A 144,179-nucleotide genomic window follows, 5' to 3' on the forward strand; every position below is an offset into this window, starting at 1 on the left:
CGTGTCTTTTGCTGAGTCCTAGAGTACAGTGGTTCTCTGACTTGAGCATGTATTGGAAGCACCTAGAAGGTGGAGGGGGCGTGGGACACCTCTGGATTTTAATAGTCTGGGGGAGGGGCCTGAAAATTTGCATTCCTGAGATGGGGCGGCTGGTCTGGGGAGCACACCTGGAGAACCACAGGAAGGAGGCAGGGCAATGCGGGGAATTCAGGCTTATAATTCAGGCTCTCTACCTTATAATTCAGGCTTCCTTTGCGTGTTGTCTGCAACTGGTCCAGAATTAGTTTTTGCAGGTCAGTCTCTCAGCCAAATCTCAGTTCCTTTCGGGGGCGGGGACTGTGTGTTTTATACTTTCGTCTGCATCATTTGGCGTATTGTCAGACACCTAGCAGATGAAAGGCTAATATATTGGGAACTTTGTGGAGGGTTTGGTTTCTTCAAGCAGACAGGGATCAACTCTGGTGAATTTGAGGATTCCCACATTTTGCAAAAGAGCATCTAATTTTTCCTCATCACTTGCATGCATGGAGAAGATTCTTAATTTGCTTTTCAGTAACATGCCACTCTCATGAAAGAAAAGCTCCAGTCTTGATTTAGGGGGAAAAAAAAAAGTTCATTCCTTCATCCTTCCAAACAAGGTACGGTACAACTGGACAATAATGCACATGACTGAAACAAACAGAACCACATTTTATATTGCTCACTACTCTTTAAATAAGTATAATTCCGATATTAAGGAAAAGAACTGCTAATCACATTAACACATTACAGAAATCAAAATTAACTTATCACACAAAATAAATTAAAACATTAAATATTAACCTTTTCAGTGCAACATATACAGAAGTCAGAGTAACAAGCTCTAAAAAAAAAAGCCTCAGGTTTGTTATCATAAAGATAATGGAAAGTTGAATACTTCAGTAAGTTACTACCCTAGGAAGAGGGGCTGCTTTTCAGTACTGTGTGTTGTTCACCCCTAGATCTTTCCAAGAGCTTGGTAAAATCAGTGGCTGGAGAGGACAGGTCTCATGTTCCCACACTGAAAACAACTGTATGGGTTCGTCTTCCTTCTGTGATGTCCCCTTGGGTGCTGGGCTTTTGAATCCTCCCCCTTCCTTAGCCGAGCAGGTTGGGAGAAACCAAAGCCCAGACCCTAGAGGGCAGGCAGGGTCTCCTGAGTAGTGCTGGAACCTTGTTGATCCATTTCTGCCAATATTGCCTGGAGAAGAGACTCCACGCGCAGTGAGACAACCCAGCCCTGGAAGATGGGCCTGAAGAGGCGCCTTCTTCTCCACCTGCAGAGCACAGATTCCCAGGAAGCTCTAGAACCATACCTCCTCCTACATCCCCGACGCATGGGCAGCTGAGGTGCCAATCCCACCTCCTCGCTTCTTAGGAAAATAGACTCTGGGAGGCTGTGCGGCCTCCTCTGTGGGAAGACAACGGCCGAGCTCGGATCTTGCTTGATTTCAGGTGTGTCGGAACCATCTTCCAGATCAGTGTGGACTGTTGTCTATCTTTCCATCTAGAAGAAAAGGTTTCTGGCCGGTATGCTTAGACCCATCACAGCCTGCAGAGCAGTGGGCGAATCTAGGCTCCATAAAATATTTGCAAGCACCCCCTCTTCTTTTTTTTTAATGGGGGCGTTTCGCTTCTCCTGAGATGGACACCGGAAGCTGCTTTGCTTCCCACTCCCAGGCATGCGGCTGCGGACCAGGAAAGGCCTCAGGAAGGAATCCCTAGTCATATCCTCAGGTTTCTCGAGGCCAAGGAAACACAGGGAACCCATAAAGATGGATTTGAAGATGCATTTTTAACCTCAAAAGGGGACATTTTTACAGCTAGCTCAAAATGTACCAATACCAAGAAATGGCCCAGGAATCCAATGTTTGCTGGTCATCTGATTTTTAAAGAGAAACTACAAAGAAGCAAGGTTCTCCTCTCCTGGGCACGGACAAAGGTCCATCCAGGCCTGCCTTCACCCAGTCTCTGTGGCTAACTCTTTTCAGACCTGCTGGTTTGCCGAGAACTGCCTCGGGAGCCACGCACAGGGAGGCACGCTGCTCGTTCCCCGCACGGTTCACGAAGTGACTGCACGGGCGTGAGGAAAGGGGCGCCGAGGACCAGAGCCTTCCCGGACACTGAGGTGACGTCCCTGCAGGGAACCTGGAAGGCTCTCATCCCTCTCTTACACCTCCGCAAAGCCTCTCGGGCTCTTGGAGACCAAACACAGGTCCTGCCCTCCCTCTGGTGACGAAAGCCCCACAAAACATCTCACGTGGGTTCCTCTTCTCTAAAGGCAATCAGACCTCAGAGAGTCTCTAAAAGACCGAGGAAAGATTGTGCTAGAGTCCGAATGTGACTGAAGCTAAAGACACACTACACCCCTGGTCTCTCTCGCCAGGCTCTCAGACTTTCTGGAGGGTCTGGTGAGAGAAAAGAGTGAAAATTGGGGTGTCTGCAATCCCGTGCCAGTGGGACGGGTCTCTGAGCCAGATGCGACAAGTGGGCCTCCGTGTGCCTACCCGCGGCTGGAGGACGGGCGCGAGAAAGGAAGCTTCAGCCCGGAAGCTGTGTCAAAGGCCTCAGTAGCGGGCCAGCAGGCGAGCAGAACCCGTTTCTGCCCTCACTGCTTCTTCATTCCGTCATCCCATCCGAGTGCCAGAGCTAAGACGCGCGGCACATAATGGTCTCAGTTGTAACAAGTAAATTCATCGAAACGGACAGATTGGGGAAGAAGAATTAAGGGAGGACAAAATAACCTGGTAGAAATTTTAAGCCAACTTGCTATATTTTAAAGGCCTCTTTCGTGATGGGTGGGGCCAGACACACTAATAGGTAGAGATCTTTCATTTTTCAAATATTAGTGAATACAGAGTTCCCTTACGTAAGGACTTCACGTACTATTTCACTGTTATTCTGTGTACCGTTTTTAATGAAAATGTCTGGGGGTGAGCTCTCTGCTGTTTAGCTGGAGGGAACCAGTGTTTCCCACAGGCAAGCCCAGGAGGTCAGAACACACCCAGAGGCCCATGAAAACATTTCTCCTTCTCTAAGGGGAAAGCAAGACCCATCCTGGTAGAGGTGACTTGTTAGAGTTTTTGTTAATAAAACCAGCATCCTGAATGAAAAAGAGAAAAAAAGAAAAAAATCATGGGGACATTTCTCCTAATGCTAGAAAATAAATAGGAAGGTTAAATTTCTCCTTTTAAAAATAAATCCACAAATAAACCGAACAGCAACATGGAAAGTAAATGACCAGTCCCCTTTTCGTGGATGTGGCCTGGAAGGCCTGTGGCTCTCCGCTTGTGCTCTATTTCTAAATACATGGAGGGAACACTAGGAAGTTAATCTGTCTAATCGTGGAGCTGGGCAGTCCTGTGTTCGTCCCGAGGAGAGGCACACACAGGCACTCTCTCCTCTCTCCCCACAAAGCTACAAATCTTTGCTGCTGGACTGGCTAGATTTTCTACTGGAATGTATCTGGGGGCCCTTCCTTGCTTTGTGTCTTAAATGCAAGACCTGTGAGCCCCAGTCTTCGCTCTCATCAGCAACTCCTCCTCTGTTTCCAATTCTGCACCCCCGGGGGGCTCTTCCCAAGCCTTAGCTGTCCCAAAGGGGCCAGACGGTTGTAATCAGTCAGCTAACTTTTCAGCCAGCATTACATACATCATTCGTGTAGAAGTCTGAAAAGGTTTTATGCTTTTTACATTGACTTAAGAGATTAAAAATGAAACCATCATCCATCTCATAAATAAGAAATGATCTCCGAGGCTGCTGACGACTTGGGAAGGTCCTCGGCATCGTGTGTCTGTGGAAGATGTCGGGCTTGGGCGAGGGGCTCGGGGGCAGAGGACATACATGGCTCCTCTGACATTTGGCATCTTCCCGTAACCAATAGTTATCCTTTTCCACCTTCTTCTCCAATAAACGGATGAGAAAAAACTCAACGACAGCAATCTCTGGTGTTGAGGAGGATGGATACTGTTGTGGGGAGACGGGCCCATGGAAAAGAAACACAGCCTGGCCTCGGCGACTGGCAGAAGACCACAACATGTCTCTGGGCTCCGAGGCCGGCAGCCGCACACACCTTAGCTATGTCAACCAGAAGTCCACCCCTTTGCAATTCTTTTTTGACCAGTCTTGAAACCGTGATCCACTGATTTCTTCTCTAGGTCACACCAAATAACCCCAAGCAGACAGAGTTCTTGACAGAGTTGTGAAGGAAGGCCCACAAAAGACAAAAAGGCTGCACAGGTGATTGCTGGCAGAGTAGGAAGCCAGCTGGTCCTGAAGAAGTCCTTTCTCCCTCAGGCTGCCACAGTCTATCTGGCCAAACTCCCTCTGGGCTCTTCAGACCACTGGAAGGAAGGAGAAACAAGTTAAGTGCTGCGGGCCAGCCCCCCAGCTGTGCTAGGAAAACAAGCTCAGGACAGAAACTTGGAGATGCATCAGCCAAGGTCACCAGGTTCTCTTGGGCAGACAGGCCCAGATTCCTCTGGTTCAACCTCAGGGGTAGCAGCTTCTGAAACTGTGCTTCTGGGACCAAAGGCAAGGCTGACTGAATGTGAAGTGAGTCACAGTAGCAGAGAATGGGGATACAGCGTGCTGTGAGGAGAGTCCGCCCAGCTTGGGGACAGCTCCCCTGGAAGGGGTGGCCTGGTGGGCAGCTCGTGAGCTGGTCCAGGACTCTGGGTGGCTTCCCCTCAGGCCATCTAAGATTGGACCCATTTGTTCCTCAATGGGTGGGGCTCTGAGGCATTCTCTATGGCGCACGGGAGGCAGCTCTAGAGTCCAGTTCAGCCTGGACATCCTCCTGCCCTCTTCCCTCCCGTGGCTCCTCGGGAGCTGGAGAGGTACACGTCATCTCCAGGAGCGGCCTTCAGTCTCAGTGGCCATCTCTGGAAGGCCAGACCCTTCTGCGGTGCAAAGATAATGTCCTCCCAAATGCGGGCAGAGAAGGAACATTAATAAGAAACTTCCTCTACCTTAAATAGCTCTCCTGAGGTGAGCACAAATGGCACAAAATCTACTATAAATTTTCTGAAAAGATTTCAACTGTTTTTCTATTGGTGCCAAACAACAATCTAAAAACTTCCTTAGCTCAGTGGATGGTCCTTGGAGGCAGCAGGAGAGAGGGGTGCGGGGGCCTTCAGAGGCCCTGGTTCTCATCCTAGTTCCCTCGTGGACTGATGGTTGGACCCAAGCAGACCTTTGGCAGACTCAGTTTACCCGCACCACTCACAAATCCTCCTCCTCTTAAGGCCGTTAGAAGGATGAATAGATTAGCATCCTTAAGAGCTGTGGGCCTCCTAGCTGACAAGAACTGCTCATGCACAATTACTACGGCTCCTGAAGAACAAATAAAGTGCTCCTGGGCCTTCGGTGCCTGCCAGGGCAGATCGCCAAGAGGTTTAATGGACATGTCGGTGCTCCAGCTTCCCAGCTACCCTTCTTCCTACTCTCTGCAACCGTGAGCTTCTGGAATGGAAGCTGCTGACTAGAGAAGGTCACCCTTGGTGTTAGCTTGCGGTGACAGTCTCCTGTTCCACTACTTCCCGAAAAGGAAGTAGCCTGCGGTGACGGTCTCCTGTTCCACTACTTCCCGAAAAGGAACTTCAGGTTTTTGATGGGCTTGACTGGTCACAAGAGCATTTCAGAAAATCTTGTTGATGGGTGACTCTCCAGGGCTTGTCTGGATAAAGGAGCCATTTGCCTCCATGAGCCCCGAGTTGGTCATACCCAGGTGAGGACTCCTGAGAAGCAGGTTTGGTCCCACTTCCGGATGCCCAGTATTCTTCGTGGATGTCAGTGAAAATACTCACGAAGCAATGGTAAGCTTAAAGATCACAAGAGCCCAGAGCTAAACAGTGGTCTGAGAGCTGTAGGCCAAATCCCTCATTTCACCGATGGGAGAGGGGAAGGGACCTGCTCAAGGGAAAGAGAGCGAACATCCGTTGTGTCCACAGTTTGTGATACACTCTGCTCAGTCCTCTACATCAGCACTCATCCAATTTGCACAACTTTTAAATAAGAAAACGGAGGCTCAGAGAGGCCAACCAACTTGTCAGAGGCCACACAGACTAATGAAGATAAAAGAGCTTTTTTCTGAGTGAAACGTACCTTAGGATAAACTCAACCTGACTTGGGGTGGATCAAAACCCTCTTCCTTTTCTCCCTCTTCCTGCATCACCCTCTAAGAACGTCTGCCCTGCCCTGGAGAAGGTGGTGGTCCCCTCTCCATCCACTCGTGTCTCCCAAGGGAGAGAGGCCCCTCGTCGCGACAGCCCCTTACCTGTTTCAGAGTGGCAGCAAGCAGTCCTTCCCTTCAGCAGGGCGCTGGGCTTCTCGTGCCGGCAGATGAGAGCCTGGCACCACTCACAGTGTTTTCGGACCTGGCAGCAGCTGTGGACAGAGAACATGGGCTGGGCAGGAGCCTAGGGCAGGCGGGCCCAGCTGGTGCAGCGGTCATGGGAAGAGCCCGCTGGGTGGCTCTGGGCTCTGCAGCGACCTTCCCACCGGGGCCTCCAGAGGGCCAGCTGCACATAGCCAGGGGCTGAGCACCCTGCAGGGTGGTGGCTTTTGGGACAGATGCTGGCTGGCAACAAAGGCACCTGTTTGGCCCTCAAGGACCAGCTCTGCGAGCACAGCTCTGCTCCTGGCTCTCGGGGCAATGCAGCAGGTGGGGAAGCCCTCAGAAGGGTGGTCAGTGCTGGGACAAGGCAGCCACTGCGGGCTGGCGGGGCTGTGAGGGTGTGTGTGGGGGAAGCATCCCTCACGTCCTTGCCAGCAGCAAAGCAAGGAACAAGGATGGGCTGAACAGACCCGTGGGAAGAATGAGAGAATGAGTTGCAAATCGCCACAGCTTTGAATCTTTCCGTGGACTACCATTTTCTAGCTGTGGCAAACCCAACCTCTTGGTGAATGCGTGTTACCCGGAGCCCTGGAGCCCCAGGTTTCTGAGTGCTCCTGCCCCACTCTGTGCACGGGAGTGAACAGTGTGCAGAGTTCACATGAAGAGAGAACCAGGGAACCAAAAGAAGGGCAGAAGAAAGCACTGAGGAAGACACTGATGATGCAGAGACACTCAGAGCTCTTTTGCATGGGATATCACAGAGGACTTTGTTTCTCCTCATTCTAACCTTGACCTGTGCCTAATTCGTGCATCTTCACTGGGGATGGGCAGGGTCTCCTCGTGGACATGGGCCCAGAAACAAAAGAGAAAACAAACCTGTTGCTGTGTTGCCCCCTTGGGGCCTGGTGGCATTTCATGATCTCCAGCCCCTCTCTCTGGGCACTATCCTGGGAAGGCCGTCAGGGCCCCCGAACCTTTGAGCAGCAGAGCCAAGAAGGAGCCTGAGACCTTCCTGCCCAACACACTTCTGTCTGGGTGGCCAGAGCAGTCTGCCTCTGCATGGCGCCCTGCTGAGCTGCAGAGTCCCAGATCTGGAGGGATCTAGAGGACCCGATTCCAGATCCATCCATCACTAGAGGTTGTCTTTTGCAGTCGGCTAGCAGTGGGCTTATCCCAGCCACTTCCTAGCAAGGAGCATTCCAGGGCAGTGTGACTAAGGCCTCCAAGTACCTCTGGCACAGAATAGGCTGGTCCCAACCAACTCTCCAACTCAGGAGGGCCCCAGGCGCAGGCACCCAGTGGCCTGGCTGGGGTAAGGGCTTAGTGTCTGGCTCAGGGATTCTGGACTGGTCTCTAGCAAGGATGGGCTGGGAAAAGACAGAGGGGAAGGGAGGGGCGCCTGGGTGGCTCAGGGGTTAAAGCCTCTGCCTTCAGCTCAGGTCATGATCTCAGGGTCCTGGGATTGAGCCCCACGTCGGACTCTCTATTCAGTGGGGTGCCTGCTTCCTCCTCCTCTCTGCCTGCCTCACTGTCTACTTGTGGTGTCTGTCTGTCAAATAAATAAATAAATAAATAAAAATCTTAAAAAAAAAAAAGAAAGAAAAAGAGGGGAGGTGAGACTGGCTTCCTCCCTGGGAATGAGAGAGGCCATCCAGGCATCAAAATTAGCTTTTAAATCCCTCTGGAGAAGCTCACAGGGGCATCCTGAGGCTCTGGGACCCTCCTGGCCACAGAAATAGAGGATAGTGGACCTGACAGGTGAGTACATACAGCCTGACGACCACAAGAACTGCCCTCGTGCACAGGAGAGTCTGGGCTATGTTACAGCATGAGCTAGGGCTGCTCGTCCACCACCTTTTCCAAGACAGGTGGGAGTAGAGCATGTTCGGCTTGAAGAGGAAGGGAAGGCCAGCTCAGTTCAACCTCATCCCTCACCCTTTAATGCTGGCTTGGACCGGCTCCCGTCAACAGCGTGGGGCTCTATGGGACATCAGTTTGTCACCAGAGCCGGAGGTGTGTATGTTGCCTCAACAGTGGCAAACCAATAACCAAACAGGACAGAGACTCCTTATTTTTTGTCCAGACTGCGGACAGCCTCAGAGGGCTCCTGTCTGGCCTCCTTCATTAACACACAGCGGCTTCCTCCAGCCCTCACCAGAATGGCCCATCCCCCACTGTCTCCATCGTGAGTGAATCTACATCAAGCTGACTGGGAGCCTTTAGCCCTTCTGGGAATGCCTTATGCATCACCGACTCTGTATACTTTCTAAGAGGACCTGCTCTGTGAATTAGAGGTCTCTAGACATTTCCAGGGACCACATCTGCCCAGATGCTGTGACTACAGCACTAGGGAACTCTGTCTGTGGAGCAGTCCAGTTGGGAGATATGGGCAAGCAAATAAGCCCAAGAAAAGGGTCTCCCTTGGGCTAGGGCTCAGGAAGGCTTTCTGGAAGATGCAAGATGAGTTTTGGAAGACGAGAAAGGGCAGAGGAGTGGAGAAGGGGGAAGGGCTGCCATCAGCCTGTCCAAAGAGCAACTGAGACCTCCAACATGGCTCTGGGATTTGCAAAGTGCCTTTGGCAGAGAGGAAACTCCTCTGCCGCTTGCCACTGGAAGCTGGGAGTCACTTCTAGTTTGCTCTGGAATGCCCGCACATGCCCATCATCACTCTGGAGGCTCCAAACCCAACAGCAGGCAGAGAGCAGATGAACCTCTGCTTCCCCGCTGGCTTCCAACAGCGTACAGAGCCCCCACTGGGGACCCTCCCAGGATGGGTGCCCTTGACCGCGGGTGGCCATGACCGAAATTCCTCTCGGCTCTGCTGACACCAGTCAGACACCCCAGCAGTAAACCATGCCCAGGTGGCCGTGTCGTCTGGCCATGGGACTGATGGCTCGGGGAGGAAGTCCAGACTTCAGGGGTGACAAACACTTACTGTATCAGCACACATGCGATGATGAGGACAGCCAGGGCCACGATGGAGACCACCACCAAGGCGGTGATGGCCTGCTTCTTCTGGCTGGCGGCCACCACGGCCAGGAGGTCGGCATGCTCACACCGCGCACCCACATACCCAGAATGGCAGCTGCGGAAGAAAGGAACGTCAGCATGTTCTTCTGACAGTGCTCTGGTTCCCCCAACCTTCCTCCCGCTCCCAGGGAAGGCTGGGCCAGAGGGTCCCAAAGCTGTAGGGAGAGTCCCAAGGAGCCCCTCCAGCCTCTGCAACTCAAGGCCAAGGTGTCCGAAAACTCGCTCCTCCTTCCCCGTGTGGGCACCTCTTGGTAGGAGGACAAGGGGCCACTAATCAGCTTGCTGATGTGAGGAAGCACCTCACTGTAATGCACTAGGTCAGATGCTGGGGACAAAGAGGGCAGCACATGTGTTTAGGACACCAAGTTCATTTTGGCAGTTCATAAAAACCCAGGTTATTTTTAAACTAAGTGTATGTATTCAGAATTCGATGATAAGAGAAAGAAAACACACCAAACCAGACACAGGCTGTGGTCTGCTTTTTGATTATCTTCATCAAATTTAATTAGCTCTATGAGCATTTACTGGGGGGAGGGGCGCAGCACACAGTGTTCCTCCTGAGGTAGGGGCCAGTGCCACCTTCTAGTAAATGCAGGACCTGGGAAGCCACCAGTCGGCTTCTCATTTCCAGTGACACTTGGCCTCGTTCCACTGGAGATCGGTAAGGGCACAAAAGAGGTCATGCCCTTGAACGTGCCCTGTGGCCTGTGAAGGTCACTGCCTATACCAAGGTGATATTACTGGTATTACTAATATCCAAAATCTCTTTCACTTAACAGCCTCTTCCCTCAGAAGGCTGATGTTGTTCACAGCCCCCTCCTCCCCCCACCATCCTGGGCCGCCACAAGTGGTTCTTGTAGGATGTTCCCCAGGACTGGTTCCAGCCATAAGGAAGGGACGGTCATTTTCTGATGCAGGCATTCTCCCCCCTCCAAGCATATGAGTTTGCTCAACAGAAGACACTTCGCTTATGCACAGGTCCCACTGCCCGGATGACTTTGTGATTGTAAAGAAAATGTTTGATCACCACTGTCTTCTCGGAGGGGAAGCTCTCTTCCCACAGGGACTTCCCCAAGAGCAGCCTTGCACCAAACATCACACACTGGATTTAAAGTTCTTGTTTTTTCCCCCAAGACACGGCAATGATTAGATAAACTTTTTTTTTTTTTTTTTTTTTTTTAAGGCGTCTACCTTTTGATGAAATAGCCAGTCAGTCACCTTCACATTTAGATTAAAAGGCCTTTGAAGAACAAGGAGAAAGGAAAGGGGATTAAGGGTCCCTGTTGCCTGCTCCTGTGTCAGGGGCATTACCTTTGTGGTTGCCCTAAGCCTGTGCTCCTGGGCTGCCAGACCCCAGATGCCAGAGGGATAACTTGGAGCCACGAGATAAACACAGTGTATTTTTCTGGAGCATAGGTTTCACTCAATGTTAACAAAAATTTAATCATTTTAGGGGCGCCTGAGTGGTTCAGTGGGTTAAAGCTTCTGCCTTCGGCTCAGGTCATGATCCTGGGGTCCTGGGATCGAGCCCTGCACTGGGCTCTCTGCTTAGCAGGGAGCTTGCTTCCTCCTCCCTCTCTCTCTGCCTGCCTCTCTGCTTATGATCTCTGTCTGTCAAATAAATAAATAAATAAAATCTTAAAAAAAATTAATCATTTTAATGTGAAAGGAACAGGTACAGTATAGTTTAAGATTTAGGACACACAAGAGATGCTGCAAAAACTGTTGCTTAAGGTTTCACCTGGGATTCCAGAGCGCACAGGCTTGTCTTCAGCACTGTTTAGTGGGAGGCTTTCACTGGGGCTCTTTATCCCACAGCCCGCTTGTTATATGCTTTACTTAAAGGCATTTTTTAGTTTGAATTCAGGCCTTTGCTTTTCTGTTAAGGGTTACTGTACATTTGACATACGTTCTGCCTTTTAATCCTTGCCCAGAAAAAATCAAGTCATTGACCTGTGCTGCCCTGCTAGGGAAAGGAGAAATTCACACTCAGGTCTGCTCAGCCCAGAGTCTGGGTTCTTGCATAGCCCAGTGTCCGTGCTGCTTCCTCCCTGGGCAGTGCGGTGAGGGTCTGTGTGCTTGTGAAAGGTCTAGGCTATAGAAGGTAAGCACTCCCATTTCTGAAGCATTCCTACCCTGACCTGCAGGCCCTGGGAGAGGAGGGTTCTAACATCTCCCCAGGCACTTGGTTCTGTGAATCTTATGGACTTAATCCATCAACACGGGGGACTCCAAGAAATTCTATTTAAACAAAAGTGTGGCATCCAAGCTCTAATTACAGCACATACCATTTATTGCCAAACTCCTATATGAATTGATCTCTTTTAATTCCAACAATCACAGGCACATGTGAGCTCAGGGTGGCTGTTTACCTTCTTTACAGATGAGGTAATGGGGGCCTGGGGGCTTCTCAGGGTTTAAAAACTAACGATCTCAACCAGGAAGGCTGGTTACTATCTGCATTACTAGGGTAATGCAGATCGGTGTGGAAGACACTCTGGGGTAGTGATTTCATGACAAGCCCACAAACCTCGGTGCCAGAAGAAAGACGGATTGTTCACTGCCCCGTAAAGAGGTATCCTTGCTGTAGGCGTGGCAAGTCGCCACGGTTTCCTCCAAACAGTGCCATCTTAACTCAATGAGAAAGAAAACCCTCTGGGCTGGGTCACCACCTTCTGCTGACTTTCCATATGCTTCCTTTCAGAGGAACATTCCCCGTTTGTGTGCTGGGCACTTTACAACCAGTGTGGCCTCAATACTGGCAGGGGTCCTAGCCCGGTGGGAAAGTCTTCATGTCAACAAGAATGTCTCTGTCGCCCAGTGTCACAGCTGTAAAAACTCACATCTCAGTCTCCCTGAATTAGGGAGCCCAACGTGCTCATGAACAAAAACTTGCCCAGCGAGGCACACGGTTGCTGCCTAACAGGCGAGACTCCAGGTCATGGCCTTGGAGAGCACTGAGAAGAGTGGATCTTTGCCCCAAGCAGCCCAGGTGCAGCTAGGAGGCAGAATCACCCATGATCCAGATCCTTGGGCCTTACCCAAGATCAAAATCTCTTGGCAAACAGGTGTTTTGAAAAAAGCCAAAAGCAATTCTGATGAAGCCAGAGTTGAGAGCCACCATGAAGGTTTCCCTAGGGACATCCACTTTGGCTGTCCACTAGAATTGCCTGGGGAGCTTGAAAAAATCCTGAGGTCCATCCAGACCATACTCTAGACCAACTACGTTACTATCCATGGGAGTAAGGCCTGTTATGAGTGTTTCTAAAGCTCCCAGATGATTCCACTGGGCAGCCAAAGTCGAGAGCCACAATTTAGAGTTTGGGGCCTAGGGGTGGAGGCAGGCCCTTTCTTCTCCCCGATCGTCTGTAACAGTGGGGAGGATTCCCAGTTGCTTTTTTATAAGGTGGGGAAAAGAAAAAATTTGGTGACATAACTTTTCTTGAAACAAACAAATAAGCAAACACTTCCCAAGCTTCTACTGAGATTAGACTTCATTATGCCGATTATATTAGGCACAAGTCACATAAGGAGGGGAAGAGTCACCTCGCCTGGTTGCAAATGAATCAGGCCTGACTCAGCTGCTGTTCTCTCTTTCACCTCAGCTAGGCCCTCGTTCCCACCTGACTGCATAGTGGAATCGCCCAGGAAGATATGGAAAATGCCAGGGCCCACCCCCAGAGATGCTCATCCAGTTGGTCTGGGCCCCCAGGTGATTCTAATGTGCATCCAGGCCTGAGAACCACTGAGGTAGAACCATGGCTTAAGTGCACAGACGTAAGAACCAACAATTTGAAACCTGCATCCTCCTCCTCCTTCCTTTGCTCCCTCCCCCTCCCTCTGGGCATTCCCTCAGGCCGGTGGCTATAAAATGGTTCCCCACCTATCAGGCGGGGGTGGGGGGTGGTGGGGGGTGGTGGGGGTGGGAGGGTAGCGGAGTAGAGGGAGTGGGAGATGCCACACCCCTGTTTCAGAAAGGAATCTGAACAAAATCCGAGTTGTTTTATCACAAGGGGGAATGGAAAATGGGTTAAGACTGAACATGTTCTTATATCGTTTGACCAACTTCATCTGTCTGTCTGTAGTGGGTTTTACCAAACACGAAGGTCCTGGAATGCTGTTTTGTCTTCAGGGTTCTGAAATGAGGCTCTGGAATCCCATTCAGGCCATTTCTCCCAAAGAAGAACCAAAAAGAAAGAAGCGTACGAGGAAGAAAGAGCGTAGCACAGAAGGCAAAAGGAGGCTCCAGCCGTCATGGCTGGAGATGAAGGCCGTGTGCTCCAGCCAGGTGGATCCCCGAGGCTTTTCCATTTTTGTCACTCAGTCAAGATTGCTCTGGGGCTTTTCATAGGAGCAAACTGTGGCTGTAGGCCACTCTGTACAGGAAGAATGAAATGACCCACAATGTGCCTTTCTCTCCCCTCTGCCGAGGGCTTATGGACCCTCCAGTCCCACAGACTTGTTCTGGTTTTTCCCTTAAGTCCCTGTTTCACCTGTTCACAGGGCCCTTTTCCAATTTTCAAGAAATATGATCATGCATATAGGGCTATGCTCTTAAATGTCCTTTCTTAAAAAACTTCTCTAACTGGAAAAAGAATGTTTCTAAGCAAATTGGAAAGTATATAAATTATAATAAAGCAGAAAGGAAAAAAAAAGTGCACACGGTTGCCAACTCTACCTCCCCAAATGGCAAACAGACATGTTTCTCTTTAAACTATTTCTATCTAGTTTTTAACATATATATAACACACACACACACATATATGTTGTGTGTGTATATATATATATGTATATATATATATATATATATACACACTTTTTTTTTTTTTTACAATTTTGCATCAATATTTCATTTCACATCTCCTCCCCATGTTACTACGTCATTAGAAAACTGCCAGGTATGGGGCGCCTGGGTGGCTCAGTCATTGGGTGTCTGCCTTTGGCTCAGGTCATGATCTCAGGGTCCTGGGATCAAGCCCCGTGTCGGGCTCTCTGCTTGGTGGGTAGCCTGCTTCCTCCTCTCTCTCTGCCTGCCTCTCTGCCTACTTGTGATCTCCATCTGTTAAATAAATAAATAAAATCTTAAAAAATAAATGACAGTAAAACTTACTTCACAGAGTTGTTATGAGAATTGAGTTAATATCTTGTGAAGTGTCTGACTCAAGTGCTGTGTAAGTGTTAAAAATGTAAATAAAAGGATGGGAGCAGTTTTAAGGCTCTCGAGAGACGTTGTCTTTATAAACAATGATGTATTCTCTGGCAGGCGGCTAGTCCTCTTTTAGCCAAGTCTTTTGGCACAGGTCCCAAGACACGGTCTTCAGTATGAGGGCCGAGGACTGAATTGATTAAGGACCCAGGACCATAGTTTTAGAAATATATTTACATGAACCTGTCTGCCATGGAGAAATTCCACAGGGCTGTGGTGGGAGTGGGGAAACTGAGTCGAAGGACACCTATACTGGGCTTACCCACTGTTGGCCTCTTAAGAAGTGGATTCACCAAGCCCTATAACCTCTTCACTTCCAGGGCTGGGGAGGAGGGGGCTGGCTGGGGTACAGGCTTCCACTCTGCAGCTCTGATCTTGGAGTCTCATGGACAGCCATGGGTTTGGCGGTCTTCCCGACTTCCACTGCTCCTTTTGGCAGGACCTTACAACATCCTCCAGCCATGGCAATGGTCACAGTGTCTGGTAACTGAGCCCTCCTGCTCTGGGGAACTGGGCTTGAATGTTCTCTGCTGCTGTCTAATAGAACTGTTACGATGATGGAAATAGTCTATATCTGCGCTGTCCCATATTGTAGCCACCAGCCACTTGGAGCGGCCGAGTATTTGAACGGTGGCAGGTGAGGCCTGGAAACTAAATTTTAATGAAGTGAATTAATTAAAATAGCCCTGTGTGTCCAGTGGCTCTCATCTTGGACAGCAACAGCTTTGCAAGCTTATGGTCACTGGGTCCTCATAATGATCCTGTGAAATATTAATATCCCCATTTATGGGACTAAGCCACTTGTATGAGAGACTCAGGTCTGGCCTCCAAATCCATTCACTGCTGTGTTATCCTGCCTGGGGGTAGGACATTCAGTGTCTGCTTCCTATGTGGGGAGAGAGGGAATGAGGTTATGTATGTTCTCCAGACTTATGCATGGAAGAATGTCATAGCTGCTGCTGCTGCTGCTTTTTTTTTTTTTTTTTTTTTTTAAAGTAAGCTCTAGGGACACCTGGGTGGCTCAGTTAAGCATCTGCCTTCAGCTCAGATCATGATCCCAGGGTCCTGGGATCGAGTCCCACATCGGGCTCCTTGCTCAGCGGGGAGCCTGCTTCTCCCTCTGTCTGCCATGTCTCCTACTTGTGCTCTCTGACAAACAAACAAAAAAAATCTTTTATTTTATTTATTATTTTTAAAGTTTTTTTGTGTGTGTTTTTAATTTTTATTTATTTATTTTTTTAGAGAGAGATCACAAATAGGCAGAGAGGCAGGCAGAGAGAGAGGAGGAAGCAGGCTCCCTGCTGAGCAGAGAGCCTGATACGGGGCTCAATTCCAGGACCCTAAGATCATGACCTGGGCTGAAGACAGAGGCTTAACCCACTGAGCCACTCAGGCGCCCCACAAAAAAAAAATCTTTTTAAAAAAATAAAGTGGGGACGCCTGGGTGGCTCAGTTGGTTGGACGACTGCCCTCGGCTCAGGTCATGATCCTGGAGTCCCGGGATCAAGTCCCACATCGGGCTCCCAGCTCCACGGGGAGTCTGCTTCTCTCTCTGACCTTCTCCTCGCTCATGTTCTCTCTCACTGTCTCTCTCTCAAATAAATAAATAAAATCTTAAAAAAAAAAAAAATAAAGTGAGCTCTATGCCCAACGTGGGGTTTGAACTCATGACCCCAAGGTCTAGAGTTACATGCTCTACCAACTGGGTCAGCCTGGTGCCCCAAGGTCAAAATTTAACCCCTACACACCATCATCTGCCAGCTGTTGGGATGACAGAAGATCTACAGAAAATGGTTCGAGCCCCAAACTGCTCCCTGTCTTAAGCTCTTGGGGTACATCCTCAGTCACATCGTGGCCTGCTGGTAGACTGATGACAGTCTCTTCTCTTCAGATGTCTGACTCTGTTCAGATCCCACTAGAATGTACTATGGCCAGGGCCATGTGAAGTGTTTTCCTTGGCTCAGCAATTTGTTTTCACACTTCGCTGTGGGAAAGTCAAGTCAGGGAGTTTAGTCACTGAAGAGCATTTTGAACAGGTGAGAAACTTCAAACTGGTTGCCACTGGCTGGGGACACTGGAACTCTTAAAAACTGTCACCTAGATGTCTTCCTTCAACTGTTTTCCTTTGTTTGAAGGCTTCTACCGGCAGCAGACCAGGAGCACGCTGAATCTGCCTCAGGGGAAAATGGCGTGCAAGTCCTAACCTTGCCTTTCTATGGCTTTAATGTCTCTGGAAATCCTTTTCCTATTTGTTTCCTGAGGTAGTTGGGCGCTAGCGGGGATTTATTAAAGGAAGACATAAAATAACAGCCAGGGTTCAACTGAAACGTAAGTGTTTGATGATTTTATTCACTACCTTTGGCTACTTCTGACTAGTTATTTGTTTTAACTTTTTTTCTCTATCTCATATTTTAGTGTGAGATGTCATTTAGGTTCTCTGGAAACCTAAAGACTATTGTTCTTATAAAAACAAAGCTTACATGAGACAGTGTTTTAGAAAGAGCTCCTTCTTTTTAGACTCTCAGTTTGGGTTGCTGTGGGTTTTCTTTATAAGGCCATGACATATAATGGCCTTCCCTCAAGGTATGTTGGTTTTATTGACCAGAATGTGTGTGTCAGCAAACCCAAACCTGGGGCAGTTCATACGAGTGGGAACAGAATGTTCTGCTTTCTCTGCACAGATCACAGTTTCTGGTCTAGTGGGGAATTAATTAATTATGCCATTCTTCTAGGTACTGGAATTACAAAGGGTATAGGGCGTGGTCCTGTCCTCACCGAGCTTAAGAGCTCACACGGCAGGAGTGAGCAAAGTGGGCTGCCATGATTGAGGCGAGCGGAAGCAACAACAGGACAGTCAGGGGCTGACATCTGCTTTGGCATTGGGGAGCAGTGGGGAGAGGGGGGAATGAGGACCAGAGAGGGCAAGCCCAGTTTGGCGGATGGTGGGGCTGGCACACCTGTATTCCAGCCAAATGGCACACTTGGGAATTCAGGCCTGACCTGATGCTACCATCTTTCTGTTTATTCCATCGGGCTGGACATTCACATGGAGAGTGAAACACGGCTTCTAAAATGCTGACAACAAATTAAAACTACCAAAGAACAACGCAGATCATCATCCACTGTCCCGTAAAACACATCTGTGGGCTGAATATCACCCACTGGGCTGCCAAGATCTGGTGGGGAAACTGAGGTAAAGAGGTGGTAATTGCTTGCATGGCTATGTATCCCCACCAATGGTCAGCTTCTCCAAACCACAAGGATGGCCCAGCTGTTTCTGGGAGATCCCACAGTCGGCCCACAGAAAGGACTTTAAGAGTCTGTGGTTGGGGCAAAGAGCTTGGGAATGACCTCGATGTTTCTCTTTACATGGGGAAGATGCCAACACCTTTCTTGCAAACGAAAGAGCTTAGTGACTTGAGATGTTAAAAAGCAATATTCAACTGAGTAAATTTTAAGATCAAATTGGTTTTATTCAGTGATTTATGAATCAGACTGTATCCCATCTAGTCAGTGGAAAGGAGTTCCAAGGAGCAGTACAAGGTGGGAGACTTATGTAAGCAGAAGGGGGCAGAGACAGGGAAAGAGTAAATGACCTCATCTTTCTTTGGGGTACAGAAGGGGTCTATCAATCACTAGAGCTGACCAGGGAAATTCCAGATGGATGGACTAAGCACGTTTCTGGGGCTGGCTGAAACTGCAATTGGGTCAGGTACTATGTTTTGGTTTGGGCTTAGCACAAGTGACTCCATTTTGGATCTGTTGTTTCTTTTTTAGCAGAGATGAACTTTTTAGACCAAGACAGAATGCCCTCTGGGGCAGTAGCTGAGCACACAAGTCTGGGAGTTTGAGTCAATCAGACTGAATCCTAAACTCTGCCATTTACTAGCTCTGGGACTCGGCAAATTGCTTCTGTGAGCTGACTCAGTTTTCTCATTTATGCAACAAGAACAAGAATTCCCACTGGTGAAGGGAGTTGTGAGGACTCAATTACTATATATGGAGAGAGTGCTGGGAGCCAGGCCTGGCACCTAGCTATAGCTTTTATCGAAAGCTTATTATTAATAGCGATATTTATAATGTGAATTAGGGGAGAGACAGTCAGTCATCCTGATTTTCCAAAAGCAATGGTGTGTAAGTGTGATGGACGATTAGCTCCCCGGGCCAAGAGCGGGGCTTGGGATCCCCAGTGAAGAGAACAAGAAAGCACCAGCACCTCTGCTCCCCCTCTCCCCTACCCCCACCCCTGCCCCATTGGCTTTCAGAAGGCTTCTGCCTTTACAGGATAGGGAGGGCTCAAGTTCTGTAGACTTGACCTGGGGGCCTCATGCAGTCCTCCTACAAGGAGGAAGGGAGACAGCCTACTTCACCAGGTGAGGCTTGCGCCCAGGAGGGAAGAGGAAAGCCCCCCCCCCCCTCGCCCGGCCTTTTCTGCACAGACTCTCCAGAGCCTCAGTAGCTCTCGGGCTAATGCATCTGACACCCTTAGCATCACAGTTAAGCACTCAGCTTCAGGAGCTCGACCGTCGACATCTGACCATAAGCTCTGCCCTGCGATCTGGGCACGAGCTCTCTGTGCCTAACTCGTGGGGTTGTGGGGAGGATTACCTGAGTTAGCACACAGATCATGCCTGGGACAGTGTCCAGCGTGAAGCGAACAAAATTCAGTAAGTGCTGGCTTTTGTTAACATTTTAGTACCACTTACTGGTATTATTAAGTTGGACTGTAAGGCATTGCTACCTTTCCACCAGTCATGACCTATAGAAATGACAACTTCATACAGATGGGAGGTTTCAGTTGGGGGTGGAGGGCGGATTTTGTCCCCCCCCCCCCCGCCCCAGGGGACATTTGGCGATCTGGAGACATTCTGATGGTCACCACTGTGAGATGTTCGTTCTCCTGGCACCTGGTGGGTGGAGGCCAGGGTTGCCGCTAACATCCTCCTGCCCAGCAAAGGACTACCCAGCCCTGAATGTCAATAGCACCAAAGTTGTGTATGGGGCCCTTTAAGAGTATTCAATTATGCACAGATTCCTTTTCTTAAAACTTCCCTTCCCCAAATGAACGTGCCTCTCACTGCCTAGAGAATAAAGGCTCACTTCCAATAAGCTCTGGCCTCCAATTTGTCTCCAATCTTATCTCCTCCTGCTGTAGATATAACAGGTAGCCCATAATAGCAGGCCCCCCAATGCTCCAGGCCCGGAATAACCTCTCTGTTCTCCCCACTAGGCATACCCTAACATCTGCTCTGGGGAGCTTTCCTCAAGTGCCTTTCTTTCCCAGGCTGGCTGACCATGGCACTCCCCAGTGGCTCTTAGGTAATGTGACTCCTGGGTCCCATTCCTGGAGATGATGATTCAGTGGGGTGGGGTGGGGCTCAGCTCTACATTAAGCAGCAGCCCCAGGGGGCTTGTGCTCGGCCTGGCATGGAAACCACCACGCGCTGGCGCACATCTTGATTTCCAAGCTGTTTTTTGTTCTGTTACAGTTTATGTACACTAACTGTTTGCATGCACTTCCAGCTTATTTTATTAGCTGTGCTGTAAAGATGCTGGAGGGCAGAGACCTCTTCCTGGAGACGCTGCCTACTCAGAGGGATCCAACCCAACACCTTGCCCTCTAGGAATTCTAATGAGTGAATTAAACTTGGATCCAGAACTTTACAGACTTTGCAATAACCCAGGAGAGACCCGAGGTACTTGTGAAAAATGTGGACCCTCAAGCTCCAACCCTCAGGGGTTCTGCCTCAGTGGCTTTGGGCTGGGGCCCTGGAACCTGGATTTTTCACCAGCTGGGTATGAAGCAGGTGTCCCTCAGCCTGCTGCTCTGATCCTCCACGTCCAGCTTCCAGGCTATCAGGCATGTCTCGTGGAGGTAAATGTTCTTGTAATTGATTGCTGGGGTGCCCCCAGCCCAGAATCTCAGGACACCAGGGAACACTTACACGCATGCTGGCTTGTCTTCCTGCACCAAAAACCTGCAGGTTCCATGGAAGCAGAACTGACTGTGGGAATCTGGGCAGTCATTAAAGTGGGACACCACAGCGGCAGCCACAGGCGGGTCTGCGGGAGAGAGAGAAGACATTTGGCTCAGACCCATGGCTTAGCAAGACACATATGCAGTTCCTCACCGACTGAGGAGCAGGGGTGCCCTGCTGGTTGGGATTTCTGGTCCCTCCCTGCCTGTCGTCCTCAGCATGCCCTCTCTTTCTATTGGCTGGTCCAGGACCGGAGACACCTGCATCACGGGCTTCCCAGCAGGGCTGTGTTAGGTACTTACCTTGGTCGGAAACAAAACCATCTCTCTCAAAGATTCAGTGTAATTCAGAGATACTGGGGCGATGTTAGCTACCAGAGCATTTAAAGCCTATTCTCCATGTGACCTCATTTTACTTTTGCAAAGTGATAGTGATCATTCTTTTAAGAGAGCCTTCACAAAACTCTGTTTTAAAGCCAAGAAACCAGAAGGTGGTTAGAGAGGAGTACTAATGACCATTAAATTGACACTGAGGAACAACAGCTCATGACACAGAGAGATGCTCATGATGCGATATTGTCAGTGAAACTGGTACATTTCCCATTTGTTCTGTATCATATAATTCTACTGAAATAAACAAAAATTCAGATACAAAGACGTCTGGGAAAGCCATACCTAAAAAACGGTAGCAAGAGGCTCTCTGGGGCAGGGGATGAGGAGTGATCTTAACATGAAGGGGACTTAAAGCCCAGAAGCCCATCCGGGAGCAGCACACGGTGCCGGGAAAGCCGGGAGTGGGCGGGAAGGGCAGCAGGGAAAGAGACGGGTCCTGCTCACAGCCCTGGTTCCCACCACTCACAAGAGCCTGGGGGTGTCACCAAACCTCTCTGGGTTTTTATTCCTTGGCTTTCACACAGGAATAAAAACAGCCATTAGGAGCACCGTATGGAATGACACATGAACAGACCTGACAGGCCACAGGGCATCACTTTGAATTTATTGTAAGGGACTTCAATAGCCTTGTTTCGTCCAAATAACACTTGAGACCCTGTAGGCAGTTATTTCAAGATGGCATGACAGATGTAGTACCCATGCTTTTTCAAAAGGTTCTCTGATGCTTGTGTTTTGGGGAGTGGATCTTTCCCACTTACATATTTTTTTTTTTTGGAAAAAATGTTCTTAGAGCTCTTGCTCTTTGAGAAATCCCTGTCCAGTGGCAGCCTACGGGACATGCGGCCCGACGGCCTCAGCGGGGAACAGTGAGCCTGCGAGTCCCAGGCCTGGGTGGTTGAGGAATGGGCTTGTTTGCTTGCTGACCGTGGACACTGGGGCATTGGGGCAGGACAGGTCTGCTGCAGTTCACCTAACTGGCTTCTCTGGCTTCATTACCTGGTTGAGGAGAAAATACAGAGAGATGATGGGCTGGAGACTAGTGGATCTCATTGGATTTAGACCTGAAAAAGGCTTTTGGTAAACTCCACAAAAGGCCACTTACACGACTTCCTCCAAGTGGCTTGTGAGAGTCCCGGGTCAGGGTTCAGAGTTGGGCTCCTCAAATGTCTGTGGGCCAGCAACTTCACACCCCTGGAGCTCATCAGAAAGCCAAGTGCACAGGCCCTGCCCTTGGACCTACTGCATTAGGATCATTGGGATGGCGCCCAAGAATCTGTGTGGTAAGATTTCCAGGTGATTTTTGTTTTTTTTTTAATTTTAGAAAGAAGTCAGGTTTATTGAGATAGAATTGATGTGGCGTACCTGGGGTGTCCAGGTGATTCTGATGTGCACTGATGTGGAGACCCAGGCTTGCAGTACACACAAGACACATTGTTTAGAGAAAAAAGACCTCTTAGAAAAAAGCCAAACAACAGGGGTCTTCAAAGGACCCTTTTTGGAGCTGGTCCTCTGCCAGGTCTTCAAAACCCAAGTGACCCCAAGGCCTGCAATCTGCTGACATTCTCTGTGGTCTAGTGTCAGGTCACCAGATACACCTTGGAAGAAAACTCACAGGATCTGTTCTTTGGGAACACTACTCTCTAAGGTGGATAGGTAAGGTGTAGACTCCATGCCATGTTCTCAGTTAGTCTGTATTTATGGCTATTTTGCCTCATCTCACAAGTGACTCAAAGAGTCTTTATAAAAATTGGTCTCATCAAAAGGGGATACAAGTGGGAAAGTCAAGTGAGAGAGCCAGAGGCAGAGAAGGAGAATGGAGCGGGGAGACAGGAAGAGAGGGAGACCGAGACAGGCAGTGGGAAAGGGAAGGGGAGAGCAGGGAAAGAAGAATGAGGAGGGGGAAAGAGCAAAGAGGTTGGGTGTCCAGCTCATATATGAAGACACACAAGGGACAGTCAGACTGTGGGCTGAAGCCGAGCGGCGAACGGAACCCTACGCCTCCCAGTGCTGCCTACGCAAGGATGCGCGCGGCTGGTTAGATGGAAGTGCGCTCGTTCCGCACACACGGGGCAGTCTCAGCGTGGCCCAGGTCTATGGCCACAGAGCAACAATCCTTCTGGGGCTGCTTCTGAAGAGCACCTCACGTGTTACAGTGGACAATATCCTCCTCGATTTCCTGGTGACGAAGCCGAGGCATCCGCCAGTGTAAACCCTGTGTCACCCAGCTCGCTAGGAAGCCAGCAAGCCCAGGCCACGAGGAAGGTCCCTGCCATGGTCACGGTGACAGCAGCTCACGCACGTCCGAGACCAGGATGAGCACGGGTACCTGAGGTAGAACTCGGGCTCCATAATCCCCATTGCCTGATGCAACTCGAGGCACCGAGGTGCCAAGGGAGCTCGATGCCAGTCGACTGTCATAAGCACGAAAACCCTGTTTATTTTTAAAACCTTGTTCCTGACCACAAAAGTGATCCTTCCCTGTAGAAACCTTTTGTAAATATCAGTGTAAGATTAAACAAAAGCACCGTGGAGTATAAAAAATAAAAGTACCCCGCAAAGAGACTTCTCTTCATACTGCACATGTGCAGTCATGTGAACGTACTACTTCCTCTGTTACTTGCATTCTCCTCCCCCCACCCCCAATATAATCACAAACATCTTAAAAGCAAGCATTTCACTTAAGAATCAGTGCAGGGTGACACCCTGATCCCTGACCCCAGGAAGCTCCAGGTGTGCAGTGTGCAGGTCAGGTCCTGTTTCCAGCGGCACACTTGGTAGCTTTGGGGGACGTGATCTGCCCTTGAGAAATGGAGAGGAAGGAGGGAACTAGACCGTTGTCCCAGGAGGGAGCCACCCCGTGGCCCTGTGCTCACCCTGTGCCACCTCAGGGCAAGCCGGCCACAGACTGAGGGGAGGCCATGGGCATGCTGGCCCCTGGAGCTGCTGTGCTGGCCTCACAGGCTTGGGTGCCCAGAAGCCCCGTGCCAAGTGGGAAGCAGGCCACAGGTGTGGGGCAGTGACTGTTCTGGTTCTAGGACTTTTAAAGATGTGTGCCTCAGACCCCACCAGAATCAGCACAAAAAGCTCCAGCACTTCAGTCAGCATGGTCAGCCCAGACAGGTAAGAAGCTTTTGCAAGGTTCTGGAAGAAGGGGAGTCTGGGAAAGGTCAGGACGGGGAGAGGAGGGATTCCCACCTCCTGTATGTCTGCTGTGTCCCTGTGCTGTTCGAGTATCATCTCTGAGGCGGGCAGGCCAGGCAGTCACGCCACGTGGAGGATTTGCTCAGTAACTTAAATCAAAATGAGCTTTACAAGACAACCCCCGAATTCCCAGCACCGTTCCAGAGGACAAGTCTCTCCTTTTCCCTTCCTCCTTATCTCTCTCTCTTCCTATTCTTTGTCTACCTTCATCTACTCTCTCGTTCTCTCCCCCTCACAATTTGTCTGTCTTTTCTTGAAAACTCAAGAAAATATCAAGCAGAGGAAGGAAAGGCCTAGCTACTTAGAATGCGAAAAATCCTCTCATGTAGGAAAAGGCGGCAGTGAAGGTCAAGAGGTAACTCCAAGGAGGGCCCCGCAGAAGTCCAGGCAGAGGGGACAGACAGCTGGCTACCCTCCCCAGGGCCCTGGACCCTGAACTCCTCTCCTTCAGGCCCCGACCCAAGTCTGATTAGTCTTCAGGGCTGATTGGAAAACCAAATGCTCCCATTTTCGGAACAGACCTCATACCAAGCCCATCCATAGCTGGAATTTCAAAGCCGCCCAGTTTCTGTTGCTCTGAAATTTACAAGAGGCCTCTCCGACAAGCAAACGGACATCTTGCAGACACCACGGTCTCCAGGGAAGCTGTGAAAGCTTTGCCCAGAGACCACAGACCCACTAACAGGGCCCGGAGCCCAGCTCCACTTGTGGGAAAAGGGTCTGGGATTGTAATCACGGGACATGAAAACCGGGGATTCAATCACAGGAGGGCCAGGGAGGCAGCCATCTGGACAGTTCCCTGAGGAGCAGCATTCACACCACCAAGGGCCATCGCCCCTTTGCAGAGCGGCCCTAATTGGACTTTCTGGGCGGGTCAGGGCAGCCGGCCGCAGCAGTGGCCCCTCGCTCTCTTCTCCAGATGTCAGAAGTTGCGGACACGTTTGCCCGTTGCAAAGCTTACATCATTTACAGCCATTTCATCACTTCCTCAAATATCACGGCTAACTTTGTGACAATTTAATAATGACGCCTGGCTTTTTAGCCGGAACTTTCAGCCAAGGTTTCTGACCTGGGACTAAATAGTTTCTCTTCAGACACTACAATGGCAAAACCAACTAATGCTTCTGGAATGTCTAGGAGAAAAAGCAGTAGATGACTTTAATGAAGACGGGAGCGAGCTAGCGGCCCCTGGTGAAGCCGGGGGAGGGCACGCAGGGAGACCCACACTCTGATGCTCCCTGGGGCCGGGGGCCTCCATCCTGCTCCAGTGTCAGGCTCAGTTCTGGGATGGAGGTGGCTTGGTGCGGGCCACCCTCAGCCCATCTGACAGGGTTGGCAGTCCAAGCACATGTGAGGCAATGCGGTAACTGACGGAGTTAGCCTGCGCGGGAAGGAAAGGCTGGTTCAAAGGCCGGCATGCAGGGGGAAGAAATGGTAAGCCAGGGCTTTGAGAAGTCAGGGGTGTGGGACACAGATGCATCTCCACATACGGAGGGGTGAGCAGAGACTCTGGCCCTAGCGGGTTTGAGGAGTGAGAGTAAGAACTCGTAGAAGATTTGTAAGTGATCCTGAGGACAAAGCACTGTCCGTATTGATGGGGGGGGGTGTACACTGGTGACCTCTACCACAGAGAGGAATGGCCCATGAAGATAGATTATGAGCGTGGGCATTTCCTAAGGTTGTGTGAGTGGGCCAAACAGGGGGGTGGGCAACTTTGAAATGAGCAGAGGAAATCAGCAGAGCATGGAAAAGTAATCCCTGCCACATTTCCAGGAGGAGGAGAACACACCTTACTCCCTGGGGCTCCTGACCAGGGAGGGGATAGTTTGGCTCTTCTGGAGATGGGTGTGTAGAGATCAGTGTTCTCACCCAACTCGTTTACTAGTAAAACCAAGAACAACAAAAACTTGAAAAATAACAAAGCAATGTGGAAACAGTTTGGCTTCCAAGTACCAACACTTGAGAGAGAAGGGACATTTCTTGTAGGTAGGCAATGAAGGGAAAAAGTCACTTTCACTAGTGCTGGGGTTCCTCCCTCCTCCTGAGGAGGGGTGTGTGTGTGGTGGGAGGGGAAGACAGGGCCATTTTTGTGACTATCATCCCATCCCCAAGATTCTCAGCTTCCTGAGAGGAACTCCTATATGTAAAAGATACATATTTTTCCTATAACACAAGCCCCGAACACAGATTGACTAATTCTTCAGCAAGCTTTTCTAACACTGTCTCGTTTTGACCCCATTGGGCCTCCTTAAACTGGCTTTTAGACCCTACCCACCCCTCCAACTCCACTGAAGGACATGGGTACCGCATCATCTCATTAAATGTCCAGCCACTCTGTGGGGTAGGCATTAGTCATCCCTGTTTAGTTCAGGTAACCCTGCCAATGGACATACAGTTAGCAAGTCTTAGAAAATACTAGAATTATAAAATTTTCTCCCTTCTTTCTGATTTTAAGAGACTGCAGAGCTGTAGAAAACGAGGATACTGTTCGAGTCCAGGAAGAACGCTGGGAAGGCGCACGATCTGAGTCGACAAATCACGGGGCAGCAAGGAAGAATGCTTCACTTGTTAGGCTGCTTCCAGTAATCAGGAAGGGGCACTTTTAGGAGAAACAAGAGGAAGCACCACTTTATTTCAGGGAGAACAGGGAAACGCCACATATGGAACTTATTATTTCCACAAGGGAGCAGCGGCTGAGAAGCAGGGATGCAGAAGAGATTTCTATACGTCCACGGATGGCACGGACGGTTAACTAAGGAGCAGCTGGAAGCGGGCTGGGGGCTGACTCACCGGATGGCACTGAGTCCTTCACAAGATACACTCCCACCAGAGCCCCAGCCTCTTGGCTGTGTGGTGCCCAGACCCCCAAAGACCAGGGGCTTCTGGCTCAGAGCCGAGTTAAAATGGACTCTTGAATTGTTTTTGTAGCTTTAAACAAGATGGTGTGTGTGTGTGTGTGTGGTGGGGGGTCGAATTCCTAAAGGAACATTTAAGCTAATTCAATTCCCTCTGATCATGGCTCTCTTCGGGTAAAACCCAAGGGGAACATCAGGTGTGATGGAACTTCCGAATTCACAAAAAGGTGTGAATAAAGAAGCCGGACAATGTATTTTCCACTTTCCCACAAAGATGCTGGGTTTTAAGAACACAATGTGTGTGTGTGTGTGTGTGTGTGTGTGTGCACGCGCGTGTGTGTGATGGGAAAATAGATACACGTTCAGAGCAAAAATCATGGTGGTATGTGACCCCAGTGGGGTTTATCCTGTTTGTGCTTAATCTGAAGGTCTCACCTTTCCCTAGTCCAACAGGGAGAAGAGAATAGATAACATGAACACAAAAGTACTTCGCTAGGTTCATATCCCACCTAAAGGACCTGGGCTTAGAGCTTTTAACCCAGTGTGGATTTTCTGAGGTTAGACTAGGATGATGCTCATGATGGTGATGACTTATTAATACCAGCCACTATTAATGAATTGTCTACTAACGGCAAGTAGTATTGTCCAGCACTGTATCCCAGAGAGTTCCATTTAATCCTCACAAAAATCCTGGGCTGTCAGTGATTGCTACCCCAATCTTATCGATGAGGAAAATGAAGCCGAGGGGTTCAAGGCTTGTTCAGTGCTGCTAGGTTAGGGAATGGCGGAGGGAATGGCAGAACTCAAGGTTGGCTCTCTCTAAAGCTCTTGCTCTTTCTAATGCACACCACATTGTCACTTCAGAGGGTGTGTGTGTGTGTGTGTGTGTGTGTGTAAGAGAGAGAGAAAGAGAGAGACTATGAGTAAGGTGAGGGTTAAGAAATCCTTAAGGGCACCTTCTGCAGTTAAGACAACTCTTCCATTTGAAGAATAAACAAATCAGGAATTACTATGAAACATGCAATCCTCGGGACCATTTTAGAAGTAAAAGAGCTAAGAGTCCCAAGGCAAATTGGTTTTAATTAGCAAAGAGGCTTCAGGAATCTAAAATACAATCTCAGTGTAGTCATGTGAATTACAGGCTAAAACCAGCATCTGCATCCTCCTCTAGCAATGTCCAGCACACGTATTTCAACTTGGCCACTGACTTGCATTCAGCTCCACAAGTAACACTACCTCCTCCCCGAAAGGGCATGAGGAAGGAAGAGGCATGTGTGATGCCCAAGGGGTCCCCACACTGCATTCTAGACCCATTATGGGTTAAAAAAAGATGGGACTAGAAGGGGATACATCGGACCCAGAAGATTCTCTCTCCCACTGAGCTCCTCTTCTGCCTTCTGCCTTACAACCCCGTTTCTCCAGCCCCCAGCTTGGTCCTTCTCTCCCTACCTTGGCCTTAGTAATTAAAAAAAAAAAAAAAACCAATTAAGAAAATTGCAGGTCCTGGTTTTGCTTTGAAGACTAAAAACCAAACCTCCCCTCTCTCTTATTATTTAATAATTTGATTTCAAAGAGACAGATCATTTCTTTCTTTCTTTTTTTTTTTTTTTTTTTTGTATCTTCAAACCAGAAAGCCCCTTATTCTAATTACATCCTCTTGGGTGTCAACCAGCATTTGAAACTTCATTTCAAATTTCCATTTACAAAGTAAACAGGGGTATCTATGTTTGGCTCTCATCAACCCGCTTTGAAACAAAACGTGAACAGCTCTGGTGAGTCCTGCTGGATGGGGAATTCTGTTTTGGCTTTGTTGAAGGAACAGCCCCGTTGGAGCCCAGGGCTACCTGGCTTTACAGTCTGTGTGTGTGTCTCTGTTCTCCTCTTTATTAATATCAAAATTGTTAGGTAAAGTGGTTGGCAAGAAACCCTCAATCCACCCTTAGGAAAAAAATGCTTCCTCTTGTTGAGTCTTTGAACCGTAATCCCTTCAAACCTTCAAACCTTCCACACTGAGTACATGTAAGCACTACTGGGATGACTGTTTTTCTAGAACATTCTATTCCCTCAGAACCTTTGATAGAGGGGCGCCTGGGTGGCTCAGTGGGTTAAGCCGCTGCCTTCGGCTCAGGTCATGATCTCAGGGTCCTGGGATTGAGTCCCACATCGGGCTCTCTGCTCAGCGGGGAGCCTGCTTCCCTCTCTCTCTCTCTCTGCCTGCCTCTCCATCTACTGGTGATTTCTCTCTGTCAAATAAATAAATAAAATCTTTTTAAAAAAAAAAAAGAACCTTTGATAGATGACTTTTTCATTTACAGTCTACAGATGTAGTCTACAGATACATCTGTACATCTACAGATGTAGATGAAGGATACTCTTCATTTCAAGTGAGGAAATTGAGGCATCCAGAGGTAAAAACAAAGCTCAACAGCCTTAAAAACACAGATGTGAATTTGTGGCTGGGAATTTGTCCCATGACAAAAATGTGACTCTTCTTTATTTTCTCTGGGTGTTATAGCAATGACTTGTGATTTCTCTTAGATAAAAGCCCTTCAAGATTATATTCCAGGGTGAAGACACCTAGATTTTAAGAGAGGGGTGGGATTTATGGTAATCATTTTTTTCTTTTATAATTTTCCAAATTTTATGAAATAAACATTTGAGTTTGAAAATAAACATTTAAAATCAAAGCCCTATGGGGCATCTGGGTGGCATAGTCAGTTAAGTGTCTGCCTTCGGCTCAGGTCATGATCCCAGAGCCTGGAAGGGAACCCTGCATTGGGCTCCTTACTCAGTGGGGAGCCTGCTTCTCTCTCTGCCTGCTGCTCCCCCTGCTTGTGCTCTCTCATTCTCTGTCAAATAAATGAAATCTTAAAAAGAAATGAAAACCCTACCCCCAACACTATAAAGGTAATTAAAATATAAACAACTTGTATTTTTTTATTGCTTTGCTCTCAGGTTTTTTTTTTTTTTTTAAAGATTTTGTTTATTTGAGAGTGAGTGAGTGAGAGAGAGGGAGTATGCACAAGCAGGGGAGGAGTAGTGGGAGGAGGGAGAAGCAGATTCACCACTGAGCAGGGAGCCTGAGCTGGGGCTTGATCCCAGGACTTCAGGATCATGACCTGAGCCAAAGGCAGATGCCCAACCGACCGAGCCCCCCAGATGCCCCCAGGAATGTTGTTCTATAGGAGAATGGCCTTAAGGAACCTAGATTTGAATCCGCGTAAGATAAATCATGTTACTGTCTCATGTTTTATCATTAAAAGGGGATAATGTGGAAGGAGACACAAAACAAATATTTAGAAAATATGGAGGATACTTAGATGCAGGATGTCTAGTAAAGGTTGAGTTCAGGCTTGGCTTCTAGGCAAAGAAACCTTAAATGCCCCTACCATAAACAACAAACCCCTGAAAGAACATGGCCTACGTGATTCCACTACATTTCCAACCCATATACTTCTTCTATCTTTGTTGTTGTTGTTGTTCACTTGAAAGGCCAATGGCAGTGAAACCATTCTATGAAGGAGGCAGGGAATGGAAGAAAGAAAAATATACGGAGCAGAGACTCCCATGAGTTTTCCCCAAACCATGTTCCTTTCCCTGCTGGGCAGAGACTGCATTTCCCAGGCTCTCTTGTAGGCAGGTATGACCGTGTGACCAGATGGTGGCCAAACTTTGTGAGCAGAAGGGATGTGTGCTCCTCCCAGGTTTGGTCCATAAAAACCTCTGAGATCTCTCTTTTTCTTTCCCTAGCTCATGGTGAAATGGAGAGAGTTCTTCCTAGGGCATGGAGGAGGGAGGAACCACAAGATGGAAGTAGCCTGGGCCCTTGACTAACCGCATGGAAAGAAGTCTGCAAGGCTGGGAACACCTGCCCAGACTTTGACGTGAGGAGGAAAGAAACAGCACTCAGGGCTCATCTGTTATAGCAGGAGCAGTAGTATTCTCACGTCCAGCCTGAAGCTTGCATAGGCTCTGGGAGGGTTTCTGATGCGGGAGAAATCCTCGTAATAAATCATATCCTTTCTCCTTTCCTCCTATTGCTCCCTTCTGGGAACCTCACTCAAATATCAACATGTCTTAGACTCAGAATCTGAAGTCAGTCTGGCCCTGCTTGGAAGCCTCCACTTGGCATTGCTTGCTCCTCAGCTGAATGTATGTCCTGTCCATTCTCTAGCCTAGAGGGGTTGGGACGATGCTTGCAAACCTCCATAGGTGATAATGGTCTTTTGGGGACTAGGAGTGACCCATTCTGGCTCGGGATGTTTATGAGATCAGCATTTTTAACTGAATAAAGCATGGATGGATCAAAGGTTGCGTCTTAAGTCAAAGTCTGAGACCACCACAAAATAGAAGGCAGGGATGCTTAGTCAACATCAGGGAGGACCCAGCTGTTTGGACTGAAATGACACAGCTGATGTCAATTTCCTGGGATATCAAAGTGCTTTAGATGAAAATCACCACGGCAGGCTAGCACTGTAAGTACGACAACCTCAGTCTTTGTCAGACAGAAGGTGAATGTCCTCCAATGTCTCCAAATTGCCATATCATGCAAAATCTTAAATCAATACAACTGGAAAAAAATACATGACCACCTGATCCAGAATATCTTGATAAAATCTCATCACTGGGGGCTTTTTATCCACCCTTTAGTGTTACTGGTATTGTGTCCTATGTAAAACAACTTAAAAAATTTTTTTTGTTAGAGAGAGAGAGAGCACGAGAGCATAGGCAGACGGAGTGGTAGACAGAGGGAGAAGCCTGCTCGCTGCTGAGCAAAAAGCCTGATGTGGGACTTGATCCCAGGACGCTGGGATCATGACCTGAGCCAAAGACAGCTGCTTAACCAACTGAGCACCCAGGCGTCCCTGAAACAACTTTTATAACAACCCTGCCAAGAGTTTTTATAGGTTATTTAAAAAGTAATACAAGTTCATTGTAGACATTTTAGAAAACATAAAAATCCTCAGAAGATTACTTGCCGTCTTATCATCGAGGAATAACCACTATTTTTATGTAACATTTTACAAGTGATTATTTCTTGTAATTTCCCTTGTTTTGTCCTTTGCATATGGGACTATGTTTCTTTGACCTCTTTTCTCTTGTAGTGATTTAGAATAGATGTATTCTCTTCTCAATCTACTGATAGTGGTCTTTACATTTAAAAAAATTTAACTTATTTACTCTAATTATTAATTTAAGGGTGAAATCTGATGTTTCATTACCTAAGACATTCAGTGTACTTTTCTTACCTCCTTCCTCTTGTCCCCAGTTACCAATTATAACTTGATTTTATATTCCTATATATATTTATTTAAAGATTTATTTATTTATTTGACAGACAGAGAACACAAGTAGGCAGAGAGGCATGGAAAAGAGAGAGGGGGAAGCAGGTTCCCTGCTGAGCAGAGAGCCCGATGCAGGGCTCAATCCCAGGACGCTGGGATCATGACCTGAGCCAAAGGCAGAGGCTTTAACCCACTGAGCCACCCAGGCGCTCCTTTATATCCCTATATTATTTTTATATGTAACTTCTACTTTAATAGTTAATTTTGCGTTTGGTATAACTATCTTGACAAGTTACTTGGATGCACACTATCACTTGTTTTTCTGTCTTCCCCACTTTGGGGCTTTTTATCTTGATATAGATGTTTATCTAGCCAGAGAGGATCTTCAAACACTTTTTTTTTCCCAGAAAGGGTGGCCACTAAGGGTTGTGTCCACATAATGAAATACGATGGGTCTAAGAATCTTTTTCTGTGTTCTCATCAGGCTTGCGGCTTTGCAAATGAATGGCAACTTGAGTCACAAACTGTAGACTTCATAAGTCTCTTACCATTTCATTGTTTTAGTAATGAAAATTGTTAAATTACATTGAATGTTAATAGTTTTGACATTAAGAACAAGTCTTTTTTTGGCTCAAGAAAGTTCTCTTTAATTATTCCTTTGATGCTTATGTCAACCCTAGTTTGCTTTCTTTTCTTCTTTTGGAATTGTTATTCTCTATATTAGATCATCTAGTTCTATTTCATGGATTTCTTTTTTTATGTTATTTTTGTTTTTTGTTCTTCTGAGTTCTGGAAGATATTTACCAGGTCATTAAAAAAAAATGTCATTGATTTTACTGTAATATCCAGCCATTGCTCATTGGTCCACTGTGAATATTCGAAATTGGTGTCATATTTTTTGTCCCTGCAGTTATTCCTTTTTTAATACTTACTTAATAACCTGAATATATTTTAGACTTCTATACCAACCATTCTTAGCTTTTCATACACAGTATAATTTGCCTAAGTAAGGGGAACACTTTTATTGACGTATAATTGATGCTATATTAGTTTCAGGTGTACAACATAATGATTTGACATGTATTTACTGCAAACTGATCACAATAAGTCTAGCTAACATTCACCACAATAGCTATAATTTTGTTTTGGGATGAGAACTTCTAAGATCTATTCTCTTAGCTACTTTCAAATATGAAATACTGTATTAATTATAGCTGCCATGCTGTATATTACATCCCTGTGACTTATTTTATAACTGGAAGTTTATACCTTTTGATCCCCTTCATCCATTTTGCAATGACCATGCACAGAGGTGCATACAGATGTTTCTCACTTACAGCCCTCTGGTCTGGTTTCATAGATGCAATGCCAACTTTAGTCTTAGAGACACAAATTAGAGATTACCCGACATCTTCTCCCATCTGTTAGGAGTACAGAAGTCACTGGAACTCAAGAAGGTTTTTCTCATATAATGAATCTTCTCATGGGGCTGGTAGTTTCTTTCACTGTCATCTCTACAGACACAAATCTACATTGTTGAGTATGATGAGGAGTTAAGGTTGGTTGCATCAAAGACTATGTGGTCCTCATCAATGTTTTAGGTCCAAATAAAGGTGGAAAAAGGGAAGTTGAAATGTATTGACTTCAAAGTTCTGAGGGGTCTGTTGGGGAAAAGCAGGATACTGAGCAAGCCCAACAGGGGCTTTCATCTTTGGGCAAGGAGGATTCTTAGTGTTTTCTTCCCTTGTTTGCCAGGCATCCAAGCCAGACCAGAAACGAGAGCTGACCAAGCTCATCACGCAGTGCACCCCTGACTGGTGTCCTTTCTTCAGGCATCAGGAAGATCCAGGCTGACCTCCCCCAACCCCACGGCCACACAGCCTGCCCTTATTCCCAGGCCCTGGCCTTCCAAGGTGGGGCTGTTGTGTGATTTTGCTCTTGACAGCCCCCGCACCTCCTGGAAGAGTGGGTGTTGCATTTGGGCAGAATGGGGCCCATCTGTACATCCGGTGACAGAAGTTCTTCAGAGCTTCTAGTACTGATAGTTTCATGTTCCAGTGATCACTCACTTCAATATAACAGTACCTCTCTACCCTTATCAAAAAAGTTCGAAAGTTTCTTAAAAAGTTTCTCTTGGAGGCTATTTAAAAAATGAGCACATTGTCTGTTCTCCCTATGGGAATCCCCAGCAAAGTGGTGGTGAGAACCGTCGCATGCTCAAAGAGTCGACTGGTTTCTCCTGCTGGATGCCCGAGCCTTACCTGGCCAGTATCCCTCAGAGCAGCATCCCCATCCTTCTCTTCAAGGTCTGCCAGATTCTCAGTGAGAAAAACTCTGTGCCAATGTTCCTGCCCCTTCTGTAATCGAAAGTCTTGGCCTCATAAAAAGTTGGGAATTCCTGGTTTAAACCCCACAGGCTAAGTATAAACCAACCATGTTTGCACTTTGTTTTTTTTTTTTTTTTTTTAAATTTCTTTTCAGCGTAACAGTATTCATTGTTTTTGCACCACACCCAGTGCTCCATGCAATAGGTGCCCTCCTTAATACCCACCACCAGGCTCCCCCAACCTCTCACCCCCCGCCCCTTCAAAACCCTCAGATTGTTTTTCAGAGTCCATAATCTCTTATGGTTCACCTCCCCTTCCAATTTCCCTCAACTCCTTTGTTCTTAAAAGAAGAAATGCTTGATGATTCCAGAAACACCAAGGTCATTTTCTCAATAGTTTCTTCAAGCCATACTGGTTGGGGAACAAACACCTTATATTTCAACAAAACGTTTCTTTTCCATCGAAAGTAAAAGAATACGAGTAAGCCCTAAAAATATCTCTGACTGTTGGTTTGAATTCTGTCCTTGGGAGCCATAGTGAGTAAGTATCCCTCCTCTGAACAACAGGCCTTTCATTTGTCAGCATTTAGCCATCAAATCTGAGTCTTTGTGGCGCTTAACTCCCTGTGACGGCCAGCCTCCCAGATGGCTGCTGGGATCCCCAACTCCTGGTATCCGTGGCCTTGTGATATCCCCTCCCACACTGTCTCGGGGTGTGTGACTTCAGAGGTTAGGTCACAAAAGGTACTGGAACTTCTTCGTCGCACATGCTCACTCTGGCTCGCCTTCTCTCTCCTGGCTCACTCTGGGGGAAGCTGGTTGCCAGTCATCAAGACGCTCAAAGAAGGTCCCTGTGGCAAGAAAATGAGGCCTCCTGCCAAAAGTTACGCGGATGAGCTATTATCTGGCTTTTAGTCAAGCTTCCAGATGACAGCAAAGCCCCAGTGTTAGGAAAGACCCTGAATCAGAACCTCCAGCTAAGCTGCTTCTGAATTCCTGATTCTCAGAACCTGTATGTGATACAGGTTTATCGATACAGGCTGTTAAATTTTGGAGTAATTTGTTATACAGCAATAAATAAATGTACACTCTATGTTCCTACAGCTTCTCTTCAGGCGAAAAACATCTGTAAACATTTTACCTCAGAATGGATTCTGACTTTTAGTACCCATCTTAAAATAGTCCACTACAGAGTAATCATGACAATAATAACACCAATAACAAAAACATTTACCAGATGCTTTAGGGGTTGGCCTCCGTGCTAAGAGTTTTACATGGACCATTTAGATTCATTCTTAGAAGAACTCTGTGGCTTCATAGCCCTATTATTCTACCCATTTTACAGGTGGGGAATACAGGTATAGAGAAGTGTAAGGCCTTGTCCAAAGGCATGGAGCTCCAAGACGCTGAGAGGAAATCTAAAAACAGGCAGAGTGACCCCAGAGCCCATGCTCTATAGCTCTGGGCTATGGGGAACAGAGTACAGTAGGAATACCATATCCCATGACCTTCCTTCTATACTAACATAACTTAATTCTCCATCAATTTTGCCAGCAGCCCTGGAATGCTATCAGGTTATATAAACTTGTGGTCAACTAAGGCCTCTAGCTTTTTTTCCACAAAATCTGCTGTCAAACTTGACCTCCTACCCCTCCTAATTAACTCTTTTTACCCCTAATTAAATCATTCTTAACCTAATAGTGCTAAATGTGTCACTGTTCAAGTTCACGTGGTTGACTGGCTTTGATCCAACATTCTAGCAAAATACGCTTTCCTCCTTTGTTTTTTATTCTATCATACAACACCAGCTAAACTTGTGGGCTACCCCTCATTTCTAAATGTGATAAATTTGCCTTACAGGTATTTTTTTGATTTGTTCTTTAAATTCTCACCAGGAGTGGGAGATGAATCCTGCTGGCTCACCCAAGACATCCCAGATCATTATGAGTACATCAGGGAACATTTTCTGGGGCTGTTCTGGCTCAAAACTTCTTACCCTTCCTAAAAGCTCCAGGGTGAACCCAGGGATCATATACCTGGGGATCCACTCATTTAAGGAGGTCCCTGTCATTGTTCCACCTTGCCGACAAGCCACCCTCCTGACTCCCACCTCTCCCTTCTGTCCTACTGAATACTTTCATCTTGTCATGTGCCTTGCTGAAATCAGATTTTATTTTCTTGACAGCATGACCTTGGCAGCAGCATTTCTTTTTTCAGTCCTATGATGCTTGAAAAGAAAGTTGATTAGGCTGCTCTGTTTTTTGGTGGGTTCATTCAGGAGCCCAAGTATTCATTCTCTGTCTGCTGGAATAATTTGGTCTAGAGTTTTCTTCCGGGAATCATCAAGTTTTATCATCCATAGTTGCAAGACTATTCAGGTGTTTTCACTTAATGTCAGACACCTACTTGCCTTTTTCTAAGTTCTGAGCAGTTTTCACAGTTGCTACCGTCTCTTAAAAATCACCATCAGGGCTGGTATGATCTTTGCTACAACTTTCCTCAGTATACTGAGGTGTAATTCATCTGTACCTTTGAAAATTAATTCATTTATAGCATTAGTGGTCTTTTACCAAGATCCTTGCTCATTCTTTTTTCCTCTTTACTTTCATCTTCTCTAGTTTAAAGATCCTTCTCCTTGACAGAAAAGATGAAAATAAATTATAGTTAGGAGTAGTCTTTTCCTGGTTTTGTAATAACCTTATGCTACCTGTCCCAAAGAACAGACTTATTCCTCCCTTTTTCGCCTGTCAGTACCCAAAGAGAACTTTAAAATACCCTTATTAGTGTGTGGCCAACAGCCGGGCGTGCAATCCTCAGGTCCTTTTCCCCTTCAGTTCTCCTGACATTCTCATAAACACCTGCCGGCACCCACAGTAACACCTGCCACCCAGGAAGCACCAACATCCTCGTTCACTCAACAAAGTGTCATTCAGTCCCGTTCTTTGTCATACCTCTTGGGACATGTCTTTCTTTTGATCTTCTCTGCACAGCTTATTAAGTGGTGCACCAGAGGACTACATCAGAGAACCCCAGATGCACGTGGTTCTTTAAATGTGGACTCCTTGTTTTTCTCATGCACCCTCTGACTATAAACTTGGAGCCATTACAAACCTTCCAAACTCTCCAGGCCATATTCCTTTTTAGAATCCTAAACATGGGGTTGCATCTGGCTTTTCTCTGAAGTTTTGTAGACTCTGCTATCCTGAAGTTGAACTATGCCCAGGGTTTCCTTCTTTCGTGGTTACAAACTTTAACATGACATGGACATCAACCTGCTATCCTTTCTAGCCAAGATGCCTTCAAATTCAAAGAAGCAGGTGTCCCTATTGTCTTCTCTGTATTTTGAATAACACCACAACCAACAGGCATGTAAAGAATTTTTCAGGTGTTCGATTTGTGGCACACTGAAATTTCCAGAAAATGTACCAATCTGCAGTTTGTTGTCAAACCACATTCTCTCCTTATGACTATTTTGGAATCAGCATCCAGCCAGTATTAATTACTTGGATAAATCATCCACAGAATTGATGCATGATGATATTACTTTTGATGTTCCCTCCTTTTAATCTTGATGGATTAATTTTGACTCAAACATACATGTCTCTGTTGAGTGTGTGCCCAACACTTTGGGGCTGCCTGACAAACATTTTCCTACTTCCTAATGGCACAGATTTTCTTTGGGGGAATTATCTCTTCCATCATGGCTTTACACAGGTTTAAGGCTGCAATCGGATGCCCTATCCTCCCTTATGTGGTCTCTCTCTAGAATTTGAATCTTGAGGAGACAAAGAGATAACGCAAGTGGAGTTCATGCATGTAGCTGTGGTGTGCTGAGCCCCACCTTTGTTTGGAGACAGGTTCTGTAGTTCCCAGATCCTGGCCCTCCGGAACCACCTTAGTTTTGTGCATTTTTAATTATGATTCTCCAGCTTTACTCCTGATTTTTGTGAGTTTCCAACAGCCTTCCAACAAGGTTGTTTTTATTCAAGTTAGAACTGATTGTGGCAACTGAAGAACCCCAGCTGGTATGCTCCAGAACCAGGTACAGTCTTCCAAATGATTGATTCCACTGTTCCTTTCCACCAAGTCTCAACTCACTGGAGTCATCCACTGATTTTCATTTTCAAAAAACATTTCCCCAACAAACTCACAAGACATAGGGGGATTAAAATTTCAAGTTTAATCTATCAGCTGCCTCCAAAGTGAGCTTGAAGTCTACCAGTTTCCAGAAATCTTAAGTATTATTTACAGTAGTGCTGTGTTCTACATCATTACTGTTCTTTTTTAACTCAGGATCTGATAAACATAACTTCATGGCCTCCTTTAATGTCTTGTGAAATTTAAAAGTAGATTCCATATTGTGTCTGAAAATTGACAATCAATTCAAAGGGCTGAGTGTTACTTAATTTTCAAACTACACCAGCTACCCCCTCCATAGCATCTGGTTTTATAGTTTTGGGTCTTTCTCTCTCCTCCAATTTTTCTGTTTAGGGACATACAGATCAGATGGGATGCTCTTTGACCAAACATGTATTTTTTTCCCGTCTTTACGTGCTATAGTTCATCTCCTCATAGTACCTTTATAGGCTATGGTCATAGTTCCATACAATGTTTATATCAGCAGCAGGACCACTTTGGTGGCTGTGTTGGCCTTTCCACATCATGTGTCAGATGGTCAAGAAAAACCAGATACCTGCTAATTAGTTTCATCAGGGCCAACACCACACCCTTTAATAGGAAATCACAATTCCCAACCATATTGTTTCCTCGTGGAATTGAGGACTCTTTGGATCTTCTACTCTCCCATGTCTCGAGGTGATGGTATTTGAAAGGCAGAAGCTCACAGAGCAAGTCTCTTAATTCATGCATTCTAAATATATTTTTCCTAGCCTGCCAAGTCAGTAGGCCATTGCTTTCTACTGCCCACTGAAGTGGATCTTTTCTGCATGTGCCCACCTGTGAGATATTTCATCAAAACGGGCAGACAACATAGCAAAAATGCCCTCTTGTAGACCTGAATGGTAAAACAATGAACATACACATCTACTCCACACCAATCCTTATGGGAAGGACCCAGGGAACAAGGGCAATATATGTCACCTCCTTTGATCTTTGTTTGGGTACCTCCCTCTAGGGTGCATTCCTCCCGTATCAGACCCCAATCACAAGCACCTCAGTGGTCTCTCAAAAACATCTGTAAATCTCACCTAGATCCTTTTTTTTTTTTTTTAAAGATTTTATTTATTTGACAGAGAGAGAGACACAGTGAGAGAGGGAACACAAGCAGGGGGAGTGGGAGAGGGAGAAGCAAGTTGCCCGATGTGGGGCTCGATCCCAGGACCTTGGGATCATGACCTGAGCCAAAGGCAGATAGATGCTTCATGACTGAGCCACCCAGGAACCCCTCACACCTAGATTCTTATTGCAGCTCCTTTCCCCTCCTTGTTTTAGTACTTTTGAAATTGACAAAGCCACATGTGTTCACAGTAGAAAACTCGAGACAGCTCGAGACAAAGCACAAAGAAAGATAAAACCTAAGTCAGCTGTAAGCCCATTTCACATAGATAATCACTATTAGTGCTTTGAAGGATAACCTTTGTCTTTTCTTTATTCTGTGTTCTCACTCTGTCCCCAAGAGGGAATAAAATGGTGCTACCATTAACATTTCCCTAACTCAGGAAAGTATTCTGGTGCCCACCGCCAGGTAACCTTCAATGGCTGAAGTTTTCCACTGATCCATTTTCTTCAGCCAGTCTCTTCTCACTGGATGCTGTGATAGCTTCCCAGTGTCTCAGTTTTGTAGATAATGCAGAACTGAATATCCTTCTACATAGATATTTGTTTATGTACATCTGTGATGGTTTTCTTGGGTACAGAATTGGCGTGACAGAGGAATATTTATTTCTAAGACTTCTCAGAATGTCAAGCTGCATTCCAGGACATTTGTAACAATTTATATTCCCCTTAGGGGGAGATGAATAGTTCTTCACACCCTTCCCAACACTAGATACGATCCTCCATTTCCCTCTTGACCGAGGTCATGCAGGTAGATGGGAGTCTCATATTGAATTTTCTTGATTACCTATGATGCCCATTGTTTTTTCATATGATTATTGGCATTTGTATTTCAACTCTAGTTAATTAGTTGTTTATACCTTTTGCTCATTTTCCCACTAATACGTCTTTTCCTATTTATTTGTAAGAGGTCTTTAAAATAATAAGAACTTGGTGTCCTGTTATAGATACTGCAAATAACTTGGGGTTGTGTCTTCATTTTATTTATGCAGAAGTCACCTTGCATTATGACTAGAGATTGCAAAGATATTTATCTACTCTTCTACTATTTTATTGTTTACATTTATTCTAAACCATCTATAATTTTAGTGTATAGTGTATACTTTATTATTTTCTGAATATCCAACCAATTTTCCCAATACCACTTATACATTTCCTCACTTCCCTACTGATCTGAAATGTTATCGTAATCATACACCAAGTACTCCTTTTGTGGTCTATTTGGTTCCAGTGAGATTCTGGCTATTTCTGCATGGGGACCAAACTGTTTTCTTTATTGTGATGTTGTAACATGGTTGACTAGCTGGTGATACAAATTTGTCATTCTTCTCTGCCTCAGCCCTCATTTTTTAAAAACAGATAATCCCGGGTTTACTTTTTTCCTGATGAAATTTGGATCATTTATTTTATTTTTTTTTTAAGATTTTTTATTTATTTATTTGAGAGAGAGCATGAGCGAGGAGAAGGTCAGAGGGAGAAGCAGACTCCCCATGGAGCTGGGAGCCCGATGCGGGACTTGATCCCGGGACTCCGGAATCATGACCGGAGCCGAAGGCAGTCGTACAACCAACTGAGCCACCCAGGCGTCCCGAAATTTGGATCATTTAAAAGGCCCCTCTCGCATAGCCAAATCTTTTGGAGATGGACATTTTAAATGGGCTTAGAGAGGACTGGTTCATACAAACAGGCAGATTTCTTAATCACAAATGCTAGGCTTGTCCGTCTACTCAAATCTCCTTTGTGCATCCTGCAGGAAGGTTCCATGGAGCTCCAGCACACAATCACCATGGCTGGATTTATTTTTTTTCTATGTAATACCCTCAGCTTAGCGCTAAGTGTCCCTGAAAGGATCTGCAAAGGCCCCCAGCCACCCTGCCTACTGCCATCGTTGTGTGCCCTGGCTGCTGCAAGATGGACAATGCACAACACTCCACGTCGGCAGCCTGAGCCCTGGGGGTGGCTAGGACACCCACTCTGAGGGACTCTGGCCCAATTGTTCCCTTCCCTAAGTCTCAGTTTCCTCCTCTGTGAAATGGATTTCCCTATATAGGCAAGTTAAAGTTATGTGTTAAAGTTATGATTCCACCAAAAGTGAGATGGTGGATGGGAGAACCTTTGGAAGAGGATGGAGTCTCTTAGAAATTAAAACAGGATGGCTGTTATTAGTGGTATGCTTAGAGGCACGCCAAGAATAGAGGGGTATTTGTTTGCAGCTAGTTTAATCTGAGAAAGCTTGCTGGAGGAGGTGAGCTTAGATGGGGGAGCTTGTGAGGTACAGCAGATACAGGAAGCAGGAAGCCGGAGCCCTGATGCAGAGCGTAAGTGCACAGGTCCGGGACGAAGGCAGTAGGATTTGCGGGGGGGTGTGTAGGGGGTAGGGTGAGGCAGATTAGATCAAACACATGGGAGAGAGGGACCACGGCAGACTCCTGACCAGAGAGGAACAATGGAGGGGGACAGAGTTCAAGCCAGTGTTCGTCAGTCTGTTTCTCTGAGCTCAGTCTTGAGAGGCAGCTCCACAGTATCTGCCCACTCCCCACAGAAAGTGCCCAGTGCAGAAAGTGCAGCCCAGTTCTGACATTTCCTTGGTCCAAAGATGGTCACAGAATCCAGGTACATTAACTTAGGGGTCTTGGCATTGAATCTGACCTTTGCAGGAGTTGAGAGAGCCTGGGGGAACAGAGCAAGATGGGCTTTCCTGGCCCAGGAGACAGGATGGGGCATGGAGACCTGTCGTGGATCACCTGGACTGGGAGCCTCGGGCAGGAGCAGCCCCTTTATCCCACCCCCAGACCCATGCGTGCAGAGCTGGCCCTGAGTGGCCGGGCTGTCAGCCCTCGGGGCACAAGCGCCACGGTGCTCTGTACTGCCTGCCTCCCTTGGCAGGTGAGCGCCTTCTCCCACCAGCTGTGGGACAGGTGGGTATTGGAATGCTGCTCCCAGGCACCCTGGCCTCTCTCAACCTGGCGTTTCACACACCCATTCCTTAACCTCATTCTCTGCCATTTCATTCCTCTTCCCACGCAGTGTTTACTAAAATCTCAGCTCCCCACGAGACGAAGCCCAGGACCAGGGTTCCCTGGGCTGCCCAGGGAATGTTCCCACAACTGGGCGAGCCGCCAGAGCAGAGAACATAGGTTGCCACCCTGGAGACTGCAGGACCCGGCCACCCAGTTCAGGGTGAGGGACCCCACTCATCATCTCGAGGATGGCTGATGTCCTCAAGCACAAGAAAAGCATCAGGCCATGTCTGAGGAAGAGGGGCTTCTCCTTTGGGGTTTGTAAATAACCAAAAAGGGCCGGGGGTGGGGGGACTTGCAGAAAAAGGAAGAGAAAGAACTTGGGTGGCTTTGCTGTTTGTTTACAAAGCAGGAGCCAGCAGTCAAGGAACAAGTGAGAACCCTCGCAGCCTTTTATAATCACTGTGTCTAGCTGCAAATTCTACAGTGCAGGACCTTGCTGCTCAGTGTGGCCCACGCACCAGCAGTGTTGGCCCTGCCCGAGGAACTTGTTAGAAATGCAGAATCTCAGGCCCCACCCCAGAACTGCTGAATCAGAATCTGCATTTTAACCAGACCGCCCCCCCACTCCCCCTTTCTCAATCTTGGCTACACATAGGAACCACCTTGGAAAAGTACCCATGTTTAGATCCACCCCCAGAGATTACAATTTAATTATTCTGGGGTACAGCTGAGACAATGGGATTTTTACAAGACTCCCCGGGTGACTCGAATATGCAGCAAAATTTGAGAACCCCTGGTCTAGTACACATATAAACAGATTCAAAGAAAAAAAATTAAGAAATTCCTTCTTGGACTATGAGATGGAAATCCACAGGAAGCTTTGCAAACAACTAAGGAAATTCATTGAGAAAAAACTGAACACGTCACCACTGATTTGAGGTGTCTCTACCACACAGCACGGATAAATGTCTTTAAGAAGAGAAGAAGTAAAACAAGATTGAATCATACTCCAGTGAATTTGAAAGATAGCACTTCCTCTCTCTTATCTTCTTCCCATCTGTGACTAAGAAAAAAAACCAACACAACACCAGCAACTCCTCATATGACACATTCAGACTATGGCAAGGGGGAATATTTCTGTGCTTTACTCTTCCTGGAATGATGTGATTTCTGCATTGCACATTTCGGGTCTGATAATGCGCTTTGCTTTAGGGTTACATAAGTACAGTGGAAGTTCTTGTGTTCCTCGCAGAATACAGACTTTCCTTTTACTCACCTACTCCTTTAATGTAGTTGGACATCAATCTTTCTAGCCTAAAAAGGAGGTTTTATTTCACTGCCAGGGGACAGAACTTCCAAAAAACACAAATGTCTTTCAGCATCATGTTGAGTAAATAATCAAGGGGGTATGAATCGCTCTCTCTCTGACTTCCTGCCTTATTTTGCTTTACACTCATAGGTGAGCTATGAAAAGACATCTGCCCTAAAGTTCCAGCCACGAGGCAGGATGTCGGCCCCAAAGCCAAGCGGAGGCTTCCGGGGCTCCCTGCATGTCGCATGATGATCTGGTGACGGAGCAGGCCCACGGGACCACGTGCAGGCGCGTCCTCGTACCGGTGAGCGCCTTCCTTTCAACTGACTTGTTTGTTAAAGTCCCTCGAGAAAATATCAAGGGACTCTTGGCTCGGGTCTCCTCAGTCATGTCAGGTTTTACGCGTGACCCGACTATATGCAGTGGGGCCTGGATTCGGGAAAAACGGTCAGTATTTAGTACTCCCAGCCCAGGAGCACTGCAGAGTTCATAGGCCCATCCACCCACCCACCCAGCTTTCCCTGAACTCCTACAGGAGGCGCTGTTTGCTCCCACAGCCCCGCCACAAACTCAGGAGGTTCTCTGAGAGCGGGGCTGAGGGCCAGGACCTGGGCTGCAGCACGGCGCTTCTCGTGGGCTGTTGGGCTCCCAGGGGTGTGGTGTCAGGAATGGCGTTGGAACGGAGTCGCCCAGGACAGCCCCACGTTGAGGGAGGCGAGGGTGAGGTGTCAGGAGGTAGGCCAGGCCCAGGGCCTTTCAGTTCCATAGGCTGCAGGGGACAGCAAGCCTGCAGACGCAAACCAAACCTTCCAGCTTGGCATGATCCAGAAGTCACACCACTGGGCATGGGCAGAGGAGCTCCGCTCTGCCCCAGGGCCCTCCCCCAAAGCCCACCTAGGCTCCCACGCATCTCCCTGGATTCTGAACTGGTCTATGTGAACATGTGGCTTTTAAGACATTAATTCTCTTTATCTCCATGAAAATTCAGGAGGAACACAAGTGTATGCTGTGAAAAGTCTCCCTGTCACCCTGTCCCCTGCCAGCCAGGCCTTTCTGGAAATAGCAGCGTAACAGGGTCTTGTGCACAACACTGCGGGCATCACCTGCCTTCTTGCAAGGGCTCTGCTCTGATGAGTGAATCTCTCTCTCTGCTGTCCTCTGACCCCCTATGGGAAGTCTCTCATACAGCTTCCCTGCCATGTGGCGAATACCATGACTCTGTCGGGTTCCCACCCTCATTGCTTGGGAACTCCCAGGACACCAGTCCACATGGCGTGGGTTAAGAGTTCGCAAATCTCGGGAAATGAGTTGCACAAAGGTCCATCTCCAGTGTCTTACAAGTGAGACCTGCCACTCTACACTTTTCTTGTCACTAAATGTTAACTGAGTGGGTTCTATCACCTGTGCAAGAAAACTTACTGTAAAAGAGAAAAACCATGATATCAAGAAGAACAGAGATACGAAGAAGGATTAAAGGAAAGGAGGGAAGACTGTAGATAGAATCTTGGCCTCAACACAGTAAAGGATTGAGAAGGGGAACAAGAGCCATAGAGCATGTCTCATACTGACCGGAGCCTTCCACAGCCTATCATGGCCCTGGCAGGTACTCAGATGTGCCCGTCCTTCTCCACACCTGGCCAAGTGGGGCCCAGCGGAGAGGATTCTGGAGTAGGAGTTAATGAGTTCTGTCTTCGGTCCTGGTCAGTGGAGCATGGCCCTGGCATCTCCTCATCTGGCTTGGGGTCAGGTACGGACGAGATGAGTAGCTGCTGGTGACAGCCATCAACCCCTATCTCTCACCACCACCGACAAGCAGGTATTATCTTTCCTGTCTTACAGATGAGGAGACAGGCTCAAGAGGTTAAGTGACTAGCCCAAGGTCACGCTGCTGGTTGATAACAGAGCCATGGACCCAAGCCTGTCCGGTTAATCAAGTCGGGGATTCCCACCCCCACTTTTTCACTGTGCTAGGTTGACTTGTTCACCTTGATGTTCCTTGATATGCCTTTTGATTACTGAACTGCATCTGTGTGAAGAAGGGGTTTTCCATATTCCCATGTTTCACTTCAAAACCCCAGATCCATTTCACAACCTTGCTACACGTTGGGATAACAAGTTATAACTACGAACCTCCTCCTGTGCATTTCTCAATCACCAACCGTGCTTCAAGTGTGCGCCGCAACACAATGGTGCCTTTCATGTCATTCCCCAATAGAAACAGTTTTACTTTCGGTGTGAATGCTGAATTCTACAGTTTGTTCCCAATGGTGATATGATTAATTCATTCTTATTTTTAAATGTAGTCTTGATCCCTTGTCGGCTCAAACACCAGTTTGAAAAGTGCATGTAGAGATTTACCTTTCATATATTCCAACTCAAACAGTAATGGGTGCTGATTATGGTTCCTGTGCTAATGAGGAAAGAATATATGTAAGAAAACCCCCAAATGCCCACATATCAAATAATTAAACATACATACACTCTGTGGTATCAAGTGATAATTCTCACCATTAACGTTTCCAAGTTTTTTCCGGCAGCGCTAACTAGGTGCCTTCCGTGGGCCAGAAGGCAGACCGTGCATGAGCAGAGAAGACTGAACCAGGCCCACTCCTTCTCCTGGGAGGCTCCTGTGGGTCTGCTGGGTTCCAATGCAGGGCCCTGCTGTGCCACTATTCCCTCAAACTTTTCATTCTCTGTGTGTAAAACTTTGCAACCATTTGGAGGGGTCTGAGTTGGAGGGATCTTCCAGAAGATCCTTCAGGAGGTCTCGGATCATCGTGGGAGAACCTGTGAGGCCTGTGTGCTAAATGTCAGGTTCACTTTGCTATGCTTTTGTCATGGATCTAATGACTTCTAACCTGTGTGTGTGTCCTCCACGGCGCTCATTGCAATATTCCAGGATCTTCCACACAAGAACATGCCACACACCCAGGCGCACACCCCAAAAAGGAAAATGCTAACAACAGTGTAGCCAGCTTCCAAAACAAATAAACTAAAACCTACTCACCAGCCTCAGCCATATTTATCAGTGTCATAACAGCCATGTAGCTAATGGTGGTAAACAAATGCTCAAGGAGGAACGGAACTTTGCAGCAAGAAGCCAACCTCTGGGATGAAGAAAACGAGATCAAACAAGGCTGTGACTCAAATCCAGGTCTTGGAACTTCTCACCAGGGACCAACTTATGTATAACTCTAGCTATACTCAAGTATAAATTTGATCTTTCCATCTTTTCCAAATATAGGAGTTTTCCCTTGCTGCTGTAACAAAGTACCACAAATTAAGCAACTTAAAAAGAACACAAACATATCTTTTTACAGTTTTGGAGGGCAGGAGTCTGAATGGGCCAAAATCAAGGTGTCATCAAGGGCTAATTCCGTCTACAGATTTTTGGGGAGAATGCGTTTCCTTGCCTTTTTCTGCTTCTAGGGTTAGCCAGAGTTCTTCGACTCTGATTTCCGATTTCCATTTCTGTATCTTCCTTCCCACTCTGATCCAGACCTTTCTCCTCCTCTCTTTTAAGGGCCCTTTGATTACAATAGATTTACCAGATAATCTGGGATAATCTCTCCATTTCGAAGTCTTTTACCCTAATCAATCTGTAAAGTAACTTTTGTCATGTAATGATCACAAAATCGGGGGCTCAGGATGTGGACATCTTTGGGGGATTGTTATTCCTTCTACCACACCAAACAAAAAGAATACTTTCTGTTTGCCCAGTCATCTGCTGTCCATAGAAGAATATTTGCAAATTTGCTGGCCCTTCTAAAACGTAAAACTGGGTAGAGCAGCAGGAAGAAGAAACTGGTGTCCTGTTTGTACAGGTACATTCAGAGAGTCAACACAAGCTAGAGATTGAGAAAATGACCACGTCTACTAATGCTCTGCAAACCTAAGCAGATGTTCAATATTTAAAACTGTAAATCTGGCCCCAAATTCACAGCAACTTGAAAGATACAAACTTGAAAAACATCCATAAATATGGAAAGAAAAAAATCTCCAAACAATAAGACTGTCAAATGCATCACTGCCATTTACTTTACATGTATGCCTCATTTGACCCTCAGCCAGTGACCTGAGTACTAAATGTTTGGTGTGGTCCAGTAATATGGTCACAGGCCCTGCCCATCCACTTAAAGCAATTCTAAACCTTCCCCAGCTCCTCTTACCATCTCAATGCTTGGAGTTTTCCTGCTTAATTATCTTGCTGCAATGAACACCATTGGAACTAAGACATGACCCAAATCTACCCATGCTCATTTCCTTAGGATAAATTCTTAGAAGTGGTATTTCTGGGTTAGCAGGTAAGCAGGATATTTTAAAGCTTTATGATGAGCACTACCAAATAGCTCTCATACAAGTTGTAATAATTTATACACCCAACAATACAAGTCTCCAACCTTATCTACTTTGTTCACCAACACTTATTTTTATCTTTGCTAATTTGATTAATGAAAATGGTATCTCACATTAATTTGCATTTCTTTGATGACTAATGAGGCAAGACATGTTTTTTAATGTCTGTTGGTCATATTTGTAACTTAACTATTCAGATAATTTGCTTGTTCTCATATTGGTGTGTTAAAAGTTTTGTTATGGGTTTGTAAGAGCACTTTCTTATGAAAGAAAGGACTCCTCTTTAGGATTCAAATACTGGCAAATATTGCCTATGGGTTTTCTCCATAGTGGTTTTTTGGGGGGGTGATTGTAATTTTAAGTACCTATTTTTTTTATGGTTTCAGTTTTCTTTTCTTCTTCTTTTTTTTTTTTTTTAAGATTTTATTTATTTATTTGTCAGAGAGAGAGTGAGCGAGCACAGGCAGGCAGAGTGGCAGCAGAGGCAGAGGGAGAAGTAGGCTCCCTGCCAAGAAAGGAGCCTGATGTGGGACTTGATCCCAGGACACTGGGATCATGACCTGAGCCGAAGGCAGCCGCTTAACCAACTGAGCCACCCAGGTGTCCCTGGTTTTAGTTTTCAAAGTTTTGATTAGTTCCCTTTTTAAAGAATAAGTTATACAAATATTTACCTATGTTTTCTTTTTTTTTTAGAGAAATTTTACACTTCCACTAAAAGGTATTTCAATAAACTAGAACTTATTTTAGGATATCATTAGGGTTGCCTATTTAACTTAATTTCTTTATGTTTAGCCTCTGACCCCAGAATCATTTGTGAGGTCTTCCCCTTGTTTCCCTGGGGATAGGAAATGCCATTCTGTAGCACATCAAACTGTTTTGTGTAATTGGCTTTCTTCAGGAGCTTTCCATGCCAGCTTGAATTGGTCTATTCTCGTTCTGGTGTCTCAAAGTTTTAATTAGAGCAGTTTTATATTATTTCTTAATATTTGATAGTACAAATCCTCCTACCTTTCAAAGCAACAATTTCTTGTGTCTAATTTATCCAAGTAAACTTTAGAAACCTTTGTCAAATTCCCTCTTATTCTAAAAGACTAGAACTTTAAGTTTCTAAAGTAATAATGGGAAGAATGGATAATTTTATAATATTACACCTTCCTATCGAGCCACTGATCTTCATTTAGTCAAATTATCAAAAAGGGCAAGTTTTATGCCATTCTTCAAATAGATCCTGACCATCTTTTTAAGTCTATTCCTACACAATCCCTATCTCACAACTATCTTTTCAAAAGATTTATTTATTTTAGACCGAGAGAGTGAGAGTGAGCAGGAACTTGAGTGGGGGAGGGCCAGAGGGAGAGGAGAGAGAATCTCAAGCAGACTCCTTGCTAGGCTCAGAGCCTGATGATGTGGGGTTCAATCCCAGGACCCTGAGATCATGACCTGAGCCAAAATAAAGAGTCGGACACTTAACCAACTTAGCCGCCCAGGCACCCCTGTATCTCACCACTATTTTGAAGGCGCTCTTCACCTGTATATTTTTAATTGGTTACTGATAGTTTATAGGAAAACCACTGATTGCTTATTTTCTTATTTGGACCCTAAAAATACTCCAAATATTTCTAATAGGCATTCTGGTAGTTTGCGTTTCCCTTACATAGTTTGCAAAGGCAGCAATGTATTTCCTTTCCAACAAGAGTTTGCTGAGCACCCTCGGTCAGTCCTCTAGTCTAAAAAGTCTGACGGCTCTGCAGATCTTAGCAACACAGCCAAGCTGCCTCAACACCCACGCGTGTAAACCTCCCAAGCTCCTGCCGCTGGGGACATGTTGCTACCAGAGTGTCAACAGTGTTGTCTGGAGCTTGACCTGGCTCTCCATTTGTTGCCATAATTATTTTTATTGTTTTCCAAAAAATTAGACTTGAAAACATGCCATACTTCTAAAATAAGGATCGTCTAAAACCTCCATGCTCAAGCAGAGGTCTACAACTCTCTCCAAAATATGCTTCCACTGGACTATTTCCTAGTTACTAGCAAGTTCTTCTGCACAAAATGGTGGGAAATGACCCATTTTCCTAGGTCATGGATAAAAAGTTTTGAGCCACAAGAATAAGCACAAAATAGTTCTTACTAAAATCTACCAAGGTTCAGGGGTGCCTGTGTGGCTCGGTGGGTTAAAGCCTCTGCCTTTGGCTCAGATCATGATCCCAGGGTCCTGGGATGGAGCCCCACATTGGGCTCTCTGCTCAGCAGGGAGTCTGCTTCCTCCTCTTTCTGCCTGCTTCTCTGCCTACTTGTGATCTCTGTCAAATAAATAAAATCTTAAAAAAAAAAAATCTACTAAGGTCCAAAATAAGGCAAAACTTTACGACTGAACCGTAACCTCAGACCTGACTCCAGCACACACTCTTGCAGGCAGGTAGATGGAGATCAAATCACAGCTCTTTTTACTAATACTGACCTTGGACAAGCCACCAACCGCCTCTAGGCCATAGTTCCCTCATTTATCAATAGTGAATGTTACAAAAACGTGATGGAAAGCACTGGGCCATGCTTGGTACTCATTCCCTCACTCACTCAAATATCAAGTGTCTCCTGCATGCCAAGTACAGTGCCGGGCACTGGGGATACATGAATGAACCAGACAGACAAGGCCACTGCCTTCAAGGAACTTAGGTCTACTGGGGAAGGTAGGCAAATAGTGAGTAAACAAACAAATGGAATCATGAAATCATGACAGACAGCAGTGAGGACTATGAAGGACACGGACAGAGGTGTGGCCGAGAGCTGCTGTGGGAGGTCACCAATCAGCAAGAACTCTCTGAGTAGGGGAAGCAGATCCGAGGTCTGGAGGACACAGAGAAGTCTGGTATAGGGGAAAAGGGGCAAAGAGCATCCCAGGCAGAAAGAACAGCAAGTGCTGAGCCTAGAGACAGAGAAGGAGAGGAGGACAGAGAGTTGGAGCAGAGCAAGGGAGAAGGACAGACCTGTGAGCGGCGGCTGGAGAGGGAGGCAGGAGCAGTGTGCGGCAGGGCCTCTCGGGGCAAGTTGTGCCTGGGCCTTGTTCTGAGAACCCACGGCTTCTGCTGCTGCTGTTCTTATAACTGATGGTGATATGGGAGATACTGCATTGGGTCTGTTCTTATAACTGATGGTGATATGGGAGATACTGTATTGGGTCGCCATTTAGACCAGAAACTCAAATACATGTTCACTATCTCATTTGTAAGAAAATATACCACAGAGGCTCCTTTTAAGATGGCTCAGCTTTCTGTTAAATTCAGTGAGACTCTAATATTGCTCCTAGATCCAATGTCATGCACAAATCAATGAAAAAAAAAAAAAAAACCACCACCATAAACTTCATTTCCTACGTGGGAACTGGACATACAGAAAAGCTACACTGGGGGGGTCCCTGCCAGTGGGGTGCTAAGCTCCTTGGGCAACTTTCCCTTTAGGCCTATTGCATTCCAGTCCTGCCAACTTCTGATGAAGAGCCCGTCATGGGGAGAAGGCTCAGGCCAGCGGGTAGGTAGGAAGCGAGCTCCAGATTTTGGATAGGCTGGGGTGGCGTATAGTCTAATGTTGGACACACAGTCTTCACAGCCAAAGACCTCAGTGGCATTAGTCATACCATGAAGAATCATTTCAAAGGATCTATATCATAGCTGTGTAGGCCAAGGGATTCTTTCAATCCCTTTATAAGCCCACAATTCATATCAAATGCACAAATCTGTATTTTTATAAGCACCATTGCATTTATTTCCTGCAAGGAACTCTTGCATTGTTCTGCCTTGAAAACTGTTGGATCTGAGAGGAAAAATAATTAAAAACAGCTTATTTCAGCATTAAGTCTTAGCTGTGTCAATGGAAGAGAGCCAATGTGGTATTTTTACGACTAAAGAAAAGAGGCTTCTGTGACAATTTCCAGGTTACGGAACAGCAGCGTTTCAAGAAGCTGTAAACCAGTTGGCTAGATCTCAGGATCTAACGTAACACTAAGTATGAAACTATAGGAAACAAGATACTACAAAGAGTAGGTGAGAATGCTATACCTACTCACAAAAGTGGACTGACTTCACTGAGCGCTGTTGAATCTGCCAGCCCCAGTGATCCTCCAGGACAATACCCTGGAGACCCAGTTCCTGAGGATACGGATTTCCTATGCTGCTGAACTCATCAGAGAGCAGAAAAGGGGCTGCCCCAGGGCCAGGGTGCTCACTCTCTGTCCTGGCATGGGATTTGGGTGTCAGTGGGGAATGAGCTATAGGAAGAGGTTGAAAATAGGGCTGTAGCAGATTATAAGTCTCAGATCAAAAAGGAGAGCAAATGGAAGAGGCCTGGGAAAGGCTATGGTGGAACAAAAGCCGTAACCTAAGGGCTAAGGGCTTGTAACAGGCCAGAGAGAGGAAAACAGAGGCAGGGAAGGAAGTTTTTTTCCTTTGCTTTTCTCACCTTTGTCACTAAGATTGGCAGACGGGACCAACTGTTTACTGACTGTAGGAGGAGGCAAATGCAGAAGTGTGGAGGATACTTTCCTTCTTCTCCTGGCTCTGTGTGTGTGTGTGTGTGTGTGTGTAGTAAATGGCATGCGTACAAATCCTGTTTATATAAATGTACACACCCCAGTGTATAATATCCAATATCTGTTCAATACTATAGTTGACAAAGATTTTCACACTTATTTGATCTTCGGTACTATTAACAGATATGCAAACTGGAGGCTCCCTCCGTCAATAACACAGTCAGGATTCAAAGGCCCTTACTCTTTTTCTTACACCTGTGGCTTTCCACCCTGGACGCATATTAGAATCCCTTAGGAAGACTGAAAAAATACTGATGCTTGGACTCCCCACCCCCTGTGAATTAGGATTTCTGGGGAGTAGGGTCAGAGCATCAATGTTTTTAAAATTCTCCAGGTAATTCTTATGAGCAGCTAAGGTTGAGGACTCCTGTCCTTCTCAAAGGTCTTTAAATTATAGTATAAATAGGGATTACCAAGGGAGTTAAAAATGTAGATTCCTGGACCTCACCTTTGAGATGCACATTAAACTTTTGTAGCAATATACAGATACAGATAAAAAGGCACACAGAATTCTTTTTTTTTTTTAAATTTTTTATAAACATATATTTTTATCCCCAGGGGTACAGGTCTGTGAATCGACAGGTTTACACACTTCACAGAAGGCACACAGAATTCTTGGTCTTCCTCCCCCCCTTGGAAGTTTAGAATGGCCATACAAGTGCTTCAGGCAATGAAATGTGAACATTGAAAAGTGACACATATCTGGGTAAGAGCGTCAACAATGGGCACCAGATCTTACATCCCCCTCACTGATACAAACACCTAATCTGAAACATCAGTTTCCCTGGAGAGTGACCCAGGGCCCACAGTGGACTTTGAATGAGAATTAAACTTTTGCTATTAAGGCAATGACATTTGCCACTACAGCACAACCTAACATTTCCTGACTGAATGTGTCAGTCTGGAGTGAAGTGTGGGGATAAAAATTTTCATAAGCACCTAGGTGATTCTTGTGTTGGCAGCCCATGGCCTCCACTTCTAGAAGTATGCCCAATGCTGTGTTAACTTTATGTGTTTCATGTCTTTTGTGTGTCTATGTGTTTCATGTCTTTTTTTTTTTAATGATTTATTTTTAGAGAGAGAAAGGGAGAGAGAGTGTGTATGGGGAGGAGCAGAGGAAGAGAGACTCTCGAACAGACTCCCTGCTGAGCATGAAGCCCAACTTGGAGCCCAACTTGGAGCTCCATCTCATGACCCTGATCATGACCTAAGCTGAAATCAAGAGTCAGATGCTTAACCAACTGAGCCACTCAGGTGCCCCGTGTTTCATGTCTTTATACAGAGATTGGCGAGCTCAGAGAGAGAGGATTCATTCATTCATTCAACTTTTGCTGCGCACCCACCTGTGTTAAGCACTGAGTTTTTACCTTATAAACAGATGAAGAAGACAGAGCTTCCCTGTCCTTAAGGAGCTTACCAGCCCGGGGGTGAGGGGGATACAAAAGATTTTAAAAAACGAAGGGATGGAGACAGAAGAGGAATAAATTAATCCTGCCTACAGATAGGCAGGGCAGCTTTCTGAAAAGGGAGACTGTGGCCTCCATCTTCAAGGACAGGTTGACACTGCCCAGGCAGAGCGTTTTCCCAGATACAGCTCTACCAGAAAGCATCAGACAGTTGGCTGGGCTGCAGCAAAATACTGGGAGGAGACGGCGGGAGGGCCCAAGGGGCTGGCATTCAGGGAAAGCTCCAGGATGGAGGGAAGTGAAGTGAGAGGGAACCAAGGTGCCACACGGCTCTAGAGCTGTGTTGTCCAGCAGAAATAAATCTGAGTCAGATAGGTGATTCTACACTTTCCTGGAAGCCACCTTGGGGGGCGGGGGAGTGAGATTGATTTGAACATTTAACCCAGTAGGGTCAAGATAGTGTCATTTCAATAAACCACCAATATAAACATTAATAAGAGAGTTCTTAAAAAGAAGAATGACGAGGTGGTCTTCCGAGTCTGGTGTGTCTTTGATATTTGTGACACCCCTCAGTGTGGACTAGCTGCATGGCAAGGGCTCCACAGTCACTCGTGGCAGAAGTACTGGAAGGTGCTGCTCTAGGCAGCTGCCAGAGGCTACGAAAGACCTACTTTTCGGGGGCATCTGGCTGGCTCAGTCAATGGAGGATGCCACTCTTGGTCTCAGGGCCATGAGTTCAAGCCCCACACTGGGTGTGGAGCTTTCTTAAAAAAAAAAAAAAAAAAAAAAAGACATTTGTTTCCAGGAGGATACACTGAGCATTGGGCACTCATTCACCTAAAAAGAAAACATGAACTCAGTATCCTCCTTGAGCCTGATTTTTTTTTTTAACAGTATAAGCTTTTGAACACCAACAAAAATACAGTGCTATTTAAAAATATTGTCATTGTCCCAGCCCTCTCCCCCAAACCACACCCTGGTTCAGGGGATTCTATTTACTCGCAAATTGTACTACTTAAGCTGAGGTCAACAAAGTAAGCCAATCTGCGGTAAAAATGCCAAAAAGACACCTCTGAAGACTTTTTACAAGAGGAAGTATTTGGACAGCTCTGAGGCCCCAACACTCTTTACCAGCTTTGATCATTTTAACTAGAGGAGTGACCCGCAGGGAGCAAGACCGGCTCAGAGGAGCTCCCTCCAAGAAGCAAAGTGGAAACAGGTTGTCGGGTGCCACCTCTGCTCTGTCCTAATCACAAGTGCTCTTTCAGGGAGGCCAGCACGGAGGGGTACACGGAGGTTGGGATTCAGAATTCCATTTCAGAATCCCTCGCCAATATTAAATTTGGGGCGCCTGGGTGCTCAGTTTGTTAAACGTCCGCCTTCGGCTCAGGTCATGATCCCGGGGGTGCTGGGTCAAGCCCAGTGTCGGGCTCTCTGCTCAGTGGGGGGTCTGCTTCTCCCTCTCCCTTTACTCCTCCCCACTGCTTATTCTCTCTCTCACTCTGTTTCTTTCAAAATAAAATCTTTAAAAAAAATATTAAGTCTATGGGATGCCTGGGTGGCTCAGTGGGTTAAGGCCTCTGCATTCAGCTCAGGTCATGATCTCAGGGTCCTGGGATCGAGTCCCGCATCGGGCTCTCTGCTCGGCAGGGAGCCTGCTTCCCTCTCTCTCTCTGCCTGCCTCTCTGCCTACTTGTGATTTCTGTCAAATAAATAAATAAGATCTTAAAAAAAAAATTAAGTCTAACTTGTTGAAAAATGAGTGGTCTGGAGGCCATACTCTTCTATGGTTCACAGATAGGAGATCCTGGATTTTGAACCAGTCAGGATCATCTAAACACACATCCTTACGCCCCTGTCATTGCTGAAATGGTTCCGGAATGGGAAGACTTCGCAGGCAGTAGAGCTCTGATGAGAGATGCCCTCCAGGGGGCCTTCTTCAGTCCCTTCAGGCAGAGCACAGCCCATGTTTGGCATTTCAGGACACTGTTCTATTTACAACTTGGGGGGGGTGGCAGTCATTTAATTCAAGTAACCCTTGGCAGGTCTACTGCTCACCCCCACACTTAAGGGCCCTGAGGGCTGGGACTGTCCGTGTCCTGTCCCTGCTGCCCAGCATAGCCCTCTGCAGTCAGTCCTCAAATTCAATCACAAGGATATAAAAATAATACTCACAGAAAGATGGACTCAACGCAAATTGGGCCAAAGATCCCTTCAGCGTGATATCCCCTTTCTCAAGAGTACCAAAGAACTATTTTTTTTTTCTTTTTTGAAAAGATACACTTTTCCTCCATGTTTTCACCTGGATCATTAATCCTAAGAGCCGCTGAATCCCAACAGCTCCGGCTCTTCAATTAGGAACACTCTCAGACTAACTGTCTAATTATTTCCCTCTCTTTATGCATCTCGAACCTGCGCTCCCGCTTAAGATTCTTAAATCATTTCGAGTAAAAGGGGAATTAGGAGTGCACTGTTCTCATATAAATCACTATAAATAGTCCCCACATGTGATCATCAGCTTCTCCCTGAACCCTGCCGGTGAAGCAAGAGCAGATGTTAGTCCTTCAAACAACACCGTCCGAGGGCTGTGAGAATGTAGCAAGTGAGAATGTGAATTCTGCAAGCGAGTGACCACACCGTGTTCACTTCTGGGGTCCTGTGACCTGGGCTGAGCCCTTCACAAAGGAAGCCGTCTTGGCTTCTCGACCTTCCTTTTTTGTCCTTGGGTTGCCTTGGCGAGCCTCCAGCCTTTCTGATGGGTGGCTTTCTCCCATTTCCCGCCCTGCTCCTCCTCCTCCATCTCCCAGCTCAGAGCAGAGCACGCCATCCCGCACTCGCCTGGCACCAGAGGTGCAGACCGCTCCCTCCGCACTGAGTGCTGCAGTTCTGAAAGCGAAGCTGCATTTCTGGGCATCTACTAGGGTGGCAGGTTTCATAACAGCCCTTCCCGGCGGCAGGGTGGGGCTTCCTGACCCGCTCAGTGTCAAGGGCACGCCCCTGAGCACTGAGTTGGGAGGCTGACCCTGCCGTGGCGGAGGTCCTGTCCCTCAAACTTTAATCACGTCCCTGCCATCAGTTGGCTTAGGCTATCTTGGTACTGCAGATACCATTTCTCACATGACTTTACTGCTTTCTTACTCTGTCAGTCTAAACAAAAAGATTTAGGTAACAGATATTTCCTATGCTCCTAGCACAGCGCCAATGCATTATATATGTCACCTCCCTGAATCCTCATCACAACCCTCTGAGGTAGGCTCGGTGGTTGTCTCCACCTTACAGGTGGGGAAACAGAGGCAAAGAGCGGTTAAGGAGCTCGCCCGAACTCATAGTGGCCAAGGGGCACAGTTCAGGCTTGAACCCTGGCTGTCTGGCTCTAGCCCGTACTGCCATTGGCGTGCAATCAGATCCACCTGATCCTCATTTTAAAAGACTGAATTTATTTATTTGAGAGACAGAGAGAGAGAGAGAGAAAGAGAGCACACACACAAGCAGGGGGTACAGCAGGCAGAGCAAGAGGGAGAAGCAGACTCCCCGCTGAGCAGGGAGCCTGATGTGGGGCTCAATCCCAGGACCATGACCTGAGCTGAAGGAGACCCGTAACCGACGGAGCCACCCAAGTTTCCTTTGACCTTCATTTTTAAGCCCCTTTCTGTCAAGCCAAACTGAAGTGGATGAAAAAGGCGTAACTCACCTGCCAGTGAGAGGCTGTCACCAAGGGAAGCACCTGATCAAAGAATACTGTATTTCTAACCTAAAAACCACCCCCCACTGGAGACACGCCCTAGGCAGCTAGCAAGTGGGGAGCACTGCACATAAGATGGGGAGGACTGGGTTTTCAGCCACGTGGACTTTGTGACCTTGGGGTCTACAGGTTTGATTCTCTGCATTTCATAAGCCTAGTAACAGTCATTTCAGAGAAATCTTTGCAAAGATTCCTTTAGGAAACACCTGTCAGATTAAATATTTGTGTACACTGTGAAACACTCACCACGCAAGTCTAGTGGCCTGTCACCACACAGAGTCACATAAAATGAAATACAGTGTTATGGCTCCTATTCCCCATGCTGTACATTGTATCCCTGTGACTTATGTAGGGCTGGAGGTTTGTACCTTTTGAATCCCTTCTCCCATTTTGCCTACACCCTCCCCTCAGGCCACCACCAATCTGGTTCTCTGCACCTATGAGTTTCATTTATTGATTTTTTAGGTTCCAGATATAAGCAAAATCATATAATACTGTCCTTCTCTGACTTCTTTCACTTAGCACAATACCCTCAAGGTCCCTCCATGTGGTTGCATATGGCAAGAGTTCATTCTTTTTTATGGCTATATAGTATTTCATTATGTGTGTACACACACACACACGCACACTCCTTTATCCATTCTTCCATCAATCGATGCTTTGGTTGTTTCCATATCTTGGCTACTGTAACACTGCAATGAACACAAAGGTGCATCTAGCTTTTCGAATTAGTGTTTCCACTTTCCCCGGGTCAATACGCAGAAGCGGAACTGCTAGATCATAGGGTAGTGCTGTGTTTGATTGTTTGAGGACCCTCCCTACTGTTTTCCATAGTGGCTGCACCAGTCTGCATTCCCACCAGCAGTTTCTTTTCTCCACATCCTCACCAGCATGTCTTATTTCTAGTCTTTTGATAGTAGCCATTCTGACAGGTGTGAGATGATAGCTCTCTGTGGTGTATCACAGCCTTTTTTTTTTTTTTTTAAAGATTTTATTTATTTATTTGAAAGAGAGACAGCGAGAGAGAGTATGAGCGAGGAGAAGGTCAGAGAGCAAAGCAGATGCTCCGTGGAGCTGGGAGCCTGATGCGGGACTCGATCCCGGGATTCCGGGATCATGACCTGAGCCGAAGGCAGTCGTCCAACCAACTGAGCCACCCAGGCATCCCAATATCACAGCCTTTTGAAGGTCAAAGTGGGTCTCTATTCTGGAAGAGGTTTGTAAGTACTGAGCTGGAGTTAAATCCCTGGGAAATTGTCTGCAGTGACAAATGCAATATGGTTATTGTTTGGTTAGATGTGCACCTAGAGCCTTTCTACAGCCTTTCACTATGGCGGGCTGTGTTTCTCTAACAGGAGAGCCTCCCATGGAGTGTTGCGTGATTCACGATTGTTTCCACTTGTCATGCTTCAGAACACCAGCAAGATTTCACAGTCAGATCTAACATCTTCCACTTTCAAGACTCCAAGAATGCCTTCTGAGACCTATGGTGTAAGGTGAGCAGAGATGTTCATTATATCCCAAGCCCCTCAAAGTTGTCAGGATGGAAAAAGGCCCAGAAAAGAGATCCCCAGCCAGGCTGCCAAGTGACAGCTGGGAAGAAAAATGTTCTTCTGAACCCTGGGCTACATGGCAAGACCATGTGAGCAGAACCGGGGCCTGTGTTCTGTTTAATCTTACCCGGTTTTCCCCTTGCTTGCACTACTGTGCTTTGGTATTTAGGGAACATTTAAATTCATGCAGCCTAGTGGAAAAAAGGGTCCAGGTGTGAGAAATCACCTCCCACCCCACATTCAGTTAGAGGAGTAGGGCCAAAACTTTCAAGTCGGGAAGCTAAGAAGAGGGATGCAGAGGGACCCGCAAAACAAACGGCCGTGGAGCCTGCTCAGGAGGATGTGTGAGCCGGGCTGGACTGGCAGATCGAGAGGACCCTCCCATAGAAAATAACCGGACTCTCTGGGCGGTTTCCAAACTCTGAAGCTGGAAGTTTGGGCTTGGGCCCTCAGTAAGCAAAGCTGACGCCTTACCCCAAGCTGCCATGGTCATAATTTCACGACAGCAAAGCTAATGAGAACGAGGATCTTTTGAGGTGATGGGCTGAGTTCTGAGGGGTTTTTTGTTGTTGTTGTTTCCCAAGCTCTCCAGGGAATGATGGGCATGAAGTAGAACATGTGATGTGCTGAGCACTGGGTGTTATATACAACTGATGAATTATTGAACTCTACATCAAGAACTAATGACGTACTGTATGTTAACTGAATTTAAATTAAAACACACACACACACACACACACACTGGGGGCACCTGGGTGGCTCAGTGGGTTGGGCCTCTGCCTTCGGCTCAGGTTGTGATCTCGGGGTTCTGGGATTGGACCCTGTGTCAGGCTCTCTGCTCAGTGAGGAACCTGCTTCCCCCTCTCTCTCTGCCTGCCACTCTGCCTACTTGCGATCTGTCTGTCAAATAAATAAATAAAATCTTCAGAAAAAAAAAAAAAACACAACACACCAAAAATCCAGAAAGTCAGTTCTGGAACAGGAATGCAGCCCAGACACTCAGAACCAGCACTGTCTAGCTGAGGGGGGGCAAGAGTTCCAGGGAAGGGGCGCATCCTTGCCCTCAGGAGAAGGTGTCGTAGCCCACAGGGTCCTGCGCAATCGGCTTCTTCCCCCTGGGCCTTGGCACAGGTGGCAGAGGCCTACAAGTACAGATTTCGGGGCCACACCTGTGCGGGGCCCAGGAACCTGAGTCTTGCAGTCCTCAGGATGGCCCTTCTGCACACCGACATGGCCTCAGGACAGAATGGAGGTGACAAAGTGGCATGAAGACAGAGGTCTTGCTTCGCTCTATGAGATCACTGATAACCTAGTAAGCAAGGCAGCAGCATTCGCACTTGGAGCGCCTACTGTATACGCACACAACTCCAAGTGCTCCGCGCAGAAGCTCTTCATCCTCAGAAGAACCCCACGAGCAGGTGCTACTAGATTGTGTTGTAAGTAGGGAAGCTGAGATACAGACAGGTTAAGTAGTTTACTTGAGGTCTCACAGCTAGTTAAGTGGCAGAGGTGGAATTTGAACTTAGCCTGTCTAGTTCCAAATACTCACATTCTAGAGACCGGCCCCACCGCCCAGAAAGGCCCAGCTTCTCTGTGGAAACCCAGAGGTGTTGCAAACTTTGGGTTTCTGCACAGTAGATCCAGATCTAGAGACAAAGGGCTATTAGAGTCTGGAGAAGCATCCCCAGAGCTGGGAGGTCAACTGGGGATTGTTGGATCGGGACCCATCTCTCCAGACAGCAAGGTCCCTGGAGGGCCTGCGTGCAGGGGAGCAAGGTGTGGGCTTCAAGCTGCAGGGACCAGGCAGCCCTCAAGCAGGGCAGGAGGGCAGGTCCCAGTGTTCCAGGAACAGCAGCCACCTGAGCCTCGGGGACCGCTGCAGTCACTGGACAAAACAGGAGTGCCTGTGCCTGTGCTCAATCCACGCTGGCCGACGGACCTGCGGGCAGACGCTAGTGACTGCCTTTTACTTCCTTTGAAAAAGAGAGCCCCCACCCCTTTTTTTCCTGATTATTAAAATATGCTTATTGCTGATATGGCAGAAACAAAGGAAAGTATGAAGGAAATGAAAAATCCCCTATAGTCCCATTCGCCAGAGATAATCCCCCTCCCGGCCTGACCACCGCAGCTGGGTAACCAGTTGGCCTAGGAAGACAGATCGATAGGATTCTCTCTGGAGCTTCGGAGGGACGAGGCACAGAGATGGAATGAGTTGGTACAGAACTGTCTTCGTGGTAGGTACAGGGTACACAAACAGCCGCAGCTGAGACCCCTGCCAGTCCCTCTGGCTCCTGCAGCCTCAGGGCCAGCCTATGCAGCATTTCCAGGGATCTCGTGAGGCCCGATTCCATAAAAAAAATCAACCCCTTCTTACCTACGCTGATGCGCAGTCAGGTTCTATTCTTGCAACGTGGGGGGCTTGGCAGAGTCAGAAGAATGACCAATCGCGTGGAAACCAGCCCAGCACCATGGGCCAAGTGGAGCAAGATGCAATTTTTTCCCCCTCAAATAAATATACGGCTTTTACTGCATCTTTGAAATATCCTAAGTCTGAAGAATCTGTTTCTGTAGCTAGATAACCGAGATCTTATTCATTGGCCTACTGAACGGTTCCTTTTTCAGAAACCCAGACACCATCCAGAAATTTTCTGCTATCTTTGTTTTTAACAGTTATGGCTTGCTGAATCAAAACAGTGAATTTGACACAAGTTCAATATTGTTTCCTTCAAAAATGAACTCATCTTTCCAGGCATGAGACATGCAACGAGCCTCTCTTGGTCCCGTCTAAACCCTGTGGATGCAGGTTTCACCAAACAGATGCTGGATTTCTACAAAAGAACCGTTCTCCTGAATAATGACGCTAGCACGAAAGTCAGCATACACGGGCCTCATCTTGCAATGGCCGTCCAGTGTAATGCCCTTGATCCCGCTCTGTACGTGACTATAGATTGTGTGAACTGTGTATTTAATAAATGTGTGTTAAATAAATGTCCAAAACTAAAAAGCAGGAAAACAGTAAGGCTTCTAATGGCCTTGATTTGTTAAAAATCCACAAGTTGCATCACTGGCCTTGCTTCGTTCAAAGATGGCACGTGGTCTCTTAACTGGGCTCAATCGAAAGAAACCATGCGCCTCAGTTGCTCAGTCCCCTCCTCTCCTACAAACATCAATACCAGTGCCCTCAGCATGCAAAAAGTTAGCTAGTTGGCTAGTCTGGTTTACAAGCCCATTACTGTTTGGACCAGTTAAGCTGTCTATTTACCAGGAGGACATATGTGTTTTGTTCCCAAACCTGTTTGTGTTGGTTGTACTCGCTTACGTATTTACGTGATGTAATTCCATATTACATAAACTAATGAGATATCTGTGCCCAAGTTGTTGTTTCTATTATAAGTTGACTGTTTTGGAAAGACCTGTTAAAGGGGAATAGATTCAAAGAACTACTTTAAATTAGCGGTGAACAAGACAACTATAAGAAATTAGGTATATGTGGAGGGGGCGTGAATAGGTCTAGAAAGATTTACGGCTCTGTAAGCTCTTCCACTGAAGAAATCAGACCTGGAAATTACAGAGGGTGCAATACAGGTACGGATCATACAAGTAAATGATGAAGAATGCCAGTTGGCAGGAGTCCACTGATAACTAAAACAAGAATATCGCTGGAATTCTCGGTCCTAAGTTATCCAATCTCATTTTTACAAAATGTTGGCTTGGACCCCCTAGAGTGATTTTGTGACTCACGGTTTCAAAAGATGCTGCCTAATTCCACTCCTTAATTTTATTGATGGGGCACTGAGGTTCAGGAGGGTTGAAGAGCTCTAGTAAGGTCAGACAGCTAAGTGAGTCAGAATTATAACCATGGATTCCACAGCCTGTGGCCTGTCTGCTACCCTGAGCAACCTTCCCTCTCATCCAGCGTAGCTTTCTTTGCAAAAAGTAGAAGGTGAAGTGAGGAAGTGGATGACAAGGGGAAAGCAAAGAGTCCCTCATTCTCTCCGGAGGCCCCACGTTCCTCCAAACATCCTCGGAAACAAGCCAGTCCCGGCACACACAGGTGTATGCTCTTGCCTCCCGGACCAGGACATTCTCACATCTCCTGTACTACCGACACATATTTGGAACAGTGAACCGTGTACTTGCGTAGAGCACGTGAGCCTTCTAATTTTAGAATGACTTCAGCTCCACGTGGGAAAACTCCAGACAATGGAACGGGGAAGCAGTTTGCAGTTCTGAAAAGCTTTTGTTAGGTGAGATGAGCAATAAACAGATCTCTTGCTTGCTGGCCGACCCACGTTCTACCTGTTTCCCAAACAAGTTACGCCTTCAAAGACTTCTCCCTGGGATCTGATTTCCCTCCCTCAGTGCACCCCCAGCCAGAGCTCACCCTCTCTATATAGTTAAGCCCAATGTCCTCACCCAGATCTGACCACCATCTCCCCAAGCCAGCGAGCACGGTGACCCTCCTCACGAACACCACCACCACGTAACTTCGTCACCACGTTCTTTCATCACCGCCACTGCAAAGTCTCCCAGACACTCACAAACACTCCCTGGTTCTGGCTGGGTGGTAGTGGGCATGGACTAGAGGAAGGAGAAGTTCAGGGGTTCCAAGAGGCATGCAGATGGAGCAAGGCAGATGGCAGGGGGAAGCCCAGAGCCCGCTGCCAGGTGTCTGAGCAAGGGCCTCACCACACCCCTTGGCCATTACAGGGAGCCTCATGAAAACATGAGAACCAGATGGGCGGCCTGGGAAATGTACAACATTTCAGAGGGTTAAGCAAGGAGCCACCCAACAACTTAACCGGCTGCGTTCTGTCCCTTTTAAGGGGCATTAAAAGGCGCCTTTTGAAGATAGGTCATAACTCCTTCCTTGGGAGGGTGTGACAGATGTTCTAATCTGTATGTGCTGCCACCCTCCTTCTGCCTCCAGCTAGGTTTCTCTGCGTGTTTTACAAAATAACAACCAACCAGATAAAAATTTTCTGTCTTAACCCCAGGACTATTGACTTGACTCCCACAGCAATTATTTCCCAAATCATCCAGCAAGCAGTCAGCTGAGGCGGCCTTAGGTCATCATGAGGCTCATATTAGGAGCTCCCGAGCTACCTTTTTATCTGCGTGGTGGGCTTTCTGAGCACCAGGATGGAGAAGGGCTGCTTCTTCATACAGTCCTAGCAGCTAGAACTTTTTTTTATTGTGTCGTGTTAGTCACTGTACAGTACGTCATTAGTTTTTGATGTAGTGTTCCATAGTTCATTGTTTGTGTGTAACACCCAGTGTTCCATGAGATTCATGCCCTCCTTAATACCCATCACCAGGTTCACCCATTCCCCCACGCCCCTCCCCTTTGAAACCCTCAGTTTGTTTCCCAGAGTCCACAGTTTCTCATGGTTCTTCTCCCACTCCAATTTCTTCCCCTTCATTTTTCCCTTCTAATGTCTTCTATCTTATTCCTTATGTTCACAAATAAGCGAAACCATATGATAATTGACTTTCTCTGCTTGACTTATCTCACTTAGCATAATCCCTTCCAGTCCCATCCATGTTGATGCAAAAGTTGGGTATTCATTCCTTCTGATGGCTGAGTAATATTCCATTGTGTATATGGACCACATCTTCTTTATCCATTCGTCTGTTGAAGGGCGCCTCGACTCTTTCCACATCTTGGCTATTGTGGACATTGCTGCTATGAACACTTGGGTGCATATGGCCCTTCTTTTCCCTACATCTTTATCTTTGGGGTAAATACCCAGTAGTACAATTGCTGGGTCATAGGGTAGCTCTATTTTTAATTTTTTGAGGAACCTCCACACCAAAGTGGCTGCACCAACCTGCATTCCCACCAACGGTGTAAGAGTGTTCTCCTTTCTCCACAACTTCTCTAACATTTGTTGTTTCTTGCCTTGTCGATTTTTGCCATTCTACCTGGTATAAGGGTGTATCTCAGTGTGATTTTGATTTGAATTTCCCTGATGGCTAATGATGATGAACACTTTTGCATGTGTCTGTTAGCCATTTGTATATTTTCTTTGGAAAAGTGCCTGCTCATGTCTTCTGCCCATTTTTTGGATTTGATTATCTGGTTTTTTGGGTGTTGAGTTTGAGGAGTTCTTTATAGATCTTGGATGTCAGCCCTTTGTCTACAGTGTCATTTGAAAAGATCTTCTCCCATCTAGTGGGTTGCCTCTTTGTTTTGTTGACTGTTTCCTTTGCTGTGCAGAAGCTTTTTATCTTGATGAAGTCCCAAAAGTTCATTTTTGTTTTTGTTTCTCTTGCCTTTGGAGACGTGTCTTGAAAGAAGTCCAGGAACTAGAATTTTAGAACCTAAGTGTAAAAAAGCATCTGATTCCAAGAAAATGAAACACATGGCCATCACACCAGTGCTTCTCTACTTAGAGTCCATGGCAGGCATCACCCATGGGTCATGGCCATATATCCTAAGAGCCTGCAGGCAGCCTTATAATCTTTCTCAACAAAGCCTACCAAGCAATCTCTACCAATTTATCAGAGTGGTCATGTGAAAAACCTTATAGGCTCTTCCTGATTCAAGTCCAGCAGATGAGGAAACTCAGATCCACACAGGAGACAGATGGACAACTTGCCCAGGGGCTCGGCAAAAACAGACCAGCTGGGCCCAATCCCCAGATTCCTGACCTCCAGCCTAAGGCATGTATCTCTCCAGTGTCCCACTCAAAGTGGATGTCTGAAAAGCCTTTACTGATGACAATATGCTAGTTTCCTATGCCTCTGGCATAACTTACTCTTCACATTTGGAGCTCTGAGAGAGGGAAAGACTGGAAGAAAACAATGAAACCTCAACAAGAAAGGCCAAAGGCAACTTTCAAGTAATAAGATCATGGAATTTTTTTCTCCAAAAGCACAAGAAAACCACATGGGATTAGCCCCATGTTCCCTAAGTTCATGTGCCACCCTTGACTGGTACATGGAGTTTACAATTTTCCCTCTGTGCTACTCCATCAAAACATTAGAGCTGAATCCTGAGTGTGCCTGTGCTCTAGTGCTAGAATTTAAGAATGTATCAAAACCTTCTTATATCCATTACTGTTTTTCATTCTTTCATTTTCAACCTTTAGAGTGAAAAGACTTGCATATTCATGTCATGGATAAAACCTTGTATAGCTTCTGTCCTACAACAACCCATCCTTTTTTTTTTTTCTTTAAATATTTTATTTATTTATTTGATAGAAAGGTGGGGGGAGCATGAGCAGGGGGAAAGGCAGAGGGAGAAGCAGGATTTCTGCTGAGCAGGGAGCCTGATGTGGGACTCAATCCCAGGCCCCTGGGATTATGACCTGAGCTGAAGGCAGAAGCTTTAACCCACTGAGCCACCCAGGGGCCCCTATAACAACCCAACTTTACACCTAAATGAACAGTTCTGGGATTTAGTGAGGGAGCCCCCCCACATCCAGAGAATAAGGAGTGAGGAGGGATTCAGATGTGCACGTCAGTCACTCCATCTACAAAGGAGCTCACTTAACAAAAACAGTGTTCACCCAAAAGGAAATGTAAGTAGAAAGCAAAAGATGAAAGCATTAAAGGAAACGCAAATTAAGTGAAGTACAACAGAACAGTGAATGCAGCAGCATCTACCCTCCAAATTTAAGATCTAACAAGAAAGGATTATTGTTACTTCTGTTGGTGTGACTATGGTTTTGTTTTTTGAAGTCCTTATCTGTGAGCTATAAGTAACATTCAAGTGAAATGGACTTTGCTTTAAAATATCCCAGCAAAGGGAGAAAATCAAAATGGTTTGAGAATAGAGGGAAGAAGAATGGCAGATAATGCTAATGGGTGATGGGTCTATGGGGATTGATTTCGCTAGTATTTCTCTTCTGTGTATGAAGATTCCCATTAGTCCACAGTAGCAAATGGTTTCACTTACTGAACTAGGCAGGAGTTCAATACGCAATCTTTGGGGGTCGTGAGTGTGGCTGGTGGGGTGGACCCCAGTTTGTATTGCACCCACAGCAGGATCTCAGTTATGTCTGGCAGGGACAGAGTGGGGGTCGTCAAGGCCTCCCAGGGCCCAAGGAGTCTTTGAGAAGGAAGGTCACCCTAGAGGAAGAGGAAGTTAGACAAACAAGCCTGATTCAGGTGCAAAGCCCTAGCGCCTGGAGAGGTGGCTCTGACACCATCATTGCCATGTGGGCCTGCCTCCTCGCCCAGCTCTCTCTGGACTCCTGTCTGGGTCCAATAGGGCAGGGTAGAGAGTACGTAAAAATGGGAGAGAGATATTCCATCAACTTCTCTAGGGCCCAAGTCCCATAGCCAAGTGACCTATCAAACAGAGGCCAGTCAGACAGCCCACATCCCTTCTCCACAGACCTCCAATCAGCTCTAGGATCTCAAGGTGCCCTGCACGCTAGATGTCATGGCATTGCCCCTGCCCTCACCTGCCACACTGGGCCACAGAGCAGCCCTCAGCCTGTTACAGGGTAACGTGCAATGCAGGAGGGCATGACGAGTTTTGGGAGGGTCTATCATAAAGAGGAAGAACAAACATCAGGTGCTTGTTGATGTCAGAGACATTCTCATAGAAGCAAGTCCAGAAAGACAGAACACAAGCTGGTCACTAGCACAGCAAGGACAGTCATTCTGGGATGAATACAGCAGGTCTTCCCACGTTTGCTCAGGAGAGACTGGGAAACCCCAAAGGGCCCTGGCAGGAGCCACACCTGACGAAAGAAACTGAGGGAGGACACCCCTCCAGGCCTTTCTTGTCTGTATGAATGGACGAAGATCGGGAAAAGGTTAGCATCAGCATCTGCCCTCACTGGATGGCAATGCCAGCATCTGGCCTCACTGCAACTTACCACCTGCAAGTGACTCAGTAGAGAACCTGGCTCTTCGCCTCCAGTGCGGACTGAGGGGCGGGGGGGAGGGACTAAGGATGCACCTGGGGGCAAATGCATCCTAGGAAGGGAGACGCGACAATTCTGGGACCAGCGTGGTGGGGTCACGATCCAATGCTCCCACTTTACCCCTAGTATATTCACATCTGAGCCCTTTGTGACGGGGGAGGTAATTAACAAGCGGCAGCTCTGGCAGAGCCCGGACCCCAGCATCGGTGCTCTGGGACAGGCACACCCTTAAGCAGAGCAAAACACGGAGGAAGGGAGTTATTTCCATCTGTGGCATCATGAGCCACCAGGTGGCTTGGATACCTTAAGGGTCCAACAGCATCAAGGATAACCGCTCCAAGGGGGAGAGCGTGGGGCCACAGAAGTGCTGGCAGGAGCGGCTGCATCCCCTCCAGTGGGTTTGGAACGAAAGGTGTGGAAGAGGAGAAGAGCAAAGTACCAGGGACACTGTGTGGTTGGTTAGAGGGTTAGAGGGTTTATGAATATGTGAGAACCGCATGCCTCCTTGCTATACACATCTTCCTGCCTGAAAGAACTAGGGAGATACAGCAGGGGTCCGCCGCAGAAACAGATGGGAACACACGCCCAGAATAACAAGGGAAGAGTGAAACTGGCAGACTCATGACCTTCTGGCATGAGAGTTAGCTCACTGCATTTGAAGAGCTATTTGGCAATTTGTTACAAGAGTCATAAATATATTTATTCATGCTTCCAGAGATATACCCTGAGGAGAGAATCTGAAGGAAGGGAAAAGTTTCTAGGCACAAAGAGGGAGCATCATAATCTAAACTGGAGGCAACATAAATATCCAGTGGAGAACGCTTAATTGAATCACACATGTCCATTTTAGTAGAACATCATGACCTTTTTAAAAAGATTTATTTATTTATTTGAGGCCACGAGCGTGAGCAAGTGAGCATACCCAAGCTTGGCGGGGGAGGGAGGAAGAAGGGCAGAGAGAGACGGGGAGAGAATCTGGAGCAGACTCCCCATTGAGTGTGGAGCCCGAAGTGGGACTTGATCTCACAACCCTGAGATCCTGACCTGATCTAAAACCAAGAGTTGGATCCTTGACTGACTGAGCCATCTGGGTGTCCTGGACAAGACATTTTAAAAGGATAAATTTCAAGACCCTTCAGCAACATGGAGAAATGCACAGCTTGAAAACTTGAGTTTAAAAAGCAAGAATCAACACCGTTTCCTCAGGACGACTAACCGTGTAAAAATAGGAGCACACCCGGACAAAGCTAAGAGCAACTCGAGAGTAGATGCATCCGCAGTACTCTGACCAGGAGACGTCTGCCTTCTGCATTTCCCAAACCTCCCAATACGTTGATCTAGGATCTCCCAAATAAGGGAAATATTACTAGAAATGCCATAAAAGACGACATAAAATAACAAAACAAAGATCACCAAGCAGAAGCAGACACAGGCTTTAGGAATCTGGGTTCCTCTACAGATGCACTACTAAGTGAGCTTGAACACTCGGCTGGTCTGGAGCTCTCCAGCACCCCTGCCCACAAGGACTATCTGAACAGAGCTGGGAGATGGCAAGCCTTAGGGGAGGGGAACGGCCTCCTGCGCCCCGACTCCTGCAACGAAGATCCCTGAGGAGCGCAACCGGGCCCCTGGCGTGAAGGGCACCCAGGGGGTAGGGGACAGCCCTGCGGGAGCAGAAAGGGCAGGAGCCCACAGGAAGCTTGGAGGGCAGGCTCCACCTGCCAGCCAGGTCTGTTCCCATCCAGTACTCCCGCACCATCCCCCAGAGGGGGCGGGACTCACCACTCAGGGCAGACGTGCTGTTCTCCAGGGCCTGGCACACAGCCAACAGGAGACCTGCATGGGGAGAAGAGAGGAAAGGTAAGAGGCTTTCAGGACTTGAGGGAAGGTCCCCTGAAAAGAAAAGACCAGGCAGTTCTACAGAGTGGCCAAAAGGCAGGCCTGGCCACATAACTTGGGGGGCTCACTGCAAAAGGAGAATGTTGGACCCCTATTCAAAAAGCAGCAAAAAAAAAGTGTGCCTTTAAAGGTACTCAATATATTATTTTTTTCCTTCCTTCCACGGTCTCTACCTGTTCTGGTGTTTTTTAGTTTTTTTTTTTTTTTTAAACACTGTGTAATTCTTTCTTATTGTAATGAAACACATATAAGATCTACTGTTGTCCACCATTTTTATGTGTACAGTTCCGTAAGATTAAGTAATTCAGGCTGCTGTGCATGTCATGAGGGTGGTTTCGCTGTGTCCGTCATCTCTCTCTGAGGTGTAAGGATCCTGGCAGGCTGAGCCCTGGGTGCCCAGGGTCCCCAGGGACAAGTGTGTACATGCACAGCTAACCCCCCACAGCTGGTTTTCCTTCCCAACAGCAGCTGGATGATGTGTTGTGACCCAGTCAGGGCAAGGCCATCTGGACAGGACTTTCTTCTTCCCAGAGACTCCAACCGAGGCAGACAACTGACCCCCAAGGGTATTACAAGGTCTGTGTCTGGACGCATCGGGTATCTAGATCAGGGGCAGGGGACAGCCTTGTCCCTGTCTAGTCACCCGCCGAACAGGCTATGGAGCTAACACCACCTTTTCTTGTGTCCAGGGCAGAATGTGGCAGGGGTGAGAACCCACTCAGGGAAGGCAGGGAGGTGGCAGTCGGTAGGATTATGGGAGCCGAGGCTCCAAGTCCCAGGACACTCTCTACTGTCCCACTGAACTTCACTTTTGAAACACAAATTCAAGGGTAAAAACTGTTAGGAATTTCAAGACTGCAACTGCACAGCATGTGAGGGTAGGGACTCCGTCAGAAGACACAGGGTGCATGCCCACGAAGCTGCCCCTACAAGCAGAGGACTTTCTGTGCCCTCCCATTACAGTACTGGAGGTTTCTGGAAAGAGCAGTAAAGTTCCAATAAAGAAGGAACCTCTTGGGAGTTACACAATCAGCATGCACTAAATTAAAATGACTTCCTAAAACTGAAATGTAGAAAGATACCCTGGTGGCCACACACAGGCCGTGCCACCTATAGGTTACCCTGGAAGACAGGGGGAATCAAGTCAGCACAGGAAAGAGTCAGAGGTGGGTGCTGGTACTGCTCCACCAGCACCCACTCTTGCATGCAGGTTGTGAGGGCCCCTTCCCCTTTCCACTCAGGTGCAGACACAGAAGGCCTTGATTCTCAGGGGAGAAACTTAACTAGGCACAGGTAGAACAATCATGGTCAGGGCTTTCCTTTTGGCCTTTGAGATAAAAATACATCACAAAACAGCGGCCCACTTTTCCTGGAGGTCTGGCATGGATTTCCTAAACCCTTATACAGCCCAGGAACCAGATACTGGGGCTAGAGTGGGGCAGGGGGCGAGGAGAGAAAGTGGGTAAGTAAATTCAAACGCCTTTCTCCATGCAATTCCTTCTTGCTGATCATTTTGGAAGCATGGCTCTTGGGATTCCTCTGGTCATGTTTATTTTTTTAAAGATTTATTTACTTGAGAAAGAGAGTGAGAGAGAGAGAACATAGAGGGGAGAGGGTCAGAGGGAGAAGCAGACTCCCTGCTGAGTAAGGAGCCTAAGGTGGGACTCAATCCCGGAACTCCAGGCTCATGACCTGAGCCAAAGGCAGTCGCTTAGCCAACTGAGCCACCCAGGTGTCCTCCTCTGGCCATATTTAAACAGCCAAGTCTGGAATCCACACACCAAGCGTCTAAGTGAGGACTCCTGCCAGAGACAGGTCCACATTGTCCACTGGGGACCAGCCATGACCTGACTTTGCTGGGACTGCCACCAAGCACTCTGGGCCCAAGTCAGCCAGTGACCGGTGGTAACATAAAGAACACGGGGATTCTTTGCGTAACTCTGAGGAAGCGCTACTGGCCTGTCACAAACTGTCCCTGAACCAATGACTTATCTTGCTCCCTCCCTCCTGGGCCCCATAGCCTGTCAGTCAGCGAAAGCAGAGCCCATACAATTCCTGGTCACCGTATCAACTGCTGCCTGAGCAAAGCCAGGACAAGAAAGCAAATACCGTCCAACTGCAGCCAGGACAGAGCAGAGACGGACGCTCACTCTCCAGCGTCCATGGAGGGGTCACCTCCCCACCCCTACCCCAAGCTGTGGGGCAGATCACCTTGCCTGCTCTCTTCCTCACCCATAAAGCCGTCAGCTGCCGAGCTCACAAAGGCGTTCTGGGAACTCATTGGAGTTTGCAAAATCACCACGTTCCACAGATGAAAATCACTGGGTTTTTTGAGCAATATGGAGACTAGTTCCTTTCTACACCCGCAAAATCTGACGGTAAACAACCCAGTGCCCTGCAGTCTTGGTTCAGGCACAAATTCTGTTGATGAGAGGAGAGGCCTCTGCTTTCCTGAGGGTTCCAGGTCAAAAGACAGGGGTCAGACCTCTTTCACTGCCCCCTATCCCCACTGTGTGGGGGTGCCCCTTACTGGACAGGTACCTGTTCTAGGCCCGGCACCCAGTTTCGGGCCTTCACCAGACTTGATTACCCATGGTAACCATCTGGTGAATCAAGCCTTGATTCCCTGCCTTCAGGTCCAGCTTCTGGAAACACGTGGTTTCACAGGCAAGGAAACAGGAGGCTTCCAGAGGCTTCCTGAGCTCCTGCAGTCAAGTTCAAGCTCAAGGCTGTGCGAAGTCCATGCCCAGAACAGCGTTTCATCATCACACCGCTCACGGTCCTCTAACCACAGTCTGTCACGAAACACTGGCAGGTGTGTCTCACCAGCTACAACCTCCAAATAAGTCTGAACAACAGACAGATTCAGAAGCCTAGCCTCGAGGCCTCATCTCTCTGGTCTGCAGGTGTGTGCTGCTTGTTGGGGCTTTCTTGCTGCCTCCAACTTCCCCTACTAGGAGCCACATCTTCTGAGGGGCTAGAGTGTGAGCAATCCAGACCCCCAGCCGCCTCATCTGTGTATAGCTAGGAGCCCATACTGCCAGCCCCACGGCTGTGCTTGGAAAAGCCGTGTGAGGGCCTTCTAGAAACCTGTGGCCCTGGTAGGCTTGGAGGCTCATCTAAAACAGGAAATCCTTCCCTGGGGCACCTGTGTGGGGATGGGCCGGCTGCGGCCTGCAGTGGTCTCAGGAAGACCACACACAGTTCAGATGGGGGCCTGGAGGCTGTAGGCACAGGCTCTCTTCGCTGGCCACAACCTCCCCACCCCCAACCCTGTGACCTCCTTCTGGGGCAGGAATCCCTTCTGTGCTGCTTTTGCCAGGACATTTCTGCTTAAATAGCTATGAAGATGGGAATCCCTGGATCATGGACTTCAAAAAGGAGAAAAAGGGTTAGTAGTGGGGGTGGGGGAAAGCTATGAAAGCTGATCCTCCACACAGAGAAGAGTGGAAACCCAGACCTGCCCTTGGCGGGGGTGGGGGTGGGGCAAGTGTTGTAGTGCTTCTAATTCAGCTGTTTGGAACTTAAAGTTTCCAACAGAAAAAACATCAATAAAGAGGCTGACCTATTTATCTGGTGAGTTCACAGACCAAAGCCACCATGAAACCGGTTCACTGGTGGGGCAGTCCTAACTGCTACTGAGAGGTGTTGGGCTCTTATCTCCCCTGGGCCACAGAGCAGCAACACCCCCCCCCCGGTCCCTCAGTGCAGCCCCCTCACTCATGCATGGGATTGGGACACCCTCTCTCCTCTCCCACCCGTCAGCCTGGTGACCTCCTCCTCTGTGGACACTCAGTGCTGGTGCCCAGATCTGGGGGACGCATGCTCAGCTCCCTGGGAATCCTGGTGGCATTGACCTTGCCTTGCTCTGGTATCTATGACAGCTAGTGTTTGCTTCCCGGCTCTGACCCAGTCCACTGTTCGGATCAGCCGTTCCTCCTAGAAATCAAGAGTTGTACATTTCATTCATGTTAAGATCCCATAAGTCAGACTGCCTGAGTGAAAGAGGGAAGCAGAGGTTGTGGTATCAGGGAGATGAGGGGAGGGCAAGAGGGTGCTGTAGACCCTTCTGGATCAAGGATACACTGGATTTAAAGGAGGTGCTGAAAAGAGGTGTAAAGATGAAGAAACAATGCAGGCAGGGGAGAGGGGCAGAGAGGGGCAGAAGAGAGTATGGGTGCTGGAAGGAGGGAAGCCAGGATTCTACCCGCCCGCCCCCCCCCCCACCTCTGCCTTTCCTCTCCTGCTGTACTCAGGGCTGGAGGGTTATCGGGGACACAGCCAGGAGCTCAGGAAGTGGTGGGTGGGCCTGAGGTCTACAGGGGACCCACACGGAGCAATTGTGTGGGCACAAAAACACATGTGAGCAGGTCACATAGGACCCAGGGCCTGCTGGTATGACTTCTAAGGCCTCTTCCCTTTTGAGCAGCATCCCAACATTTAAGGTTTACCTGTAAGCATGGCAGGATTTTTTTTTTTTAAGATTTTATTTATTTATTTGACAGGCAGCGATCACAAGTAGGCAGAGAGGCAGGCAGAGAGAGAGGGGAGGAAGCAGGCTCCCTGCTAAGCAGAGAGCCCAATGTGGGGCTCCATCCCAGGACCCTGAGATCATGACCTGAGCTGAAGGCAGAGGCTTAACCCACTGAGCCACCCAGGCACCCTAGCATGGCAGGATTTTAAGTGCATAGCAAAACCTGTAATATTGTAGGATTTTATCAGTATTTTTAAATGCAAGAGGTTTTGATCCACAGGACAATGCTGTCTGGTTTCAGGTTCGGAACTGGTTAGGAAGAGAGAAGGAGAACACTGCAGGGGACAGACAAGGAGGAAGTGTGGTAGGACCAGGACACGAGCTTGCTCCTGGCGAGTGTACCCATAAATGTTGCGGCTGGAGGCAGACACATGCAACCCCCGTCACTCCCGTGTAGGGAGGGTGGCCTTCAGAGAGTCGATGGTTTTCTCCAAGGAAGAGGTGACAATTCACATTGGCCCCTGCTTACAGAGACATCAGGGACACTTGCTTCAGAGGGTGGCAGGCAAAGCCACAGAGGAATTTGTGGAAGAACTGGCCAGACAGGATTAGGGATACTCTGGGGGTAGCAGGCAGAGTTCAGAAATATGTGACATGGGAATGAATCACCTGAGCAGATGGGCTTATGGGACAGAGGGCTCTTTCTTCCATCAACCCAGCCTCTGGAACACCACTTTTAAAAACACAGGCCGGACCCTGCTACCCAAGGAGAGAGCCTTCCAGAGAGACTCTCTGAAAGTGTTAGTGTCGTGGGGCAGGTGAGAGGTGGCCATGCACAGCGAAGAGACCAGTCGTGCAGGGAGGCGGCAGCTTTTAGTTACAAACCCACACAGGCTAAGGTCCTGACTCCCTGGCCCCAACAGAGCTGTCACACGGGACAAGTTAAGCAGGAAGACATTTCCACGCCAGTGGCAGGTGGTGGCGGGAAAACCACTGGAGTCTGGATGGTCTTGCGAGCTCTCCCCTCTGTGTCCGGAATTCTGTCCTGGGATGACCCCTGCAGCTGACAGTGTTGCTACGAGTAAGAGCTGCAACACTGGCCTGAGAGCTGACTACGGGCCCTGCAGTCTCCCTTGAGAGTCACACCAAGTGCTAGGAAGTAGATACTGTAGTGCTTGAATTCTGGAGGTGAGAAAGTAGAGGGGCAGGAGATAAGTAACCTGCCCAAGGTCCCTTAGCTTGTAAGAGACCTATACTGCAAGTTCCTGTCACCAGGTCCAATTGGCCTCACTTGGCTTCTGCTTCTCCTGTGAGGTACAAAGAACACAGGCATGCTAGAAAAGTCCACTGCCACCTCCTCTCCCTTGTGGAGAAGCCAGGTACGCACTGCGGCACGGGGAACACAGGTTAACAGGGAGCCCAGAGATGACGGTTCCCTATGAACGGGGTCACCCTTAGCAAAGCACTTCCCCTCTCTCAATCTTAGGCTCTTTAAAGGACAGAGTTGGGCCAGAATGTCTGCCAGTATATAAATTCCAGGCATCTATGAAGATACTGGACTGTACATCTTCCTCAACCATCCAGCCAGGGAAGGGGGGCACAATGGCTTCATTCCAACATGCTGTAGGTGGGTCCCTGCCCACAGACCAAGTAAAGCCTTTTGTGTGCGAACAAGCTTGGTTTATGGTAATTTTGTCCTTCAATTTTCCAGGGTGTTTATATCAAATATCAGAAGATGGGTGAGACCCTATTTCTAATCCTAATCAAGCACTTTCTATCTCTACGTTTTCAGCACAATCTTGAAAATATACTCCAAGCTCACAGTCCACGAGGGAATGAGCTTGGGTTAGTGAGCCTGGGACTCTCAGCTGTCCCTCCTGGTGACCCTCGGGGTGGCCGTAAGTGGCAAAGTCCAGCTTGATGGGTCTAAGCAACACCTCAGGACTATGACATCATGGAAAATAAGCCAGTGTTGGCTGAATGCTCATGGGTAGTTTCCATAACCATCTCAATATATCTGTGCATGGGAAAAAGCCAGTGTATTCAGGGAGAACCTTCAGGATCAGGGAGGAGGAGATGAGCAGAAGGGTGTCTCAGCTGCAGGGTTGACCGTTCTCTAATTCTGACTCAGGGTCTGTTATGGCAGAGCAGAAGGGAGCCCTGCCCTGGGTTCCAGTCCCAGCTCTGCCATCCTTCCCTGCAAGGCCTTGGGTGTGTTAAGCTAACTTTGCCGAGCTTTAGCGTCCTCATTCACAAATATGGAGGACGACCCCCCCCACAGGGCTTCCGTAAGAATTAAATACGACCACTCTCCAGTAGCCTGCACCTCAGCCCACGTGTTCAAAAATAAATTCGGCTCATCCCTGACCTGTTCCACCTCCTCCTGGCTTCTAGGCGGGGCTGAGGAACCCACAGCCATCGGCTACCCCTCCCTCCCCTTTACCCCATATCCAAGCCCAGGCCTCCTCCGCAGTCTGCCTCCACATCGTCTATCATCCATCCCCGCATCCCTACTGCCAATGCCCCAGTTCAGGCCTCATCATCTCTCCTGGGCTATCACAATAGCCACCTGACTGGTTTGCCTGCCAACAGGTTTTTTTTTTTTTTTTTTTTTTACCTTTGCTCCTGCTGCCAGAGTGAGTTTCCTGAAACACTTGCTAGACCACAGCACTTCTTTCCTCTAAACTCCCCACAGGCTACCTGCCCACATAACCCAGTCTGAAGTCCTGAGCAGAGAAGCAACATGCAGAACCTGGTCCCAAACCCCGTTTCCACCTGCTATTCCCGCCGGACCCACAGAGTCCAGCTGCCTGTCATGGTTCCCTTTTCCCTGTATACAACCTGCCCTCACTCAGCTCGGGGCCGTAGGTTCATGGTACCAGGGTCCAGGTTCCAGCCCTTCTGGCTCTTTGATGCTTAACTGCCTGAGCCTTAGGTTTCTTTGCTGTAAAAAGAGCTAAAAAGATATCTCTTTCCTGCACAGGGCTGTGATGAAGATTAAATGGGGGGAGGGCACCACGGAAAACGTGGGGTACACACAGTGGCATGTAATAAACACACGCAACACATGGAGGTCCCACCTAGAGCTGCCGGGAATGTTCGGCTGATCACTCAGGCTGGCACGCCCCTTCCTCTTCCTTGCCCTTGGAGGTCAGATTTGCCTCTCAAAGCCCCACCCAAATGCCAGAAATAATCATTTCTTCTTCAGAGCAGACCTTATCTGATTCTTCCTTGCAGTTTGGAAGTTTTCCCATCTTCTCGGTCTCCCTCTCTGCTGTGGCCAGGAACCACGCACCGCTCATCTCTACCCCTCACCGGGCACCATGTCTCACACCTAGTTAGGTCTTTGACCCACATATGCTGAATTGAGTTCCTCTAAGAGGTCACTAGCTTGAAAACAGAGTGGAGGGGTGGGTGTTGAGAGTGCGTGGACAGGGAATGGGAAAACCAGCAGATCCTCAGAATTCCTTCCTCCCTTCCATGGTAGACCCTCCAGAGACACAACTCTAAATCTTGGTTCTCATTCTGGTTTCAGCCAAGATGAACAACTCTTGAAACCTGGTATGCACGCATGCATTCATTCAAGAAGTACTTACTGGGGGCACCTGGGTGGCTCAGGTGTTAAGTGTCTGTCTTTGGCTCAGGCCATGATCCCAGGACACCGGGATCGAGCCCCACATCAGGCTCCCTGCTCAGCAGGAAGCCTGCTTCTCCCCCTCTCTCTTCCCTGGCTTGTGTTCCCTCTCTTGCTGTTTCTCTGTCAAATAAATAAATAAATTCTTTTAAAAAAAAAGTACTTGCTGAGTACCACTATATGGCAGGCACCATTCCAGGGGCTGCAGACCTAGAAAAGGACTAAAAGTTCCTTGTCTTACAGGGCCTGCAACAGATCCTTCCTGTGAGAAGCAATCCTTCCCTTTCTTGGCAACCATTCACACTAAACTCCATGATAGACATCTGAGGCACCATCATTCGGCTGGCTGGGGCGGGGGGGGGGGGTGTAGTTAAAATGTATCTTCTACTTCTTTTTCTTCTTTTCTTAAATCTTATGTATCTATTTGACATACAGAGGGAGCACAAGCAGGGGGAGAGGCAGGCAGAGGAAGAAGAAGTAGGCTCCCCACTGAGCAGGGAGCCCGATGTGGGGCTCAATCCCAGGACCCTTGGATCATGACCTGAGCCAAAGGCAGAGGCTTAACAACCGAGTCACCCAGGCACCCCTGTGTCTTCTATTTCAATAATGACGTGAACTGGCCTCCGTAGAAGAGAGGAATGGGCAGTGCTATCCTTCTCTGGAGCCTGGAGTGAGTCTCCAGAACCTGCAGGCTGAGATGGTCCTGACTTGTTTGGGCACCTGCTGACAGACTCCAGAGAGGGTTATGTTCATATGCTTAAGTCATAGGCTTTTCCCGAAAACTTTACGAGAAAACAGGAAGACCTGCACCTGGTGACCCCAAGGAGGAAGAGACAGAGTCAAGAGGGGCCCAGAGCAGAGTGAATGGCTTGGAGCAGCAGGAGGGCCAGCCCAAGGACTGTTTGCTGAGCGCTACACGCCCAGGGGCTCTTTGGGCCAAGGCAGGACTTACTGAAGGAGTTTACAATCTATAGGAGGAGACACAACGGAAGCAAACACACGTACCCACCTTCTGCAAGCATCTCTCGTGATCTCTATTCAAGCCTTTTGTTCCACCCAAATATGTCTACCTGGTTCAGGTGTCCTAAATTTCCTCATTCTTTCCTGCTGCCCCAGCCTCTTCTACCCAACTTTCTGGGCCCACTAGACCCTTACATCCTCCACAGCACCCTTCAGACCTCTCCAGCAAGCATGCCTCTCCTTTCGGCCCTGGACAGGGTGGGCCCTGTCAGCACCGGGGGGTGGGGGGTACCGGGCTGTGTGGGGTCCACTGAACTCACGCACATGGGCCAGCCCCTTGCTCTCCTTCTCTTGGCCAGGACCTCATTTCCCACTGTCTCTGGTTTAGAAGAATGGATGATTTTGGTCTTTCTTCCCCTACCCTCAAGGGCCAAATGAGAATATTTACAAAATGCTTTAAGCTCTTTGCAGTCGAGATCTCTATTAATGCCCAGGACTGAGGCCTCCTGCACAGGCATGAGAGAAGGAATGCGGCGGCAAAGGGTGATGTGTGCTTGGACTTCAGGAAAGGTGTGCCAAAAATATAAAGGACTAAATAAAAAGCAGAGAGACCCTCTCAGCTGGATGTGGAGGCTGCCCGTTGGGATACCTTCGTTTCTGAGATCTGGTGGGTGACATCACACCTCACACTGCCACACAGACACCTTCCTCTTCTAACACCCCTTCCTCCCTCAGAACCTCCTAGAACAATGCCATCACTGATTTGGTGGTATAGAGGACTCACTCTGCTGAAGCAAAGCACATTCAGGGACAACATATCTTTACCAAAAAATGGGCTAGCCAGGATGCACCAAACATCTCCCCTGGGCAGGAATGGCCCTGTGCCCACTCCCACCCCCCACAGATCGATGCTACGCCCTTTTTTGTGGGGAGGAAGCAGTCATCTCTTGGACAGAGTTTAAGCCTTAGCAAAGGCCTGCGCCAAGGGCTGGGTACTGAGTCAAACTTCCTTTCCCAGCAGGCCTGCTCCCGTGCTGGTTGCCTGAGGGCCCCATGGAGGGACTGCGGGGCAGCGGGGGGAGGATCGCGGAGCCCTCAAGCCTGCTGGAGAGCCCTGGTTGCTGAATCACTAACAGGCTCGACCAGAGCTGAGCTCTGAGGTGGCAAGCCGCTGTGCCAGGCTGAGGCACCCCGAAACCTGATGCCACCCGCTGACACAGATCAGAGGCATTAGGCGTCTGTGGAAAGGGCTACACTGGACATCCTCAGAGTCCCAGAGGAGAGAAGGAGTACGGGAATGGGCTAGAGACCAGGCCAGGATGAAGTGGCAGACTCAGTGGTCCTACCTGCAGGGTTCAGGTCCCTTGGCACCGGGACAGATGAGCTGAGACCTGGCTGCCAGGAAATCCAGAAATCAAATGCCGGCTCTGGAAGAGCCCCCCAGGGACCTTATAATCACACACCCCCCGCCCCCTCCGCTGAGGCCCATGGCCACAGCTCAGTTTCTCCTGGCCTTGCGGCCCCACCAGGGCCACCCGCCAGGCCCAGGGTCAGCAGTGGCTCAGGCTCAGGACCTTCGACTGGCTGAGTTAGTCTCTCAGCAGTCCCAACAAAGTCCAGCAGATCCCTCAGCTACGTCACAGCCATCAGTACACACCACTCACAGCAAGTAGCTTGGAAGCAGGCTGGGTGCCGGGAGGAGATAAAAAATACGCAATCCTTGAACTCTGCCCCATTTCCTCCATGTGAATGGCTTGGTGGTGACAGACTCATCCCTTCCCGCTGCTCTACTCGGACACCCTCAGAACCACCCTGCCAAAGGCATTGCAGCACTTGGGCCAAGATAAACACCAGCGTGACTTGGAAGAATTTCAGATCGATGTAGCATCGACCTGGGAAGGGAGTGGTGGACAGAGCGGGACAGACAGCCCCGCACCAATGCTATTCAGGCTTCCATCGTGTGCTGTGTTCTCAAGGCTGGCCACAGAATGCCCCTTAGGAGAACTCACTTGATCAGATGAGGGCCACTGATCGAGAAGCAGGGGCCAAACAGAGGAAACAGATTCCTGGGACTACAGTTTTAAGAGTTAAGGGGGAAACACACCGAAGTTCTTGTAACCCTACATTTCTCATCCCCCATCCCACTGCTGACTGGGAAAATGTTAACTGCTTTTCCTTGGGTCTTGGAGGTGAGGGCCAGGAGGAGAAGAAAGAAAGGAGAAGAAAGAATGAGGGTAAGAAAGTTTCTTGGGGACAAGGGCAGGTGCCAGATGCTGAGAAGGATCCAGACAAGAAGAGGGCAAGAGGCACTGGACTGCCAGCCTTGTACTGGGAGATCCCTGGGCAGGCCACGCTTACCCTGGGGTTCTCACTGCCAGCAGTGCGCCCTAGGGAGAGTCTGAAAACTGGTGGGGGTGGCTTCTGATGGTCACAATGACTGGGGGGCACTCCTGGTATTTAGGCAGTAAGAGCAGGGACACTAATTTATTGTAATGCACAGGATTTTGTCTTGCGTAAGAGGCTCATAGTACACCCCGTTGAGAAGTCCTGCACCTACCAGGATAGTCCCTTCAAGCACGGGGCATTCAGCCTCCAACTGCACATGTGCAGCAGAAGTACCCCAAACTTGGGGGAAATGGAATAAGCCAGAAGTCTCATGAATGGATGGTGGCACTCATTAGAGCCTTGTGGTCTCTGGGAAGCTCATGGGGGGGGGATGGAGGGGGTTTCTGCTCATTGCCTGCTTTCTTTTAACTGGGATGCTCTCTTCCCCCTTCGCGGTTCCCTTTATTCCTCTGTCCATCTGTCTGTCTCTCTGTATTAACCCGGAGTGCTTGGGTTGCACAATATGAACCCTACCTATAAAGTAATGAGATTGACCAAGCACAAACAGAGCCCACTCCCAGTGTTGTATAGTCATGGGGTTCCAAAGAGACTCCCAGAAGCCCTAGGGGGAGGAACTGATAGGAGGAAGGATATATTCTCGTCTCTTGGCCCGCTGCCTAATTTTAGGGTCCCCAACACATTTCCCTCTACCAATGTGGATTCTTTTGGCCACAGGGAGCACTGCCATTCAATGAATGCCCCCAAAACACTTAGTCGCATGGGCAAAGTCTGCTCTGCTGCGAAGACAAACCAGTAAGGAATAGGGCATGCATGTCCCCACAGTTTTGGGGTGGACAACATCACGTACCTTTTAGTTGTGTCAACTTAATGCAATTTAAAGGAAGACCAAAAACCTGGGAAGACATAGTAGCCCTCTTGGGAAATGGGAATGGGATCTCTCACACCAACCTGCTCCTGACCCTTTCCCTGTTTACTCTTTTGAACCTCTGCAAGGGGAAAAGAGTAGAGAGGAGAAGCAAAAGGGAAGAGGGAACAGGGAAAAGATGACATTTTCTGCTAGGGTGGTTTAGCTCGGCAAGAATAGGAGAACGTCAGAACGACGTGGGTGGCAGCCTGCACATTTCAGACCCAGGCAGGAGCACAGTGAGAAGGGGGTCTTGCTTAATACTCAGTGTATTTCCAAAGCATTGCCTAGAAAAAAAAATCAGACTTATCTAGATGAAGGTGGTCTAGGAAGCAAAACCAGCTGGTGAGAAGGTACAGCTCCTCTGGGAGACAGCTGCAGGGCTTGTGGCAAAATAAAACATCGTGTAACCATATGGTCCAGCAGCAGAGCTTCCTGGTGTTTACCCAAGTGACTGAAAACCCAAGTCCACAGAAAACCCTGCGCACACAGGTTTATAGTGGCTTTCCTCATAATTGCCCAAACTTTAAAATCACCAGGAGGTCCTTCCGTAGATGAATGGATAAACTGGGGTATACCCAGATAGAGGAATATTAAATGCATGGTAAGAGGTTTTAAACTGTAGGAGTCCAACTATAGAACATTTTAGAAAAGGTAAAATTTGGCAGTTGCCAGTGGTTTAAGAGAGGGAGGCAGAGAGAAGTAGGGGAAGACAGGGGGCTTCCGGCAGTACAACTTATTGTGTGTGTGTTGGGGGGGGCCCAGGTCACTACACGTTTGTCAAAACTCTGAGAATGTATAACACAGGAATCAGCTCTAGTGTGAACTAGGGACTTTAAATTTAGTTGAAAAGAGCATCAGCATTGTTTGGGGGAGGAGAATACCACTTTTATTAGCAGTTTGGGGTTTCTCCCTCTGAATATTTTCTTGTAGGCTTAGATCTTGATCCCCCGCACCCCCGCAAGTACTGTCCATACCCTGGAACCCAAGAGTCTGCCCTGCGGTGGTACCATACTTTCTTAAGCATTTTCCCAACTGCTGGCCATCATATTTATGATTTTAAATTAATACTATAGCTGCTGTCTTTGAGCTTACAGCTACCTTTTGGTGCTATTCCCAATTATATTATTATTATTTTTGTGTATTGTTGGTGCACGATGTTACATGAGTTTCAGGTGGACAACCTGTTTCAGCTTCTCCTGAATCAGGACAACCTGATTCAGCTTCTCCAGAGGCTGTGCTCTGCTTACCACAAGTAAGCTCCCATCGGTCACAACGCAGCGCTATTACAACACCATTGACGGCATTTACCCTCCGCTGTGCCTTCCATCCCGTGACTTAGTCATTCCCTGACTGGAAGCCCGCACCTCCCGCTCCCCTTCACCCACTTTGTCCATCCCCCCTCCCCTGCCTCCTCCCCTCTCACAGCCATCGGTTTGTTCTCCATATTTATAGGTCTGATTCTGCTATTTGCTTGTTCATTTGTTTTGTTTAAAAAAAGTAACTTTCGTTAATAATAATGTACTAATATTGGCTCATCAACTGTAGCAAATGTACCACAGAGGCATGATGTTAATAGTAGGGGAAATGATGTGGGGAGGGGTGAGGAAGTCTATGGGAATTCTCTGTACTTTACACTCAATTTTTCTATTAAACCTGAAACTACAAAAAAAAAAAAAAGTCTATTAAAAAAACAGCTGTTGACAATTACCACAGTAGGAAGCTGAATTATTTTACTCTATGTTCCAAACTGTCCCATCACTCTGCTTCCCTAAGTTCAAGTCAAATGTCGCCCTAGGAAGGTCATGGCATAAGCAGCTTGAATTGGACTTTTCTGGAAATGTGGAGTAGACACTGCTCAGCCTTCCATGGAGGCCCCGGATCTGAGCCTCCCTCCTCGTCCGTCAGCTTGGCTAAAGTATGGCTTTGAATTCATCACTGTGAATTCCAGCTGGCTGAAAGCTCAGAGGACAAGAAGTACAATTAGCTCTCTTACATCGTGAAGTGTGTTGTACGGGTGTGCTCGATAAACCTTTCCTGATAGCAGCTCCCAGGGAGAGGCAAGGAGCAGCTCTGGTCACGGACTGGTCTGGGCTGCCACACACCCTGAGTCTCACTCTCAAACTGAGAGTGTGACGGATGAGAGAAAACAGAGGAGAATTATGTTCCTTGTAGAAACAGGCCAGAGACAGAGGAGGGGCGGGAGGGGGAGGGCTCTTCCAGGGAGAGGCTGGTAGGGACAGTCAGGAATCGGAGGCCTTCAAAATAACCGCGGAAATCCAGTATCTTGGTTTCAGGGCAACTGGCCTTGCTTTGGTGATTTTTAGTATAAAATAGATAACACATTGTAGACATGCTATCACTCAGCTGAGGACAAGTTATGAATACAATTTTCAGTCTGTTGTCAACTGGCTGTTGGTTCTGAGACTGAGGGAGCAGTTTCTAGAAGGGTGGTTTGATCCAACCCAATTCCTTGACCCTCTCACTCCATCTAAGAATGGGTTCCCAAGCGGGTGTCAAGCACAGCATTCGTCATACCAAAACGAAGCGCCAGTTACAGAGAAGCCTTCCATCCCCCTCTTCCTGCCCTTTTTTTATGATCCAGGCAGGAAAGGAATGAGAGAGGGCGGGGGCCTTTTAACTGTCCAACATCATCCTTCTGTGAAGACCCACACACAAGGTGATGAAGCAAGCAGCTTATTCCCCAGCCCTTGCATGGTCATAACCTGACACTTTATTGCATGTTTATTTTCGGTCTCCTTGGGACCACGGGGGGTGGGGGGAGATGGGAGTTTTTCAGTTGGCTCTATTCTCAGTGCTGAGGACAGTGCCTGACAGAGATCACTCTCAACAACACTCACTGAATCAATTTAGTTGCTTTTCAAGCCAAACTTGTCAGACAGTTCCAGAGACGGTCAGGGAGCATGAACCACAAAAAACAATACTTGAACTCCTATTTGAGCGGGAGCACTTCATAGGACTTTATAAAATCTAGGTTCTTTCATTCTGGTATAAGGCAACACCATTAGAACTATTCTATGGTGACAGCTCTCCAAAAAATCATTCAGACGCTGGAGTGTATTCTTCATCATGGAGGTATGTGTGCGCAGATAAATAGAGTTGTCATGGTCTGAACTGATGACATCTGACTTGAATAAATGAGGGGACTTGAATAAAATGAGGGAAACAGTCCTGCAAATATCTACTGAGGAAGGAGCATCCAGAGCTGAAACAACAGCAAGTGCAAAGGTACTGAGGTAGGAGTCAACATAGTGTGTTCAAGGAAGATCAAGAAGGCTGTAGTAGGACAGTGAAGGGAAACGAGGCTGGGAAAATGCCAGGGCAAATGTCTCTCATGGGGAGAGCTGGGAGTCTGGATTTCCTTTCAAGCTGGACAGCCACAGGCAGGTTTTGAGCAGAGGAACAGTGGCACCTGATGTAGGTGTTATGACAATCACCAAGGAGACTGAGAAGGGAAGAAGCCTTATGGAGGCAAGACTGGAAATTGGAGGAGCAGGAGGAGACACCTGCAGGAGTCCTGGTAAAAGGTGAGAGAGGTGGCAGGGGAGGCCTCAAGAAGTGCTCTGGTATACAACAGAACAGAAACAAGACTCACTGAACTTGGGAGGTGTGCTTTGGTCTCGTTCCTGCAGGGACCCCCACTCTTCACCCTGTCTCTGCCTCTACTATTCCTCCACTTTCTCTTCACCTTCCTAGGCCATGGTCAACCTTCAAGGCCCAGTTCAAACATCAATGTCTGCAAAAATCTTTCCTGCCCAACTCAGATGGAGGACCTCATCTCCCTCAAAAAATTAAAAGAAGAAATGAATAAACAAACAAATAAGAACACCGGCTTAGAGAAACCCACTAGCAGGCTTAACACAAGCCAATTTTCTCTTGATCCTGATGTTATCAGACTTTTCTAAAGAGCTTTCACTGACAGTTCCCTTGCAGAGTCTGCCCAGAATCCCTGAGATCCCCCAGAATGCTACAAACTGGAATGAAGTTTCTACCCCTGGTTATTCCCAGGCAGGTTCCAGGAATCTCTGTCCAAGGTAACCGCAGGCTCACGTGTGAGACCCACATCCAACATCCAGGAGAAGCTAGCCTCTGGGTGATGACAGCTGGGCTCAAGGCTTTGCAGAAGCTTGCACAGTATCTGACCCTGCCTACCATGTGTCCCTCCCACTCCTGCCTGCAGACTGGACTAACGCATTCCTGGCTGGAGGGAGGAGAAGGGCCCACAAGGAAAAAAAAAAACAAAAAAAAACCAGTGAACTCACCTGGGACCAGAGCACACAAGCTACAAATGTACAGACCAAGAGATTATTCTCTGCTCTGGATTTCTCTGTCCTAAATGTCCTGCCCTGTGCAAGCACAGCCTCGCTCACTACTGTGCTTCACATCTCCCCATCCCCCGGTGCCTGGAAGAGAGACACAGAGACAGGCAGCCCCGCTGATGCAGGTATAATGGTGAGTTGGGTGTGGGGCTGGAGCACTAGGACAGGCCACATAACCTTGGGAAAGGAGTCCTTCCCTCTAAGGAAGGCAGAAGTCAGCGTTCCTATCTGCTATGTCAATGCTATTTGGGGAGCAAGGGGTAAGAAGGAAAAGGAAAAGGAGAGAGAAGAAGAGGGAGACTCTGGGAGTAAATTATTCATCATCAATAAAAATGTATCTGTCAACTGTTAAATGTCAGGTATCATGCAAGGCACTGCAGAAATTGAGAATAAGGGAAAGAGGAAAGGGGAAAGAGAAAGTCAAAAAGTAGGAACAGAAATCCTTAGATGAATCCTCCCCACCCCCCCGCCCACACACATACACAGGCTCACGGTCCACAGAGCAAGAGGTCACCCGGAGACACCCCAGTGTTAGGACCACAAAATGAAAGTAGATTCTTCTTCCCTAGCATAAGGGAGGCAGTACCTGATAATACCAATAGCTGTTCATACCAATTTATCTACATCCTAAAATGGAAGGTTTTTATGTAAACAAAGCCCTAGATTTTCAGAAAGTTTCTGCCCAGGGAGCCTCTGAAAATAGCTCGCCAGGTGATCAACAGCCCAGGTACAAACAACGAAGCCTTTTCTAAAGAGGCTCAACTGGGGGAAAACCAAGAACATGCATGGGTAGGTGGTGGAGAACAATCCAGACGTCTTTAATGCTTTCTAATGACCTCATTGGGCGCCTAAGCATGCTTTTACACAAAAGTTAATGACTTTATCTTTAAGGCCAAACAGTGAGGCCCTTCGCCCACTTCTCCGCTCACAGCGGAGTCAGATGACATCACGGCCCCCAGAGGGCATCTTGGCGGAGCCACGGCCAGCCGTGGGGAGGAAGACCACAGGCCCAGGAAGGTCTTACCATTTTGCACCCCGACCCTCTTCCCCTTTTGTGAGGGCAGCTGGCACCTGCTCATTTAATGAGGCATATTCCAGGGAAGACCCTTATCATCCCGTTTTGTGGGATGATCCCGGCCCTGTGGCTCACTTCTCCAGGCTGGGAGCTCGACTCGGCTATCCGGCCGTGGCTCCCAGACAGAGCGGCTCCGTGCTTGGCCCGGGAACAGTCGCCCCCCTGGAGCGGAGCCCTCTCCCCGTCGCCCACAGGGGAAGAGAAAGCAGCCACACAGGGTTGTTCCCTGATCAGTAAGCGAAGCACACGGACGAATGATTAAGCACATGTATTTCCTTTTCTCTGCTGGGCAACAGTGGGTTATTCTGCCACCGTCTCATCCCAGTTATCAGGAGCTCAGCAGCTCCCTGCTCCTGGGGTTCCTTGGGGTCTCGGGTCAAGCTGAAAGGATGAGGGCATCTGAACCCAGAACGGACTGCTCTGCTGCAAAAGAGTAAACCTTTCTTTCATCTTTTTCTCCTGCCGAATGTCACAATGCAAGAGCATCAGTTGGAGGAAGAAATGCTAGATAATGGGTTGCTGGAGAGGAGGGGCTGCAAGTGAAGTTGAAGGGAGCCTCCAGGGCAGTGAGGAACAGGCCCTCAGAAAATACAAGGGGGCCTTCTACTCGGAGAACAACAGAATTTTTATGAGGAGGTGCTATCTGGGTGTTTGAATCTCAGGCGATAGTTGAGTTTCCTGGCTGCCTAAAACATCAACTTTCCCTCCCCCGATGGGCCAGCAGGATGGGCTTGTGCAGAAATGACCAGCTGGTCAACCCTTTTCTAGAGGGGCCAGGGAAGCTACTGCAGGGGAGGCCATCGTCTGTAAGCCAACTAGAGATGTGAATACTCTGGAGTTACAAATTAGGGAGACAGTGTTCTAGAAAAGGATTATCAAGTAAGGTCCTTTAAATAAGACAGTGATTTTTAAAAATAAATGTTTAAATTTTTTTATAAACATATAATGTATTTTTAGCCCCAGGGGTACAGGTCTGTGAATCGCCAGGTTTACACACTTCACAGCACTCACCATAGCACATACCATCCCCAATGTCCATAATCCCACTCACCTCTCCCAAACCACCTCCCCCCAGCAACCCTCAGTTTATTTTGTGAGATTAAGAGTCTCTTATGGTTTGTCTCCCTCCTGACCCATCTTGTTTCATTTTTCCCTTCCCTACCCTCCAGAACCCCACGTTGCCTCTCAACTTTGATAGGACACCTCTTGCTAACAGATGCACAGAGATCAAGCACAGATGCCCGCAGACACCGTTCAAACACATGGCGGCTGGAGCTGCAGAGGCTGAGTGTAGTTCGGGGGAACGAGCTTGGTGGGGCCACTCTCGCCACCTCGGGTACAGGGTGCCTCTATAAAAGCTCACTGCAAAACGGGTGCTGGAAGCTATTTTCACTCCTATGATTTCTCCTTCTAGATTTCCTTTGCTTAGCAAAAAAAAAAAAAAAAAAAAAAAAAAAAAAAAAAAAAAAAAAAGGCACTGATGTAGGTCTTTTGTAAAATTGAGTGGCCTAACACGAACTTTCATAAAGGGGAAGAGGGCACTTGTGGACTATGGGACAAAGGGTACGACTCCTTTACCTAATGGAAAAAATCCCCACCTTTAATAAACCTCGGTAAAATGTCCCCACTACGGCCCTGCTCACACCTGAGGATCCAGGTACTAAACTATCTATTTGGACGTGCAAAGGCCATTAAAAAAATGCTGCCAGCCAAATGAAGGATGTTCCTACATATGAGTGAAGCAGGAAAGCCCATTTCTGTTCTGATCTGCTGCTCTAGCAAGTCAGTGGAAATGTCTGTGTGTTTTGTGGGTCCACATCATGGCTCAGGTTAAGGGTGAAGCTACCAGCAAACGTGCTAACACAGATTCTATCTTTAGTGGGGCTGTGAAGAACTAAAGGTGTTAAAGCAAAAGTGGTAAAGACTCTGCCTACTTCCACTATTATTTGGGAGACATGTCAACTGGTGGGGCATAGGAGGGAGGTGAGGAGGAGAAGCAGCCAGGAGTTGAGCAGAAGTCTCAAGGGCTAGAGCTCATGTGCATGTGACTTACAGGCATGTCACTCACTGGAGGACAGGCTGCTACATAAATGGAAAAAATCACCCTTTAAAACAAATACCTTTTAAACAATGTATGGTAGGTTGGGGGAGGAGGGGTAACTGGGTGATGGGCATTAAGGAAGGTGCCTGATGGAATGAGCACTGGGGGTCACATGCTATCAACGAATAACTGAATTCTACCCCTGAAACCAATGATATACTCTATGCTAATTGAATTTAAATAAAATAAAATTTTAAAAATGAAAAAAATGGTTGACATAAATGCATACCAGCCTCCATGAGTGAATTTATTACTAGAGGTACACAATGAAATAGGGCAAGTAGCATGCATCAGGTGATTATTTGTCTCTTGAACAGCTAACTCCTGACCTGAAGGAGAGAAAAAAAAGACGTGGGCCACATTTGTTTCTATTTCCCAGCAGTGGGAAGTGGCAACATTTCTTGTTGGCTAACATGACAATTACCTGTATGGCAATTACTCTCACTATGGTGAAAAACCTTAAGGGAGTGGCTGTTTGAAAAGTCCAATTACACTTGGCCTACAGTCTGCTACAAAATGGGACTTTCGCACGTGAAAGAAACTAGGCACCTCAGCACCCACAGGCTTCCGTGAATGACACGGAGTAGCGGGATGACTAGATCAGTAGGCAATGCACCTGGGTTCGAATCCTTGCTCTGCTACTTCCTGGCTGTGGGAGCGTGGACAAGTCAACATTTTTGTGCTTCAGTTTCCCCATCTGTAGAATGGGGATAATCACCCTATCTCATAGAGCTGCTAGATGGGCTAAAGGGATTTGTATGACACATAAAACTCTAAAGAAATTACCCCCTACCATGCGCTGTTTTAAGTGATAGCCATCATCTCCTCAGGTCATGCCCTGCCCAAAACCCTGGTCTTAAGTGCAAGGTACCCACCATGTACCTTGTGTTAGATTGTAAAAAAATATAACAAAATAAAAAAAGTGTCTGCTTCTGCCAAGAATTCAGGGATTGGGGGCAAAAGCTAGGGCATGGCCCTCTTTGCATTATTATCACCAAACCCAGGAGAAGATCTCACGCACATGAAGTGTTTGCTATAATGAACAACCCATGTAGAAAAGAAATCCCCTAAAACGAATGAATAAATAAATAGCATCCCTCATTTCAATCCGATGGATCTTCTTTTGGTAATTCATCCCATTGGCTCTATAGCACAGCCTTAAATGACTGAAGTAGCCAGTTTGGGTGGATTAAGAACCGGATGTTGCACTAGGCTTGATTCACAAAAATTAAAACTACTGTTTGATCACTTGGGTATATTCTACATGGGATGACAGTTGAGATGCTCCAAATGCCTCTGTCATTACTGTTAAAAGAAAAATGGCCGGTCTTTAATCTGAAATCCAAAAAATCCAGTTTAGTTGAAAGGACCGTTTTGTTTATTTTTCCCTCTCTTCCGCAGTAGAGGAAAGAGGCAATTCACAAGAAAAGAAGCTCACATTACAAAGTGAGTTGATGCTGTTTTCCTAAGTGTAAATCTCTAACTTTCAAGTGGTTCACTGGGGCATAACCAATCCTTTTGCCAAAAACTTCTACAACCTACAGAAGATTCAAAATTAGAACGTACTCGAAATGATGGCCTCTGTCAAAGAAGATCCCACTATCTTGATCCTAACAAAGCACTAGTCCAGGACTTTTTTTTAATGACTTTTTAAAAAATTTATTTTTTATTTATTTTCAGCATAACAGTATTCATTATTTTTGCACCACACCCAGTGCTCCATGCAATCCGTGCCCTCTATAATACCCACCACCTGGTACCCCGGCCTCCCCCCACCCCGCCCCTTCAAAACCCTCAGATTGTTTTTCAGAGTCCATAGTCTCTCATGGTTCACCTCCCCTTCCAATTTCCCCCAACTCCCTTCTCCTCTCTAACTCCCCATGTCCTCCATGCTATTTGTTATGCTCCACAAATAAGAGAAACCATATGATAATTGACTCTCTCTGCTTGACTTATTTCACTCAGCATAATCTCTTCCAGTCCCGTCCATGTTGCTACAAAAGTTGGATATTCGCCCTTTCTGATGGAGGCAGAATACTCCATAGTGTATATGGACCACATCTTCCTTATCCATTCATCCGTTGAAGGGCATCTTGGTTCTTTCCACAGTTTGGCAACCATGGCCATTGCTGCTATAAACATTGGGGGTACAGATGGCTTTTATAGATTCTTTTCTCTCCATAAGATAAGTTAAAATAGATCAGAGTTCTGCTATCCCAGTCAGGAAGAAAACCTTATTCGGTGAATACCTCATTCACAGGTAAAATGCGAAGTTTTGCATCAGGTACCATGCAGGGCTAAAGAGTTGACCCTCTGACCTAGCAATGACCTTCAGGCACCTAGAGACCCAGAAATAGCTTCTAAATCATTAAAGAATGGTGAAGGGACTTAACAACGCTAATGAGTACGTGCCTAACAACAGAAGGTCAGGCTATAGGATACAAGAAAAAAAAGATGAATCCACTATAATAGTCAGAGACTTCAATGACCCCCTATCAGAAATGGACAGATTCACCAGCAGAAAATCAGTAAGCACGTAGTTAAACTCAACAGTACCATCAAGCAACCTGAGGTCATTGATGCCTACAGACAGACTACATCCAACAACAGAATACACTATCTTCTCAAGCTCATATGAAATTCACCAAGATACACCATATTCTGGACCATAAAATACACATTTAAAAGACTAGAAATCATACAGCATCTGCTCTCAGACCAGAATGGAGATAAACTTGAAATCGATTAGCAGAAATACAGCTGGAAAATCCCCCAAATACTGGTTTAAACAATATACTTCCAAAGAACACATGGGTCAAAGAAGAGATCTCAAGGGCAGTTACAAAACATTCTGAACTAAATAAAAACGGTGATACAACTCATCAATATTTGTGGGATGCGGAAAAGGCACTGCTTACAGGGAAGCTGACATCGTTGAATGAATATATTAGAAAAGAAGAAAAAGCTAAATTTTCACCTAATAATCCAAGTTGTCATCTTGGGAAAACATAGGAAAGCAAATTAAACCTGAAACAAGCAGAAGACTAATGAATGTATTAGTTTTAGTTACTGTTTTTCCTACTTTAAGTATCTGAAAACCAGTCCTCCCCATGAGACAATGCTCCTCAAACTTTCTCACTAGGACCCCCCGCACAAATGGCAAAGAGAAGGAAACTCATACCTATTCCTCTAGAGTCTGGGGCACGCTCTGAAATATTCCAAATGGAAAAAAGAATCACAACTTATCTTTCTATCCTGAAAATTAATTTTGTTATTTCAATCTTGCATTCTATCAACTAGTAGAGCTGAATTTGTTTTAATATATAAAATAATATGACTTGCCAGTTAAATTCCTTTTTGATTCTTTAATTATTCCTTATTCCAGGGAGATGTACCCATATACGCCAGGCTCTGAGCATATCACTGCGTATCCCACAGTACTCCCATTTGAAAAGGAGACGTGCAAATACACAGTTTTGGTTAACCAGAACATCACATGGAGGACTGCAGGCCTGCCTCATGACCCCCAATTCATGAAAAGCGCAAAGTTCCAGAAACAATAGGAGCACACAGGCAGGTTCGCCATGCCTTTCAGTATACATGCTGCCGAAGCAAGCACACGCCATGCCTTTCAGGACAGTGAGACCCAATGTCTATCGGTCTTCAGCCAAGCTGAGGAATGAGGTCGTCATCCTTTCTCCCCGGGATTCAAACACAGTAAGTATCCTCTCTACCACCACCCACGTTTCTTCCTCCAATATGCTCAGGTGGGACAGAAGTAGAAGTCTTGTCATGAAAGGGAGATGTGAACATGAAGGGACATCCATTGTAATCCAATGTCTCCTTTCCCAGTTTCAATGTTTTCTGCATCCACTTCCTGGGGCAATGATGCTTCCCAGCTCAGAAGAATGGTTCGCTATGGGAGGAGCCTCAAATGAATGGAGCGGAACAAAACCTCCACAGGTAGACTGAAGGACTCCTAAGTTGTATCAAGTGACAAAAGTAGGATTTGCTATCAGTGATTAGAGAATAAACTGTTAAACAAACACACATGGAGCTACTGGACCCATATTTAGCAAAAAGGCAAGTTAGAGTCTTACCTCACATCTTACACCAAAATACATTCCCCAAGAACTGAAATTCAACTTGGAAAAGTAACAACATAAAAGTAGAAAGGGAAGGGTGCCTGGGTGGTTCAGTGGGTTAAGCCTCTGCCTTTGTCTCAGGTCATGATCCCAGGGTCCTGGGATCGGGCTCTGCATTAGGCTCTCTGCTCAATGGCGGAGCCTGCTTCCCTTCCTCTCTCTGCCTGCCTCTATGCCTACTTGTAATCTCTGTCAAATAAATAAATAAAATCTTTAAAAAAATGCCTTTTTATTTGAAGGGGAAAAGTGGGTATAAGAATATCTATATCCTTTGCAAATGACGTATCAGATAAAGGGTTAGTATCCAAAAATCTGTAAAGGGCTTATCAAACTCAACACCCAAAGAACAAATGATCCAATCAAAAATGGGCAGAGGACATGAACAGACATTTCTGCAAAGAAGACATCCAGATGGCCAACAGACACATGAAAAAGTGCTCAACATCACTAGGCATCAGGGGAATACAAATCAAAACCACAATGAGATACCACCTCACACCAGTCAAAATGGCTAAAATTAACAAGTCAGGCTATGACAGATGCTGGTGAGGATGTGGAGAAAGGGGAACCCTCCTACGCTGTTGGTAGGAATGCAAGCTGGTGAAACCACTCTGGAAAACAGCATGGAGTTTCCTCAAAAAGTTGAAAATAGAGCTACCCTATGACCCAGCAATTGCACTACTGGGTATTTACCCTAAAGATACAAATGTAGTGGTCCTCGTCCAAAGGGCCATGTGCACCTGAATGTTTATAGCAGCAATGTCTACAATAGCCAAACTATGGAAAGAACCTAGATGTCCATCAACAGATGAATGGACAAAGAAGAAGTGGTATATATACACAATGGAATACTATGCAGCCCTCAAAAGAAATGAAATCCTGCCATTTGTGATGACGTGGATGGAACTAGAGGGTATTATGCTTAGCGAAATAAGCCAATCGGAGAAAGACAACTATCATATGATCTCCCTTATACGAGGAAGTGGAGATGCAATGTGGGGGGGCTTGGAGGTAGGAAAAGAATAAATGAAACAAGTTGGGGTTGGGAGGGAGACAAACCATAAGAGACTCTTAATCTCACAAAACAAACTAAGGGTTGTGGGGGAAGGGGTGTAGGGAGAGGGTGGTGGGATTATGGACATTGGGGAGGGTATGTGTTATGGTGAGTGCTGTGAAGTGTGTAAACCTGGCGATTCACGGACCTGTACCCCTGGGGCTAATAATACATTATATATTTATAAAAAATAAAAAAATTATTAAAAAAATAATATCTATATTCATATAGAGAAAGAGACCTGGTCAGATACTTGCTAGTTAAACTTTGACTCTGGGAATCAAACTTGGGGGTGCTTTTTTATTCTTCTGTTCATAAATTTTGATTTTGATTTGACTTTGGAAAAGGAGTGAGTGGGGGCGCCTGGGTGGCTCAGTGGGTTAAGCCACTGCCTTCGGCTCAGGTCATGCTCTCAGGGTCCTGGGATCGAGTCCCACATCGGGCTCTCTGCTCAGCAGGGAGCCTGCTTCCTCCTCTCTCTCTCTGCCTGCCTCTGCCTACTTGTGATCTCTCTCTGTCAAGCAAATAAATAAAATCTTAAAAAAAAAAAAAAAAAAAAAAAAAAAAGGAGTGAGTGGGATTTAACCAAGGCTGGCAGAGAAGGTGTGTCTCTAGCATGGCCCACGAGGGGAGGTGGGGACTAGAATGTGCCTGTGTTCTATGAACCCTAAGTGGTCTTCCCCAGAAGTATGATTGTTTTGGGGTTTTCTGTGCATGGCAGGGGAGTGGCTGCTGAAGTTTAGAGGGAGTCCAGATCCAGAAGGATTCCCTATCTGTGTGCCTGAGGAGTTCACCTCACCTCCCTAAACAATGTTTGGGCCCCAAGCTTGCTTTCATTCCAGTTCAGGGGCCTATGATTCATCCCCTGAAACACTAATTATAACACCCAAGGTCTGCTATGTGCAAAAAACATCTGTCATTGTTTAAATGTGCTGGCAGGGAGTGTGTACAGCATACAAACCGGCCCGATGGTACGCTCCTCCAGTGCAAAAATAATAACCCAGACACTGTTCCAAGGCAAGAAGTGTTCAAGCCCGGAGTTGCCAGCTGAGCTCTGACCTAGGGAGGTGAGCAGGTTAGGCCCCTCCAGAGCTTAGAGTCCTTCCTCGCCCCTGCCATGGTAACAGTGACAAGCCTTATGCTGCTTCTTTCCATCGTGAAAAGTTATGTTGCATTTGTTTTTGCCCTGCTGGGTCCCAAGGCCTGGCAGAGGGAGGGGAACAGAGTGTGTAATTGCAAACCTCTCATTTATCAGCTTCGGCTGCTTTTGTGTCACTACATGACGTGTACCATTTAGCCAGTTAATCTGCACGTCTTGGAAGTACAGCAATTACCCGGCGAACGCCTCTGACCCAGCGAGAGAGGACGAAAGAGCAGGAAAGGCACATCTATCCTTTACGTGCCCAGGAGAATTGTTTACTGACCTCATTCAGACTCAGATCAAAGGCCCTAAAGAACTCAAGCTGAAGATACGGTCTCTGTAAGAATCCAATATTTCCACCTCCAAGTTCTGATCTTAAAAACAAAAACAAAAAAAATCACCCCAAAGCAAATGAGCCAACAACAGCAAAAATCTCCCACAGGAGCACTGGTTGTCTTGCTTTGAACACTCTTGTCACATCGAATGGACCCAATAGTGTATTCGGAGGTTTTTAAACTTCTTAAAGCTTAAGGAACCAACAGGAAGCTAGTCAGTAGCCTTTGCTAGAAATTATACTGCCGTGCATCACCCAAACCAGAAATGGTATTACTGTGGCAGCTTCATCACACGCAGTTAGGCAAATAAATGGGTGAAATTTCCCTGGGCTCCTGGGAACAATACTAAAATGAAGCCTTCATTTGAATTTGACTTAAGATTAAAAAGAAGGGGTTGTTGTTGTTGTTTTCCCCCAAAGTATTGTTAACAAAAACAAACCTGAAAATGTATTTTATTTTGGGGGCCCAGGTGCTTACTTACTTCCCTGTTTGGTAAAGTCACATTAACCGGGGCCATAGATGCGTAAAAAAAACCCAAACCAAAACAAACAAACTAACCCCCCAAAACCAAAAAGCTTTTAGGTTGAAAGGAGATTATTTATAAAATCCATGCTAAAAATTTCAAAATCTGAAATGCATAGATTGTGAGGAAAATAATTACAAAAAAATGACACAAGAGGAGGAGAACTTAATTAAACTGACCACTAGCAATTTCTTTCAAGCCTTCACAGAGCCACTTAATTCCATGATATTTTAGCTACTCAAGAGCATGAAACAGATGGAAGCTTTTAAAAGGTATTGTATGAAGGAGACATGATGCTGATATCAAATCCTAAAAAAGAAACCAAGGCCCCAAACACTTCAGAAGGGATCCAGTCTAGCAGTGTGCCCAGAGAATAATACCACAGAGCCATGAGGGATTCATTCTGGGAATTTAAGGATGGCATTAACATCATTGACTTGATCAAAGTCCTCAAAACATTTGGAAAAAAACAAAACCCACAACTTGTATTATCTTCCTTGCGTTAAAAAACAAAACAAAACAAAACAAAAAACAAAGCAAAAATGCCAAATCTTTTAGTAAGTTATGAAGACTAGTACCTTTTATTAACGTGATAGTTCATGTGTGTAGATACACATATATACATCTTTGTAGATATGTAGATAAAGACATTCTCACGTGTATATATGACCAAGTCATCCCCCTACTTAACTGTTAAATGCTACAAACCCTATCAGTAAGTCAAGAAAAATACAAGGATATCTACCACCTTTTAAAAAGTGTTCCTGGGGCGCCTGGGTGGCTCAGTGGGTTAAGCCGCTGCCTTCGGCTCAGGTCATGATCTCAGGGTCCTGGGATCGAGTCCCATATCGGGCTCTCTGCTCAGCGGGGAGCCTGCTTCCTCCTCTCTCTCTCTCTGCCTGCCTCTCTGCCTACTTGTGATCTCTCTCTGTCAAATAAATAAATAAAATCTTAAAAAAAAAAAAAGTGTTCCTGAAGTTCCAGTCATTGGTAAGAAGATGTAATAAAAGATAAAGACATTAAAAGGAAGGAGGCAGAGCTATCATTATTCAAGATTGCATGGTCACGGACCTGTGCACCTAAGAGAATAAACCGTTACAAAATAAAGGTATATTTAAAAAAGCTTTAAATGCTAGCAGCAACCAGTTAGGATAGAGAGCAGTGGGAAATGTAGAATTCGCTAAAACACAAGCTCTGTGTCTTATTCTTGGCTGATTCCCCAGCATCTAGAAGCAGTCTCTGCACAGAGTAAGTGCTCAATAAATATTTGCAGGATACATGAGTGAACAAATGCACAATAAGCACAAAATTACAAAATAATAGAACCAAAATAAAATTCTACAGTCTCAATTACTTATAAGAATTTAGCATGTGATAAAAATGGAATTTCACGCCCCAACAGACAGAACAGTTTATTCCATAAACAGCAATTGAAACTATTAACCATCTTTTTTTTTTAATGAAATGTGAGTTGTACCTCATACCATACACAAGAAAAGTTCTGGATAGAATAGTTCAACATGATACAGGAGACCAGGAGAAAAAAAAATAAGTATTTGCCCTATCTTAGGCTGGGGAAGGCTATCCTAACTGCATAAGTGAAGGTAGAAAGCTTATGGGGAAAGATTTATTTTTCTAGTTTCTGCTACATAAAAACAAAAATGTGCAGGATGTCAAACACACCATAAACAAAACAGTAAAAGACTTACAAAAATATTAATATTAATATTAATATACTTTCTATATAAAGTGTGATAAAGCTCTAAGAAAAGAATAAACAGGAAAAAAAATTACAAAAGTTAAGATGCAAAGAAGAGGACACTGCCAACAAACAAATCGAATCATCCTGAAAATGTTAAATACGAGGATTATGCTGAGCTCTTTTTTCCCCCCAGTCAACTTGGCAAAGTCTTAAAACTAACTTCAAGTGTTAGGGAAGAATCAAGAAAATGGCATTCATATACTGCTTGTGGGAAAAAAGGCCAATTGCTAGGAATTTATCCTAAAGATGTGCCAAACACTTATGCACAAAAGTATCTGTTGTACCATTTATCTTCCTTGACTTTAGGCATTATAAATTTAATACAGGCTTGTTATAAAAAAGTTAACAGATTCAAACCAAAGCACTGTATAATACATACGGTTCTATGCCTTTCCAAATTTAAGATATCATGAAACCTTTATTCTTTTAAATAGATACATAGTAAACCAATGTATTGTTATATATAACTTATTTAAGGAATCTTCTTAAATAATTACAACAGTAGGTACTGGCAACTTGTTACGGTTCCAAACAAAATCAACAATCACCATCCTTTACATTTTTTCTTTGCGCATACAGGCAAGTGTTTAGGTAGGATCTATATCAAAAAGTGGAACTAATGACCCAAGTTATGCCCACACTTAAAAGTGATAGCTACTGCCATACTGACTTCCCAAAAAGGTATGTCAACTTACATTCCCAACAAAGTGTGTGGATTCTTCATAACGATGAAAAATGGGAAAAATTTATATGGTCAAAAGGGTTTCAAAATGGGTTGTAGTAAATATAGTCAAGAGATTACTTGCCAGCCACTAAGAATGATGCAATGACACTAAGGATGAATGTTTAATAACATAAAAATGTTTATTATAAAGGTTGTCAAGTTGCAAAAATGAGTAAGTTAAATGGTGTGAGTCCATCAGAATTCACAGCTGCTTTCAAAGAATATCTACCTATACATTCATCCACAGTCTGTATGACAAAATGTTAATCACGGTTATCGTTGGGTGGTAGAACTATAGGTCATTGCAACACTTTTTCTCTTATGCTTTCTAGAATTTTCCAAATGGTCTAGAGGAAAAAAATATTTTTGTGATCATTAAAAACACTAAATCCTAATCTTTTTTAAAAATAACAATTATTCTGAAGACTAGTTGTATCTGTGTTGTTAGAATTTACCTGCAACCCTTGATTATCACAATGAAGATTTTTCCAGAATGCATGTTAACTATGTGGCCAAATGTTTGCCAACTGAGTCTACAGTTCGGAGAATCCAGGACCAGATACCCCAAGGGGATCATTAAGTGCTTAGTGGTCTCCTCTGAGGCTCTACCCATTCTCTGAATAGGCCAAGGGCAGAGACGAAGACCCAGGATCTCTATCTCTAAGGAACCCTCTACCTAGTAGAGAAGACAAGCACCAACCAATATCAATCCAAGGCAGGACTTGGAGGGACCCGAACTCTACTGCTAAGGTTCCCAGCCAGAAAAGCTAACACATTCAAAGATTGAAGCCAAAGAAGGCAAGGCATCATACAAGCTTGCTACAAAAAAGTAGTTTATATGTACATCCCTTCTTGAGGAAGTCCTTAACCATCTCTCCACAAATACTTGAGAAATACAAAGACTAAGGTGGGGGAAACTGAAAGCTTTTCAAGGTAGGGAAGGAAACCCCGCTCCCAACAACAACAACAAATTAAAAGCAAAAATGCTGAGCACAGAATTCCCTTGACTGGGGAAAGACTCCATGTGAAATTTGTTTCCTTTGACTTAAAGGGAAAACACAAAAGGCTTTTTATGTCATAAAGACATAAAATTCCATTTCAACAAACTTCCATATTCAAGTCATATTCAGTACACCCAATTCATAATGTGTGAAAAGACTACTCAGATATATATCTTTAAAGATTTATTTATGAGAGAGAGTGTGAGCACGTGTGAGTGGGGTGTGGGAAGGGAGGGGCAGAAGGAAAAGATTTAAAGCAGACCCCCCTACTGAGCAAAGAGCCAGGTCTTTATGTGGGGCTCGATCCCAGCACCTTGAGCTCATGACCGGAGCCAAAATCAAAAGTCTGTCGCTTAACCAACTGAGCCAACCAGGCACCCCCAAGACTATCCAGATTTTTAGAGCTCATCTAAAGGGAATGTGCCTTGTACTTGAAGAGCTCCTAAGAGATGGTTCTGGTAGCCTGGATTTTAGGCTTTCCTGATTTTCATGAAAAATTTTTATACTTGACATTTCACAAGGAGAAAAAAAAAAGCATAACAAAACCAGAAGTCACTGTAAAAGTACTCGAATTCTCTATTTAGATGCAATCAAAAAATATTTTATTTATTTAGAGAGCAAGAGAGAGTGAGTGGGAAAAGGGGTAGAGGGAGAGGGAGAATCTCAAGCCAGCTCTGTGCTGAGCACAGAGCTCAATGGAGGCTCCATCTCACTACCCCAAGGATCTCCACCTGAGCCCACCCAAATCAGGAGTCGGACCCTTAACCGACTGAGCCATCCAAGTGCCCGTAGATGCAATCTTAACCAGGTTAGCCTTTAGCACAGAATTCAATTCATACTTTAAATTGAGGTCATCAAAAATTGTTGAAATGGCAGCAAAACAGCGGTCAATTTTTGGCAACCCCCCCAAAAGAAAGTGTGACATGCTTAGTGTTGATCTACTTAAGTCTAATAACAAAGGACCATCACGTTTTCCAGGGCCAAAGGTCAAGAACACTTAATGACAATTAAGAGATCTCAGCAAGAGTTCTTGCTCTGCTCTGGTCAACAAGACAGGCTGCAGGAGCACCTTTAATAATGGCTCATAAACCCACAGCAGCATTCAGAAATGTCAGGACAGACTAGATGAAACGCAGTTGGCTAAGCCAGAAGCTGCCCGAACATCAACTGGCTGAAGAGCGATGGTCCTCCAAGTGTCCCTCTCTTCCCTCCCCACCAGCCGAATAAGTGACACCTAGACACCTGTCAGACACACAAACCCTCCCACCTCCTGCAGGACAACCTGGTGTACCAAGCCCTCCAGGTGGCCGTGGTTCTAGGACACTGCTGTGGAAGGTCCTACAGCGGTTTTTACATGTGAAACCAAGCACAAGATGCCCAGTTGGGTGTGTCAGGCTTGTCCTGTCTTGGCTGACCCACGCCCCACTTCCCACGGCCCATCCCTTTTGGTGGGCAGCCTGAAGAGTAGGACTTTGTTCAGACACACTTTCAAAAGGCCCTTAGAGATAGGTCTAATGGAAAAGTCAGCTAGTTTTCCTATGTTACCATAGAAACAGGAAGCATCATTTACTCTTGTAAGAAAGGTCCCCTTTGCAGGGGACATTGAATATTTACAGAAAGATCTCTTTATCCTAGGAAACCAAGTTTTGGAAAAGCAAATATGGGAAACTTAGCCTCTAAGGCTTCCATATACACCTTAACAGCCTATGTTCTAAGTGAACTTTCCCTAATTATGGCTGCCCAATAAGGAAAACATGTGTCCTGGGCAAACCTACGCGGTCTACTCTGGAAGATTGTCTTAGCTCCTGCCCCCTACTGGTCCCTCGGCCCCAAATCCACAGGGAAAGGGGCTTCATCTCTACCCATCCTTAATGACACTTGAGTGTCCTAGGACCATTTTTTAAGCTACACACAGTCCTATTTCTGGGAGCTGCCATAAACATAATAATGTTTATTTCTGGATTATAAAATCAATTTCATTTTCTGTGTCATTCTTTATTTGTATAGTTTATAAACAGCTTCTGTATTTACTATCTGATCTGATTCTTGTAACAACCTGTGAGGTAGGTGCAGTTTTATTATTCTCACCGAGAAAACTGAAACTTAGTGGTGACCTCAATAAACTGACCACTGAACGTACTGTTGCCATAGGGGGGCACCCTTTCCTTTGGAGGAAAGGCAAATGTTTTGCATCAAAAATTTAGAAATTCATGATGTCCCCCCCCCCAGATTCTAAACTTGCTTGAATTGGTATTTGCCCAATGAGACTCACTAAAATCGTTAAGTAGGTTTCTAGGTTAGGTGGTATTTCCTGGCTTAGGAAGGGTGGAGAGCTGAAAGCTCCCAGCTGCAGAATGGATACAACCTGCTAGGACATCTGGAACTCTAAGGGGTCCAAATTTACAACGACAATGGTGATGGATGATGGCCCTAAGATTTTTTTCAACTCCTACTACAAGACAGGCACCGTTCTATGTTCATTAAATATACTTAACCACCCTATTCACAGCAACATTTTACAGATGAGGAAAACAAGGCACGGAAAAGCTAAGTAACTTGCCCAAGAGCACACATCTTGCTCCCTGCTCACAAAGGAGGATGTGGGACTGGAGGTGACAAGCCCCTGTGAGGTGTGCCTGGCCAGTGACGGAAGTCCGACATGGAGGGCAGCCACCACAGGAACCTGGATGACGTTTCCAGTGTTGCCTTTTAAGCAACAGTCTCCGCCTGCTCTCTGCCAACACATCAATCAACGCTCAGGTTCAAGTAATCAGGAACATCAGCTGAGACTACAAACAACCCACTCCTTTTCAGACTGTCCCTACGAAAGCTGGGGAGGGGAGAGATCTTGGTTTTTTCGATTTGCTGATTTGCCTAGAACTGCCTTCAACTAATTTAAGAAAAATTAGAGAGGGAAGCAGCACTGGAGGAAATGTGCAAATTAAAGATGCATGTGGCACTGATGAGTGCTGTTTAGTAATCTAGCAGAAAATGAGATGGGAGGCAGAAGTTGTAGTCAATGATCAGAACGAACGGCTTTTTTTTTTTTTTTTTTAAGAAATACAAAACAAAAAAATGGGTATCCTGCCTTTTCCTTTTTTTCTTTTTTCAACTGCTTCTATTTTGGAATTGTATGAGCAGCTTTTTTACACACTGATCAACCTTTTTAGGTTTATACATCTTTTTCTCAAGGAAGGAAGCAAAGATAAGGTTCAACTCTTGGGCAAAAAGGAAAAATAACATGATGAATGCTTGCAGTCTTCATGGGCAAGTGCAGTATGGGGGGGCAGGGCAACTTTCAAAGGTGTTCTCAAATTTGCACACCTTCATCATTTCCCATCTCTAATTTTCAGCTAATGACCTAAGGCCTCCTTGAGATCCTCGGAGTCCACCAGAAAACCCAATTTAACAAGTTCTTGGGCATTCCATATAATCTCTCCTTCAAGAAAAGTCCCCAGATCTGGAGAGGAGACTATGGTGACGACAGGTGACATTTCAAACCCTCAATTCTTCCACACTCTAATAATCCTGACCCAACTACTTACTAATAGTGGGCCTGTGTGCTTCCTTTTCCTCCTCTGTAAAATGAAGATGATACCTTCTTCATCAGGTTGGTGAGAAAAGTTAATGAAATCATCTAAAGCATTTAGAACAGTTCCGGGCACAGAGTAAGTACTCAGAGAGCATTAGCTATTATGACCATTACTGCCAGAATTTGCAAAACACATCGCAGAGGCACCCACAAACGGAAGGCTTCTGATGTATTGGTCACGTTTTATTGCTTCAAAAAAAAAAAAAATATATATATATATATATATATATAAAATCAGAACAACCATCAATACAAAAAACCTAAAAGGGTTTTGGGAAGGGGGGAGCCGCCCAGAATCATGCCACCTGTTGGTGAGTTTCAGGTGAGGGAGGGTACAGCCCAGAGCACTGGGTTCCACTACTGCCACCGCACCCCCTACCCCCCACCCCCGTTTTCTCTTTCTCAGCGTTTCAGGCGCAGGATTAAAGGCGGCTCTGCAAGCCCCCTGAAACTGGGTGAGGCTGTGGGGCTGGGCATTAGGGGTGCAGGTGGGTTGGGAGGGTTCCACAGCTCTTCTCAGGCTCCAATAAATTCTCCAGGTAGGAGCTACTTGCTTTACAGGGTTAAACTCAGAGGACACCGACTGAGGAATTCATTTCAGGGAGCTGCACCAATAAACCTGGACACCTGGGCTATTAACCGGCTGTCTCAACACCGCAGAGGCCGGGCGCCGCGAGGGGCGAGAGCCGGCCGGCGGGCCAGCGCAAGGCGCTGCACCCCTCACCACTTACACGCAGACCTGTGAACTTCACCGCGGAAAAACTCAAGGGCTCCACAGACAGGACCCAGGTTCGCCGGGTTAAACTTCCCCTCCCTTCCCCCATCTCTCGTTCCCTTCCAAGAACAAACTCAAAGGAAACTGGCAACGCTCCGTCTAGGGTTTCGCTCCTGCCCTCGGCTGACACTTCAACCACTTCTCCCAGGGAAGTTAATTAAAAGAACAATTAATCCGCACAAAAATCCAAAACATACCCCAAAGCTCGAGAGCTCCTCAAGTTAGAAGATTGAGGGCGCCTCTGCTGATTGTGACCATCTGCCCGTCACTGGGGCTCAGGGCTAGGCAGGGGTTACGACTGGGAAGCGGGCAGGGTCCCGCCTTAGGGGCTGACGCCCGCCGCTCCCATCGCGTCTACGCTCACCGCCGTCCGCGTAGACGGGCTTGGTGGGATACTGCCAGGTATGCAGGTAGGTGTGAGCAAGTGGAAGAACACACAGCCGCGGCGGATTAAAGTTCAAGCCCGTTCACACACCGCTTCCCCTTCCCCGGCCGGCGTTCTCACGCACGGCCCGGGCGGCCACTCCCCAGGGAAAGCCTGGGCGCTCCACGGTCCCCCCCTTCGGAAGGGGCTCCCCAAATATTTAGGAAGCCCTCGTGACTCCCCCTTCCCCCCCCCCCCAGCCCCCAACCCTTGAAAAGCAGGAGCCTCCCTCGACTCTCCTAGGCGGACGCAGAAAACCCCCGGGAAAAGAGCAATGGAGGGGCCAGGGGAAAGCGGGGTGTCGCCGAGGGCAGGTGGCTCGGGGCGCGCAGCAGGCAGCGTACGTACCCAGCGCGAACAAGGCGAGCTGTCCAGCCGAGGGGACCATCTTACGGGCGGCGGGCAGCAGGCGCTCCAGCCTCCTGCCCTACCTGCGGTGCCCGAGTGGCGAAGCGGCGCCGCGCTGCGGGGGAAAAAGGCGCCGGCGAGGCAAGGCCAGCCCCCGGCGCGGGCGGGCGGAGGCAGGACCGAGCGCTCTCTGCCGCACTCACCCCGCTGAGCGGCCCGCCGGGCGGAAATGGGAAGGCGGTTACCGTCACCTCTCCGCCACTCGGCGACCGGGCCACCGCGGACCACCCTCCCGCCCCGGTGGGGGTGCCCCCCTACGGCCACAGTGGGTGGGGGTGTGGGGCTGGGGGCGGGGACGCCGCGCGCACCGTGCAGGGCGCGGGCGGCGGCGGGCGGGGCGGGGCGAGCCGAGCGGGGGAATCTCGGAGCCCCGCCGCGCGAGCCCGGCACCCGGGCGGCCGGGAAGGCAGGAAGCGCCCGACTTAGCCTCAGAGTAGCCGCGCCGTGCGGCCGCCGCGCAGCTCGAGAGTGCGGACGCGGTGGTCGCTTCCAGGCTCTGCGCGGGGGAGCGGAGCCGCGCGGACGTCCGGCACCTGCGCGGACGGCTGCGGGGGGCTCTCCCGGCCGGGGACTGGGGACGCAGCCCGGAACGGGACCGGCGAGCCTCGCCCGCCGCCTGCCAGGACTTGGCCCCAGGAGAGGGCTCTCCAGAATCAAGAGAATTTGTTCAGATAGGCTTCCTACCCGCACCCTTATCCCGATGAAGAATTCTCGATGATAGGAATGCCGGCCTCCAGGGCACATTGTTAAGATCCCCGGGCTTTCATATATCCGGCCTGGGATGAATAATGACGATGGGTCTCTAAGGGTACCTGGTTATCCACCATTAGTACCACCCCAGTCCACCCCCACCCCCCCACCCGCACCCCGCCACAGGCAGCTGGGGCCAAGAACGGGTAGCGTGCTGCAAGGGGGCCAGAGAGAGGGATGTATGGGCTGGAGCCACCTGGGCGGCTCTTTAAGGATTTGTGGCTTGGAACTGGCCCCTGGTGCCGGCATTTGGACAAGTGGAGGGCATGGAGGGAAGATCTTCTGGGTGGAGAATGGAAGACCCATAGGTTTCTTGGGGACTATCCCAAAGTCCCCTGAGGATGGTTCTTAGAGGAATGTATGCCCTCAAGAAGCGGTAACCCGTCTTATTTTCCAGATGTCCCAAGCTGAGGGACTAAATCTTTTCTCTTGACCCCTCCCGCCTGGCTGCTTAGGTTAGACCCACTTTCCTTGGGTGGGTGGCTGGGCAGTTGAGGTGGGGGGAAATCTCTTGCTGTTTTCTTGGCCTAAAACTCAGACTTTCAGGGTTGACTTTTGTTAAGTTTGTTTCATAGGAGCTGAGGGGCCTAGTTTGGAAAAGGAGGCATCAGGCCGCTGGCCTCAACATTTGGCAGGAAACACCAGTGTAGAAAAGGATTTTGAAAACACCCTAAATTTACTTTGGGAAACCATTCCTTTCAATACATTTGTCAGAGGATACTTGCTGTTCTTTCAACCCTTAATCATCTGCAGTGAGGGCTGTGTGGTAAGTTCTGGAGTACATCTTTTCCTGTGTCCACACCATGCCTGCACACAGTAAATACACACATTCTCTTTAGTAAGTGGTCCCTGACTCCCTTCAGTGCCCACCTCCTTCAGGCTGGTATTGACCTGTTCTGGTGGCCCTTTGATCTCCTTCCTAGACTAGCCTGCCTTGGTCACAGTAGGGAAGGAATCAGTTTTCAGTGCCCTTCTCCCGTTATCTAGGACCCCCAGCTAGGACTGGAAAATGGACCCATCCTCTTGTTCCCTGCCGGGAGGCACTCATCAAGTTCACAATGGTGGAGAGCTAGCTGCTCAGGCTGGCAAGAGTCAGTTCAGCAGTCTTCCCTTCTCTGCCTGCTGTGCACACACAGAGTTGTGGGTGGGGGGAAATAGTAGTAGAATCAAACCAATGAGCTTGTCCCCTTCAGGACTGTAAAATCTTTTTAATCAAGAGATAATTCGATATCTTGTAAACTAAAGAGTACTCCAATCAAAGTACATCTAGTGCTTTGAAATTCTTAATTCTCTGCCAACATGTTCAAGATCCATGTCTACGGTTTTATAAACCTTCCAATTCATTCGTGTCAAACAGATAATCAGCATTTTCTTACAAAGCATTTAAACATTTTTCTGTAGACTGAATTGAGATCATTTCTGAACATTTATTTATAGAGCTGGGAGGAAACCTAATATCCTAAAACGTGAATATTCTGCCTTGGGCATCTTCCATGTCTCATCCAGTCCTCACAACAACCTTATGAAATAGAGTCCATCTTCCCTTTATTTGAAAATAATTGAGACTGAGAGAATTTAGTAAATACCCAGAGTCACAAAGCTTGCAAGTGGCAGAGCCCAAATCTGAAAGCAAAATGAGCTGGTTCCCAGGCTCATGTGTTGGCTTCTCTGCCAAGCTGCCTCAGTTTCCACATTTTTAATAAGGATAATACTTAACTCATTGGGTCGACGTGAGGACTAGATACAGGAACATATCTGCAGGCTTAGCACCGTATTTGTTATCAAAACTTACAGCCATTGTTGAGGGAAAGTCTCTCAGTGGACACACCCTGCCCCTCTCTCAATTTCCTAGCATGATCCATATTTTATCATTTCCACACCACTTCTTTTTTTTTAATTATTAATTTTTTATTTTTTATAAACATATATTTTTATCCCCAGGGGCCACACCACTTCTTTTGCTCATGTCTATGGTGCGTGTGCATGTGTGAGCGTGCCTTCCTATGGGGTTAGCTTCACAGGTTCCTCAGGATTTCTGAATTTGGTTTCTCAACCTGTGATGTAAGAGCAATGGGGAGGATGTGATTTAAAGTCAAGAAATCATTTTTTCCTAAAAGACGGTGTGATATTTTTGTATTTTAGCCATATGGAATACATCGCTCTCTGAGCCATGTGACGTTCCAGCATTCTTCACCTGTAGGCATGGCATCTGTCTCACCAGGCCGCCGAAGGTCCTGATTCTGTGTCCATGTGCTGCCTGATGAATATATGGCCGTCCCACTAGGAATATGCCTGGGCTGCCTTTGCACACACTTGCTTCAGCTGGCCTTGAGCTCAAGGACCGTCCCTTCTGTCTTTAGCCAATGACAGTCTCTCCTCCCTATGCAAACAAAAGAACTGTGTTGTGCTTTACTCAGCGGCTGGTAAAATCCCACCGTCAGTTTTCCCTTTCCTTTCTTCTACATACTTATTACAGAGCATATGTTTAAAGAGTCCCCTTCTTCACTGTAATCAGCCTCCCCCTCTTTCCTGATTCATCTGGGAAGAGATTGTGGGCCCACAAGCAAGAGTCTTCCCTGAATGATTCAAGCCAGCTGAGCTTACTGTTGAGCTTGGCAATCGCCCACAATATTAGTGAGTAAATGTCCCGGGCATTCTTAGGGAGGGAGTACAGCTCTGGGCCGCAGCACTGATGGGACGGCAGTCCCTGCAGACAAGCTTCCGGAGCAATGACCAGAGTTGGCTTCAGGTGGCTCTGGGACCTTCCTCAGTGGTAGCAGCAGATGGGGTGCTCAGAGGGAAACCAGAAAAGGGTGCCTGGCCCAATAGGATGGCAAAGGTCAGATGGTGTGTGTGTGTGTGTGTGTGTGTGTGTGTGAAGGAGAGAGAGAGAGAGTGAGTGTGTGTGTTTATAAAGAACTCTGGAGAATTCTTTAGACAGAGTGAGGAGATTTTACTGTGTCAAGGGATTTAGGAACAGAAATCTAAGCCAATGTAAGGTATTGTCTGAGTATCAGGCCTGTCTACAACCTCAGCTATTAGTATATTCCTTACCTTTAGTCAAAAGAAAAATAGGAAACCTTGTGCTGAATCCATTTTCATCAACACAATGGGCGGAGTGTGAATCTATGACGTGCATTGGCTTTGTCCCTCAGCTACCTGGGTGATTTGATGGTCCCCAGGATTCTTAGGAGTGTGGAGGGGAAAGTCCGAAATCATATGCCTAGAAATCCTTAGGCAAGTAAAACTAACAATGTTGGAGGAAATTGGGTGGAGATGATCCAGAGAGGCAACAGGGAGACGGGGAAAAGAAAACACAAGGAACTGAGGAAGGAGGAATCCAAGGGAGAGTTGTACAAAGGAGACTAAGTGATGGATTTTTCAATGATGGCTCAATCTGCCTGATAAACTCAAGAAATTCCCCCTAAGCTCAGAGCCAAAGGACAGAAGAGATCTGAGAGATAAGATTTGAGACTGAGAAAGACAAAGGCAAGATATTAAAAATCTTTTTCATAGGGTGCCCAGCAAGGAAGCTTAGAGCTGATAGAGGAGAACCTGTTCTCGAACCCTGGATGGGAGTGGTTAGTGATGATAGGAGGGGCGTATACCTCCCATAGGTCTGTAAGGTGGAGGGGACTTGGTCTAAAGAGCCTACGATAGGTGCAAGGAAAGACTGCCATTCTGTGACATTTAAACCCTCAAATTGAACTTCTCATCCTGCCTTTCTTCCCAACTCCCATTGAAACAGCCAAAGGAAAATAATGATAGGGGGAAATCTGTCATTGTTCAAAACTGAACAAGGAGTACACCCACATACCAGACACTTCAAGGAATTTCTATGAGACTTAATGCAGATGAAACCAGTTTGAGAGAAGGGTTTGACAACCTTCAATTCCTTCACAGACGAGAACTGTCTCTCTAGGGAGAGACTCCCACCAGAACCCAGTAATGCTCCCAAACTTGGCTGTGACAAAGCGTGTGTGCAAAATTAATCCCAGGAAAGTTGGAAGGGGCCATCTCCTCCCTCTTGAAGCACCCAGAAAGGGCCCAGGTATGGGGGTGCACCCAGGGCAAGGGGCCCACTGAGGGGCTTCAGATTTGATGCCTGGCACGGACAAGAACATCACCATGGGAGCAGTGGTGAGGCCAGCCAAAGTGGCTCCCAGCTAGCTTGATGTGGTTACATGCCAGGGGAAAGAAACTCTTTAATATGACGGCAAAACTGCTCTTTTGAAAGTCTCCAAAGACAACTGGCTCTTAATTGTTTTCTTCCATCCATTCATTCCATGACAAGCCTGTTATGTTCCAGGCACTGAGTTAGGCACTAGGGATTCAACAATGGACAAGTAAAGTGTTCTCTGCTTTGTGAAGCCACTCAGAAGAATTCAGCTTACCTCAGGGGGAAAAAAAAATCTTTTGTTTGCTATATAAATGCCAAAGACAACAAAGCAATATGCATGGGATTTGGGGGAGGAAGTGACTGTGACAAAAATTTCTGTTTCTTACCAAGATATCTTAGACAAGCAGCTTTAAAAAACATAAACCATTCAGTTGCCACCCAACTGAGGGGGGAAAAAAAAAAGATTCCACAGAAAGTGTTCCAGCAAAGCAAATAAACTCGATAATGCAAGAGAAATAGTCTAAAAGACATAGGAGTGAATGATGAAATCAGAACTTAATGAGCCTAATGCCTGATTTTTAATACATTGTGCCACACACTGTTGGATACCAGGAGGATGCCCATTTTCCTTCCCTTCCTACTAACAGAATCCCAATTTTGTGTGATTGACAACATGCCCAGATGCAGAGGATGAAGCAAGACAATTCACCGTCCATTGTTGATGTCTGGCCTAGGGCTGGATATGTGATCGAGTTCTGAACAGTGACATGTCAGAGATGAGGTGCCTGCGTGGCTCAGTCAGTAAGTGTCCGACTCTTGATTTTGGTTCAGGTCATGATCTCGGTCATGAGATCGAGTCCCACATCAGGCTCTGTGGTAGGCATGGAGCCTGCTCAAGATTCTCTCTCCTTCTCGCTCTGCTCCTTTTTTTTGGGGGGGGGGAGGAGAACCCTCCCAAAAAGAAATGTCAGGGAAAGTCTCCTGTCAGTCTTCTTGGGGGAGAATTGCTTCCTGATAAAGAAAGGCAGTGAGGGGACGCCTGGGTGGCTCAGTGGGCTAAAGCCTCTGCCTTCGGCTCAGGTCATGATCTCAGGGTCCTGGGATCAAGCCCCGCATCGGGCTTTCTGCTCAGCAGGGAGCATGCTTGCTCCTCTCTCTCTGTCTGCCTCTCTGCCTGCTTGTGATCTCTGTCTGTCAAATAAATAAAATCTTAAAAAAAAAAAACCTAAAAAAAAAAAAAAAGGCAATGAGGTGACCTCTCTTCCTGCCTTGAAGACGGTTGTTTAGAGATGAAGTATCTGGAGTATGACACCCATCTTGTGACCACAAGGAGAAGGTCAAGAGAATCTGAGAGATGCAGATGTAAGGGCTGCTGGACCAACCTGGACCTGTCTCCCACATCCCTCCTTCTTGTGCTATATAATTAAATGCCCTTAATATCTGAGCCACTGGAATGGAGTCTGATATGTGAAGTTGAAGTTATGGTTGGAAATTTAATAAAACTATTGAAAATAATTCTTTTCAAAAAATATTTATTTATTTATTTATTGGGGGGGCATAGAGAGTCTCAAGCAGACTCTGTACTGAACCAGTTGTGGGACTCGATCTCACGATCCTGAGATCATGACCTAAGCCAAAATCAAGACTCAAGGCTCAACCAACTGTACCATCCACAAAGATAATTCTTGAAAGAAAACATATATGCATTGGTTAGGAGTTGTGATTAAGTCATAATAATCATCTAAATCTAAAGGCCAGGTTATTACAGAAACTGGGAGGCCAGGGTGGCATAGGAGAAGGGGAAATAAAAATGTGCTTATTTTGTCCTCTTTCATTGAAGAGCTACTGTAAAATTCTTCTTTGATAGATACACAGATTCATTAAAAAATTAAAGGTAACTAGTAATAGAATAAAAATGGAATGTGTAGCATCCAAACTTCTAGAGGAAAAACGGGAGAAGAGGTAGAGAGAGAGAGAGAGATTGAGTTAGCAAGAAATGTGAAAACCAGAAAGCTTATATATGATCAGATGTTCTGTAGAAGGAAGCACACATGTGTCTGTGTTCCCATTAAACACTAATAGTTTTAACTCACCTTTTTTTTTTTTAAAGATTTTATTTATTTATTTGACAGGTAGAGATCATAAATAGGCAGAGAGGCAGGCAGAGAGAGGGGGAGAAGCAGGCTCCCTGCTGAGCAGAGAGCCCGATACAGGGCTCAATCCCAGGACCCTGGGATCATGACCTGAGCCGAAGGCAGAGGTTTTAACCTGCCAAACCACCCAAGCATCCCTAACTCACCTTTTAAAAGACAAAATCCAGCTACAGGCTTTTAAGAAACATACTCAACAGTGATGTAAAAAGCAAAAACAATTGCCTGTAAATGCAAACCAAAAGAAATCCAATGAGGTAATACTATAAGAAAACGAAAATTTGCAGCCAAAAAAATAAAAAAAAGAGTCTCTAAACAGGATTATTTTAATCAAAACTACTAGAAATATACAGGAGCTACAAAGACAAATTACAATTCATGTGTGTGGCAGACTGTGATATTAATGGCCCCCACTGAAGCACATTTCCCGTTACTCATGGCCTTGGGTAGTCCCCTTCCATACCAAACCCGGGTTTGGCCACGTGTCTAGCTTGGTTCAGTGGGACTTTAGTAAAGAGGATGGTACAAGCAGAGATTTTAAAATGCTGGTGCATTAGGGTTTGCTTCCCTGGAATTTTTCTGCCATCATGGGTAGAAGACAGGCAAGCTAGTCTACTAGAGGATGGGAAAGCACATGGAGGAGAAACAAGCCACCATTCCTTAACCTAACCCCATCTGGTCCACCATTTGAATTCAGCTGTAAGAGGGAAACCAGCCAACTCACAGAATCAGGAGAAATAATAAAATGTCATTGTTTTCAACCATAAATGTTGGAGTGGTTTTTTATGCAGCCATAGATAACGGATATGCATTATGAAATGTGAACATTTCTTTCTGTCTGTGACACCTCAAAAGGGTAAAAACGAGGTGAGGTCATGATGCATTTGAGTAATTTATCCAAAAAATTAATTTACTGTATCCAGATCAAGATTTCCTATTCTGCAAATATAAATACATTCCTTTCAACTATTCTTCAAAGATATTTAAGAATTGATTGTATCCTGACCCTCAAATGAAACCTTAATAAATTCCAAGAAGAAAAAACTGTTTAGACTACAATCATTAACTGTAATACAATTAAAGTAGAAGTTAATAACAAAAGGACATTTTACATACAATCACTTGGAAATGAAATTTTTTCCTAAACTGCTCTGGGATCCAAGGGAAGATTAAAATTATGTTACAAAGTAAGTGATGAAACAAAATCAAAATGTTTGGGATTCAGGCAAAGCTATGCAAAGAAAAATTTATAGCCATAAATTTTCTTTTACTATTAAGAAATAAACTAAATGAAATAACAATTTGACTAAAATAGAAATTTAAAAAAGTAAAACCTAAGGAAGGCAGAAATACAGAGTCACAATTAAGGTACAAATTAATAAATTAGGAAAAACAAAAATCAAAATGCAAAAGCATTTTTGAGAAAAAATAGTAAAAGCATGGTAAGACTAGTCATAAAGAGTTGGGAATTAAAAATGGGATAGAACATATGCAGAAAAGATTTCTTAATTATAAGAATATAATGAATTTGAAAATGAATTTGAAAAATCTCATTTAAATGATTCACTTTTCTAGGAAGATCTACATGCCAAATTGGCTTAAGAAGAAGTAGAAACTTGAAAAGACTAATAATCAGGGAAGAAAGGGAAACGTTGTTAAATAATTACTCGATGAATGGTGCCTGTTCCATGTTATAAAGTATATTTCTTTTAGCCCTCAAGGAATTTAATGTCCTTGTTGTTTAAAATGGTCCAGAACATAAAAGAGGATGGAAAGTGTCCCAATTTAGTCTTTATTTCTTTCCTCCTTCCTTCCTTCCTTTCTTCCTTCCCTCCCTCCATTCTTTCCTTCCTCTCTCCCTCTCTCTTTCTTTCAAGATTTTATTTATTTATTTATTTATTTAAGAGGGAGAGAGAACACAAGCAGAGGGAGCGGCAGAGAGGGAGAAGCAGGCTCCTCACTGAGCAGGGAGCCAGATGTGGCACTCAAACCCAGGACCCTGGGATCATGACCTGAGCTGAAAGCAGACACTTAAAGACTAATCCACCCAGGTACCCCTTTCTTTCTTTCCTCCCCCTTCCAAAATTTATTTATTTTAGAGAGAAATGGGGACAGGGGCCAAGGGAGAGGGAGAGACAGTCTTAACCTGACGCCATGCTGATTGCAGAGCCCAACATGGGACTCGATTTAAAGACCCTGATATCACTACGTTTGTATCTTTAGGGTAAATACCGGGAGGGTATGTGCTTTGGTGAGTGCTGTGAAGTGTGTAAACCTGGTGATTCACAGACCTGTACCCCTGGGGATAAAAATATATGTTTATAAAAAATTAAAAAAAAAAAAAAAGACCCTGATATCAGGACCTGAACTGAAACCAAGAGCCGGTCACTTAATCGACTGCACGACCCAGGCACCCCCCACAACCAGTCTTCCAAACTAAAGTAACCCTGATACCTCAGACTAACAAAAGTAGTAAAAATAAACAAAAAGAGGGGGTGGGGAAACTAAAGACAGATCTGAGTTGAGAGCAGAGATGAGAAAAGGTAAATAAAATGCGAGCAAGTCAAATCCAAAACATTACTTACCATGAGAGACTATGGACTCTGAAAAACAATCTGAGGGTTTTGGAGGCGCGTGGGGTGGGAGGTTGGGGGAACCAGGTGGTGGGTATTGGAGAGGGCATGGATTGCATGGAGCACTGGGTGTGGTGCAAAAACAATGAATACTGTTATGCTGAAAAGAAATAAAAAATTTAAAATAAATAAATAAATAAAGTCCTATTAAAAACACACACACACACACACACCAAAACATTACTTACAACAATTTGCTATGACCAGAGCACCTGGTTGGCTCAGTCAGTTAAGCATCTGATACTTGATCTCAGGGTTGTGAGCTCAAGCCCTGTGTTGGGCTCCAGGTTGGGCTTGGAGCCTACCTAAAAACAAAAACAATTTATTATGACCAAGTAGCATTTGTTCTGTTAATTCAGGTAATATTTTATCAGTGTAAATAATTACATTTTAAATTGAGATATAATGGACATATATTAATTTTAATATATAATATATATTTATATATAATATATCATATACAATGCTGCAATATTTGCATACAGTCCAAAATGATCACAGTAAGTCTAGTTAATGTATATCCCACATACAATTACACATTTTTCACATTTTAAAATCAAAGATAAAATATATAGTTGTGGGAGAAGTTCTTCGTTAACTAGAAATAGGCTACTTCATGAGCATAAGAAATACCTGTGCCGCGGGACTCCGGGCTGCTCCGGCCCCAGGTTCCGCTTGACCCGCGGGGGCGGGTCCCCCAGCCGAGCGCAGGGCAGGGAGGGGAGGGCCGCACGGGCCTGGCCGGTGCCAAGATGAGCGTCACATCCTGGTTCCTGGTGAGCAGCAGCGGCACCCGCCACCGGCTCCCATGAGAGCTCATCTTCGTGGGGCCGGATGAGTGTGAGCTCATGCTGCAGTCCCGCAGCGTGGACAAGCAGCACGCCGACATCAAATACGACCAGGACAGGGACGAGCACTGGGTGAAGGACCTGGGAAGCCTGAACGGGTGACAACGGCACAGTTGCCATGCCCAAGCTCCTCTGTCTCCTGTCATCTGGCTGGCCCCCAAGGCCCTGAGAGTCATCATCTGGCCAGAGCGCGGTGCCCGTGGCCAGTCCGTGGCGGCTCTGGTTGGGGGAAGAGGGTTTTGGAGGCGCAGGCAGCCTTACTCAGCCTGGCCAGCCTTGCCATGGGGCCGGCGGGTGGGCATCCCTCGGCCACCTCAGGGTCCTGGGCGCTGGGCAAGGCCAGTCCTTCAGCAGGCACCTGTCCCATGCTCCCTGCAGGGGTGAGGCTGGGTGCACGTGAAAAAAAAGAAACAAAAAAGAAGAAGAAGAAAAAAAAAAGAAATACCTGTGCCAAATGGACACAGATAAAATCCTTCATTTGAAAACTTTAGAAGCATTCCTATTAGCAGGCAGGAAGCAAAAAAGGATATTAATTAACATTCTCCATACAGTCTGATTTGGTGGTGAAGAACCTTAAGGTTTTGGGTTCTCATTAACTTTCCCCATTCTTTCTGTACTGGTTTGCACTAATTCCTTCACCATTGCACAGAAATGTTCTATTCCTGGCCCTACCCACCCCAGGCTTTATATTCTGTATTACTAATTTGTCTATCTCTGTCCACCAATTTACACTGTTTTGCATTATTTTAGGTTCATAATATGCTGTGTGTATTTTAAAACACACACACACACACACACACTCACACACTCACACTCAGGTACCCAGACTGCCCTACAGAAAAGTTTAACACATTAACACTCTCACCCTTTGTGTGGTAGGCAGTCTCCTATATTAGCAATTTCCCCCCAAACCAGGTTAATATAAATCCTTGGTTTGGGGGTCACATAGACGTCAGAGATTCTGATGGAAACTACAAAGCATCTTCCCCACACTTCCCATACAGCCCTGTTTATAACTATATTCACACCCACGTCTACCTACATTCATATGCCAAACTGTGCATATTATTATATGCCTTTACGGACACTCTGAAGCTTACGCATGGATCCCGGGTTAACAACAGCTGAAATAAATACGCCTCTACATTTGTTCCACCACCTTCTACATTTAATTCTTTAATCCAATTGCCATGTTTTAGGGGACTCTTTACAATACATCCCTAACTAACGTCCAGTATGCTCCGAATGCCGCCCCTTCTTGTAAGCATGTTAATACATGTGCATAGAGAAACAGAGGCTCTTGAGACACTGCATGCCTAAGCCTTAGGGCTGGTGGTTAAAGGGAGTGACTCTTTGTCTGTTCTTCTCCATACCGATTTAAACATCCCACAATGAACAAACTGATTTCCTTCAGTGAGAAAGGCAGTGAGGGCAGTTTGGTGGGATTCAGGGTGGTGGAGAAAGAGCCATGAGAGGGTTTCTCTTTTCTTGTCAGGGTAAAGATGATCACTGGGTTGGGAGAGAGAAGTCTGAACACCAACTGTTTGCGCTGCTGCACCAGCAGCCGCAGGCACGGGGCCCCATCTCTCCCTCGGGGACACAGGCCTCAGTGTGCGCTGGGTCTGTGATGGGCCCGTACCGCGCTTGCTCCCCGAACAAGGGCTCTGTGTCTGCCACCGTCCGACACAAAGGACAGAGGTCCCCTGTTTACTTTGGATTAGAAACGTTCAAGTGAAGGACAGCAAAAACATTTGAGTTTTCCTTCTTTTCAGTTTCTTACAAAAAAACAAATTGTAGTGGATTGGGGATTTTTGGCATCTTCCCTGAATAAAAATCAATCAGACTAGATTGCTGAGGGAGTCTTAAAGAGCTTCCCTTGTTTGTTTGTTTGTTTTAGATTTATGGCTTAAAAGCTAAGAAGTAGTAGTGACTGACTAGGCCCCTGAATTGTCCATTCATTTCCCAGGAAATGGGGCATTCCCAGTACCTCGGTTGGCTGGCACAAGTGACCTTTGACCTTTTGCAAGAAGCCCATTCTAGGCTGGAAGCACCCACATATTCATGGCCACGCCTTGTCTTCCCTCCCTTCCGCCTAACCTCCCACACACTGGAACACTCTTTTCCTATCAGATACTCATTCAAATCCCCATCTCTTAGAAAATTAGACCTACCGAAGATGGAAGTTTTACCAGGAAAAGGAGTATTTCCGTCATAAAACCCGAGGTGGTTCTACATCAAAAGACTGTCTGAGACTACAGGGAATGGGCTTTTGAAGGCCACGGCGACGGAGTCCAAATTTCATGGACGTTCGCAGGTTCTAGGTTGAGATCCCAGCTCCGGTACTAATGGGACAACTTTCTGGACTTCTCTACTTGTCAATTTTCTGGCCTGTCAGATGAAGATAATCATAACACTCAGCACAGAGAGTCCTCGGAACCCCAGCAGAGCCCAGCCCGAAGGGACAGTGGCGTTCTGCCTGATGCTGGCTTGGTTTTGAGTAACTCCCATCATATCTGTAATAGTCAAGGGGGGTGGATGAGAACCCAAGCTGAGGGGCTTCTGCACACCCCACATGTGACCCTGCCCTCAGAGATCTCTTCCAGAGGCGTGAGATGGAGAGGGGCAACGAGAGGTGATACCACCAGTTGTGTGTGGTGTGCAAATGAACAGTATGGGAAAAGGAAAGGTGAGACACTAACTGATATCCATGTGACCCTCCTTTGCCTAGTTACCAACATCAGAGGCAAATATCTGAAGGGACAGCTGCTTGTCACATTCCAGATCCAGAGACTTCCTCAATCAGCTCTCCTGGGGGAAGCTCGTCAGAGATCAGCCCCTGAGGCCCTGACTGGAAGCAGGGGAAGAGCTAGCGATCCGGCGAGATGCACAATCTACTCCTCGTTAGCCACTGAGTTGTGACTGGCCCCCAGCAGGGACATGGAAGAAAGGTAAGCCAACTTTAAGATATAATTAAGATTTGTCAGGTATAGCATAAGGAATTTAAGATGTAACTAAGATATAATGGACTTTAAGACCTACCTAAGATCACACAAAGAAAACTCCTAATACTTAAGGCCATTCCGTCACATATCACACGCTTTTCAGAATTCCAATAGAAACAAGCATTTCTTCCTAAAACAGGTAGCTGAGCTATTTCTAGAACAGAAGTGACTGTTCTGAGAAATAACCAGAAAGCCAAAGTCAGTAATAAGTTATCTTGAGGTCCACCTGGAAAGTGACAAGTACAGTTTCTCTGTCCCCTGTCTAACTCTAGAACTTTCTCTTTTCTCTCCCCTCTCCCCTATTTCCGCTTGCTTTCCTGCTGCCTTGGCCTGCGTCTTACCTGCCCAGCTCTCCACCCTCCTGCCGGCCTCTCCTTTCCCTCCTTCCCCTCACTCCGCCACCCCTCGCCGTCTCTCTCTGTTCACCAGCAATGTGAGAAACTAAGCATTCTAATGATGGTTTATTTAATCCTAACAAGTAAGGTTTGAGATTTCATCCTGAGTTTTAGGACAGTGTGTTAACATTTTACTTATTCATTTTAATCGACATTGAGTTGGCCTTTGTCCAGATGGGATCCACTTCCTTTTTCCCCCCTTTCAGTGTGTACGTCATTCTTCATTAACCACAACGACAACCACCACCTTTGGACCTCAATCTTGGTCTAAAAGATTCTCTAGGCTGTCATTTTATTTCTTACTCTCATATCATTGGACTTCTGGTTTTTGATATCTTTTTTCTGGTGGGCGTTCATATAAACTTGATGGCACATGTTTGCAGATAGAATAGTAAACAGCTCAGCGGAAGTGGGTGCCTACCGGTGACCCTACTTCTCTCTGTGTCTTGAAACTGCATCCTGATCTAAGCGAGCATGGCTGCCTACAGTGCTCTTGCCTGATCCTTGACTTAAGTATCACTAAGATCTGGCCTGCTGGCTATCAAAGGCTTCCCATGCCAGACAGGGATCTGCCAAGTGACCTGCTTCTCCAGTTGGATGAGACCTTGGAATTCCCCTGGACAGGACCTCCTAGGAGAGACAGGTTCTATGATATTGCTGTTGGATCACACCGAGGTAGATAACCAACACTTCTCTCTCATGGCGCTGCTTACAAAGAACTTCTGAATCATTATCTCATTTGATCGTTACCTCAAAATCAAATGGTGAAACTACTGATATAGCCTTGTGAGAGACCCAGAGAGACCTGAGTGATTCGTCTAGGGTCACACAACCAGGGAGGGACATGGCAAGCTTCTGAGCTCTGGCCCCTGAACTCCAAATCCAGGACATGGCACAGAGTAGGCTCAGGAAACATTTGCCCCCATGACACTTCCCATCAGCTAAACGGAAGTCACTGCTTCTCTCTGAGAAGGCCATCTCTCCAGGAGATGGCGTGACCAGCCCCAGGACCCTCAGCAAAGAGGAATTAAAGACAATGTCCTCTTGTGACATCAATTTTTCAGATCTCAGAACTTTCTTGGCCTCTTTGGATTTTCCCTGCCAGTTCAGCTGATGAGACTGCCCTTTTATGTAACACCTGCGTGAAAAAGAAAGGAATTCCCCCATTTTCCACAGATAAAACAGTTGGGCATCACTGTCACAAAATAATAGAAATGTTAGCAACCAGATTCACGTGAGGACCCTGTGACCCTCACGAATTGTGTTCGACTCTCATAGCTCACTTCATCCACTCTACGGTTTTCTGGTAACAGAGGAAGCTTTTTTTTTTTTTTTTAAAAAAAAAAAAAAAGCTTTTTCTTTTTTTCTTTTTAGATAACAACGGGATTGGCAAAACTGGGAAGGAAGAGAAAACTTGGAACCCCATTAGAGAAGACAGAGTGTAAACTAGAAAAAAAGAAAAAAGAAGAAAGAAAATGTGAGACTTGGCTGCATTATTTGTGGGGGCTCGAGCTGGGAAAGGTTAAATGCCACAATTTTTCCATTTGTTTTGCATTTTGATTCTGAAAAATAAAGCTGGTTTTGCCCATTTTTTATTTTTAAAAACTTGTAAAAAGAAAAAAAAAAGAGAGAGAGAGGAACAATTAAAAAAAATCACAAAAAACCTTTTAAAACATGAGAGCCAAAGAAGCTACTCGAGAAACAAGTGACTAAGGGCATGAGGAATGAGGAGCATGCCTCCCTCTGGGAGGGGTTCTACCTGCGCGGAGCTTCACACACAGGAATCTTACCACCGAACACGTTCTCACATGTATGGTGGTGGTGAATGATTTGAAAGAAATCAAAGCCAGAACAAAGAAAAGTCTGGAACATGTCTAATGATTTACCTCTGTAGAGCATTCTGAACAACCTAAAATCTGGGAGACATCTCTGAATTCCTTGCCTCTTGCACAATTCAGCTGGGAAGTAAGAACCACCACCAGTTTCCACGGGAATGTCTCCAAAAGTCCCAGGAAGGAAACATATCTAAACATGAGGTTTAGTTGAACTAGTCCTACTCACCAAGCTATGATCACAATCAAAAAGTCATCCTTCAAATTCAATAATTAACTTCTTACCCTTAACTATATTCTCAGAACACACACACACACTCTCTCTCTCTCTCTCTCACACCCACCCACACACCCACCCACACACCCTTCCCAACTACTGAGTCTAAAACTTTCCTAGTTCACTCCTCCTCCCTTTCCTGGCTCAGCCTAAATGCCATTTCCTCCAGGCAACCTCCTCTGATTCCTCAGACACGGTCAGGGCCACCCATGAACTCTGATAATACCCTGCAGGCTTCTCAAGGGTGTTTTATCTGACCCCAGAATGCAGAAATGGATGCCCTTCTGTGCTAACCCCTCCCCCCCAACTATGTTCTCTTGGGCTTGCAAGTATCCTAGGTTGTTAAGTAGAAGCATCTCCAGAAGGCTGTGGAGGCCATGGCCATCCCGGATGTGAGTGGGAGCCAAAGTGGGCATTGGAACCATGAGGAGTTGGGGCTGGAGGCACTAAGTCTGTCAACAAGGGTCCTTCAGTGGGCTTTCGTGGTCACGCTTAGGTAGAGTGGAACCTGCAGAAGAATGAGCTGCCACTGCAGGGATACATGAATCAGGATAAGGGGCAGCCAAAGGGAAAGCCATCCAGCCCGAGCAATGGGGCCCCACCCCATTTTCCTGGATGGCATCCGCTCTAGGGTAGCGGGACTCACCAGAGTGAACCTCATCAACCTGGGCAAGTGGAATCCCAAGCAATATTTAATCTGACTTCGAAAAAGTAAAGGGATCTTTTATCTAAATTCAAAACCATTATACTCATACTCAATTATAATTACAGAAGAACTTCCCAAACTGTCAGTTTTATGTCTCCCTTCCCCTGTTGGAAACTTATATACCTAGCACAGTCTGCAATGTGGTTGACTCTCAACAAATATTCACTCCACGGAAAAATGAATTAATCTTTGAAAAATTCCTTGCTCTTCTGATAATAACAAATGCTCTTATCGGAAAGTTCTACCAAGGCAAAATCATAAAGCTCCCACCACCCAACATTCAGCCCTGCAAGTCTAAAATGACAAATATTGAAAAAAGGTTTTTTGGTGTTTGGATATATTTTTTTTAAGGTAAGAAGAATAAAGAAAATTTTACTAAGAGTGGGCCTCAGCCCCTTTACATTCGGTATGATTATCAAGGGTGCATTCGGTATGTTTATCAAGGGCTCACCTTCTACCTCTGATGGGTCCTGCCAGACCACCCCTTTCCCTTATGTTCTTCCAACTTTCTACCACATGATCAAATGTCTGTAAAAGGATAAACTCAAGAAGGAGACTTGAGAAGCAAGCGGAAGACAGTGGAGTTTTCACTTTGCAGAAAACATACTGCATGGAGGTCTCCATTCTATGAGGTTTCAACTGATGAGAAAGGCCATGGTCCAGTGGTTAGAAAAGTATCTCCCGGGGAAGGAGAGGTAGGAAAGAGGGGGTCTCTTCATGCTGTAATCAGTGCAGCGACATCTGATGTGTATAGACAAAATCCGTTCCTGTAAAAACAGCTCATGAAACGTGACATGATAACAACATTCTCTGAGGTCTGGACTCTATTTCTTCACGCCATTCATGCCCAACCAAAACCAAACAGTCTTATTTCACAGATTTCGGGAAACTTGCCTCTCTCCCTGATGACACACATATAAAAATAGGTAGCCACAAAGAAATGACTTCTAGCTTTAAATGTCATTTAGCTAGCAGTGTATGAGTCTTTCTCAACTTTTTTATTTTTTTTAGTGACGTTTATGAAAACAAAGAGGAAGGCAAGAACTCAAAAAAATACTAGAAACTTGGACCCAATCAATGGCTTTACTAGATTTAGGAAGAATTTCTATTAATTCTAAAGTGGAAGACATTGGATCAGTATAAACCTATCCAAGTAAAATCTCATGCAATAGAGGTCGATAGGAAACCAATCACCCTACTTTTTGTTAAAGACGCAGAGATCCAAGGTCTATACCAAGTAGTACATGAGGTGGATACTCACGTGCCATGGAAGGGCTGCTTTCCGAGATGCTGATACCACATCTATTTGGAAGTAGCTCCTCCCAGGAAGTAACTGGTCAGGAAGTGTGTGGGGGAGGGGTGGGAGGAAGGAGAAACAGCAATTTTGTATTATATCCTGGGAGGTGCAATATTTACAAGTGAAGCACTAAGGGCAGGGGTGGGGACAGGAAGATCACTAATAGCAGTATACACGATCCACTGTGAGTTTGCAGATGACTCCTTGGGCCAGAGGAATAGAGAGTTAGGTGGAGGAAGGTGCTACCTCAGGAGAATGGAACCATGTTAGCTGCTTGCCTGCTAGAAGCTGAAATTGGGTCTGGACACTGTGCACAGAAGCTTGTACTCCAAGTCTGAAAAGGAGATGCTCATTGCACAGTGTACTGAGTGTGTGGCCAAGGGCAACACACTTGGGCTCACTGATGACCAACATGGAGTCCAGAAAGCCCGTCTTGGTTCAAGATGAGAGAGAGAAAAAAAAAATCTGACTGTTTATACCTGAAAATGGGGCATACGTAAAGAATCCTACAGATTAAGGAAAAGTAGATAGAATTCTAAAGATCCTGGAAACAATCTCTGGTAGAACCAGAAGAAAATTTCAGGAAGATTACAACTTCAATAAAATCTAAGAAGATGTCGAATTTATTAGGGTGATCACTTTATCCTATTTAGAGTGGAAGTGGGGGACTATTCATAATTACATCAGTTACAGGGCAGCAACTCTCATAAAAAGAGATAAAAACTTCTAAATAAAATTTTAGCATACAGAACCCAGAAAATGCATTTTTAAAAGACGTTACATCATGACAAATTGGGATGTATTCCAGGAATGTAAGTTTGATTTAGCATTGCAAAAAACAATGTAATTACATGTATTAACAGAAAAGAGAAAAAAGCGATTGTTTTGACAGATGAAGAGAAATAAGTTGGTAAAACTGAACATGGATTAATGATAAAATTCTCAGAAAACTGAGAATAGAAGAGAATGTCTTTAATCTGGTTAAAGTGTATCCCAGAAAACTTATAGCTTCTATTATAACTAATGGTGAAATAACAAATGTTTTCCCTGTGAAACTGAAAACATGGCAGGGATGTCCACTGTCACCATTTCTATTCAACATAGTCTCTGAAGTCTAGAGGGCAGGGGTGGAGTGTAAAGCTTGGAAAAAAGCAAAATTTATTTGTAAAGGGCATGATTGCATATGTATAACATTCAATATAATGTACAATTAGAATTAATAAGCGACTTTCAACAAGAATGCCGAATATAAGATCAATATAAAAATCAGTTTATTTCTAGGTACTAGCAATACATAATTTAAAATGAATCTTGGAATACTGAAAAAATAAAGTAAAATTTAAAAAAATAAAACGAAGTAAAATTGGGTGCCTGGGTGGTTCAGTTGGTTAAGCGTGAGACTCTTGATTTTGGCTCAGGTCATGATCTCATTGTTGTGAGGTCAAGTCCCGTGTTGGGCTTCAGCCCAAGTGTGGAGCCTGCTTAAGATTCTCTCTCTCCCTCTCCATCTTCCCTTTCCCACATCATCTCCCACTTGCAAAAGTGAAGTAAAATTAATATGCACAATAGTATAATTATCAAACACTTAGATAGAAATAAGTGTAACAGAAGATCTCCAAGATCTCTCCACTGAAAACTATAAAATACTGAAAAGAAAAAAAAAATTAAAGACCAAAATTAATGGAGAAATATACCACGTTCACAGATCAAAACACACAATAGTGTTTAAGTATCAGTTCTCTCCAAATAGGACTGCAATCCCCAAGCAAATCTTACACAATCTCCTACTGTGACTTTTGCTACTGCCCCATCAGTACATGGAGACTAATTTCTCTTTCTTTGACTCTAGATGGGTTTGTGGGCTGCACGACTCTCTAAGCAGATCAGAAGTGGCAGTGCAACTTCGACCTGGATTATTGGGATACTTACTCTTTTAGATTTCAGTTGCCATGTAAGCATTCCAGCGGCAAGGAGGTGCCCTGCTGTGAGGCCCAAACTAGCCTATGTCAAGATATCACACAGAGAGGCCCTTTGATTATGTGAAGCAAAGACTGGGTGACTACCTGCTCAGCTCCTCCATGGCTCCGGGTCCCAGGTGTCTGAGCTCCAGCCATCATACCCAACTGCAACTGCAATGGAATCCCAGAAGCATAGAGCTAAGTCCTTCCTGTGTTCCTGGCTCCCAGGAGCAAAAGGAAATAATAAAATCATTGTTTTATGTCCTACATTAAAAAAAATTTTATTGAGGTATGATTGACACATAAAAAGCTGTGCATCTTTAAAGTATACAGCTTGAGTTTGGCATAAGTACAAACCAAGAGACCATCGTCATCATCAGGGCCACAGACATGTCCACCATCTCCCAAGGTTTTCTCCCATGTCTTTTTTGGTGATGGTGATGGTGATTGATGATGATGATGTGTGTATGTGGTAAGAACAATTAACAGAAGACTTACTTTCTTAGCAAATTTCAAGTATAAAATATATTATCGTTATTGTAGGTACAATGCTGTGTAGTAAATCTCTTATTTGTCTTGCATAAGGGAAGCTTTGGGCTCTCAGACTATGACCTCCCCCGAGCCCCTGCTGCTATGAGTTTTCCTATTGTCCATGTAAGTGAAGTCATACTGTGTTCGTCTTTCTGTGTCTGGCTCATTTCACTCAGTGTCTTCCAGGTCTATCCACGCTGTCAAAAAAGGCAGACTTTGCTTCTTTTTTATGGGGGAGTAATATTCCACCGTGTGTGTGTGTGTGTGTGTGTGTGTGTGTGTGTGCGCGCGCGCGCGCTTGCTTAGGCAGGTGTAACAAAATAGCATAGACAGGGAGTTTATAAACGACAGAAATTTGTTTTCCACGTTGTAGAGGCTGGGAAGTCAGAGATCAAGGTACTGACAGAGCCAGTGTCCGGTTAGGATCCATTTCCTGATGCATAGTTGGTCTATTTTCACTGTGTCCTCACATGGCAGAAGGGAAAAGGGAGCTCATGTCCGGAAGGCTGCACGTCCTGATGCCATCATCCTGGGGGTTAGGATTTCAATCTATGAATTTGTGGAGGGCTAGGTACACTCCGTCCACAGCAGTATGAATCTCCCACATTTTCTTTCCTATCTATCTGTCACTAGACTTCAGGCTGTTTCCATACCTTAGCAATTCTGAATGCTGCTGCAGGGAGCACGGGAGGGCAGAGATCCCCTCAAGGTCATGATTTCTATTCCTGTGGATAAACACCCAGAAGTGAGATTGCCACATCATACGGCAGCTCTATTTTTTAATTCTTTGAGGGACCTCTATGCTGTATTCCAGAACGTCTGTGTACCACTTTGCAATTCCCCACAACCTCACAAACACTTAGCTTTTTTTTTTTTTTTTTAATTAATAAGAGGCATCCTGGCAGGAGCGAGGTGTTAGGTCATTATGGTTTTGATGTCCATTTCTCCGATGATCAGGGAGGCCGAGCCCCTTTTTATGTGCCTGTGGACCATTTGTATGTCTTCTTTGGAGAAATGCCCATTCAGATCCATTGCCCATTTTAAAAATCTGATTATTTGTCTTCTTTGTTATTGAGTTGAAGGGTTCATTGTGTATTTTGGATATTAACCCCTTATCAGAGATGCAGTTGCTAATATTTTCTCCCATTCTTTAGGTTGTCTTTTCATTTTACTGATGATTTCCTTTGCAGTGCAGAGTTGTTTTTTTTTTTTTTCCATATTGTCCCACTTCTTTATTTGCTTTTGTTTCTAGTGTCATATCCAAAAAATCAGTGCTAAGCCACATGTCAAGAAGCTTTTTCGTGGAAGTTCCAGTCCAAGAGGGCAACCTAGGAGGCTCCTGAACTCACCTCCTTCCGTGGACATGACAAATCTCTAGCACTCATTTATTTGTTCATCAGTGTCAAGTACTTAAACACCAGACACTCTTCTGCTGCTCACTACACAGCACCAGAAAAAACCTACATAAAATTCTGGCCTCATGTAGCTCACATTCTATTGGGCAAATAGATGATAAACGAATAGAATAGAAAATATGCGATGGTGACAAGTACTATGGGGCTAAAATGAAACAGGGAAGAAGGAGAGAGAACGGGGGCGGGGTGAGTAGCCCTTTTAAAAAGTATAGTCAGGGAAGATTTCACTAAGAGGTGAGCAAAGGTCCAGAGGAGGTGAGGGAGTAAGCTTTGCAGACATTTGGGATAGAGTGGTCTGGGGTAAGGGAAAGTAAGTGCAAAGGCCCTGATGCAAGAGGATATTACCCTTTATGGGGAGCAACAGGAAGGCAAAGGGAAGCAGTGGGAGGAGTAGAGAAGTAACTGATTGTGGGGCGGGGTGTATAGGTCCCTGTGGGCCATTTTAAGGACTTTGCTCATTGTTTACATGAATTGATGGGAGCCGCTGGGGGTGTTAGGCAGAGGGGTGACATGACCTGATTGATATTTGAAAAGGATTTTAAATTATTATTATGTTTAGTTAGGCAGCATATAGTACATCCTAAGTTTTGGTTGTAGTGTTCAACGAATCGTCATTTGCGTGTAACACCCAGTGCTCATCCCAACATGTGTCCTTCTTCATGCCCATCACCTGGTTACTTTGGCTGTGAGGTTGAGAACAAGCTGGGTGCACAGAAGTACACACAGGAAAATCAGGCAGAAGGCTCTTGCAATAGTGCAGGTGTAAGAAGTTTCCTTGGAACAGGGTGATACCCGTCAAATTGGTGAGAAGGGCTTGAATTTTGGAAAAATATTGATGATAGAGAGGAATGACAAGATTAGCTGGGGGAACGTGTGAGAGAAAGAGCTTTTTGGCCTGGGCAACTGGGAGTTTGGAAAAGCCATTTGCTGACATGCAGAAGACAATGACAATTATGTACCAGGCATTGTTCTAGTTGCTCAGGAACTAGAACATGATTCTTGGGGGAATGTCAGTTTTGGACAAGCTAAGCTTAAGAGCTGATATCTAAGATGTTAAATAAGTGGCTGAATATACCAGTCTGGCCGAAAGTATGAATTTTAAACCTTCATGAAACAAGAGGTCTGCTTATTAGCTGAGATTTTGTCCTACTTATACTGAAAACAAGCAGGAAAAGGCAAATTACCATTTCCGTAATTAAAGCTTTTAGGATTTGGTGGTTTCGTTTCAATCACACAGCTGTAAATAACAGATTGTATCCATCTGGGTCTCCACCCATGCTTCAGACCACAATTGTGTTAACCTCAACATTCACAGGAATTGCTCTACTGCTCTGTAGCACATTGAAATGTGATCTAGAAAAATAACAGTATCCAGTTTTTAACTAATGTGATGTTGGTGAATTAGGTCAGAGCAATAGATCTGAGCTTAAAAAATATCCTCTGGGAAGTCACCCATAGAGGCTACAGACCCTTGTTATAAGACCTGGGCTCATCAAATAAACAAGTTAGGAAAAATAGTATTATTAGTCTATTTTAAAACGTTTCTTTCCCTTTCTCAGACTTCTTCCCTTTTAAGAAAAAACCATCATGGTCAAGGTCAAGGTCAGAGGACCTCCAGCAGCCTGTGGTGGTCAGAATGGGTATGTCTGTGGGTGTTATCCAGTTTCAGCCTTGCTGTCTCTGACTTTGGAAGCCTGGTTTGGGTACCAAGGGCAATGCTAGGATTTCCTGAGTATGACTGTGGCTTGTAATTAAGGATGACCTAAATGATGATTTGGCCACCATGGAGGTTGTGTTTCCACCTGAAACATGAATAATCCCTTTCCATATTGTCATCAGCACTCTGCAAACAACTTTTTCACTATTTTTTTCACCTTTGACAACTCTTAATTTGCATTTCTTCATCTATTAGTGAGGCTGATCATTTCTTAATATATTCATTGAGAGTTCCTTCTTTTTTGAGAGAGAGAAAGGGAGAGAGAGCACAAGTGGGGCAGAGAGAGAAGGAGAGAATCCCAAGCCAACTCCCCTCTGAGTGCAGAACCTGATGAACCTGATCTGGGCAGATCTCACAACCCTGAGATTGTGACCCAAGCTGAAATCAAAAGTTGAAAGCCTAACTGATGGAGCCACCCAGGTGCCCTCATTGACAGTTCTTTTTTTTTTTTTTTTTAAGGTTTTATTTATTTCTTTGTATTTATTTGACAGACAGAGATCACTAGTAGGCAGAGAGGCAGGCAGAGAGAGAGAGAGGAGGAAGCAGGCTCCCGCTGAGCAGAGAGCCCAATGCAGGGCTCGATCCCAGGACCTCAAGATGATGACCTGAGCTGAAGGCAGAGGCTTAACTCACTGAGCTACCCAGGCTCCCCTTCATTGACAATTCTTATTTCTCCTTTATATCCTGTCACTTTCAATCACAATTCTTTTTCTTTTCTTGTATTAGCATATAATGTATTCTTTTTTTCAGGGGTATGGGTCTGTGATTCATCAGTCTTACACCATTCACAGTGCTCACCATAACACATGCCCTCCCCAATGTCCATCACCCAGCCACCCCATCCCTCGCACCCCCTCCCCTTCAGCAACCTCAGTTTGTTTCCTGAGATTAAGAGTCTCATGGTTTGTCTGGTTTGTCTCCCTCTCTGGTCATCTTTCAACCACAATTCTCAATATGTATAGCCCACTGGTTTTGTTGCTAGTAGACCATGGATTGAATTAGTCTACTCTATAAGAGCTTCAGTGTGTTCTTTCCTGTTATAAATGGTCTCTGAATACACCTTTAGTACTTTCCTTTGAATATTTTATTCATTTATTCATTGGCGGGGATCAGGGAATGTCCATCCAGTGAGTCCCATGATGGGGTCCCTCTCAAGGACACCCCATACTCCTGCTTAATGGGTCTACTTCAACTCCATAAGGTTGATTTTATCCTCATGTCACACTTGAACACAACTTTCTCACTATCCATCTCCGTTTCTATGCCAACAAAAGAAAGTATATGCATAGTATATATATATATATATTTGTAAATATATATATATGCTTACTGTATATATGCTTGTAAATATATATATATATATATATTTCCCCTTCTTTTTTTTTTTTTTAAGATTTTATTTATTTATTTGACAGACAGAGATCACAAGTAGGCAGAGAGGCAGGCAGAGAGAGAGGAGGAGGCAGGCTCCCTGCTGAGCAGAGAGCCCGATGCGGGGCTTGATTCCAGGACCCAAGCTGATATCAGACCCAAGCTGAAGGCAGAGGCTTAATCCACTGAGCCACCCAGGTGCCCCTATATTTTCCCTTCTTAATCAGCCTACAGAATAATACATTTTCTGCCAAACTTTAAGCCAATATTTAAAGCCTGCAGCATAGTTTTATCTCTAAAATGAAGCCTAGCCATCCAAGGGGAAGACTAAGCCTCACAATGTCCCTTCCTGTAATCAAAGCCAATTCAGCAATGCTGGATGCAGATTTCTTGGTGAAGAGGAGAATCTGCAGCCTCCAAATCAGAAGACAGAGCTGCAGCTTCTTAAAAACTTCCCCAGTTTATGTGCGTCTTTAGATTTGTCTTTGGAAAGCAGAGCCACAAGCCAGGTATTGGAAACCCTGGGGAGTCATAAATAGTTAGATTTAAAAAAAGATTTTATTATTTATTTGAGAGAGAGCACAAATGGGAGGACCCAAGCAGGCTCCGTGCTGAGCCTGACGTGGGGCTCGATCTCATGATGCTGAGATCAGGACTCTGAGATCACGACCTGAGCAGAAACCAATAGTTGGACGCCCAACCAACTGCAACACCCAGGCTCTTCAGTGGTTTGATATTCTAAAGGTGGGCTATACTGTCCTGTAGACAATGTGGCAAGACTCTAAATGATAATAAGCGGTTACATGGGGGCACCTAAGGGGATTTTCTAACTCTTTTCATTAAGCAGGGATTCATCCTCCTCCCTCTAGCTCTTCTTTTCCCCTTTCCCTGCTCCTCCCTTTCACTGTTCACATTTTCCAAACACTGAACTCTGCAACAAATTGCTTTCCCTCTAGTTGGCTTCTCTTAGAAAGCAGAACCACACTTGATGTATCTTCTGCAAATCATAGATGGCTGACCAACCTACTCGTCTTCCTCAAACCCTTATGTTTTATTCTTTTTATCTTCACTTAAATCTTCTTTGAAGCTCTTCCTTTCTTTATGGAGGTCTGAGTTTCTGACTTATTCTTTTCCTTCTCCCTAAAGAACTTCTTTTAACATTTACTGCAAAGCAAGTCTACTGGCAAAAAAATTCCCTCAAGTTTAGTTTGTCTGAAAAAGTCTTTATTTCTCCTTCATGTCTGAGGGACAATCTCACATGGTACAGAATTCTGCAACACTTTAAATATTTCACTCCACTTTCTTTTTGCTTGCATGGTTTCTGAAGAGACAGAAGATGATTTGGTTTTTACCTCTAGCTTCTTCGTGATTTTTTCTTTAACTTCACTTTTTCTGTAATTTGTAAATGATATGCCCAGGCATAATCTTTTTGGCATTTATTTTACTTGGTGTTCTCCAAGCTTTCTGAATCTGCTATTAATTTGGGGAGAAAATCTGTCATTATTGTTTCAAATATTCCTTCTGTACCTCTCTGTCTTCTCCTTCTGGTCTCATTACATGTATGTTACACCTTCTGTGATGGAGCCATGTTCTTGGGTGTTTTGCTCTGTTTCTTCAGCCTTTCTTCCCTTTGCTTCTTAGTCTTGAAGGATTCTATTGAGATAGTCCCCAGCTCCAAGATTCTCTCCGTAGCTATATCCAGGGCTCACCACTAAGCCTATCAAAGGCAGCCCTCATTTCTATACAGTGTTTTATTTCTAGTTTTCTTTTTGCTTTTTGGTTCTTTTGGAAGATTTCCACCTTCTTGCTTATATTATTCTTAGGTTCTTGAATGCTGTCTACTTTAACCACTAGAGTTCTTAGCATGTTAATCTTATTTGTTTTAAATTGTTGGCCTGATAATTCCAACATCCCTCCCAGTCCGGTTCTGATGTTTGCTCTATCACTTCAAATAGTGTTTTTGTGCCTTTTGTTATGCCTTGTAATTTTTTCTTGATAGCAGGACACAATGTACCAGGTAAAAAGACCTGCCTTTCCTAATGTGGTCATCAGGTGTTGGGGGAGGGGAAATGTTCTGTAATCCTGGGATTAGGTCCTAGGCTTTTAGTGAGCCTAGGCCTCTAGACTGTGAACTTCACAAACGTTTAAAATTTTTTTTTCTCTTCTCTTAGGTGGAAGAGGACGGCTAGAGCTGGCCGGAGAGGCTGGTGAAACTTTAGATTCAGATGTAAACCCCAGGGAAATTTAACTCCTTTCCAGGGCTTTATTTCCACTTTTTAGAGGTTTTCCTCACCACTCACCTTCAATACATCCCCTGAAATAGTGATTTGAGACTTCAGGGAGTGAAGCATTTTTGGAGAAATAGGTTGGATGTCGGTAGTTGGGGTGAAACATTTCTCCAAGCTGGGAGGGAAAGAAACCTTGAACATCTCGGTTTAGTTTAAACATAATGGCTGCAGGCTCCCTTGAAGAACGAGGATTAGGAAACATAACCCAAAACTGTTTGCGGGGGCAGACCGGAGTGGGGAGCTGATTAAGGGATTAGCTTGATGATATTAACATGAAAGTGGGGGTGGGGGCACGACAGAATTAATTAGGAACATATGGCCGGAACAGTACACTACAGATGTATGTTCACAGTTGAAGACTTCTACTCCTGGTTAGAGTCAACGTGGAAAGAACTCCTCAGGGCCGAGTCATTCCTTCCGTGGCTCCTTGCTTTGCCTTACGCACTCAGCAACGGGACACGCATCTCCATTGCAGGACCCACATGGACAGTTACATCTTCGCAAAAGTCTCCTCGCTCCCACGGCATCCCCAAACACCGAGGATCCGGACGTGGGGAGGCTTTTCTTGGCCTCCAGTTGCTGTATAAAAGGCTTCCACTTGGGAGGTCCAGCACCCTCCCAGTTCGGCGCCTCAGAGGACTGACGGCACTCTCGGATCCTCGGTGCCAGCCACTGCAAGGTCAGTGTGAAGCAAGGGCTCTGCGAACCATCGTATCTGCACAGTTCAAAGGTGGACCGTGGGGCCTGGCCTCTCCTGGGCGTTGATGACGCAAGCTCAGCTGAACTACGTCACACCCAGTGCTCAATCAGGAGCGCACTATCTTCCTCAAAAGATGCCTGCCAAACGTTGGTGGAGATAGCCTAGCACAGTAGCATCTAGGCATGGAGAGGGCATTTTTTTTTTTTTTTTTTTTTTTTTTTTTTTACCTTAAGCCCTCTGCAGTTTCTAAACCTGGGTTAGCTCGCATTCCTTAGAATCGGACCTGAAAAAAACGGAACACTGTGGTAAATAGTTTTAAAAAAAGAAAAAAGGTATGGAGGCAAATGCTAGTCTCAAATATAATCAAGAAATGCCCTAGGTGTAGGTCCCTGTATAAATAGAAACCTAGGGGACAGATAGGTAGGAGAGAGCACAGGGCAGTGAGCCAAGAGGTATAGGATTTCTTTTTGGGGTGATGGGAATGTTCTAAAATTAGAGTGTGGTAATAGTAAAATAGGTAAAACTGGGTAAATTTACCCAAAATCACTGAATTGCTCTATTATAGCATGTGGATTTTTAACACAAAAGCTGTTAAATTAAAAAAAGAAAGAAAAAAACCAAAAAACAAACAAAAAAGCAGAGCACAGAAAGCTATTAGAGATGCCAAGAGTAATTTCTCCTGCAGGATGGTCAATGGCTGGGAAGCCCAGCAAAGCCCAAAGCCACATAGAACAACTCGAGAAAACCCGTTTTCTCTGACCAAGATCGTGAGTGGGTGAAAATTCCAGGGATGCAAAAAAAAAAAAAGAAAGGAGAGAAAAGAAAATTCCAGGGATGCAGATTTTGCCTTGATATCAGGAAAGGCCTTCAGACTCTTAGCAAGGCCAATAAAAGAAAGAACATTTTTTGTGAGGTGGTGCGCTCCCAGAGCCTGGGTTCAGGCACAGCACTCTGCCGAGGAAGGGGACCAGGACTCTGCAGTGCACTGGGCTGACAGAGGCCTCCTAGGGGATTTCCAGCTCGGAGGCTCAGGGGTTCCACTGTTGTGATGAGAAAACCCCCTTTCCCCTCCAGGGCTCTGTTTGTCCATCTAGAAGCCAGGATGGTCTTTGCCACATGTCTCATTCACCCGGAAGGGGATGTTTGTGTACCGCTCTGAGATTTGCTGATGAAAGAGACCAGAAGGGCACAGAGACTCCCTGAAGACTTAGACTCAGGTAATAACAGGAACTCGGCAACCGACAGACTGCAATTGTGCCTCCATAATAATAGTAATTAATGCAAGAATAATATCTCCATTTTCGATTTCCTATTGACACTTTTGTCCTGGGCAGCTAACAAGCCACATCTGGGGTATGACTTTATAGTCATTCTTATGTTCTTATGTTTGTTTATTACAGGCTTTATGGTTTTATTAAAAAATTATGAAAGTGCTATGTTGCCCATTAGAAAAGGCAGAGAGTCACAAAAGGTCATATAAATTAAATGGGAATCCCACAAGCCAGTGTTAACCACTATTTACGTGTGTCTTCTTATATTTTATTTTAAAAAAACAAAAATGTGGTACACATGCTTAGTAAACTGATTTCTGATTTAATGATATATTTTAGTTTTTCCAGGTCACTAAGGATGGCTGTAAAACATTATTCCTAATGCTTGCATAGGATTGCATACAACAATATATTAATAAATTTAATCTATTCTGCATTGTAGATTTAGATTGCTTCTATTGCTTTTGCTATTGGCAATGAGATTTTTGAGGTCAAAGCCTTTTTTTGAAGTCAAAGTGCATATTTTTAATATAAATGCCTTTGAATGGACACCAGATGTTGAATTTCTGGTTCAAAAATATATAAACATTATTTGGAGTTTTGATATACATTTCCAAATTCTCCTTCAAAAACTTTGTTCCATATTATACTCAAACTAGCAGGAGACTCACTTCCTACATCTTCTGTAATTGTAGTTATTATTTTCATTATTCAATATTTATCAAATTGGTAGGTATACAACGATATATCATTTTTTAAAATTTGAATTTCCTGGCCATTTTAAAAAAAGATTTTTTTTTTTTTTGAGAGAGAGAGCGTGTGCGCATGCACACAAGCAGGGGTAGGGGCAGGAGAGGGAGAGAATATCAAGTGGATTGAGCACTGAGTACAGAGCCTACTGCAGGGCTTGACCTCACGACCCTGAGATCGTGACCTGAGCCAAAATCAAGACTCAGATGCTTAACCGACTGAGTCACCCAGGCGCCCCACACCTCCTGGTCATTATTGTCCCTGATCATTTTTTTCATGTATCATTTTTTGGTCTTCTTTTGTGAATTTCAGGCTCCTGGTTTTTTTTTCTTTTTCTCTCTCGCCATTTATTTTTTCCTATTAATTTATAAAAGCATTACATATATTATGGATATAGAATCTTTGCTTCCTTTACAAATTGCAAATATTTCCCACGAAAATTGTTATTGCTTGTTAATCTTAAGAATTTTTTTATTTTTTTATGTTGCCAAAATTTAGTGATCTAGTTCTTTTATAATTTCAGTCTTAGAAAGTACTTCCCAACCCTAAAAATCTATATAGCTATTTCTTTATTTTCATTAAGGGTTTTTATGATTTCATTTTTTACATTTACATCTTTACTCTATGGTTGTGATGCTGATTTATTGTGTGAGGTAGGAACTTCATATTTTTATAAATGGTTAGCCATTTTTCCATTAATTGAAAATTTTATCCTTTATTTAATTGGTTTGAAGGATCACCTTTACCATAGACTAGAATGTTATGTACATTTTTGTCTGTTTCTGGACTTTTTAATGTTTTCCCTAAATCTTTTTTTTCTATCAAGCTTTTGTTGTCCCATGGCTATCTCAATTAATGTTATTTATTGTAATATACTGTTTAGTTGTATATTATATTGTCTAAGTGTAAATTATTTGCTGCTTATTTCACGTGAAATTTATTTTTAGATATTTTATAGTTCCTGTAACTGTGGTCACTGGGAACTTTTCTTTCCATTGGATATTTTGAGCTAGTCATTACTGATACATAGTAAAACCATTGACTTTTTAATATATGTTTTAAAACATATTTAAGCACTCTCCTTTCAGTTCAAATATTCTTTCATAGAAAGAAGAACAAGAATTTATTCCAAAAGATGACAGACAAATCCTGCGGACAGAGTTTGGTACAGTACCATCACATAAGAACACATTTTCCTTCTGAATATATTCTCTTTCTGATTGTTCCCCTGGACTCCGGAATAAACACTTATCCGGATACTGTGTGGTATATTTAAAAAATATACTGTTCAAGAAGATTTGCTAAAATTTTATTTAGGAATCTCCCTCCTTGTACTGATAATGGAAATTGGTTAGTAATTTTTGTTATCACTTTTGCCTTTAGGGCTATGTTAGCTTTATTTTAGAAGTTGAGTTTAGTTTCTATATCAGAAAGCCTTTATAGCTTTGTATTCCTTGGAGCAATTTATTCATTTATTTTTTAAGATTTTACTTATGATTTGAGAGAGAGAGAATGAGTGGGGGGAGGGGAGCAGAGGGTCAGGGAGAAGCAGATTCCCTGCTGAGCAGGGAGCCCTACATGGGGCTCCATCTCAGGACTCCGGGATCATGACCTGAGTCAAAGGCAGATGCTTAACCTACTATGCTACCCAGGCATCCCTTTCTGGAGCAGTTAAAAACAACAACAACAACAACTTTTTCCTTCAATATTTTTTTCTTTAAATTTTATTTATTTATTTGACAGAGATCAGAAGTAGGCAGAGAAGCAGGCAGAGAGAGAGGGAGGAAGCAGGCTCCCCACCAAGCAGAGAGCCCGATGCAGGGCTCGATCCCAGGACCGTGAGACCATGACCTGAGCCGAAGGCAGAGGCTTTAATCTACTGAGCCACCCAGGTGCCCCCAGTATTTTTTTCTTAAAGGCCTGACATAACTCTACCAGATTGTTTGAGTCTGACCTTTTGGAATATTACATTCAACTCACTGGTGAATGTCTCTCCTCAATGTATTTCTCCCTATGCAGCCTTATATTTTTACCTCCCCACATCTCAAATCTTCAAAGCCTATTCCCAGATGTGCTTCCTGGTTCCTGCCAATACCCTATGAGTTAGGTCCTATAATTTCTCCCAGAGCACAAACCGTATTTACAACCTCAGGCTGGTCACAGGCAGGTCGTCAGCCTGTGGATGATTAGGAGTGATGAGGGTCGACATTGCAAGGTACCTGCTTCAGCTGAAGTCTTTTCAGAGTCTCCAGGCAAGGGGAAATTACCCTCCTTGATAACGGGGAGACAGCTATTCTCCTGGTGCAGACAATTCAAAGGAATCTGGGGGTTTTAAATCATTAGAGTCATACATCAAAATGTCCTTGTGCCTTGTCTCACAAATTGATTCTTTTTTGTATCAGGACCCTGACTCTAACATGTGACACCTATTATGGATGTGTATTATTTCCTTTTCTATTCTGATAGCTTTACAATTAGATCCTGGGCCAGGTTTTTGACATGGTGTGTCCCAGAGCTGCTGGAATTGTGGGGGAGGGGGTCTCACTAAAGGCTTCTATAGAAACAGTTTGGCTTATACAGCATGCTTTGTGTGTTGAGAATTGACCCTCCTGATTATATCATTTTCTTTTTTCAAGACTTTCAATGAAATTTAAAAAAAATTAAACAACTTCAAAATCCTTATCCTTGCAATTGCCTCCCATAATTCAAGCACTGCCCCTCAAAACCCAACACTTCACTTTTCATCTGTGCCTTATCCAAGTCAACCATAAGGGAGAGACTTAGTAATTTTGATGTCAATGTGTATTAAGAGTTTGTAACCTTTCCTACGAAGATTGGATACAAGACAAGGATGTCCCGGGACACCTGGGTGGCTTAGTTGGTTAAGCATGTACCATTGGCTCAGGTCATGATCTTGGGGTCCTGGGTTCAAACCCTGCATCAGGCTCCCTGCTCAGTGGGAAGCCTGTTTCTCTCTCCCTCTGCCTCTCCCCGAGCTTGTGCTCTCTCTCTCTCTCTCAAATAAATTAAAAAAAAAATTTTATGCATTAAAAAAAGACAAGGATGTCCCTTCTTACTTCTCCTTTCAACATCATCTGGAAGTCCGTGCTAATGCAACAGTCAAAATAAGATGAAAGGTATACATATTATGAAGGAAGAAGAAAAATTATCTTTGTTCACAGATAACATGACTCTGTATATAGAAAATCCAAAAAGAGTTGATGAAAAAAACCCCTCCTGGAACTAATAAGTGATTATAGCCTGGTTGCAGGATACAAGTATATAAAACACAAACATAATATAATATACAAAAGTCAATTACATTCCTAGATATTAGTAATGAATTGTGGGATGTGAAATTTAAAACACAATGCCATTTACATTGGCACCACCACAAATTAAATGGTTTGGTATAAATCTAACAAAATACATACATGATCTATATGAGGAAAACTACAAAACTCTGATGAATGAAATCAAAGAATAACTAAATAAATGAAGAGATAGTCCATGTTCATAGGTATGAAGACTCAATATTATTAAGAGGTTTGTTCCTCCAAAATTCATCTATAAATTCAAGGAAATCCCAATCAAAATCCCAGCAAGTTATTTTGTGGATTTTGACAAAGTGATTCTAAAATTTTTATGGAGAGGTAAAAGACCCAGAATAGCCAATACAATATTGAAGAAGAATAAAGTGGGAGAACTGACACCACCCAATATTCAGCTACAGCAATCAAGACACGTGTGGTATTGGCAAAAGAAAAGGCAAATAGACCAAGAAAATAGAATAGAGAGCCCAGAAATGGATTCCCATAAATAGAGCCAACTGATCTTTGACAAAAAAGGAAAAGCAATACAATGGAGCAAAGATAGTGTCTTCAACAAATGGTGCTGGAAAAACCTGAATGTCCACATGCAAACCACACCCCCCAAGACACAGAACTTTCACAAAAATTAACTGAAAATGGATCATAAAATGCAAAACTATAAAACTCTTAGAAGATGATGGAAGAAAACCTGGTTGACCTTTGGTCTGGTGAGGACCTTCTATATATAACACCAAAGGCCTGGTCCCTGAAATAAACAGTTGACAAAAAGGATTTTATTAAAATCAAAAACTTCTGTGCTGCTAAAGACAATGTCAAGAGAATGAGAAGATAAACCACAGACTTGGGGAAAGTATTTGCAAAAGATACATCTGATAAGGAAATCTTATCTAAAATATACAAAGAACCCTTAGCACTTAAAAGAATAAGATAGCAACCCAATTTTTAAAAATGGGACAAAGACCTTAACAGACACCTCCAAGAAGATATACTGATGGCAAGTAAGCATATGGCAAGATGCTCCACACCGCATGTCTTCAGGGAAATGAAAATCAAAACAGCAATGAGATACTAGTACATCTAGTAGAATGACCAATATCTGGAACACAGACCACCCCAAATGCTGGCAAGAATGTGGAGCAACAGGAACTCTAAGATATTGCTGGTGAGAATGCAATGAAGCACAGCAACTGTAGAAGACAGTTTGGCAGTGTCTTATAAAACTAAACATAGTCTTACCATATGATCCAGCAATCACACTCCTTAGTATTTACCTAGAGGTTCTGAAAACCTATGTCCACACAACAACCTGCACACAGACATTTATAGCAGCTTAATTCATAATTGTCAAAAGTTGGAAGCAACCAAGAAGTCCTTCAGCAGGTGAATGAACATCCAGACAATGGAATATTCAGTGCTAAAAATGAATGATCTACCAGGCCATGAAAAGACAGAGAAAACTCAAATGCCTATTACTAAGTGAAAGAAACCAACTGGAAAAGTCTACATATTTTATGACTCCAACTTTAAGAAATTCTGGAGAAGACAAAACTATGGAGACTATAAAAAGTTAAGTGGTTGTCAGAAGTTGGGAGGGTGGATAAGAGAGAGATGAATAGATGGAGCACAGAACATATTCAAGGTAGTGAAAACACTCTGTATGATGTTATAAGGATGGGATCACATCATTATATACATTTGCCAAAACCCGTAGAATGAACCCCAAGGTGAATAAAGGGCTTTAGGAGATCACAGTGTGTCAATATAGGGGCATCAATTGTAATGAATGTACACTCTAGTGAGTGACATGAATAATAGACGAATGCTAGGTATACCTAGGGGTAGGGGTATATAGGGAATCTCTGTGCCTTTCTCTCAATTTATTGTAAACCTAGAATTTCTCTAAAAAGTATAAAATCTTTAAAAAGAACAAATATGTATGTATTAAGTTGATGTAAATGCAAATGTATTAATAATTACACTAAATGTAAGTGAATTAAATATGCTATGTAAAAACTAAGATTTTCAAACAGAAAATGAAATCGAAAGCAAATTGGAAAAGAAAAAAAAAAAAGCAGAGCCTGAGACCAAGGCTCAAACATGATTGTTCATCTGGGAGTGTAGACCTGGGATTGGGATAGGAGTGAGGGAAGTATAAGGAAATGAATCAGGAAAAGAAGGAGAGTCAGAACAAGGATATGTTATCAAATTGACTTACTGCTCCAGGATGCTCAATCCCAATGGACAGTCTGAACTTTCTGACATGCAGCTCAGAGCCTGGTTCCTATGAAAAGAAATGGGGAAGCATTTAACCACTTGCTCCCCTCAGCTTTGGTCAAGCATTGACCCAAAAGACATGAACTGCTTCTTACTCTGGCTCATCAGGCAGGGTCCCAGTGGCATCCTACACTGGGACAACTAAGGCCTACAGGATTCCAAGTAATGCCCAAGGGGTGTCCAAATGATCGTCCAAACATGGTGCCTCGAGGTTTTCTTCTATGACTTTTAAATTTCCCTAAGGATTAGTAGTGTAATCAGGCTTTCTACCTCCTATTTAGTCAATTTTGGTTACTTACACATTCTCCTTTGAAAATCAGCCCATTTCATAAAGATCCTCAATCCAGCTAGGATAGTTTCTCTCTCTCTCTCTTTTTCTTTTTTTAACTAACCTTTTAGACATTGTCTAATTTGTTTTTGTTTTAAAGAAACCAGATTGGATTGAATTATCAATGATACTTTTCTGTTTTTCAATGAATTAATTTCTGCTTTCATTATATACTTTTTAATAGCTTTACATTTATTTTATATTAAAAAATACTTTCCTTCTTAGTCTAAAATAGTCAAACACAGAAGCAAAGAGTAGAATGGGGGCTGGGAAGAGAGGAAATTGGGGAGGCGAAGTTCAAAGGCTACAAAGTTTCAGTTATGCAAGATGAATAAGTTCTGCAAAGCTAAAGGAAGGACAGCACTATGGTTAACAATATTGTACCACATGCTTGAAACCTGCTAGGACACTTGAAACACACACACAGATACACACACACACACAAAGAATAGAAAAGAACAAATGGTAAGTATATGAGGTGATTGATTGTGGTGGTCATTTCACAATAGAATCATAAATCAAAGCATCAAGTTGCATATCTTGAATATATACAATTTTTATTTGTTAATTGTTTATTTGTTAATTACACTTCAATGAGGTTGGGAAAAAAGGAATATAGAGTGAAGGCTGTCAGATAGAGGCAGGTAAATGAAGAGATGAAACCACCCACTCTAATTACACAGGAAACAAACAACAACAACAGAACTTTCCTTCTTTAGATAAATAGTTAATTCATTATTTTCATTATTATTCATTATTAAAAGAATATTTCATTATTCTTTTTAAAAAATAATAATAGCATTCTAGAATGATTTTTTTTTTTCAGTATGACTTTGTCGCAAGCCAGAAGTTTTGAAACCTGGTGTTATTATTATGGTTATTTTCAAAACACTATTTAATTACATGTTTTATTTCCTTTGTGACCCAAGGGTTATTTAGAAGAATATTGCTTAATTTCCTGGTATTTGGATTCTATTATTTACTATTTTTCTTGGTAATTCTTTGTTTTGCTGGATTATGGTCAAAGAGAGTTTACATCAAGGAATTTATTGGAATTTCTTTATGACCTAACAAATTACCTTACTTTATAAATGTCCAATGGCTATTTTATAGGAATATGAGTTAGGTTTCTGTAGACTATAAATGTTGAAAAGCTTGTTGATTATATTAATTCCTTCACTTGTGGGTCCACTTGATTAATCAAAGTGCATAAGAGAAATGATAAATGTTATAGTCCTATCAATTTCTTCTTGATTTCTAAGATTTTTATTTTTTAGTATTTAGATGCTATTTTATGCAGAACATAAATATGCATGAGCCAACACATGATGGACATTAATATTTCCATCCTTTAGTTTTTGCTTGGGTTTGTTTTGTGTTCATATCTTTGTCATCCTTTTAGAGCACAGTTTTATGGGTCACTTTATCTTAGGCCTGCCTTTTGGAAACAATATACATTACTCAGATTTCTGTGGAGGACATAGAAACCATCTCATGTCTTTCGAGTGGAAAGGGAGTTAAGGCAGAAACCTGGGTGCTTATTGCAGCTTTAGGGGAAGCTGGAGGAGTGGAGGTTGGCGGCCTCCACTGGGTTACAGAGTCCGACTTCCTACCCTGGGTGGGGAAGCTACCGCTGCTGCTACCAGAGCCCCGGGGCACCAGCCTCCCTGTCCTGACTTCCTTTCCTCTGGGCTCCTTTCTGCTGGTGGGTCTTCCTTTTAGCTGAATGTAGGCCACCCACTGGGGCACTAGTCACCAGGAGTGTAGGGGGACAATATTTGGCTTTTCTAACTCAGTTGAGAAAGACTGGCCTCACTTCTCTCTCCCTGAACCTAGGAAGGTGTCAGAGGCTGGCGTTCCCCCCACTGAAGCGTCTATTGCTCACGCCCCTCATGGTG

The 144,179-nt window shown here is 45.7% G+C and overlaps 1 protein-coding gene across 2 annotated transcripts; it reads right to left on the minus strand.

Annotated features, from left to right (window-relative positions):
• Positions 1-2,792: 2,792 nt before the first annotated feature.
• On the minus strand, positions 2,793-106,584 carry TGFA (transforming growth factor alpha). Of its 2 annotated transcripts, XM_045078994.1 has the most exons (6): positions 106,277-106,584; positions 70,502-70,555; positions 20,537-20,654; positions 9,291-9,440; positions 6,296-6,405; positions 2,793-4,361 (listed from the first exon to the last, which is right to left on the minus strand). In XM_045078994.1, exons 1-6 carry the CDS (start codon positions 106,314-106,316, stop codon positions 4,354-4,356), a joined length of 480 nt encoding a protein of 159 aa, XP_044934929.1. In that variant the 5' UTR covers positions 106,317-106,584; the 3' UTR covers positions 2,793-4,353. The 2 variants fall into 2 exon arrangements, with proteins under 2 accessions (XP_044934929.1, XP_044934930.1); XM_045078995.1 differs by lacking the exon at positions 70,502-70,555.
• Positions 106,585-144,179: the final 37,595 nt, after the last annotated feature.

The sequence above is a fragment of the Mustela putorius genome, unplaced genomic scaffold (assembly GCF_011764305.1).
Source record: "Mustela putorius furo isolate JIRA1106 unplaced genomic scaffold, ASM1176430v1.1 tig00000281_pilon_pilon_pilon, whole genome shotgun sequence".
NCBI classification, from domain to species: domain Eukaryota; kingdom Metazoa; phylum Chordata; class Mammalia; order Carnivora; family Mustelidae; genus Mustela; species Mustela putorius.

Bases quoted from the DNA above. Each gene is read 5' to 3' on its own strand.
- TGFA (XM_045078994.1), bottom strand. From the start codon at position 106,316: ATGGTCCCCTCGGCTGGACAGCTCGCCTTGTTCGCGCTGG. The intron at 70,556-106,276 runs GTACGTACGCTG...CTCCCCATGCAG, and splicing joins GCTCGCCTTGTTCGCGCTGG to GTCTCCTGTTGGCTGTGTGC. The intron at 9,441-20,536 runs GTAAGTGTTCCC...TTTCTTCCGCAG, and splicing joins GAAGACAAGCCAGCATGCGT to CTGCCATTCTGGGTATGTGG.